The following is a 144179-nucleotide window of genomic DNA, read 5'->3' on the forward strand; positions in this document are numbered from 1 at the left end:
ACAAAACAGGTAGTTTAATAGAAGGTGATACTAGAAAACTAGTTAGTTTTATATGAGGAGTTCATCTCAAAATGGGACATTATGGTCCAGTAAACAAATACTTTCTGAAGTTATGTTTTGTGTAGGTGTGTAAATGTGTGTGTGTGTGTAGATAGGTATATATATGTGTGTGGGTGTGTGTATGCAAATGACATTTTGGAGGAATATATATATGTGTGTGTAAAACTAGTCTGACATGGGTAATACATGGCTGACTCATAATTCAATTGACATTTTTTAACATATACGTGTGTTTATTTTTTATTTAAAAGATTTTATTTGAGAGAGAGTGAGCGAGTGAAAGAGAGCATGAGCAGTGGGGAGGGGCAGAGGGAGAGAGAGATGCAGGCTCCATGCTCAGCTTGCATGACAAGTGATGCAGGGCTCAATCCCAGGACCCCCGGTTCATGACCTGAGATGAAGGCAGACGCTTAACTGACTGAGCCACCTGGGCTCTCCCACATATGTGTATTTATAAAAGTATATAATATGTATAAAATTTATATATAGATAACATAGATGTGATGTTAAAAAGTACCTCACATAAACAATTTGCAGCAAAGAAAATCCAGAAGGCTAACTAGTAGGAGTTGATCTATTCACATATTTACAAAAACTAAAAAAAAACTGTCAATGCAATTGCTGAAAAGGTTGTGAAGTACATGAAAACTCATGCTGGTCAATGCAACTGTCCTAGAAGATAATTCAGTATAATGCTCTCAAATGTATACACTATGACACCACAATTCTGCTATTGGAAATAGAGCCCAGAAAAGTCTCACAAAGTACTTGAGAAAATATTAATGGAGATAGTCACCTTTGTGTTTTGGTGATTTGTTCAAAGCAAGCAATATTCAGGTTTGATCAATGGGAAAGTGTAAAAGGAAAATACCATTCATGCAACAAGTGACAAGTAATAAAATAAGAGTGCCCTTGTATAGTTGAAAGGAAACACTTTTGGGGCACCTGGGTGGCTCAGTAAGTTAAGCATTTGTCTTCAGCTCAGGTCATGGTCCCAGGGTCTTGGGATCGAGCCCTGCGTGGGGCTTCCTGCTCAATGGGCAGTCTGCTTCTCCCTTTGCCTCTCCCTGGTTTATGCTCATGTGCTCTCTCTCTAAAAATGGGTGAAATCTGAAAGAGAAGGAAGGAAGGAAAGGTAAGAAAGGAAGGGAAGGAAGGAAACAGTTTTGATAGTAAAAGAGGAGGGATGAAGCAAACCAGAACAATAGGTTTGCATAAAACTGACAAATAATTCTATCAAAAGATGTTATTGAGGTATAGTGAGCCTCTAAGTATAGTTTTTCTTGTAATGCTATTGCTTCAAGGGAAGATGAAGCAATGAAAGTTTCTCAGTAGAATAGTCTTAAGTTATTTATAATATTTAGTAATAATAAGTAACATTTTGGGCACTCCCTTGTTCAAGGTACTTATCTATATTTACATTTATTATATACAATTAAAATTTATTACAACACAGTGAGAATATATGATTATTCTTAATTTTATTAGAAAATAGAACTTCAGAAAATTCAACTTGCTTACGTTCATGCAGGATTAAACCACATTCTGATTTTCCAGGCTGTGCTATTAACTATCAAATGAAAAAAATCATACTGGAAATTCAAAGATAAAGTTATTTGTAACATTTTTCTGAAAAACAAACTTTTGTTACCAGACAAGTGCCCATCAAAAATGAACCCTATTCCATTATCTTTTTTCTCTATATATAACATTTGAATTTCTAGTATTTTCCACATCTTAACCTTTTAACTTCTATCAATGCTTTTGAAATACAATTTTTATGTCTATAATAACATTTTATATCTATAGTTCCTTATTAAATCATCTTGTTCAATCTTTATAATAACCATATGAAAGTGTTATCAACCTTTTATATTACCTACAGCTCAAAGAATTTTTAACCAAGATCATACTACTAATAAATGGTAATATACCAAGCGTAGAAATTAATTCTTTTGAGAATTCCGTATGTAGTCTTATATTATCCAAAATTTTTTACACTAAGCCAGTGGTTTATAGAGCTCTTAGGCTAGAAGAGACTTTCTCTTTTTGAAATTTAAAGAAATAATAAAACACTGAAAGTTCAAAACATACATATTTTTTAGCAGAGAAATAGTGTTCTACAAAATGCAAGACTTTAATGTCCACATGAGCTTAAAACATTCCTGATCTCAATCGAATATAAGGATACCTCAAGTGCCAGTATACAAATATTCTCAGAATTTCCAAATAAAGCAAATTAAAGGTACATTTCTAGACTGCAAAGATTATTTAGTCAGTTGAAGTGAGCCTGCAATGGAAGTTTTTAACATTGATTTTATGTGGTATTAGAGCTTATAATAGTTCATGAACATATATAAGGCCAGAACAGTAGATACTACTGTTGAAATCTAATTAGGATATATTACTATATGTAATTGAAAATGAAAACCACTGGAATTTTACTCATTTTCATATATATATATAACAATTTTAATTTTTTTATATTAAAGAACTATTTTACTAATGATATTAACTAGAGTCAATATAGAAGAAAAAAAAATTCCAACTAGTCTCAAAACAAGGACTTTTTTTTTCTATATTCTTTAGGTATATGCTAGAAGGGATGAAAAGAGACAAACACAGGGTTACGTGCTCAACAGTCAGTTGAATGGTATTGATAATTCTTTTAAATAACATGTATTTCCATATTTTAAATATAATTCAAGATAATAAAATTAAATTCTGCATTAAAATTTATAACCTAATTTGAATATATATACAAGGACATAACATGGCCTTTTTGACTCTAAAGTGATACAGATATTTAATTAGCTTAAACAGGGGTCCTTTTCTCTGTTAATGCCATAGTGTTCCATAGGCTGTACTTTAAATACAATAAAAGAAAAAATATATATATTTTCTGAATTGCATATAGCATATTTTTGATTAGAGAATTTTAATGTGAAATATAAAGTGTTAAATTCTTTTTATAAAATTTAGGGTCTAAAAGGCTAAATAAGAATTTCATGGTTGGGGCACCTGGGTGGCGCAGTTGGTTGGGTAAGCATCCAGCTCTTGGTTTTGGCTCAGGTTGTGATCTGAGGATCCTGAGATCCAGACCTGTTTTGTTCAGGCTCTGTGCTCAGCATGGAGTCAGCTTGACATTCTCTCTCCCTCTCCTTTTGCCCCTCCCCATGTTCTTTCTCTCTCGAATGAATCTTTAAAAAAAAAAAAAAAGGAAGCTAAATAACATAACTCAGCCACAGTAAAGGAGGCATGCTCTCATAAGAAATATAACTGAGAAAACACTCATTTCCTGTATTCTAATTGACTTAGAAATATTTTGAGTAATGAAGCACTGAGTTTATCATTAAAATGCCTCATTCACTGCTTAAACATTAAACTTTATTTGAAATATTTTTAAACTATAAAAGTTACAAGAGCAGTACAACAAAATTCTGCATCTGCTACACAGATCCACAAATTTTTAATTTTTCTACTTTTGCATTATTTTCTGTGCTTTACAGATATATACTTTCATACATACGGGCATGCACATCTATAGATTTTTTTGTTTCTATGTGCTACAAAGTTATACCTCAAAATACTATTAATTACTCAAGATGAAACGTAAAGTTTAACCCACAGCAGTGCATAAAACAATCCTAACAAAATGGATTTAGAACAAGGATAGAGAAATCTTGATACTATTTTCCATAGTGGCTGCACTAATTAATATTCTCATTAGCAGTGCCTGCAGGTTCCCATTTTTCCACATCCTTGTCAACACTTGTTACTTCTTTGATAGTGGCCATTAGGACAGGTGTGAGGTGCTATCTCATTGTGGTTTTATTTGGACTTTCCTGATAGTGATCTTTCATAGTCCTTTTACCATCTGTAGTACTTCTTTGAAAAAAAAAATGTATATTCAGGTCTTCTTCCCATTTATTAAGTGGATTGCTGTTATTGAGCTGTATGAGTTCTTTACATGTTTTGGATATCAGTACCTTATTGGATCCATTATTGCAAGTATCTTCTCTCATACAGTAGGTTGCCTTTTTATTTTGATGGTTTCTTTTACGGTGAAAAAGCTTTTGCTTTTGTTGCCCTTGCCTGAGGAGACATAACAATATATATGTTAAGGTAATATATCTTCTATAAGACTGATGTCAAACAAGTTACTGCCTATGTTTTCATCTAGTTTCATGGTTTCAGGTTTTGCATTTAGGTCTTTAACCCATTTTGAGTTCATTTTTGTACGTGGTGTAAGAAAGTGGTACAGTTTTCCCAACAACATTTATTGAAGAGACTGTCCTTTTCCCATTGGATGTTCTTGCATCCTTTGTTTTAGATTGACCATATAAGTGTGAATTTATATCTAGGCTGTTTCATTGATCTATGTGTCTTTTTTGTGCCCGTATCATAGTGTTATGGTAACTGTTCCTTGTAGTATAGTTTGAAATCTAGGAACATGATGCCTCCAGCTTTTTCTTTCTCACGATTATTTTGAGGGGCACCTTAGTAGTATTGTTGGATGGGCACCTAACTCTTGGTTTTGGCTCAGGTCATGATCTCAGGGTTGTGAGATTGAGCTCCATGCTCAGTGCAGCCGGCTTGAAACACTCTCCCTCTGCGACCCCCCCCCACTCCTGCTCTCTCTCAAATCAATAAAAATCTTTAAAGATTGCTTTGATAATTCAAAGTCTTTGTGGTTCCATACATATTTTAATTTTACTTAAATTCTGTGAAAAATTCTATTGGTATTTTGGTAAGTATTACATTGAATCTATAGATTGCATTGGGTAGTGTGGACATTTTAGCAATATTTTTCCATTTGTTTCACCTTCAATTTCTTAATGTCTCAGTTTTCAGAGCACAGGTATTTCATCTTTTTGGTTAAATTTATTCCTAGGTAATGGATAAAGACGATGTGATATATACACACATACATACATACACACACAATGGAATACTACTCAGCCTTCAAAAAATGAAATCTTGCCATTTGCAACAACATGGATGGAACTATAGGGTATTATGCTAAGCAAAATAAGTCAATCAGAGAAAGGCAATTATCATATAATGTCACTCATATGTGGAATTTAAGAAACAAAACAGAGGATCATAGGGGAAGAGAGGAAAAAATAAAACAAGATGAAACCAGAGAGGGAGACAAACCATAAGAGACTCTTAATCATAGGAAACAAACTGAGGGATGCTGGAGGGGTGTGGGGTGGGGGGATGGAATAACTGGGTGGTAGACATTAAGGAGGGCATGCGATGTAATGAGCACTGGGTATTATATAAGACCTCTACCTCTGAAATCAATAATACATTATATTTTAATTAATTGAATTTAAATTAAGAAAAAAAATGAAAAAAAAATATTCCTAGTTGCCTTACTATTTTGATGCAATGGTAAATAGAAGTGTTTTGTTTTCTTAATTTCTCTTACTGATAGGTTGTTACTACTGTGCAGAAATGCAATAGAATCTGTGTATTGATCTTGTATCCTGCAACTTACTGAATTTTTTTATTCTAACGGTTTTTGGTGGAGTCTTTAGTGTTTTCTATATATAGTATCATGTCTTCTGCAAATAGTGACAGTTTTACTTTTCCCTTTGCAATTTGAATGCCTTTTATTTATTTTTCTTGCTCTGGCTAAGGCTTCTAATACTATGTTAAAAGTGGTAAGAGTGGGTATCTTTTTCATAATCCTAAAATTAGAGGAAATGGTTTCAGTGTTTCACTATTGAGTATGATATTAGCTGTGGATTTGTCATATATGGACTTTATTATGGAGTATGTTCCCCGTTTACTTTGCTGTGAGTTTTTATCATAAGTGAATGCTGAATTTCATCGAATGTTTTTTTTCTCTTTATACTGAGATATGATTTTTACTCATGTATTATGTGAACTGGAAAGTCAGTAAGTGAAATAAAACAGGAAAATTTCTAAATACATAAAAGTAGAAAACACAATTCTAAATAACCCATGTGTCAAACAGGACATCTCAAAAATTAAAAATATAAAACTGAATGAAAATTAAAAACATATCAAATATATCACATAGCTAAAGAAGTACTAAGAAAATGTCTGCTATTACACTGGAAAAGAAGGACATTCTCAAATATAAATCTGAGTTCCTCACCAGGAATCCAGGAAAAGAGAATTAAAAAAAAAAAATGCAGGAGGGAAATAATCATTAAAATAGAGCAGCATAAATCAGTGAAATTGAAAATAAAGATATGTAAAACAATTCAAAAAAATCAAAGCTGATAAACCATTAGCAAGACTGTCAAAAATAGTTAAAAGACACAAATCTCAATTTTAAGAATAAAAGAACAAGCATTACTATAGATCCTGCAGCTATTAAAAAAACAAAGGAATACTATGAACCTTACTTTAAAAATAGACAATATAGAAAATGGAATAAGTCCTCAAAAAAATCCAAAGTATGTGACTCAACAAAGGTGAAATAGAAAAATTTGAAGGGTCTTACATCCAAAGTAATTAACAGCAATTTTACATCTCTTCCAAACGTGAAGACTAAGGGATGCATTCTGATCCTTTTTGTGACCTTCCCTAATATCAAAACTATGCAAACTCATCACAGACAAACAAAAACCCTAAACACAGCATAATAAGATCTGGGAACTGAAGTCCTGTGCATTTATTCCAGAAAAAAAAAAAAGTATTCAAAAAAACATTCATAGCAGCTTCATTAGCAATATCCATAACCTCCAAACAACCCAGATTCCATTTACTGGGTAAATGGTTAAAGGACATTAAGAGGGATGCTTATAGCAATGGAATATTCAGTATCTTGACTGTATCAAAATCAACATTCTCTATGTAATATTGTTTTGCAATATGTGACTATTGGGAGAAAGTGGGCAAAGATAAATGTGGTATCAGTATTCCTTACAACTCCATGTTTATATACAATTATCTCAAAATGCAATTTTATTTACAAGTTAAATAAAACCCAAAGTTCACTTCTTCAGCCACAGTATTTATATTTCAAATGCTCAATAGCCACATTTGGCTAGTAGCTACCTATTGAACAATGTAGAATGTTTCTGTCATAAAGAGTTTTACTAGAAGGCACTAGTTACACTATTGAATAGAAATATTTATAATAAAATATTTAACCTATACTCTAGTTAATGGAAGTTTACAGTTAACTGAAGTATCATGCTACTTAAAATTCTTAACACCATAAACCCTCTTCATTTTAATTTAGAACATATGACTCCTGAATTCACAAGACTTTTCTATTATGTTGACCTTATTTTTCAACTTTTGCTTTACCAGGGATATATTTTCAATCAATTAAGCAATTGGACAGCTAATTAAATTATTAAATTCTCCTTAATACTAATTAGATTATTAAATAAGCTACTAGGGTTGAACTTTATAAAACATGGAGATTATCCATATTATTTACATTGATAAATAGTGTTCTCATAATTTTATGCAATTTTATAATTATGTCTAACTAAAACAGTATAATTTCATATAAAATGTAAAACCTTTAAAGTTAAGAGACATCAAGAGGGAATATCTAAAATAAATTGAATAAATCAAAATACAATGTTTTCTCCAACTAAACACAGAAATAGTACATTAAGTATACTTAGTACACCTTTGGAAGAACACTGAAAACATGAAGATCTTAGAGTTATTTTCAAATTTTAAAAATATAAATTGTAGTTTAGCTTCAAATGCTTCATACTCCAAGTTAACTTAGCTTGAATCTAGGCTGAATAGTTTTCACTATTAGTTGATTACATTTTGATAGTTCATAGTAAAACACTAAAAAGATTTCAGGGACTTTTTTTTAAAAGATTTTATTTTTAAGTAATCTCTACACCCAATGTAGAGCTCAAACCCGTGACCCCAAGATTTAGAGTCAACATGCTCTATTGACTAAGCCAGCTAGGAGGCACAGGCCCCCCCCCCTTTTTTTTTTATAAGAAAAAGGCTTAAATGAAATTCCTGGTTTGTCCATGGACATTAACTTTTGATTTGAAATTGCATTTCTGCCTTTAGGTGCATATCATCAGTCATATATCTAGTAAAGTCAGTTTCCTGCTTCTGTTCCTTTTACCTTTGCTTATGAGCATGCATTGCCAAGGAGATGAGTATTAACACTAAAATGAAGAGGAAATATGCTGTGGGGTTTAGATTCACCACAATGTTAGAATTGCTTTGAGGCAACATTTAAAAAAAAGTTTACTTTTACAAAAACACTCTAAAATATATAATGTCTAAAAATTACAGAGTTTTATGGAAAAAAATTAATTTCTAAAGTCTGACTGATCATAAAATGTCCAGCATTTTCATGTTGCATTTTAGATACCGTTAAGTTATACATTAGCTATATTTACCTTAGAACTAGAAAAAAAATCACAGAAGCTGATTGAGATTGCAGAGTAGGAGGATCTTGAGATTACCTCCTCCCCCGGACACACCAAGACTACAACTACTTTCAGAGCAACTATCTCTGAGAACTACCTGAAGACTAGCAAAACAGTTCTTCCACATCTAAAGGTATAAATAAAAAGCCATATAGACAGGAGTAGGAAAGGCAGAGATGTGTTCTGGTTAGGATCCATAATGTGGCCCTATGCCCTACAAGCAGAAGTGTTATCACAGGCACAGAGGCCTTTCCTAAGAAATGAGGGGTTCTAGCTGCAGATCAGGGAATCCCCTCCCAGGGTACCTGCACTGGAAAGACAAAATCCTATGTTAGAAGGTGGATGCAGGGTAGAGGGAACAATAAAGTATCTTCAAAACTGAGAAGAAACATTGAGACTAAGAAATGAAGCAAACCACTTTATACCATTTAGATGGTTCCGTTCAGGGTAACTTACTGACGGGTCATCAAAGGGATGACGATCCAGGGAATAGGCAGTCATTTTCCAAAGCTCTGGACCTTAATCCATGTATTTTATGAAGGAGATATGCAGAGGTCATTGTGAAGACAAAGGATTGACCGTTTATAGGATCTCACGGTTCCATTTGTGTGACAGAGGGGAAGGAGGAGAAGAAACTATGTCATCTCTACCAGTTAACAACTTTCAAGAAGATCACGACAGCCTTCTCTCACATGCTGGTCAGGACATACATTAACCTTCGATGGGCCCAGAACTCATATCCCCAAGGGAGGTCATTGTATGGACATGAACAAGACGGAGGGACAAAGATGGAGTCAGTACTGTCAATATTTCTACAATGTCATAACATCTGTCTTTGAAAATGAGCAGGGATTAAATTCAGGAAAGCTGGAGCTATAAGAACTTGAGACTACTGTCCATCTGCCTTGCTAGTGCTACACCACATTCTTGCATTCCCCTGCAGAAACAACCAACCTGCCCACTCTAGCAGGCACCCCTCTAAAGCAGCTCCTGCCCCATAACATCCACTGGGCATACGTGGACAGGAACAGTGCACAGGTAAATCTTCCTGCTTGGGCCTCACAGCCAGCCACAACAGGGGCATCCCTACCCACTAACAAGAAGAGAGAAGGGGACAGAAAACTTATTTGAAGAAATAGCTGAAAACCTCCCTATTCTGGGAAAGAAAACAGACATCCAGATCCAGGAAATACAGAGAACCCCTGAAAGATTAACCTAAGGAGGTCCACACCAAGATACATGCTCATTAAAATGGTAAAATATAGTAATATAAAGAGAGAACTTTAAAAGCAGCAACAGGTAAACACCAGGGCAACCCCATAAGGTTATCGGCTGATTTGTCAGCAGAAACTTTATAGACTAGAGGAGAGTGGCATGATATATTTAGTGCTGAAATAAAGATAAAAAACCTGCAACCAAGAATATTCTATATAGCAAAGTTATCATTCAAATAGAATGTGAGATAGTTTTCCAAACAAAAGAGGAGCTCATCACAACTAAACTACCTTTACAAGAAATGTTAAAGGGAATTCTTTAAGTGGAAAGAAGAGGCCACCGGTAGAAGTAATAAAATTATGAAAGAAAAAATTTCATGGGTAAATACAAACATATAATAAAGATAGTAAACTAATCATAAAATCTTTAGCAAAATAATTATATCTACAAACATAGTCGAGGGACTAACAAAATGAAAGAATGTAAAATAGGACATATACATAAATGTATTGAGTGGAGGGTAGTACAATTTTTGTGCATTCAAAATGTGTTCAAACATATGTGACCAACAACTTAATATAGATTACTATATGCAGATGTTATATATGAACTTAATGATAGCTACAACTGAAACCTACAAGAGATACACACACAGAAAAGAAAAAGGAATCCAAGCATAACACCTAACAAAGCAATCAAACCACAAGGGAAGAGAGAAGAACAGAACAAAGAAGAACTACAAAACAAACAGAGAACAGGTAATAAAATGGCAACAAGTATATACCTATCAATACTTACCTTAAATGTCAGTGGAGTAAATGCTCCCATCAAAAGATGTAATGTGACTGAATTGATAAAAAGAACCACCTATACACTGTTCACAAAGGACTCATTCAGACCTATAAACACATGCAGATTGAAGTAAAGAGATGAGAAAACATCTACCATGCAAATGGAGCCAAAAAAAAAAAAATCACTGGGGTAGCAATATGTAATATCACACAAAATAGACTTTAAACGAAGACTGTCCAGCCATTGCACTACTGGGTATTTACCCCAAAGATACAGATGTAGTGAAGAGAAGGGCCATATGCACCCCAATGTTCATAGTAGCATTGTCCACAATAGCTAAATCATGGAAGGAGCTGAGATGCCCTTCAACAGATGACTGGATTAAGAAGTTGTGGTCCATATATACAATGGAATATTACTCAGCTATCAAAAAGAACGATTTCTCAGCATTTGCTGTAACATGGACGGCACTGGAGGAGATAATGCTAAGTGAAATAAGTCAAGCAGAGAAAGACAATTATCATATGGTTTCTCTCATCTATGGAACATAAGAACTAGGATGATCGGTAGGGGAAGAAAGGGATAAAGAAAGGGGGGGTAATCAGAAGGGGGAATGAAACATGAGAGGCTATGGACTATGAGAAACAAACCGAGGGCTTCAGAGGGGAGGGGGGTGGGGGAATGGGATAGGCTGGTGATGGGTAGTAAGGAGGGCACGTATTGCATGGTGCACTGGGTGTTATACGCAACTAATGAATCATCGAACTTTACATCAAAAACCAGGGATGTACTGTATGGTGAATAACATAAAAATATTATTATGGAAAAAAAAGAAAAAGAAAAAGAAAGACTGTGGCAAGACATAACACTACATAATGATAAAGGGAACAAAAGAAAAGTTGCTACAGCTGATATCAAAGAAATTGCTGCCTTTGTACTCTTCTAGGATTTCTATGTTTTCAGGTCTCATATTTAGGGCTTTAATCCATTATAAATTTATTTTTGTGTATGGTATAAGAAAAATGGTCAAGTTTCATATTTTTTTTTTTTTGCATGTTGCTGTCCAGTTTCCCCAACACCATTTGTTGAAGAGACTGTCTTGACTATAGAGAACAAACTGATGGCTACCAGAAGGGAGGTGGGTGGATGGATGAGAGAAATAGGTGATGTGGATTAAGTACTCTTCTTGTAATGATCATGGGTGATCTATGGAAGTGTTATACACCTGAAACTAATATTATACTATATGTTAACAATTGGAAATTAATTAAAAACAAAAAGAACTGGTCACATCTACCATTTAACATGTGTTTTAAATATAACTCCTTTTTCAAACTTCTCTGTGGGGAAAAAAATGAAAACACAACGGTCCAAAATTTGTAGGATGAAGGAAAAGCAGTTCTAAGAGGGAGGTTTATAGCAATAGAGGCCTGTCTCAAGAAAGAAGAAAATCTAAAAACAATTTAAACCTTATACGTAAAGGAGCTAAAAAAGAAAAAAAAAAAACACATCTAAAGCTAGTAAACGGAAGGAAATAATAAAGTTTAGAATAAAAATAGAGACTAAAAAAATAAAAAAAGATCCATGGATCTGGGAGCTTGTTTTTGAAAAGATAAACCAAGTTGATAATCCTTTAGCCAGATTTATCAAGATAAAAACACAGAAGACTCAAATAAATAAAATCAGTAATGAAGGAGAAACAACGATGCCACAGAAATACAAAGGATTGTAAGAGACTATTATGAAAAATTATATGCCAACAAATTGGACAAACTACAAGAAATAAAGTCCTAGAAACATATAACCTTCTAAAACTGAATAAAAAAGAAATAGAAAATATGAACAGATTGATCAACAGCAAGGAAATTGATTCCATAATCAAAAAAACTCCCAACAAAGTCCAGGACCAGATGGGTTCATGGGTGAATTCTACCAAACATTTAAAAAAGAATTACTAGAAGAGGAACAGAGACTTCCAAAGCCTAGAGACCAGCATTACCCTGATACCAAAACCAAACCAACACCCACCCACCCCACCCCCAAAAATACACGCCGATATCTCTGAACATACATGCACAAATTCTCAACAAAATATTAGCAAACCTAACAATACATTTTTAAAAAATCATTCTTTATGATCAAGTAGGATTTATCCTAGGGACACAATAGTGGTTCAGTACTTGCAAATCAATATGGTACAACTCATTAGCAAAGCATAAAAACCATATGATCATCGCAATATATACAGAAAAAGCATTTGACAAACTACAACATCCATTCGTGATAAAAACTCTCAACAAAGGTTTAGATGGAATATACTTCAATATAATAAAGGCCATATATGAAAAATCTGCAGTTAACATCATACTCAATGGTGAAAAACTGAGAATTTTTCTTCTGAGTTCAGGAACAATACAAGGATGTCCACTCTTGCCACTTTCATTCAACATCCTACTGGAAGTCCTGGCTGCAGCAATCAGACAAAAAAAAAAAAAAAAAAAAAAAAGGGGAGGGTGGGAGGAAGGAAGGAAGGGAGGAAGGATGAGAGGAAGAAAGAAAATTCTCCCAAATTAGTAGGGTAGAAATGAAATTGTCACTATTTGCAGGTGACATGATATTACATATAGAAAGCCCTAAAGACTCCACCAAAAAAACTCATTGAACTCATAAATAAATTGAGTAAAGTGCAGGATACAATCAATATGCAGAAACTGGTTGCATTTCTATATAGTAATAACAAACTAGCAGAAAGAAATTTTTAAAAAATAATCCCATTTAAAATTGCACAATCAATAAAAATGCCCAGGAATAATTTAACCAAAGAGGTGAAAGATGTGCTTTCTAAAAATTATAAAACATGAATGAAAGATATTAAAGACAGCACAAATGGAAAGAAATTCCATGTTCATGGATTAGAAGAATTAATATTGTCAAAATGTCCATGTTATCCAAAGCAATCTATGAATTTAATACAATCCCTATCAAAATATCTATAACATGTTTCACAGAACTAGAACAAATAATGCTAAAAGTTGTGTGGAGCTACAAAAGACCCCAAATAGCCATAGCAGTCCTGAGAATGAAGAACAAGCCTGGAGGTATCATAGTCCCCCAGCTTCCAAATTATACTACAAAGCTGTAGTAATCAAGAGTATGGTATAGACACAAAAATAGATACATAGATCAATAGAATAGAATAGAAAACCCAGAAATAAACCCACACTTACATGATCAATTAATCTATGCAAAGTAGGCAAGAATATTCAATGGGGAAAAGACAGTCTTTTTAACAAATGATGCTGGGAAAACTGTATTGGTACATACAAAATAATGAAACTGGACCACTTTCTAACACCAACACAAAAATAAACTTAAAATGCATGAAAGACCTAATGTGAGACCTGAAACCATACAACCCCTAAAAGAATACATAGGCCATCAATTTCTTTGACATCTGTCTTAGCAACTTTTTCCTAGATAGATTTCTTCAGGCAAGGGAAACAAATGAAAACAAAACAAAAACAAAACAAAAACAAATAAAGCAAAAACTATAGGAACTACACCAAAATAAAGTTTTCGTACAGCAGAGGAAACCATCAACAAAACAAAAATGCAATCTAATGATGGGAGAAGATATTTGCAAATGATATATGCAAAAAGGGATTAACTCAAAATATATAAAAAAGCTATATAAGCACACCAAAAACCCCACAAATAATCCAGTTAAAAAACGGGCAGGGGACTTGAATAGACATTTTTTTTTTCCTAAAGAAAACATGAAGATAGCCGAAAGACACATAACAAGATGCTTGTTAAGATGTAAGACCATCTCTTATCATCAGAGAAATGCAAATCAAAACCAGGATGAGCTATCATTTTATATTTGTCAGAATGGTGGGAATCAAAAAGACATGAAAGAACAAGTGTTGGTGATGTGGAGAAAAAGGAAGACTTTTGCATTCTTTTTGTTGTTGTTGTTAAGATTTACTTTATTTCTTTATTTGTCCGAGAGAGAGAGAGCACACAAGCAGGGAAAGCGGCAGGCAGAGGGAGAAGCTTGCTCCCCACTGAGCAAGGAGCCCCATGTGGGACTCCATCACAGAACACCGGGATTATGACCTGAGCTGAAGGCAGCCGCTTAACCACCTGAGCCACCCAGGAGTCCCGGACTTGTGCATTCTTAATAAGAAAGTAAGTTGGTGCAGCCACTATAGAAAACATCACGAAGTTTCTTTAAAAAAATTAAAAATAGAAATACCATGTGATAAAGTAATTCCAATACTGGGTATTTACCAAAAGAAAATAAAACACTAATTCAAAAAACATCTATGCACTCCTATGTTTATTGCAGCATTATTTGCAATAGCCAAGACATGGAAGCAACCCAAATGCATCAACAGATGAATGGATAAAGAAAATGTGATACCCCCACATATACACACATATGCACATACAACACTGGAATATTAGTCCTAAAGATTAAGATCTTGCCATTTGCAATAACATCAGTGAGCCCAGAAGGCATAATGCTAAGTGAAATAACACAGACACAATTATCATATGATTTTACTTATATATGAAATATAAAACACAAAACACAAAAAAAAACAAAAAACAGATTCTTTAATACAGAGAAAAACCTTGTGGTTGCCAGAAGGAGGTTGTGGGGCAGGATGGGTGAAAGGAATAAAGGGGATTAGGAAGCACAAACTTCTAGTTATAAAGTAAGTAAGTCACAGAGATACAAAGAAACAGTTTGGTGCCAGAAGTTGACTAGGTTTATCATTGTGAGCACTGAATAATGGATAGAATTGTTGTATCATATTGTACACCTAAAACTAACAACACTGTATGTTAATTATACTTCAGTAAACAATAAGTCATCAGGTAACAAGGGAAGAGAGCAAGAACAAAGAACTGTAAAAATAATCACAAAACAATAAGATGGCAATAAATACATAATTTTCAGAATTACTTTAAATGTAAATGATCTAATAGCTCCTTTCAAAAGGCATATGGTGACTACATGGAAAAAAAAAAAAAAGACCCATTTCTGTGCTGCCTCCAAGAGATTCACTTCAATAGTAAGGACCCATACAGACTAAAAGTGAAGGCACAGAGAAAGATAATCTATACAAATAATATCAAAAAGAGAGCTGTGTTAGCAGTACTTACATCAAGCATAGTAGACTTCAAAACAAAGACTAATGGGAGATAAATTAGACCACTGTGTAATGATAAAGGGATGAATCTAACAAGAGGATATAACAATTGTAAATATCTAGGTACTCAATATAGGAGCATATAAATATATAACACAAATATTAAGACAAAAATGAAGAAATTGACAATAATACAATAATAGGGAACATTAACACCCCACTTATCATCCAGACAGAAAATCAATAAGGAAACATTAGACTTAAAAGATGTGTAAACCAGATGGACTTATTGATACATACAGAACACACCATCCAAAAAAGTAGAATATACTTCTCTTCAAGTACATATGAAACATCTCTAGGATAGCTCATATGTTAGGCCAAAAGATAAGTCTCAATAAATTTAAAAATACTGAAACTAAATCAAGTATTTTTTCCAAATACAATGGTATGAAAGTGAAAATCAATTATCACAAAGTGGCAAAAAAACCAAAACCAACATGTGGAGGCTAAACAATACGCTATTAAATGACCAATGGACAACGACAACAACAACAAATCAAAGAGGAAATTTAAAAAAGTATATCTTGAGACAAACAAGAATGGAAACACAACATTCCAGAATCTGTGAATACAGCAAAAGCATTTCTAAGAGGGAAGTTTATAGAAATATAGACCTCAAAAAACAAACAAAAAATCTCAAACAATCTAACCTTAAACCTAAAAGAACTAAAAGTAGAACAAACAAAGCTCAAAGTTTGTAGAAGGAAGAAAATAAGATCAGAGTACAGATAAATGTAATAGAGGCTACAAAAATAGAAAAGGTCAATGAAACTAGGAGTTGGTTCTTTGAAAAGATAAACGAAATTGATATACCTTTGGTCAAACTCATCAAGAAAAAAAAAAGAATGCTCAAGATGAGAAATGAAAGAGACAAATTACAACCAACATCACAAAAATAAGGTTTATGAGAGACTAACCAATTGTAGGACAACAAACTGGACAGTCTAAAAAAAATGGATAAATTCCTAGAAACATAAACCTTCCAAGACTGAATCAAAAAGAAATAGAAAATCTGAACAGACCAATTACTAGCAATGAAATTGAACCTGTAATCAAAAAAATGTCCAACAAACAAAAGTCCAGGACCAGATGGCTTCTCAAGTGGATTCTACTAAACATTTAAATAGTACCTACTGTTTTCAGGGGAGGTGGGTCAGGGGGATGGGGTAACTGAGTAATGGACATTAGGAGGGCATGTGATGTAATAAGCATTGGATGTTATATGCAACTGATGAATCTGATGAACCTAGAAGTTATTATGCTAAGTGAAATAATTCAGACAAAGAAAAGTACCATATGATTTCACTTATGTGGAATCAAAAAAAAAAAAAAACCGAAAACAAAAAACAAAAACAAAAAACAAACCAAAACAAACAAACAAAGACTCTTTAAATACAGAGAACAAACTGGTTGTTGCCAGAGGGGAGGAAAGTGCAGAATGGGTGAAATAGATAAAAAGGATTAAGAGATAAAAAGTACCAGTTGTAAAATAAATAGATAATAGAGATCAACAGCAGAACATAGGGGATAATACCGTAGAACGTATGGTGACAGATTGTGAGTACACCTGTTATGGTAAGCACTGAGTAATGCATAGAACTGTCAAATCACTATTTTGAATACCTGAACTAACACTGTATGTTAATTATACTTCAATTAAAATGAGAATACATAAATAAAAAGGAGATGATTCCATTTACAATTCCATCAAAAAGAATAAAATACCTAGGAATATATTTAACCAAGAATGTATAAGACCTGACCCTGAAAAATATAAGATAATGATAGAAGAAACGAAATATGAAACAAATGAATGGAAGGATATATCACACTCATGGATTTGAAGAATGAATATTATTAAAATGTTCATACTTCTTAAAGCAATCTACAGATTTAATACAATACAAACACTAGAATAGCATTTTTCACAGAATTAGAACAAATAGCCCTAAAATTTGTATGGAATCACAAAAGACTCTGAATAGCCAAAGCAATCTTGAGAAAGAAAAGCGAAGCTGTAGGTATTATTCTCCCTCATTTCCAATTGTACTGCACAGCTGTAGTAATCAAAACACACAGTACTGGCACAAAAACAGACACATACCCCAATGGAATAGAGAGCCTAGAAATAAACCCTATGGTCAATCTGCAACAAAGGAGACAAGAATATACAAGGGGGGAAAGACAATCTCTTTAATAAATGATGTTGAGAAAACTGGACAGCTACATGTGAAAGAAACTGGACCACTTTCTTGCAACATATAAAAAAGAAACTGAAGATGGATTAAAGGCCTAAATATAAGACCTGAAACCCTAAAACCCCTAAAACTCCTGAACTCTAGGCAGTAAACTCTTGGATGTTGATCTTAGCAATATGTTTGGATCTGACTTCTCAGGCAAAGGCAACAATAGCAATAATAACAATTGGGACTATATCAAAATAAAAGGCTTCTTGTACAATGAAGGAAACCATCAAGAAAATGAAAAGACAACCTACTGAATGGGAGGAGATATTTGCAAATGATATATCTGATAAGGAGTTAAAATAAAAAATATATAAAGAAATTATACACTCAACACCAAGAAAAAAATCTGATTAAAAAATGGGCAAAAAACCTGAATACACATTTTTTTTTCAGAGAAGATATACAGATGGATGGCCAAGAGACATGTGAAAAGATGTTCAGCATTACTAATCATCAGGGTAATGTAAATCAAAAGCACAATGAAATATCTCTTCCCAGTCAGAATAGCTAATATTGCAAGGAATAAATAACAAGTGTTGGCAAGGATGTGAAGAAAAAGGAACCACTGTCGGTGGGAAAGGAAATTGGTGCAGCCACTATGGGAAGAAACTGTGGAGGTAGCTCAAAAGATTAAAGAGAGAACTACCATAAGATCTAACAATTCTCCTTCTGGGTATTCATTCAAAAAGATCCCCCTTTTCATGTTCATTGTAGCATTATTTACAATAACTGAGATATGGAAGCAATCCAAGTGTCCAAACAGACAAGTTGAAAAAAGATGTGATATGCATAGACCCAGGAATATTACTTAGCCATAAAAATAAATGAAATCTTGCCATATGTGACAACATGGATGGACTTAGAACATATTATGCTAACTGAAATAAAACAGAAAAAGACAGATACCATGTAATTTCAATGATATGTGGAATATCAACACAAGATAAGAAAACAAGCAAGACAAAAAGAAGCAGACTTATAAATACAAGAACATACTCAGGGTTGCTAGAGGACAGAAAGACGGGGAATGGGTGAAATAGGTCAAGTGGATTAAAAGGTATAGATTTCAAGTTATGAATAAATAAATAAGTAGCTCAGTCAGTTAAGTGTCCGGCTGGATTTCAACTCAGGTCATGATCTCAGAGTCAAGGGATTAAGCCCCACAACAGGTTCCACTCTAGATGTGGAGCCTGCTTCAGATTCTCTCTCTCTCTCTCTCTCTCTCTGTCCCTCCACCCCCACCCCTGCTTGCTCTCACTCTCGCTCTAAAAAGTAATAATAATGTAGCATAGGGAATATAGTAAATAACATTATATGACTTTGTATGGTTATACATACTAACTAAATTTATTGTGATCATTTCATAATGTATATAACTTGGATCATATCTAAAACTAATATTGTGTATCAACTATACTTCAAAAGAAAAAATCTCGTTAATAATTCAAATGTTTTATTTTCCTCAGGAAAGATTAAAAACAGATTTTCAATAATATGTTTCATTTTAATGTCACTAGTAGTCTAACAAAGAGATTATTTATGTATTTATGTATTTTGAAATGTTTTTGGAAAAATGGGTCTATGATATATATACATATATATATACACATATACATATATACACATATATACATATATATGCAGAATTATTTTCAATCAAATGTAGACTATTTCAAATATCTTAAATTTATTTTATCTTTTAATAAACATACATTGATATTTAAATTAACGTGTTTTTTTTTATTACACGTGGCGGAAAACTATCCTGGCTCATCAGTAAAAAGGGTAAACTGGCATATTTAACTGAAAAAGTCCACCTGTTGAAGAAATGGCCTACCGGTGGTCAGTCAGTTAAGGCTTCAGTCTCTTTCTGCAAGTCTCTCAGCTCTGTCCTTGGTTTCTTTGCAGTTTAAGTCTTAGTCTGGAAGTAAAATGGTTGTAGTTTTTCAAACAAATACATGATGTTACACAGAGAAAAAAGCTATCTCTTGCTTATTCAGCAACAATCTCTTAACAGAAAATAAATGAAGAATCTGAGATCTCCCTAGAATACTTCTTCCATCTAATTGGCCTGAATTGAGCACATAATTATCTGAAATAGTCCCTTGCTGAGTGTGATGCCATGCTCCAATTCTCTTAATTCTGGACTCCTTAAACGAATCACTAGCAAAGGAAAGAGCTTATTCTTAAGAATCAGTTCTGCCTTTGGATAGTGGCAGAAACCTGCTTTTTAGAGAGACATGGATTGTGTGGCCAGAGAGTACATAACAAAATGAAAACTGAGGAATGATTATTGAAATTGGAATTGGATACTTTGCAGGCAGTGGAAGTGTCTTTTATAATTTCAAAAATTAAAATCATTGATCAGAGTTACCAGAATATTTTTTGAAAGATAAACTTTTTGACTTTGAGTTATCTCTAGAAATTTCATGATGGGTTGCAATGTTTTGATGGGTATTACTATAATAACACTATATGCATAACTATTTTATGGATAGAAACAGAAAACATATAATTATGAAACTGGGAAGGGTCACAGGTACTATTTTAAAGGAAGCATAGTGCCACATTAGGAGATATAGCTGAATCTTGGAGCCAGTAAACCTGAATTCTTGTCCAAGATCAGACATTAACTAGCTTTTTCTCCTCCTCCTCCTCTTTAAATGTGTCAGAATTCTAATCTGTAAATAAGAGTGCTAGACTCCAACTTCAAAGAAGTACACTAAATAAGTCTCAATCATTTGAATATTCTGGAACTGCAAATAAGGAGAATGAGAAAATAAAATCCCATATACCTAATAATACGTAAAATGTAAACAACATATGTAAAGTTTGCTGAGATCATTCCAATTTGGCTAAGGAGAGTGCTGATTATTATTGATTTAGGGTAAGTGAACAGAGACATGAATTTTATAGAATAGATTGCATACTCGGGGAAAACAAAACAGAACAAAACAAATATGGCCTGTTGATATAATGCAAGCAGAATGTTTGGGCTGGCTATAGGAGTTTTCCTGAAATTATCTTTCACTATAAAATGACAGCACATATGGCACTAAAAGAAGATACATGTACATACACACGGCAGAGTGACAGTGGATATGTTTCTCAGTGAAGACATGGTACACTCATTTTCTTTGCAAGTAACAGCTCTTGGTATGACTGGGAAAGGGGAAACATAAAAGACAATCAGCTTTATAGCAAGTACACAGGATCAGTTAAAGATAAGTAAAACTCTCAGCAAGATTTTCTAGCAACAGGAAAGAGATCTATACCTAAAGTCTAAATAGTGATGAAAGATTTTCCCACAGACAAAATGAGCTCTAGTTTTGAAGCACACAAAATCATTTCAGGAGGATTACGGTTGATAATTAATTGCTGGGAAACAACCACAAGCGAAAAAGTTGAATTCTGAAATAAAATATAAGTAGACTAAAACAAGAGAGGATCTTATTTTATTGATTCAGTGTAGAATACTCTATAAAGTATTATATATCAAATAACAGCATTAAAATATATAAACAAAATTGTTCATAAGTAGTAATTTATAGCAGCAAATAAAATATATTAATGACAGTTTATACACACAATAAATATGGTATATACACTTATATGCTTATGCATATATATTTGTATATGCGTATGTATGTATGTGATAAACAAATGAGGCTACACATGATGAAAAATTAAATCCCACAAATAGAAATTTTTAAGTATTTTAAGCCATGTCTAATAAAATTGAAAATTAATAAATGGTTAGGTAATCATGAACAACTTAAGTTCTAGTAAATCAAAATAGTAATGTTATAAAATAATGTTAATGAGAAATCAACTTATTGACACTTATGAGCTTTATAAAGAATATTAAATGTGTCCAGTATATAAAATGAAAAAAAATGAAACCTGCATCTAACTCGTGGAAATAAGAATAAAATCTTTGAAAAACTGTAAGAAGGATCTTATCCATAGTAGTAAACAAAAGTGAATTATAAAAAGAACACTACTGAAAATTATCTCAAGTAGTTTAAACATACTGTAGTTTATGAGTATACCAAATGAAAAAGGAGATACAGCTGCAAATCTGAGAAGACTAAGCTATGGAAAATATAAAATTATATGTCATATGTACATACTTGAAAATTTAAAAGGAGTAACTAATTCTCTAAGAAAACACAAGTGTTAACATATATTGACACCGAAAATGTAAATTTTTTACTAATAAATACCTACCCAAGTATTTCCCAAATTATCCTGATCATAGGAATCTTCAGGGATCCTTGTTATAAATCTTCTCCTGGAGATTCTGACCTAGTAAGGACAATGGGACCTTGGAATCAGTATTTTCAACAAGCACTGGTGAATATTCTGATCAGGATCGAGCCCCACATCCGGCTCCTCTGCTGGGAGCCTGCTTCTTCCTCTCCCACTCCCCCTGCTTGTGTTCCCTCTCTCGCTGGCTGTCAAATAAATTAAAAAAAAATCTTAAAAAAAAATAGCATGTTGCGGTTCTTTATACATTATAAAATAATGTTAAGCAGAGCTTATTAACATTTCTTCACAATTGTTTAGTTTGACGAGCTTGTCACAATTGTTCTGTCACCTGCTCACCTGCTGTTCATGACAAGTCTCTGACATTAATTTGTAATTGCTTGGGGAAAATCAGCATTTGGCCTTCAGCAGCCTAACTCAACTAAACTAAGAAAAGCTGTATTTTTTCTTGCTTTGGATAAATAAGACCTGATTAAAAATTAGATTATATATGGAATGCATTAACGTATACCTACAATGAAGCCAAAAGTCATAAGGGGAACACACCAAGTGTATTCCAGATTATGTAATTAACAGAATATGATGATTTATAAATTGACCACAACAGATAATTTGACATGGTTAGCTTTATGCCATTTGCAAATTGCACATCACTTCAAAACTCTATCCTCCAACGTTTTTTATATGATACACACTTATATTGCTGATTTTTGTTTTTGTCATTCTAAATTAAATATTTACTTCTTTTAAACATGGAATTCACATTTTCAAACTTCTTCCTCTGTATAGACAAGCACACTAATATCTCATAATTTAATTAAAATCAATATGAATATTTCATGTTGACTGAATTGAAAATTCAAATAATATTGCATAAGACAAAACCTAAGACAGAGGTAGAGGCCTAAGAAATTTTGTGGGATCAAAAGAATACTAGATTAAGATTTTCTACCTAAAAAGAAATAAATAGAAATCAGCAAACAATTTTAAGCTTCCTAATCTCAATGAAAACCAGGAAAAACAAATTGGATTTGCATAGTTCTCACTCTCTAGGTGCTTTGAATTTATTTCTCTGTCAAAGATACTTGTAAATTAACCTAAAATTTTAGTTTTCGCATATTTGCTTTGAAATCATATTATATAGGGAAGTTAAGTTAGTTACATTTGAAGTATAATTTTAAAATAATGTCAAAGTTCAAAGTTGTTTTTTCTTTGCAATAGTAACACATTTTTTTTCTTTTTTGTTGTACTGGCTATTATCTCCAGGCCAGTGGAGTGATCAGTATGTGGGCACCTTTACCTCTCTGAAACTGATAAAGGAAGGCTTGTCTTTTTTGGCAAAGAAAATTTTATCTTCTCTAGCTTTCATTTATTATATTAAATTATATCGATTTATTTTTATATTAATGAAACTGATACTATTTCTTACAGAAACTCAACCTGGTCACACTGTAATATTAAACTTCTATTTTTTTTTTTTTTTCTAGAATCAGATCAGGTAGGTGGTATTTTCTGTAAGAAGGTACTAATTTTAACTACAATTTCAAATATATTAGCATAATGTAAGATTTTTAATCACCTGCTTAAGCTCGCCAGCATTGGCAGCTATGTTTTCTTATTCTTAACATCTCCTGTTGAATATTTTATTAATTTACATTTCTAGATGCTGCTATTAGCTAAAAAGAAAAAGTTTCATCAGTTTATTTGCTTTCTCATTTTTATATTTTTTTCTTCTTTCCATTAAATTAACTTTTAAATTGGTTGTTTAGATAATTATACATTAGCCACTCTTTAAATGTTTCCACTCACTTTAGCTTCAACCTATAATTTTAAGTAAGCTTTATGCCTGACATGCAGCTTGAATTCATGACCTCCAGATCAAGGGTCTCATGCTCTGCTGACTGAATCAGCCAGGCACCCCTCAACCTATAATTTTTGATAGTAAGTATTCTCATCAAGTATTATAAATTATGCCTTCTTCCTTTTTTTAGTTGTAAGGTTTTTAATTTTGATATAATGGGTATCCGATATATTTATTAATATCCTGTATATTATTTGTGCTTAGAGAAGGTGTTATGTATACCAGTACTTTTCACTTTGGATCTTGTTGCTTGACCATGAATATGGCCAAATTTCATAAATGTAACATTTATCTGGAAAAGAACTGAACTTACAGTCAAAAGGGCTAAAAACAAAAAGACAACAAATAACAAGTGCTGGTGAGGATGTGGATGAAAGGGAACCCTCATATACTATTTATTGGTGGAAATGTAAATTGGTATAGCCATAATGGAAAATAGTATAGAGGTTCCTCATAAGATTAGAAACAGAACTACCATCAATAGAACTACCAACAATAGAACTACTATCAATTCCATTTCAGGGTATTTATTTGAAAGAATAGAAAATGCTAATTTAAAAAGATTATTCACCTTTATGTTCATTATAGCATTACTTACAACAGGCAAGATATGGAAGCAACCTAAGTGTCCATCAATAGATGAATGGACAAAGGAGATTTTATACATCGATAGAATATTAGACATAAAAATGAAGGAAATTCCCTTTGTCACAACGTACATGGATCTAGAGAGTGTTATAGTAAAGTGAAATATGTCAGACACAGAAATACAAATAGCATATGATTTCACCCATATGTGGAATCTAAAAAACAACAAATCAAATCAGAAACAGACATATATACAGAGAACAAAACTGATGGTTGCTAGAGGGTGTGAAAGGTGGGTAGATAGATACTATAGGTGAAGGGAATTAAGAGGTACAAAATTTCAGTTATAAAATAAGCCACAGGGATGTAAAGTACAGCATAGGGAATACAGTCAATGATAGTATAATAATTATGTGTGATGACAAATGGTAACTAGACTTATTGTTGTGGTCATTTTGTAATGTGTATAAATGTCAAATTACTTTGCTATACACCTGAAACTAATATGTTGTATGTCACTATACTTCAATAATATATATATAAATATATAATAGCTAACATTTATTGAGTCCAGGCTTTATAATCATTATGTCACTTATTCTCAAACTATCAAAAATGGTTCCCCAATTTGTAAATGATGAAAATCAGACACAAATAGATTATATCAATTCCTTAATTCACACAGTTACTAAGTGGTTCCCCAATTTATAAATGATGAAAATCAGATTATATCAATTCCTTAATCCACACAGTTACATAGTAGAAGAATACATTCATAATACAAATGGTTTGACTCTAGGGCCTTTCCTTTTCCATCACTTTATTTAGAAAAAAACATAAGCTCTTACCAGGTAGAAATGCAGATCACAAGGTAATATAATGTATGCATTTTGTAGTGAATAATCTCAGTTTGAAGATATTTTTTGAAAATTCAAGCTGCATCATGACATTAGGAAAAATTATAAATAGTAGTAATGCTCCTAACATCAGAAGAAATGGAATCTTTAAATGACAATGAAAATTTGAACAAAATATAATTACAAAAGAAGTAATTTAAAGTTTTAGGAATTTAGCCCAAGTACCTTAATCTTAGACTGATACTCTGCACAGGTAAACTTTATTAAAGAAGTTTTCACTTCAGCATAATTTTCAAACTAAAATTATTTAAGCAGAGAAAAAAATTATGTCGTTTCCAATTTGGCAATTGCACTTTTGACAAAGGCTAAGGAAGACCTAAATTTTTTCGAATAATTATTTTGTCTAATATTCTGTCAAGTAGCATATATTTACTAAACATTTAGATATTTTCTAAACACAGCAGCAAAGCTTATCTTTCATAAATAGTTATGAACATAATTAGTAAAAAGTTTGGTTAATATAGTTTTTTCTTAGGGTTATTTCAGAACCTTTAAAATATGTGAGTGTATGCAAACAAATACATGCACATACAAGAATATTTATAAATGCAGTTTAAGCAACATTGCTATAGAAGGAGCATTGCTATTCCTTGTAGTGTACTCGTGGATACTAAAAATCGTTTTATAAAGTTGTGTCTGTACTGGCTTTTCAGAGATTAAAAGGTCAAAATGCATTATAATGTAATTAAAACATTAAGTTAAGCAAAATCCTCTCATATCATGAAGGGGAAAATAAATCTCTATTAAGTATATTTCACATAAATCCTGGGTGCTTCCTAGCCCTTTCCTATAGTCAGCGCTCTACTATAGGAGGATAGTTTATTTTCTCATTCAGCCTAGACTTTTCCTGCCAGTAGTTTAGAATAATTTTCAGCATAGTCTACTCACCTCCCGTCAGATTTTCTCAGACCATCCTTTCTCAGTGCAGATACATTTGCCGGCAATCAAGCTGGCCGTTTCGCAGCAAGGTCGCTGGCAACCCTGCGGGCAGGTGTGTGGTCAACAGTACACAGGTGATCCAGGGCTGCCCACCCTTCAGAGATTTCTGTCAGCACCCCATCACAAAACTTCTTTGTCATCCAGTGACCTCATCCCCTCACTCTCCAATGGGCTCAGAATCTTAGGCTTAGTGAGGTTTCTTTGAGTCTGATCCTTTCTTTTTTACGCTCCATCAGCCCTAAAGGTAGTGGTTGTCCCTTACACTGTCTTTTTATTCCTTAGTTCCCTTTACCTCTCCATAGTAAATTCCCTTTTACTAGTTAATTCTCACCTTAGTTTTTGTTGTTCTTCCTATTGTTGTTGGGTTTTCTGACCCCTACCTGGACACTAATACGAAATGGAATACAATTACTCGAAAGTGAAGATTTCTTCACTACTTCCATTTCTAGCCAAGTGTTTAAATGACAATTTTATCAGTAAGATTTCATCAGTGAGATCCACTTGTTGGTTCTAAGAGCAAAAATTATTAACTGGCCTTATAAGAAGAAGGATCTGTGGGTTTAACCATCTATAAAACATACTTTCTGTCATTGCTACAACCTGCCCAGCAATGCCTTCTGCCGTGTCATTTATGAAGTATTGTTTAGTACTGTCCCTGATACCAATATTTCAGATTGACTGCAAGTCTGTTTCAAATCTGTTTTAATGTCAGGAGAAAACAAAATTGAATTCAAGATGGATGGGAGGTAAGCGTTTCCCTTAAGTGATGAAATCGGGGATTGGGTAAAGGTACGTGGGAAAAAGGCAGCACCAGAGATTCTGTACCACCTTGTCACTCAGGTGCAGAGCAGTTTGGGGACAATGTACAGGGATTTTTGTTATGACAGAATATATGCATTCCATGTAAACCTCGCATTCTGCAAAATCTTAAATACTCGGGGCTTATTAGAGTAATAAGGTTGAGCCAGTGCACTTGAAACTACAGTATAATTCTGTAACAGGAATACCCACATACAAAAACAACAACAAACAAAAACCTTGGGACATTGATAAGTAACCTCATTACCAAAGGCAGGTAGCTCATTATAGCTCTAGACTTCCTATAGGGATAATAAAATTACACCCCCCCCCCCAAAATTAAAATTAAAGTGAAAATACTGGCATGCTGACCCTGAGATAATTTGGATGTAACGGGACCTCCAAGCATTAGGGGAGGTACAACATGCCAGGAACCTAGAACTGTGTAAGGCGCAGAATTTACATCTTTATGAAAGAACAATTTGCAAGCACTTCCTTTATCATTAAAGCAACAATAAAAAAGTAAAGCCAGTAGCATTTCTCCCTGGGCAGTACCCATGCTTATTCCTTTCTTGCTGAAAATTATCATTCTATTTATGATATTCTGGCTGTCTTTACCACAGAAAATAGTTTATATTGGGACACCTGGGTGGCTCGGTTGGTTAAGTGTCTGCTTTTGGCTCAGGTCATGATCGCAGGGTCCTGGGATCAGTCCCAAGGGCTCCTTGCTCAGCAGGGAGCCTGCTTCCTCTCCCTGCCACTCCCCCTGCCTGTGCTCACTCTCTCACTCACTGACAAATAAGATCTTAAAAAAAAAAAATAGTTCATACTCCAACATATGTCCGTTTTATTGTACATAATTTTCCCATTTTCCAATCACTGCTAAGTTGTTTTGGGAACATGCATTGTAGTGGAATGCAATGCATCTGAAAGTTGAATACCTGAAAGCGGATTTCCTCAAAATTCTTTGCTCTGTTAGCTTTATGGGTTTGTGCTACTCCTAGACGTCTGCTTATCTCAGTTGGAAGTCTGATGATTTATACCATTGATCATTATATCTTTTTTTGTACTCTGATGGGAGACTCATGGTAAAAATATAAATGCAAAGTCATATATAAAGCAATGTGCTCTTACGGGTAGTACAAATTATATTACCAACAATGTTTGTGTAATTGTAAAGATCAGAGACAAAATGGAATTTCAATTTTTATAAATGTTGTATCCCATTTTATCCAATCTGTCATGATGGATTCTATAGATTAGAGTTCTTTCTTGTATTGTTTTGAATTAGAATTCCAGACTTCTAGAACAGAATATTTATAAACTAGAAAAATACATATGTGAATTATTTTCCCAAATTAAGGAATAAAATGGTATATACTTTTTTTTTTTTTTTTTTTTTTTTTTAGATTTTGAGAGAGAGCGAGCATGAGCAGGGGAGGGGCAGAGGGAAAAGCAGACTCCCTGTTGAATGGGGAGCCCAATGTGAGGCTCAACCCCAGGACCCTGGGATTATGACCTGAGCTGAAGGCAGAGGCTTAACTGTTCTACCGAGGCACACATACACATTCTTTCTTAAAGATTTTATTTATTTTTTAGAGAAAGAGAGAGTGCAAGCCAGGATGCGGGGAGGAGCAGAGGAATGAGGGGAAGAATTTCAAGCAAACCTGATCTGGTGCTTAATCCCATGACCCTGAGATCATGATCTGAACAAAAACCAAGAGTTAAGACACTTAACTGAATGAGCCACCCAGGTGCCCCAAGTATATACATTATTTATAAGAGAAAATATTTGATATACTAGTTACTTTAAGCATATTTTAGTTACTTTTAAAATAATAGACAAGGGGATATCTGAAGCATTAGATTATTTTATAATCTTTGACAATCTGTAGAATATACCAGAATGACCTAATTATGTCTGGGATTAAAGAATCCTACATTCATCATAAAAATTCAATCTTTATAGTAAAATAATACCGCTAATAAGCTCGTTAAAGTTGGCATTTACAAATAAAATTCTATTAGATGATTGTGATTCCAGGATTGCAATATATGTTGATAATTACTTCTTTAGAAAACATTTTTATCATTGAGATTTTTTTAAATGTGATATCAAATTTTGTTGTTATTGTCAAATGAGCCTTTATTGAAATATTTTTGTTTGTAGGTCTTAACTAGCTGGGCATTCTACTGCACCATTCTTGATATTATCCATGAGGTCATGATGGTGGCTCCCATCAACATTGCAGCCCTCAGACTGGGCAGTCCCTGGAGTCTTTAATGGTTCCAGAGAGCCTTCTGGCTAAAGATTGGTGCTGCATCTGTCAGTCAATGTGACAGTTTCACCAAAAGTGGTATTTCCGTTGTGCTTAATGTTTCTCTGCTTCTTTTTGGCTCTTGGCAATTCCTTGAGGGCTTTGATAATCAGAGCAAAAGCAGAAGGTACTGCTTAAATCTGGGCCTGTCTGTTCTGAATGGTCAGTTTCACTGTAATCCTTAGACCCTTCCCATCACTGGTTGCCTTGGTGATGTCATCACCAACCTTTTGTGGAGACAGGCCCAGGGGGCTGATCCTCATGGCCAGGGCAGACATGCACTGACTTCCCAACCTCATGCACCTCAGATATAGGACTTTTATCTCTTTGGGGTAGAATTTAGGTGGCATGGTGAAGGCAGATGTTGTTGGATGAACCTGGATTCTGGAGAACCAAAGAGCCGTACCTGGGCCTTCTCTAAATCAAAGCCAAAAGACTCAGTATCCGATAATTTCTGAATGCAAATTAATACTGGTGAACAGTTGCTATCTACAAACATTTTTTTCCACTAGTACAGAAATAGCTATATAAAAATATTTGCAAGACATATATTATCTATAAAATGTTTAATAAAACCTCTTACTGAACAAACTCCTGCAAGTAACTAGAAGAGGACATATCAGAAGATATCCCCAGACTAAAGGTAAGACAGTTATTTACAACTCAGGATGCACACTGACTGAATTCAAATTTCAGCTCCCCTCATTCCTAAGACAAGTTATATATAACATTCAATTTTCTTATCTGCAACTGAGGATAGTAATACCTACCTCCTGTGGCTGTTGTGAAGTTTAAATGAATATATACAGTGTCTGACTTAGAGTATAAACCTCAATAAATGTTAGTTATTATTATTGCTATTATTTTCAATGGAATCAGATTTTTAAAAATTACAATAGAGGCATTATATGAGGTGGTAACTCTTAATTTGTGTAATTATATTGAATGTCAGGGCTGAATCTTAGTTTGGTGATGCATAGTAATTCTGTTATTTCCATTGAGGATTCCAATTTTAATTATATAACTTTGGTTGTATCCTTCCATTATTAAACACAAATGTTTGCATTTAAGTAATATAAAAAATATACAAAGCACAAAATATTTTACTATATGTCAATTTTTTTAGTGTTCCTGGGGGAGTGTCTCTCAGGTTTCCAGGCTAAGACTAGATTGATTGGTCAATTCAAACCAACAATAAAGTCCCTTGCTCACTTTTTAATAGGATTGTTGTTAATGAGTTACAGTTCTTTATATGTTTTAGATAGTAATCCTTTATCAGATGTATGCTTTGCAAACATTTCCTTCTATTCTGTGGGCTACCCTTTTCGTTCTATTGGTCGTGTACTTTGATTCACAAAGGTTTTTAATTTTAATGTGGTACAAGTTATTTTTGTTCTTTTGCTCATACTTTAGCTGTCATTTCCAAGAAATCATTGCCAAACCAAATGCTATGAAGCTTTTCCTGTTTTCTGCTAAGAGTTTTATAATTTTAGTTCTTGCATTTGTCTCCAATGCATTTCAGTTAATTTTCTTTGTGTTTTTAAGAGTCCAAATTCATTTCTTTGCCTGTGGACATCCAGTTTTCTTACAACCATTTGTTGAAAACATCCTTTCATCAATGAATGGGCTTGAAATTCTTGTAAAAAATCATTCTCCCATACATTTGAGGGTTTCTCAGCTCTCTATTCTATTCTAGTAGTGTATAGGTCTGTGTTTATGTAATACTACAAAAATATAGAAATAAAAATAGTGTAAGCTTTGGGGCGCCTGGGTGGCACAGCAGTTAAGCATCTGCCTTCGGCTCAGGGCGTGATCCCGGCGTTCTGGGATCGAGCCCCACATCAGGCTCCTCCGCTGTGAGCCTGCTTCTTCCTCTCCCACTCCCCCTGCTTGTGTTCCCTCTCTCGCTGGCTGTCTCTATCTCTGTCGAATAAATAAAATCTTTAAAAAAAAAAATAGTGTAAGTTTTGGAGTCAGCAAATGTTAAGACTTCCAACTTCGTTCTTTGTCAAGACTGTTTTGGCTATTTTATGTCCCTTAAGATTCCATATGAATTTTATAATGAATTTTTATTTCTACAAAGAAATATCATTAGGATTTATAATGACTTTGTTAAATTAACATGCATTAAGTAGAGCCCCAGGTGGGATGTCAGATGATGAGCACAGTTCAAAAAAGATCACAAAGGAAAGTAAAATAGAGAAGTTCATTTCTCATAGGTCCTGGAAGAGGTACACAGCAGGCCTTGAGGGGTCACAGGAGGAAGTAAAGCCTGAGTGCAGGGGCGGGACCTGGAGAATATGATTTTATTAGCATTCACAGAGGGAGTGTTTCTAGGGTTTCCTGGACTAAAGCTGGATTGGTCAATTCAAACCAAAAATAACGGCTGGTTAGTAAACTCAGAGGTGGTCTTATTTTATGGGGCACACAGCAAAAAGGAGCTGAGAGACAAGACAGATCATCACCAGAGGTATAGGGAGTTGTATCAGGGACATAAACTTTCTTATGACTCTCTGGGCTGTTATCTAGGGCATGCACTTGGGAGATGGTCTTGGTCCGTTCAGTTAGCCACTTAGCAAACAAAATGGATTCTGAGGAAGCAAAATTATGGAGTAGTTTAAACTCTAAATATGATTTTGACAGCAATTGCATTGAGTCTGCAGATTTCTTTGCATAATATTGACATCTTGACAGTATTGTCTTTAATCCATGAAAACAAGGGTGACTTTCCATTTATTTGTGTCATCTTTAGCTTCTTCCAGCTGTATTATGTAGGTTTCAATATACAAATCTTTTCATCTCCTTTGTTAAGTTCATTCCTAAGCATTTATTCTTTTTGATGCTGTTGTAAATAAAATTATTTAATTTCCTTTTTGGACTGTTCACTAGTATCAGCTATAGATTTTTCTTCTATAGACTATTATGTTGTGGTACATTCCTTCTATTCCTGGTTTGTTGAGTGCTTTTATCATGAAAGTGTGTTAAATTAATATGTTTTTTAAAGGAGCTAATAATTGTAAAATTGATCTTAAAGATATTAAAAATGTTATGTCATTTCTTTCTCTAGAAAAATTCAAAGTAAAACTTGCTACATTTATTGAAACTGCAAATAGTAAGAAGAAATATGTTCTTAGACAATATTCAGGCAAGGAATATTTAAAAATTGAAAAGTCTGAGCAAATTGAAAGTTGACTGGTAAGAATAGGAATGTCAACTTCCTAGGTACTGTATTAGTAATACAGATTTATTATGTGATCAGATATTTCTCTTAACTGTATACATTCATATTATAGATTTCATGTATTCTATATAAATATTAAAATAACAGCATCTATGACCATGAAACAGAATAATTTATATTTAATACTTTCCTTTATGTCAATATTTACTAATAACATTTAAAAATATGTTCAGAAATTACTTTTATTAAGTAATTATTTAATAACTTTGGGTATCTTATTAAATTCATTTTATAATTCAGGGTATCTTGTAAGAAAAAAGTTTTATTGACTAAAATGTACATATATGGACTAAAACTCATTATCAGAAAGGTACTGAATTTTTTTTTCGCCTAATAGTAATTGATATTAGTCGATATTTCAAATATAAAAAACTGTTGCTTCTAAAAATTAATAATTGAACAGCCTCGTTTTCTCTATTATAGTGACTGAAACTAAGACTGTCAAATATATTGATTAATTTAAGACAGAGTAAATGACAATATTCTTCAAATATAGCTTTATAGTTATATAGTTAGCACTAGCAAGATCTCAAGAATTGGAATTTTTATACTTAAATATTTTTCTGTGATGAAATTAATGGTATTTAATTAGCAAAGAAAATATGTATGTACAGGTTGAGGTGGGGCTGTATGAAGGAAAGACAAGGCCATGGCAGAAATGATCCTAATACTTTTGATAGCTTGGATGATGGAAATTTACCCAGTAATAATTAAAATAACAACAAAAGTTAAACACCAACATAAATTTAGGCTATTTCAAAATAATATTATAAGAAATGCATAAGTTACCTCTAGAATTACTTGGTATATTTTTAACCTTTCTTTTCAAACTAAAAATAATTTCAATTTATGAAATATAAAATTACTGCTACTAGGCATTGGTCAAAATGTGTCAATTAAGATGTAGCATTTGGGTGAGCTTTCTATTAGCTTACAATTGTGTCTTAAATATCACTGACAGGAAATAATTAGTTTAGAGATCTTCCTCGCTAAAGAAGGGAAGGAAGATCTTTACTAAATGTTAAAAATCAACAAAAGTGACAGATGCTATGATAGGCACCTAACATAAGAGAAAGCAAATGCCAGATGATTTAGATTGATAATTGCCAAATATGTGGCACCACTGAAAACTTTTGAGGGAATGATCCCCCAAAAAGAGGGTCAAGCACACGTTATACTTTAAACTTACCACGATTAATTTTGTACTGCTATTGAGCAATTGGTTCTTTTGCTTTTTACTCTCCCCTTCTTGAGAACTATTTCGTACCTTCTGTCTCTTCAAACTTCCACCCTTTCTCTGTGCACCTTAATTTACAACCTTGCTCATACTTCGCTGAAAAAAATATAGTAATTAGAAGGGAGCTCCACATATTCTCAGCACTCAATGATGCACCAAGTAGTATCCATAACTATTTTCTGCTTTCACATCTGCTACAATATATTAACTGTTCATGTTCCTGTATCAGTCAGGTCCTTTCAAATATATATAATATATATAATACATATATATGTATTTATAAATATATGTATTATATATTATATATATTTGTATATATTATATATTTATATTATATATAATACATATATTTATATTATAAAAATTCATTCTTTTTCATTTACTGAAGGTCATCAGTCTCACAAATCTTCTGTTACTTTTCTACATCATTTATTTTCCTCTTTACTGAATCATTTCCATTAGCATAAAAAGACATGTTGGTTCTACCATTTTAATAACACTTACCTGATTTCATTTATCTTCTAGATACCACCCCTTTTCTCTCTGCCCCGACTCGATTAAAAATTCTTGAAAGAACGGGCTCTACCTGATGTCTGCAATGCTTCTTTTTATGTTCTCTTGTCTAATCCAGCTTTATCCACATGGTTTCACCAAAACTGTTCCTGTCAAGTTCATCAAAGACCATAATATGCCACCTAAATCAACCCACTCATTTTATACACTTTCCCCATATTACTTCTAGCACACCACAGTGTTCTGTCTCACCTTTTCAGTTTCTCCCCAACCTATTATGATTGGAAAATTCCAGAGTTCAATAGTCACTCTTTCTTCTCTTTTTTCACCTTTTCCTCTGGGGATTTCATCCTTCCTCTAAGATTTAAATGTCATATATGTGTTGATTTCCCCAAAGTTGTATCTCCAAGCCCTGGCCTATCTTCTGACTTCTGAAATTTTATACCACAAAACATGTTCAGCATAGAAACTTGGAAGAACAATTAACATCTCAAAATTAACATGTCTAAAGCTGAATTTCTTATGTTACACCATCCTGACCTCAAACTCATTCAATCTGTAGTCTTCCCCATCAAAAGCAATGATAACGTTACCCTCCCAGTTTCTCAGTTGCAAAACTTGAAACCATTCTGTATACCACTCTTTCTCCCAACACATATATGAATTATTTTAAAGGTTCACACATCACCTCAACTGTGATATCTTACTCTATGCCAAATGGATTTATGTCAATAGCTTTTTAACTGGTGTTTCAGATTTCATCCTATTCTTCACACTCATAGCAAGAATTATTCTTATAAAATGCAAATCATTCTACGTCTGTTCCAAATTTCCCAGTGGTTTTCTGTTTCCCTCAGGACAAAGACTAAATCCACACGGTTGAATACTATCTACCTTTAAGCCCTCTCTAACCTTATCTCCTTCCTCTCTTCCAGAGTCCCTCTACCATAGCAACACTGATTCTGCTGATTCTAGAACACACCAGGCATTATCCATATAATCTTTGTTCTGTTTCCTCCACCTGGAATGTTCTTCCTCCATATAATCTTTTCTCCAGCTTCACCTCCTTGACCTTTTACTCAAATACCACTTTCTTTATGATGCCAACTCAACTACCTTGGATTTTACTCTCAACTCACTTGATGCTATTTACGCTAATTTTCCATAACATTTATAACCTTATAGTTTGTTATGTACCAAATGATTTTAAATTTATTATATACTGTATTATTTATTACACTATTTTTACTCTCTGCCTTTCCAGAATGTTGAACACAGAGATCACTTGAAGTTTTTTTACTAATAGATTCTAAGTGTACAGAAGAGTGCTTGCACGTTCATAAATAATTACTGTTTGTATGAATAAGTAAATAACTGAATTTATATAATATGGAAATGTATTCACCTGCTACATTATAAAGCATATGCAAACACATATAAAAAGAATGCGATAAAAAATAAGTCCCTGTATTAGACATTTTAAACTTCATCACATAACACAGTGGGCCATTGTGAATGCCTAAGGGGTTGCTGTTGGTTGTGGTGATGAGGTAATACTTATAAAAGAAGGAAAATAGAATAAAATTTTTTAATTTTAAATATTTTAACATTGTGGTGTCAAGTTAAACTGAGCTCGGTGTTCTTATATTTAATCATTTTTGGATTTTGAGTAATAAAATCAGTTTATCATTAAGAGATATCAAGAATTATGATATCAAGTAAAATGAGCTATCGTAGTATATTAGATATTTAATGTAGTGCAAGAAATACACTGCTAATTACATTCCAAATGTATTGTAGTAATATCTTCATTATTAAAAATTAAAGTCTTATTTGAAGAATAAAATTCAATGTAAATACTAATGACTTTGAGCAAGACAGTGTGGATTCTAAATCTAATTCTACCACTAAGTACATTAGAAAGAGTGGGGCAAAATATTTGTTTTCTCCACTTGAGATTCTTCATGTATATAATTTGAAAGTTCAGTTATAGGGCCAACCAAATTTCTTTCCAGCTCTGAGAATACATGACTCCCTCAAATTAAAAAAATAATAATAATTTTAAGTATTTTAAGATGGTTTGAAAGTGGATGAGATGTCCAAGTTATATGGACTTTTTAATAATAGTTTCCCAGATGTTTCTGCTTAAACTTTTATATAAAATAGTCAGTGTGTTGAAAAAAAAAGTATAAATTTTATATTAAAATCACGACTGGGACACCTGGGTGGCTCAATTAGTTAAGTGTCTGCCTTTGGCTCAGATAATTGTCCCAGGGTCCTGGGATCAAGTCCCACATCTCATCAGGATCCCTACTCAGCGGGAAGCTTGCTTCTTCATCTGCCCTCCCCCCCCACCCCACCCCCCACCAAACTTGTGCTCTCTAGCTCTCTCCCTCACAAATAAATAAAATCTTGGGAAAAAAAAAAAAAAAGACCCTTAACTACAGAGAATAAACTGATGGCTACCAAAGGGGAAGGAGGCTGGGGGTTGGGTGAAATAAGTGATGGGGATATAAGAGAGCACTTACTGTGATGAGCACCAGTTGATGTATGGAAGTGTTGAATCACTACATTGTACACTTGAAACTAATATTATACTGTATGTTAACTGGAATTTAAATAAAAATTTAAACTATTTTTAGTGTCAACAAGCAACATATAGCATGTTTAATATTTACATTATGTTTAATAGAGAAGCAAAAACATTTTCCCCAACAGAATGTCTTGTTTTCTATACTGTTTTATATTTTTGTGATTTACTAAAATATTAACAGGAAAATGGTAATGTTAAACAATACTATCAATAGCTCTACAAGTGCAATGGAAAACATGATTTTAAGAAATTAGTTGTTAAGATAATTGTATACTTTTCCATATGATCTCTAATCTGGCTTCATTTTCATTGTATCCTAGATCAAGCTGCTTATGCTCACTGTAGATATAAAGCAATGCTTAACACCACATCATAAGGCAGCTCACAGTATAAGCAACAACATCTGTTAATAGTACCATGCATACTTACCAACTTTGGTGCTCAAATGGTTTTGTTAGCAAAGCATTGCCTCCTAATTTATGGAAGCTTCATTTTTCATGGTTTAGTAGTTGCATTCAAATATACCAATAATTTCAAATGCAATCACTTTTATACAGCAAATTTTATTTTAGAACATAAGATGGAATTGTTAGTTCTGTGGATGGGTAGACAGTTTCTCCAGCAGCAGTTTGCCTCAATCTTTTCTTGTTTTTAAATTAATTTTAAAATAATATTTAGTAAAATTTAAGTTTGATTTTATGCAAGAATTAAAAATTATTTACAAATGTATGAAAATGAAAAATTATAAATGTTCTCTCATAGAGCTTTGGAACTGTGTCATTTATTTTCCTGCATTTTCAGTAGCTGAAAGCATTTTTACAGAGGAAAATGAAAACATTAAAAGTTTATGATTAACAATATGTCAAAAGAAGTTATAAATAAGAGATCTATGAAAACAACAATATCCTTAAGAGAACAGAGTACAGATGCTGGGAAATTATAATACCCTGTGTATAAATTTAACTTTTCAAATAGGTTACTTCAAATACCACCTTAAATCACATACTCAAAATTAGTGATAGCAATTTGACATGTAGGTATTTCTATCTAGCTGTGCATCAGAAAATATGAAAGAAAATAACCTTAATTCTAAGTGTCTAACTCATGATTTCCCAATCAAATATTAGTGTTTGTCTAAGGAATTCTTTACTGAAGTTCGGTAAAATTTTATAGAACAAATCACTAAAGTTATTTTGCCTATGAAATTGCAGCAATAACAATGTTATTTAATGACTCATTTAAGTCTTTGTATAAAAGTGTTTAATGCATTTCAAAACGCTCCTAGATATAAACAAGTGAAACTTGATGAAAATTAAATGGAACGAGCATCCCTGTAAGAATCTATAACAATAAGACAATGATAGGAATAATAAATGCATTTTGTCATGTGAGAACCAGCATGGAATGCTACATAAATGATGTAGGGTAAACTTGCAAGTCTAGCAGACAATGACACAATTACTACTAATAATGGTGATATTTTAAATTTTTAAATGTAATATTATAAACATAAGTTACAATTTATAATTATAATTTACGCTTTTATGCTCCATTGTTTTCACTGTTCTATCTACAGCAACACTTTATTTCACAATTCGATTATCAAGAAAATGCCATTATTATCCACTGTTAATGTATGAAGTTTCAGAAGGAAAATAACATCAAACCACATAACTGACATATGATGAAACCAGGATTTGTGTGCAACTTGACAGTCAACCACTATCATTTTAATTGTGAAACAAAGAATCCTATAGAGTAATTTTAAAAATTTGATTTTTTTTTTTTTTTTACACAGACCATGAAGACAGATGGTAAGTGAAAAGCTGAGAAAACTCTTTCCTAACCTGTTGGTACCACAATCCCATGTCATTTTTCAGAAGCATAGGTATTATAAGGCAAAGGGAATGTGTCCATGACACATAGAGAATAAAGTCAAGGCAGATAGTGGCCTGTATTGTTGCCATATTGAGAACAAGGGGTGGTTTATCACATGAAACACATACTATTATTAGATATTAGGCCAGCTGGGAACAATGGTGCTCAAGTGTCACCTATGGTATGGACCTCTGCTCCTCTAATGACAGCACCCACAGATAACCACAAACCAGTAGCTACATCACCTTACCCAACAGAGCCAGCAGAAACCCTACCCAAGATATTATAGGAAACAAGAAACGACCCATCAGTTCAGCATTGTACTCTTGTTCAACAAATGGGAATGGCAGGGGGACAGAGACTTCAAAGGCCTTTGGCAGAACAAACTCCAGTGTCTCTGGCACAAAATCCTCAAATGGTCTGCACTAAGGGACTCTATGTTGAAATCAGGATTTGGCTGTGGTGCTAACTTTTTTGGTTACCATGATTGCCAGAAAGTATTTATACATCAGAAACAAACTGCAGCAACTAGATATAATTTCATTTTAGGTCCTCAAGCTGGAGTTCTGCGAAGCGCAGCTCAAGGGTGCACCCAAGCAGGCAATACCTACTTTACTGAGAATCTTTTTATCATGGCCCAGTGGCCCTCTACTGTTTTATGCCCATGACTGCAGAAAATAGTGATCAGGTATCACTGTGTGAGATGCTTTTAAGCTCCAGGGTCATTTTTCTGTGTCAGTTTTGCCTGGCATTCCAACACGTCAGTGACACTGCATAGAATGACGGCAGCTCAAACCTATGTATTGTCAATGATATTGATAATATAGTCCTATTTTTTTAATCCTAAAATGGACCCAATCTTTCTGACCACTGCACAGCTCTATGCAAAACATCAATACATTAGAGGTACACATATTTTTAGAACCCATGAATCCTATATCCTTCAAAGAGAATACTCTCTGGGGAGACAGGAAATGAACTTCTATTCTCGTCTCCCATCAAGGAGAGAGGACGAACAAAATCAACAAATTTGATTATTCAGAATTGTGATTTTTTTTATGGCTGAGTAATATTCCATTGTATATATGGACCGCATCTTCTTAATCCAGTCATCTGAATGAACCATGAGAGACTATGGACTCTGGGAAACAAACTGAGGGCTTCAGAGGGGATGGAGGTGGGGGAATGGGATAGGCCGGTGATGGGTATTAAGGAGGGCACGTATTGCATGGTGCACTGGGTGTTATACACAAGTAATGAATCATCGAGCTTTACATCAAAAACTAGGGATGTACTGTATGGTGACTAACATAAAAAATTATTATAAAAAAGAATTGTGATTTTTTTAATCTTATAATTCCAAATGTTCTATTTCTTGGGTTTCATTTATTAAAGCTAATCCTTTCCATACCACCTGGCTAGATGGTGGTAATTCCAATAAGATGGTACTTCTGAGAAGTCTTTGGAAAGCAAAACACTGTAGAAATGCAAGGATTAAAAAAAAATTCCAATAGTTTTTATTAATAGCATATCTATCAACAGTGCTCAGTAAATATTTTCCATAATGTTGCGTTTCTAAGTCTCTTGTAATATGATACCTTATTTTTTTATTTATATAACTTTTTCCAAAAAGTTAATGTTGGATAATTTGGCTATCATCTTAGATTGTATATAAAATTTGTCAACAGCTAAGAGATAGATTGGATAAGAGGGGGATACTTAATATGAAACTCTTTTCAATAAATGTATCAGTCTTGAAAACATACTGAAGTTTGTTTTGTTTTTGATCTTCCATGACCAGTTAAGATTTCATTATCTACAGTCTGTCTTGGGACATTAGGATACTGATGAAATTGAGTGTATATTTAGACATAAGAAACTTTGCATATCTTTAAGAAGTAGCAGTAACAATCCTTCATTGATGGTTGTATAGATGGTCGGAATAATTTTGTGAGTACATTAAAGTATGAGGTACTTTTAGTAACTGTCTAATTGCAAGAATGTGTACATGTTAATTTTTTTTAATTTGAAACAAAAATTCTTTTTTACTTGTTTTACTTTAACTCAGTGTTCTAAATCTTTATCTTCAGCCTGTTTCCTTCAGTGTCTTTAACCCATCAGAGGATTCTTTTGTCTAAATTATATATGGGAAGAAACTGGCATTAAAAAAAGAACAGGGGGAACCTGGGTGGCTCAGTCAGTTAAGCATCTCTTGATTTTGGCACGGGTCATGATCTCAGGGTTTTTAGACTGAGTCTTGCTTTGGGCTCCACACCGGGTGAGAAGTCTGCTTGGGATTCTCTCTCTCCACTTTCCTTCTGCCCCCTCCCCCCCTCGGGGGGGGGGAGGAAGGACAGATGTTAAACAACATGAAAAATGATATTTATTCAGTGAGATGGATGGATAGCAGCTTAGCCATCACAGAGGATAATAGGAATAATTTTCTCCTTAAGTTACGTGACATTTCAATATGTAGTAGATATATTTTGAAACTGTTTTATGATTCTAAATTATTCATAGCAAGTGCTAAACTGACTTACGTCTGACCAACTTTAATTCTTTTGGTCAGGTGAGAATGTTAATCATGTCAAGTGACTGATTCTACTTGATTGTAGTAATCTATACCTGTGCATCTATACCCATCTATACACGTGCATGTACATATATAGTACACACATACATTCACTCACACATATACTAACCCATTTATGTATACGTATTTTTAGAATTTAAATGTTCTTGACAACTTTATTTGCAATGATCAAAACCTAGCAACAAAGCAAATGTCCATCAACAAAGACATAAGCAATTACAGCGTGTCCATACAATGGAATATTGCTTAGCAATAAAAGGGACAAATTATTGACACACACAACATGGGTGGAATTGAAAATATTAATGATGAAAGAAGCCAGACAAAATGAAGTACATGCTATATGATTCCATTTATATAAGTGTCTATAAAATCCAAATAAATTCATAATAACAAAAAGCAATCAGTGGTTACATGGAAATTTTGAAGAGTGATAGATATATTCATTATTTTTATTGTGGTGGTGCTTTCACAGATATGTTCATATGTCAATACTTAAACTTTCTACTCTAAATATATGCTGATTATAGGTTAATTATTCCTCAGTGAAAGTGAAAAAAGTTAAGGTTATAAAAGCTCAGGTTCTATAAGTTTGCATACACACACACACACACACACACACACACACATATGTATGTGTATGTATATATGAAGGGGAAAAAAAAGGTGTTCCAGAATTTTAACTAAATATATGCTCTCTAGCCTAAGAGGAAATGATCAAATGTATTGTAAAGGATGTTTTATTCACACTTTCCCTTAAAGTAATATTTTAAACCCCCAAAATTCATTTCTTTTGTTGTAAAGAAAAAAAAAATTCCTGGTTTACTCTGCCTGATATCAAAGTAGTGCTTCAAATTTCCAAAAGACAAAAGCTGACCACATTTCGGGGAAACATACTGTACATAAGCTTAAGTCTGAGAGGTGTTCTACTGAAATGTCTCCTAAAAGCATCCTCGATGATTTACCTGTTACTGAAACCAATGCACACTTCGTGGTTTTGTATTCATCACTGGGGACTAAGTCTTGCTTTTGAACTACTCTCCTACTGAGAAAACACAGAACAGTCCGCTGATGGTAGAAGATTCCTCCTCCAAAACAAAAATGTTCTGAAAATGAAAATCCTCAGAACTCAAGGTGTTTCAATTTAAACATGCTAATGACACCGAATAAACATCTTTGACTTGTAAATTGACATTCTTTTTGCAGTTTTCCTGATAGTTTCTTAAATCAAGGGAGAATTTGAAAATTGTCCTAATATCATTATGAAAATTATTTTGGTGTTTCAATTATGAAGTACTAAAACTCTGAAATGCTCACCTCGTTAATTATGCATATATTTTTGATAATATTTTTTGAAAAGCCATCTTGCACCCTTGCAAAATTTTAAAAATACACTATAGTTCTATATCAAGTAAAACAAAATTTAATGTAATTAAAATATATACCTTTTCAAACTTTTATTTATAGTTAACATATAGTGTACTATTGGTTTCAGGTTGTAGAATTTAGTGATTCATCATTTACATGTAACACCCATGCTCATCACAAGTGCCCTCCTGAATACTCATTACTCGTTTAAACCATCCACCGTCCACTGTCCACCTCCCCTCCATCAACCAGTTTGTTCTCTTAAGAGTCTCTTATAGTTTACTTCCCTTTCTTTTTTCCCCTTCCCCTATGTTCATCTGTTTTGTTTCTTAAATTCCCAGTATGAGTGAAATCATATGGTATTTGTCCTTCTCTGGCTTATTTTGAAAAAAAAAAAATATGTAATATACCTTTGATTTTGCCCATCCTGGGAGGGACCTTGGGCACACATCTTGTTAATCTTTATGAAATGTCAATGAAGAACCACACCCATGGGATGAGGTAATGTCGCTACATGTCTTATTGAAAATGCTAAGCCTACATACATTTCTCCTTTTTCAAAGGTAAGAAAAATTGAAAAATACCCAGCACTAAATCAGTCAGATAATCTGTGTCCTTGCTTAATACACTATCTGGCAGGATGTGGTCAATTCACCAACATACAGTAACAAATATAAACCACAATGACCCTTCAGTGTTTTGACTTCTTGAAGATTATATAGAAAAGCTTTAATTATCTGTTATGGTTGAGAAGACACCTTTAGTGTTAATATGTTAATTAGTACAATAATGTCACTGGTATACCAGTTCTCTTTACTTTTCTATTCTACTATATTCCCTAAATATTGATAGACTCCCCAAGATATAAAGAATCAATAGTATTATGAATGTAATGAATCTTGCTTTTATACAAATTTGTTAACCAGTCACAGGCACATAATATAGCATTATCCGTACATACAAAAATAATTTCTAATTAATTGCAATTGACTTTAGATAACTTCACAATATACACTAAAATTACCTTAACTAAAAATAAATATTATCAAGGCTTCAACTATTATCTTAAAAACCTGTTTAAAATTAAATGTTCTTTGGGGCACCTGGGTAGCTCAGTCGTTAAGTGTCTGCCTTCGGCTCAGGGCGTGATCCCGGAGTTCTGGGATCGAGCCCCACATCAGGCTCCTCCGCTGGGAGCCTGCTTCTTCCTCTCCCACTCCCCCTGCTTGTGTTCCCTCTCTCGCTGGCTGTCTCTATCTCTGTCATATAAATAAATAAAATCTTTAAAAAATTAAGTTAAATGTTCCTTTTATGGATTTTAAATTTCAAAATGTAACGGAATGTGAATTATAAGTGTCTGAAAGGGTTGACTCTTCAAATTGAAAGTGGTTTAGAACACTTGTGGGTCTTTTGGGGGGTTGTTTTTTTTTTTTTTTTTTTTTTTTTTACTGGACACTTAGCACCCCTTCTTGAGCAGCCTTGAGGATGCCTTCTGTTTTTATTTTCAAATCAACAAATGGGTTAATTATAAAGAAAGGAGGAAGGCAATCACATATTTCAAGATTGTGATTTAATTCTCTATCCCTATTACTTCCTGAAACTTGTTCTTTTTTCCTGGTTCACCGTCATCTTTTTAACTCCTCCACTTGGAAATAATATTCAGTATCAGCACAAGCTCTTGAAATACCAAATTCTTATATTGTGTCGCAGTGGTTATAAATCATAACCACATGAACATCTGCAAAACGGTAGAAAGCTTGGTGGTTTTTGAACTTAAACCAACATCATACTTTCTTGAGTGAGCTTGTATGGTGATGAAAGCTGAATCGTAATCATACTTTCCAAAAACCTACCAAATACAGTGTTTAGTATGCCTACAAATCAAAAAATGCGGGCGATTTAAGGAAGCTATAATTTGGGAAACTTGATTTATTCATAGGGTTTGGTGCACATCTTCCTAAGGAATACCCATCATTCTGCCATACTAAAAGAAGGAAGTCCTGCCACTTGTGGCAACATGAATGGACCTTAAGGGCATTAGACTAAGTGAAATAAGTCAGACAATGAAAGACAAATACTATATGATCTTATTTATATACGATATCTTAACCATAGACTTATTAGTAACATTGATAAAGTCACTTACCTGATGGTATATATTTTAATATATCCTATTCCTGGACACTATTTAGGCTACTCTGGCCTGTTTTGTTTAGTTTTTATTCTGTTTATTTCTGGGGTATTTACTCTGTTCCACTGATCTATGTGTATTTTTGTGCCAGTATCATACTGCTTTGATTACTAAAGATTTGTAGTGTATCCTGAAATCTTGTATTATGGTACCTCCAGCTTTGTTCTTATTTCTCAGGATTGCTTTGGCTATTCTGATCTTCCATGGTTTCATATAAATTTCATTATTATTTGTTTTAGTTTTGTGAAAACTGCTGTCTATATTTTTATAGAGATTGCATTTAATCTAAACATTGCTTTGGGCAATATAGATATTTTAACAGTATTAATTCTTCCAATCCATAAGCAAGAAATATCTTTCCATTGTTTGTGTCATCTTCAAGAAACAGAATAGAGAGCCCAAAAATAAACCCGAGCAAATATGGTTAATTTATCTATGACAACTGAGGCAAGAATATACAATAGGGAAAAGCCAGTCATTCAGTAACTGGTGCTGGGAAAACAGGACCAGCTACAAGTAAAAGAATGAAACTGGAACACTTACTAACACCATACACAAAACTAAACTCAAAATGGATTAAAGACCTAAGTGTGAGACCTGAAACCATAAAAATCCTAGGAGAGAGCATAGGCAGTAATTTCTCTGATCTCAGCTGTAGCAACATTTTTCTAGGTATGTGTCTTGAGACAAGGGAACAAAGGCAAAAATAAACTATTGATATTACAACAAAATAAAAAGCTTTTGCACAGGAAAACAAAAAAGCAACCAATTGAGTGGGAGAAGATATTTCAAATGATATACCCAATAAGTGGTTAAAATCCAAAATATAGAAATAACTTCTACAACTCAACACCAAAAAAAAAAAAAAAAAAACAATTCAATTAAAAATTGGACAGAGGACCTAAATGAACATTTCTCCAAAGAAGACATACAGATGGCAACACACATATGAGAAAATGCTCAACATCTCTCATCATCAGGGAAATGCAAATCAAAACCCCACAATGAGATATGACCTCACACCAGTTAGAATGCCTAAAATCAAAATGACAAAAGATACATTTTGGTGCAGATGTGGAAGAAAAGGAATCCTGTGCACTGTTGGTGGGAATGTACTTTGGTACAATCACTGTGGAAAACAGTATAGAAGTTACTTAAAATATTAAAAATAGAAATACCATATGCTCCAATAATTCCACTATTGATTATTTAACCAAAGAAAACAAAAACACTAATTTGAAAATATATATACATTCCTATGTCTATTGTGGCATTATCTATAATAAGCAAAATACAGAAGCAACCTAAGTTGGATAAGGCAAATATTACACACACACACACACACACACACACACACACACACACACACACAAATGGAATAGTACACAGTCAAAAAAGGATGAGATTGTGCCATTTGAGACAACATGGATGGACCTAGAAGGTATTATGCTAAGTAAAATAAGTCAGAACAATAGATACCATATAATTCCATTCATAAGCAGAATTAAAATAAAATTAAAAAAAAGAAGCAAACAAAATACAAAAGCAGAATCAGACCTAAAAATGCAAAGAACTGATGGTTGCCAGACAAGAGGGGAGTGAGGGGTTGGGCAAAAGGTGTCAAGGGGAGTGGGAGATAATAGGCTTCCAGTTACGGAATGGGTAAGTCATGGGAAAGGCACAGCATAAGGAATACAGTCAAGGATATTGTAATAGTGACGTAGCAGGACAGATGGCAGCTACACTTGTGGAAAAGATAGCTTAACGTATAAACTTGTCAAATCACTAAGTTGTATACCTGAAACTAACATAACACTGTATATCAACTATACTCAATTTTTGTTTGTGTCTCAGCAAGGCCTGAGTTACTGGAATTTTTTTTTCCCCTTATGAGAGCAGGTACTCTTTCAGCAAAGAAAAAGGAAAAAGGAAATTGTTAGCCTTCTTTAATTACTTGGAAAAAAATTTAAATGAGGATGAATATTAGAATAACAGCCTGTATATGTTATTTATTATATATAAAAAATTTATCTCCTTAGATTATTGGTTTGGCTAAAAAGTAGAAAAAAAAATCTCAAGAGAATACCTCAGAACTAGATACACAGATTCTTAATTTTCTTTACTACTGGCCCTTGTTCCCTAAATTGATTAATCAAATTTTAAAGGGTAACATTTAGCTTAATTTTAAAATCATGATCAAAGAAGTCAAGATTCTTCTAATTTAGAAAGGCAAGTTATAATTTAAGTTTATAATAGCATTAAACTTATGTTCTGCTTGACTTCTTTTAGCAATCTCAGCAGCTAAAGCTTTGATAAACTCTGGATGCCTTTAGAAGAGTCATTTTGCCTTCTCTGAGGTTGTAAATAATGGATTAGTAATGTATAATGTGTTCCTGAAAGCGAGTACTGCCTTGTTTAACACTATCTGTCAGTTATAATGATGCTGAAATAGAACTCACTGTGAAAGGAACATTGGGGAATGTACTGCTGCTCAATGTGAACGTGAATGAATTTGTATCAGTTGCACAATTGCTTCATTTTTTAATGCAATTATGTGTTACCTGTATCTCAAAAAGATAGCCAAGCATATGACATTTGGTTTGATACTTTTTGATACTCCGAAATATAGATAATGTTATAAGTTTGACTTAGATAACATTAAAAAAAAAACTTATTTTTTTTAATGAAAACTAAGATTTTTAGTGCATCATATGGTGCCAGAATCTGCATCTGAACTAAATATATTCTTAAATGTTTATAATAAAGCTTATGAATAATCTGATTTTGAGCAGTCTTAAAATTTTTCTCAGCACAGAAATTCTGCTAGCATGTAAAATTCAGCATAAAGTAGAAAATGAATTAAACTATGTTTGATAATAACTTGCCAACATCCTAAAATCGGATTCAGACAATGTGTTTGAATTAATGTGAAATGTCAGCCCACCAATTGAGAAACCATAGCTCAATTGCCTTACAAACCAGGTAGGCTCTCTGAACACAATTCCTATCACAGATTATTTTTCATATTAGAGAAAAGGAAAAGAGGGCACCTTGTGAGCTCTCATCAGTTAATTTGGTTACAATAAAGTGAATCTTAAAGAGTCAGTCTTCGGATGCCTGGTTGGCTCAGTTGGTTAATCATCTGCCTTTGGCTCAGGTCATGATCTCAGGGTTGTAGGACTGAGTCCCACATAGGGTTCCCTGCTCAGCGGGGAGTCTGCTCCTCCCTCTGCCCTTCTCCCTGCTTGTGCACGTGTGCTCTCTTGCGCTCTGACAAGTAAATATTTTTTAAAAATAAGTGATTCTTGATATATTCTAGGAAATATTTGAATTGTCAAATGAGATGACCTCATATTCATTTACATGTGTCTGAATTGCCAAATGTTTCTAGACTTGAGTGTATTAATAAGCTAACTACCACAAAAAATGCTGTAATCTGTTTTTTTTCTTTCATAAAATCAGGCTTTTTTTGTGTGTGATTTAATATTTTTTAAAACATGACACTTCATGTTAAAGATGCCCCATTATTACAATTTGAAACTTACTATACAAAATTGGCTTATTTTTAGAAGCAAACATACTTTAGGATCATTTTTGTCAAACACTGTAGATATCTTAATGCCTAAATGTATGCACTAAGTGTATACGTAAATATTTTGGATATAATTTCACTCATGAGTTGAGGACATTCACAGCAATATATATACCAAGCACAACTTTCTCATACTCAGTTAATTATTACTATATTTTCCACAAATGATTTTGAATAAAGGAGGATCCATTAGGACTTTATGTGATTCCACTGCACATTTCAGAAAAATCAGCGGCAATAACAATAGCTATAATAATACTAATACCACCATCCAATGGCTATTGGCATTTTCACTGTCAGGGTAATGTGCAAACTGTATTACATGAACCAGCTCATGACTGAAACATAATTTTATGTATATAATATAGTTAATGCTCCCATTTTTAAAAATGAGAAATAGTGACATATGGAAATAGAATTTGCCAGGGTTTTGGCAGAAAAGGATTAAGTCAGGTTGTTTACTCAAACCCTGCTCATTCCAAAGATGGCTTGGTCAATTTCTAAAACATAAACTTTGAGCCCTTGGAACATTTTGCCTGATAAGAGTTTTTCGTTATGTATGAGACCATATTGTACCATTTGACAAGTTTATCCTAAAATGTGACTTATGGTGAACAAATGTTTTCTTTCTGTGAGGTTAGCCAGGAATCTGAGTAGCTGAAGTCATTCACATGGGCACTCTGCACGCTTACATGACTGACTCACTATCAAAACCCTGGACACCAAGGCACAAGCAAGCTTTCCTGGTTGAGAATGTTCACATGTGTCCTCATATCACTGCCGGGAGTAGTAAGAACATCTCCATGCAAATCCACTAGGACACCTGGAAGCTTGTACAAAGTGTTTCCTAGACTTCACCTCATGCAACATTCCCCTTTGATTATTGTCACTATAATAAACAAAAGTTGTCTCTATTTCATATTGTATTCTATTTGCAGATCAGGTAATTTTATATCTAGAAAATCCTAAAGACTCCATCAAAAAAACCTGTAGATCTAATTAATAAATTTGTTAAGTTTCCAGATGCAAAGTTAACATACAAAAATCAGTAGCATTTGTACTGATGCTATATTGTTACTAACAATGAATTAACTTAAAAGTTAAAGAAAACAATCCCATTTATAATAGCATCAAAAACAATGAAATACTTAGGAATAAATTTAACCAAGAAGGTGAAAATCTCTACACTAAAAACTACAAGACACTGATGAAAAGAATCAAAGACACATAAGTGGAAAGATACCCCATATTCATTGGTATTGGGAGAATTAGTATTGTTAAAATGTCCATACTACCCAAAGCCATCTATAGATTCAATATTTATCAAAATTTCAATGGCATTTTTTTTATAGAAGTAGAAAAACCACTAGTAAAATTTATATGGAACCACAAAATACTCTGAATAGACAAAGAAATCCTAGGAAAGAACAAAGCAAGAGACATCACATTCCTGATCTCAAGCTATTCTATAAAGCAGTAGTAATCCCAACAGTGTAGTACTGGCATAAAGCAGATACAAAGATCAATGCAACAGAACCAAGAGCCCCAGAATACCATCCATCTACGATCAAATCAACTCAAATTTGACAAGGGAGCCAAGAATGCTCAATGGAGAAAAGATCATACCTTAGATAAATAGTACTAGAAAAGCTAGTAGAAATATTTCTAGAAAACTAGAAATTGGATATTCACATGTAAAAGAATAAAACTAGACCCTTATCTTATACTACTCACAAAAATGAACTTGAAATGGATTAAAGACCTAAGCATAGAAAATTGTAAATCATAAAACTCCTAGGAACCATGAAACTCCCTGGTGGGGGGGGCGGTGCATAGGGCAAAGCTCTTTGACATGAGTCTTGGCAGTGATTTCTTAGGTAGGACACCTAAAGTATGAGCAACAAGATAGAAAAGAAACAAGTAGAACTACATCAAACTAAAACGCTCTGCATAGCAGAAGAAACAATCAACAAAATGAAAGGCTACACACATAATGGGAGAAAATATTTACAAACTATGTATCTGATAAGGGGTTAAAATCCAAAATATATGAAGAACTCATACAACTCAATAACAAAAATAATAATAATTCAATTAAAAGATGGGCAAAGGATCTAATTAAACATTTTTTGAAAGAAGATATACAAATGGCCAATAGGGAACCTGACAAGGTGTCCAACATCACTAATCATAATGGAAATGCAAAACAAAACCACTATGAGAGGGACACCTGGGGGGCTCAGTTGGTTAAGCACCCGCCTTCAGCTCAGGTCATGGTCCCAGGATCCTGGCATTAAGTGCCATATCGGGGGCTCCTTGCTCCGCAGGAAGCCTGCTTCTCTGCCCACTGCTCCCCCTGCTCGTGTGCTCGCACGCATGTTCTCGCTCTCTTTCACAAATAAATAAAATCTTAAAGAAAAAAAACGAGAGATCGTATCACACCTACTAGAATGTCTGTTATCAAAAAGATGGACAATAAATGCTGACAAAGGCATAGAGAAAAGAAACTTTGTGCACTGTTGCTGGGAACGTAAATTGGAATAGCTGCTAGGGAGAACACTATGGAGGTTCAATAAAAAAACAGATCTATATGATCCAGCAATTTCGCTTTTGGGGATTTATCCAAAAAACCTGAAAATACTATGTAAAAGAGATATCAGTTTCTGCATGTTCATAGCAGCATGATTTATAATAGTGAAGATATGGAGACCACCTGTGTTCACTGACAGGTGAACGGATAACGAAGTTGCGATATATACGGATAAACACATTAGAATATCACTCAGTCACAAAAAGGAAGAAGTCCTGCCATTTGTGACAACATGAATGGACCTTCAGGACATTATTCTAAGTGAAATAAGTCAGATCAAAAGGGAAATACTATATGATCACACTTATATTTGGGATCTTAAGGAAAAAAAAAAAAAAAGTCCTCAGAAAAAGATGTCAGATGTTTGGTTACCAGGAGTGGGGGTTGAGGTAATTGGATGAAGGTGCCCAAAAGGTACAAACTTCTAATTATACGATGAATAAATACCAGGAATATAATGAACAACATGATGATGACTATAATTAACACTGCCATATATATGTGTGTGTGTGCATATGTGCATGTATATGTGTGTGTACATATGTGCCATATAGAACACACACACACACACACACATAAAGAGTAAATCCTGAGTTCTTATCACATAGAAACTTTTGGTATTTTTGTATTTTCTATTTTACGCATTTTTTTTTTGGTATAAGATGATGAATGCCAACTAAACTTATTGTGGTAGTAATTTCGCAATATATGTAAGTTAAATTATGTTGTATACCTTAAACTTATACAAGTGTTTTATGTCAACTATCTCTCAACAGAACTAGAAAAAATAAAAATGAAGACTTTTTATTTTCACAGCAAAACTGAATGGAAGATATATTTCACATAGGCCCTGGCAAATATGAATCAAGCTGTTATAACATACATGTACAGGTTTTTGTGTGGACATAGTATTTTTAAGAGCTGGAAACCTAAGGAGTATGGTGCTGGATCAGATGGTAAGAATATGTTTAGTTTACTTTTTAAAAAATTTATTTATTTATTTATTTTTATTTTTTTAAAGATTTTATGTATTTGACAGAGAGAGAGAGAGTGCACAAGCAGGGGGAGCAGCAGAGGGAGAGGGAGAGCCAGGCTCTCCGCTGAGCAGGGAGCCCCATATGGGGCTTGATCCCAGGAGCCTGGAATCATGACTTGAGCAGAAGGCAGATGTCTAACTAACCAAGCCACCCAGGTGCCCCAAGAATATGTTTAGTTTTGTGAGAAACTACCCAACTGTCTTCCAAAGTCTCTATGGAATTGTGTATGTCCACTAGCACTGAATGAGAGGTCCTGTTCTTTCCAATTTCTCCAGCATTTGGCCATGCTAAATGGTGTGCAGAGGTTGCTCACTGGCTTTAATTCACATTTGCCTGGTGACATGTGACATGCAATATCTTTTCACATGCTTATGTGCCATCTTCAGATCTTTGGTAAGGTGCCTGTTAAGGTCTTTGGCCCATGTTTTAATCAGGTGTCTGTTTTCTCATTGTCGAGTTTTAAGTTTTCTTTACATATTTTGGGTAACATTTATAAAATGTGTCTTTTGCAAATATTTTCTCAAGTCTGTGGCTTGTCTTATTTTGACATGGTTGTCAAATAGTATAGGTTTTTAATTTTTTTTAAAAGATTATTTGAGAGAGAGAGAGAGAGAGCGCACAAGCAGGGGGAGCAGCAGGCAGAGGGAGAAGTAGGCTCCCCATTAAGCAGGGAGCCTGACATGGGGCTCAATCCCAGGACCCTGGGATCATGACCTGAGCCAAAAGCAGATGCTTAACCAACTGAGCCACCCAGGTGCCCCTAAGTTTTTAATTTTAATGAAGTTCTGCTTGTCAGTTTTTTTCTTTCATGGATCATGGCTTTGGCATGTATCTAAAAGTCATCACCATACCCAATGTGATTTAGGTTTTCTCCTCTGTTATCTTCCAGGAGTCTTATAGTTGTGTATTCTACTTGTAGATCGATGATGCATTTTAATTTGCCTTTGGTGAAGGGTATAACAACTGTGTCCAGATATTTTTTGCATGTGTTCATTTGTTCAGCATCATTTATTGAAAAGATTATTTGCTCCATTTTAGTACTTTGCCATAGATTTGTTGATCTGGAAACTATTTACTATTAAGCTTCCCTTAATTCTTCAAGTGAGAAACTTTGCAGCTTCCATATTTGCTCGTATGGTGTTCATTTATTATATTCATTATAGGTGGATTTAATTTATGCCAATGCTAAAGCAAAACAAAAACAAATGTCTCCTAATAAAGGTCTGAAATCATTACTGCACAAACTAAAGTAGAACAGCAAGTACTATAAATACCTACTTTATAAAAATCACTCTGTCCAGAATAAGTTAACAGAATTCAAACTATCGACAACATATCATCCGCCATGTTTAGTACATGTTTTGAAAATGCAAGAAATGTGAAAAAAGTGATCCGAAATCATTTTTAAAATGAGGTATGGTTATGATTAGGAATTTTACAACTAAGAGTAAATTAAAATATATTCAAACTAACCAGTAGTAAGAGAAATGCAAATAAAGTAACGATTTTTAAAATGTAATATAATAAATGAAGAGAGTAGCCTCATGTGTACCAGTGATGTAAGAAAAAAAAAAAAAAAAGTGCCATAAAAGTGAGGAGCATACTAAACTCAATGTTCTGCCGAGGAGGTCTAAAGCAAAATAAACATACCAACAAAAAGCCTTAGTTGTTCACTTCTGGACACCAACCAATACACTGATGGTCGAGATAGAAAATGTAGAGGAGTAACATTAGCATCATAGAAATGTGAGTTATTCCTTTTTTTTCTTTCGCCTTTGATTTACAACGAATTGAACATCCAAAATTGAACACAAGTACATCTACACATTACACTAGAACATTTAGATTTCCACCCACCTATGCATCCAAAGGGGGTGGATAGGACTTTGGAGAGGGCTGTGAATAGAGGGGACCTGGTGAAACAACCCCACCCCTATTTACCACAACTGGGGAGAAGGGGAATTCTGGACAGTGCAAAATTCGCTGGATACCCATGGGAGAGAGAAAATGTGTGGAGGTCCAGACTGACTGATGGGGGAGCCTAGAGTGGGATAGAGACAAGTTTGGAGGCAGAAGAATGGGAAGAACTTTCTAAGTTGACCCCCCCCCCCCCCCCGAAGAAAGAGTACAATGGACTGGGTTTGTGGCCATGGCAGAGGAATTAGAAAGTGACAGTGGTGAGTGACAGACTAACTGTATGGATTGTAGCTGGAGGAACCTGTTTTTCTTCTGCAGTATCCTGATTTCTGAGGAGGGACCTTTGTGGTTGGTTGGATAGAGAAGAAAGGGAAGGAGTCAGACAAGACTATCAAAGGACATTGAAGGAACGTTTGCTATGGTCTGTATTGACATTTCAGCAGGAGGTGTACCCACGGACCTCATTGGGAGTCCCCCCAATCAAGGATCCCCCTACATGATCTGTGTGCACACCCAAAACTCCAGGGCTAAACCCACACCTCCCCCACTCTGTTGCCAGGTTCTCGTGCCCACTCCCAAGTGCGTTTGCCAAGGCCAGGCCAGCTACGGTATAAGAAGCTAAAAGCTGGAGCTATAGCACCACCTTCTGGAGCACAAAAAACTTTCCAGTGTCCAGCTTGCTGAACTAAAGAACCAAAGCAAACAAATCCTTAACTAGGAAGAGGTCTGCCATTCGAACGTGAAAGCACCTATCATCAAACACTATAAAAATCAAGGAAATATGGGATCACAAAGAGAAAATGGTACTTCCTCAACAAACTCAAAGGCATGGGATATTGCCATCTGATAAATAATTCAAAATAACATGAATAAATTCAATGACATACAAGAAAACTCAGAAAGGCAATTCAATGAATTCAGAAAAGAAATTATCAGGAGTTCTTAACCAGATATTGAAATTACAAAAAAGAACCAAATTCTAGAGCTGAAGATTTCAAAGCATGAGACGGAGACTCTATTAGAGAGCACTGGTACCAGGGCAGAAGAGGTAGAAGAAAGAGTAACTTGGAGGATGGTGATTTAGAAATCATTCATTTAGAAAGAGAACTAAGATTTTCTTTTTTAAATGAAATTCTGCAATCCTAGCACTCATACACAGCGTTCAGGAAAAATTTGGTTCGTTAGTATGTAGCAAGATGATGACTTTCCCAAAAATTCCTGAAAGGATAGCTTAACTTGCTTTGAACCGACATCTCCTGGGGGGTGAAAGAGATACTAATGAGGTATAGTGAAATAAATATGAAACCACGAGAGCACCTCCAATGACAAAATTTTGAAACAGGAGGAACGAAGGGAGGAAAACAGAAAAGGCGAACAGAAAGAACTATATTTTCTGTATTCTCCAGAAGCACATTTTCCCCAATTGATTCTACAAGTTTTCTCTAAGATGTGTCTGATTAAGAGTGCCTGATAAAAATTAGTTTCCCCAATTTCCAGAAATTAGTTTTATAATCATAATTTATCAAACACATAATTCAATCACTTACACTTCTTTTGTGACCACTGTCAATTGTTTGAAACTCTAAGAAAAGAATTTAGGAGAATCAACAATTTCTACAAAGATTTTAACTACCACTTCCCACTCGACACATCCTACAATAACACTTATTGAATGTAATCATCTTTTTTTAAAGATTTTATTTATTTGCCAGAGAGAGCATGCACGAGTGCACAAGCAGGGGGAGCAGCAGGCAGAGGGAGAAGCAGGCTCCCTGCTGAACAGGGAGACTGATGCGGGACTCGATCCCAGGACCCTAGGATCATGACCTGAGCTGAAGGCAGACGCTTAACCGACTGAGCCACGCAGGTGTCCCAAATGTAATCATCTTATCTCAAAAAGTACCTCACTCTTCCGTAATACAGCTAAACTGATTACCTTTTACATATTTACTATATTTCAGACACAATGCTAAGAGCTTTATATGAAATTATTTTTGTTCCTTGAAATAATTCTATAAGACAAGGACAACTATTGTTTTCATTTTACAAATAAGAACACCAGGTCTACATAAAATGGAAAAATTATGCAAGGTTATACAGCTAGGCACAGACGTCTTTAGACTTTTGGGATTGATTCTTTTATAAAAATACTTCCCTTTCATTCTCTATTCATGAATAATTCGATTTTGGATCTTTATAAAAAAACTTTAATTGTTTCATAAAGAATGTTACTTAGTAAAATACACAAGTCACAAGCATAAATATTAAGCCTGTCAAAAATATTTAATACATTCTTTGGAGGGTTGGCTTAATCGAAAGGAAAACAAACACACAGAAATCTTAAGTTTTTCAATGACAGTTGAGTCTAGATTTGAGGGATTTTATCCTCGATTTATTGAAAGTAATTATTTTGATTATACTGGACTTTTGAAAGCTGAGCAATATGTGACCAAACATTTTTATGATAAAACAGCTTATTTTTCTGTCATGTATTTGAATATTGTTATGTGAAATAAACAATGCTAAAGTTTAAGTGGATCTATATCCATGTTCCCTATACTATAAAAATGATAAAATTTTTTGATATGCTGCAAACAGGAAGTGATAGCTGTATATTAAATAACCTGGTAGCCAGAGAACTAGCTGAGGACTTCTATATATTGCCACGGTGAAAACAGTCCTGGGATTTTCTACTAGAAGTCAGACTCAGTCGCTCAGTGTCTGTCTCCTCGCCCGCGCCCGCACCCCCCCTCCTGCCCACCCCCACACACTCCTTGAACACTGCAGATCTGTTGACCTGTTGTCAGGCGTAACTTCTGGACATAAAATTGTCTGTCCTTTTCTTAAATCCGAGCATGTACTTCATTAGTGTATAACCTTGCGTTTGATTACTTTGGGTGCTAGTTTGGATAACGTGTTCTTAATAGGTAATAAGATCAGTCAGGACGAGTTACACTTCTCACAGCTTTAAGTACCCTTGTCTTCTCTAGTTTGGTTAACTGCCTAACATTTTGCAACTACTAAACAAGCTCTAATTAACTTGGATGTTGTAGTCAGAATCAGTTAGCTCTTTCTGAATCCAGGTTTAAATTGCTACAGCACGAAGGTATAATTTAACGCTCTTGATCAGCAACAGGCTATATTAGAGAACCGAAAGCCTTAGCAAAACTGATTAAGATCTTAAAACACATTTATAGGATTGCTTTTTAATTGAAATATGTCAAGTCAAATGAAGCAATGCATTAATGGCTAGATGATCAGAAGTTTAAAAAAAATAAACAATTTTGACCACGAATTTCCCCTTATGCTCGCTCATAGTGTATTTTATTTGAAAGATCGTTCATTTAAATTTTGCCATATAGTTTTTTTCTTTGCCTCTTAATGTTATTCTATTCTTAATTATTGCTTGGTTTATAATTCCGAGATATTTATCTTGTTTTTAATGTGTTTACTGTATTTGTATCTATTTCAGGATTCTCTCTTCCACATCTTTGCATGTGGATTACCTGACCCTTCAGAGAAAATTCAGATTCCTTGAGAAAGGAAAGCGTTGCTGCTGCGTTTAATTCAGCCTCAGTGTGACTGAGATAAACCAGGGCGTATGTGCAATGACTGCCACTCCAAACACTGCGAAATAAGTATATGTATGTAAGTAAGAATGCTGTTACATACAGTCTAATAATAAACTTGATAAGAAGGGCTGGACTTCTCCCCTGAGTTATGAAAAAGACTCGTTACCTCCCACTTGCCTAAAATAAAGATGCCAAGGGTAATTATTTATACCTGAAAATGAAACTGAAATTGGATATGTATCAAAATTCAATGAAATACAATCAATCAAGCGTAGTTGGAACCAATGGCTAAGAGTTACCACTTATTTCACTTAGCATAAGGAATAGCATGGAGGACCATAGGGAAAGGGAGGGAAAGCTAAATGGGAAGAAATCAAAGAGGGAGATGAACCATGAGAGACCCTGGATTCCAGGAAACAGAAGGAAGAGAGGTGGGGGGATGTGGTAACCAGGTGATGGGTATTAAGGCAGACACGCGTGGTGATGAGCACTGGGTGTTATACACAACTAATGAATCATTGAACACTACATCAAAAGTAATGATGTACTACACGTTGGCTAACTGAACATAAAAAAAAAGTTATCTCTAATCAATATGACTATATTTTACTCATAGCTAAGAGGAGATAGAAGAACCATATCATTATATCCAGAATTCATTGAATTTTTCCACAATTAATAAAAAAGACTATTTCAGGATCACTGATTTCTATTCCCAACAGTATAGTTGTTGGCTCCCCAAACTTCCTAATATTTTCCTTCCCCAGTGTAACTAACACACACAAAAAAGAAGTTCAAAGATGATCAGGTTGATGATAATGTTGCAACCTCATGGTTTTGGAAATTTTACATTTCTTACACTTTTTCTTTTAAAACTCTGATTTAAAAGATTATGCTAATTCCATTTTTCGTTACACATTATGCATGACTTTTATGAATCATCTTGAGCACTTGTATTGCATGATTTTGCATGAATTACATCTTGAATGCCCAAAACAGATACATGCTAGAGGGGTTTAGTTTTCTAGTTCAAGACCGTTTTGCAAAGATCATATTTATATTACATTACAGCACACTGTATAGAGCAATGAATGGTATTTCTTTATATTTCTATAGTTATTTTAAGTATCAAGTGAAGAGTAATGTGTAAATCAGTGAGTATTACTGTAAGGTATTACTGTATACAGAGGAGGGGAGAAAAAGAATCCAGAAGACATGTTAGAAACAGAACCTCAGTAAAGCAAATCTTAAGTTTTACCATAGAACTTATAAATAGTTAACTAAATTATAAAATTAAATAAGTATTAGATTTTTGTTTAAGTAAACTCTACCCCTTCCATGGGGCTCCAACTCACAACTCTGAGATCAAGAGTCACACGCTCTATGGACTGAGCCAGCAAGTCACTCTACAGTTTTTTTAATGCAAAGAAATTTTCTACTGAATTAACAGCAACAGTTTTCAAAAGATTTTAAATTACACTAATAGCATCTAAAATCCTGAAAGTATGTATATATAATATACCATATAAACAGCAATATATGTACATTAGAATGTTTTAATATAAATTATAAAATAGTTGCAGTGACTATTCTTAATATTGGTATTAAAAATTATATGCAGAATATAAAACAGTTTATGTTATTGTGAACCAGTATTTAACATTAGAAGTGAAAATATCAACATAAAAATGAATAAAATCCTGTATTTCTTATTTTAGAAATATCAGTTGGAACTCATGTTGTAGTTCTGTTAAAAGCTTTATCTGTCCACTTAAAGGGCTTATGAACAATGACCCAGTAACAATGGGGATGTTCACCAACACCTAGATTATGGTCTAGATTAAAATTAAAATGTTAATGGTAAAATATATTTAGAATTCTTGGAGAAATTATTAAATCCAGGACAGGGGCAAGAAAACACAAGAAGGACCTGGAACATCTTGTCATCAAAGAAAGTAAATTTACTTTCGAGTTTTCTGGAAGTAGGGCAATTAGAGATTTAAAAAGAATGTCTAGAAATCAATAAATGACTGGAAGGTTAATATCCTATTTTCTTCATGTTATACATTTTAAAAAACTTGATAGAAGACATATTACATTTATTGATGCTTATAATCCATAAAATATCAAAAGAATAACTGGATAGCGTCTTAACAAAAAGATTTAAAAAGTAAATTGATCCTAGTGGTGTAGTTTGTTCATTTTCCACCACTTACAGTTGCATTTATTCTAAATAGTTTCTTCATTCATGCTCAGAGAATCATATTTATCTGAATGCATGACCCCTAGGATACGTTTCCGTATTGCGCAAGAGTAGTGCCATCAACGCGAAACATTCATCAGGGGCAACACCCTCATCAATTACATTAAAAATCTAACTTTCTAATTCTTCAAAAACAGGAACAAAAAAAACAGTCCTTCTGAAATGTACTATAGTTCACACATAGAACCAATCACAATATGAAAATGTTAGTTTTCTATATTTTATGAAATAACTCAGATGATTGGAAATAATGTTATCCTATACTTTGTACTGTGGTATCTACTATCTGACTACAATGTTTCCCTGATTTATTGATGATTTTGATTGTTTAAACGTTATGGAAAACACCAGTAGCTTCAATTTATTCGGTGGGGGATGACACACAGGTATAAATAAAGATAATCTTCTCTATTAGAACAAAACTCTTTAATTATCAAAAGATTTTTTCCTAATTTCTAAGGAATAAAGCATTTGAGTTGGAGCTTTGCACATTTTAGGCATTAAATTGCTATACGGTAGGTACTGCTATTATTGTTAAGATAATTTAAAAAAGAGAATTTGTTCTTCTAGTATACATTTAAGAGTCTGGGGTCTCATAGATATTATTGCCTTAGTAGAGGTTTTTTTACCCTCAATATAAAAACACCAAAGCTTACGCTTAGAAACATGTGATTTAGCTTAAGGTTTTCAGAGGTCCACAATGCTAACTTCCTTCAATATAAACATTCAGTGAAACTGTTTTGAAATATTTTAAAAATTATCTTGTTACGAAATTTTAATGTATACTTTTCAAAATTTTATGTAAATTCTAGTTAGTTAACATAGTGTAATATTGGTTACAGGAGTTTAGTGAAACTGTTTAGTGATTTATCATTTAGTGATTCATCCCTTACAAAGAACACCCAGTGCTCAACAAACGTTTTCTTGTTTTTGTTTTTTAAACATCATGGGCTGATTTGTAAAGAGGACCACAGGAAGTCTCAGATGTGACAGAGGCTGACTGACCACACAGAAAACCTCCGTCCCAGTTTCCCTACAGTACAGCTGGAGCTAGTGACGGACTCTGCATGTGCCTTAAAAGCCCTGCGCAGATGTCATTTGGGGTGATCTCAAGGCAGAGGACCCTGTGAAGAACTCTGTCAAGGCTCAGAAGGTTGGAGAGTCACAAGCTGGATAGAGCTTGGATGCCCAAATCACCATTAGATAAGTCCCCAAAGCAATATACATCAGACTGATGTGGACAAAAAACAACAACAACAAAACAAAACCCAACCCACATTGTGTTAAGCCACCAAGATACAGGACTGGTAGTTGTAACAGCTAGGAGCAAATATTTTAACATGTTGCATAAATCAAATTTTACAAAAATCAGTTATTATGTATGTGTATGATTACACAGTCTCTTAAAAGCATATTAATAGTTCAAATATAATCATAATACTTAGAGGGGAAAAAAAGCAAAAAATTTAAAAGAAATATAGCTCAACCAGATCTCATTAATGTTTGTAATAAGCATGTTCTCTTTGAAGCCACAACAATAGCATCAAAAACGTGTGTATATCAAAAATCTTTCCTGATAGATGGGTAGCTAGAACATCTAGATAGGAGATACAGCAGGTTTTGTGAGAGCACGTACCCAGACCATGTTATTTACTGTGCTGCCCCTAATACTTCATCCAGTTCCAGCACATCATAGGTGCTCTAAAACGCCTGAATAAACTAGTGAATACAAGGAATTGTGGTGATCCTTTGCATTATTGATACTTTGCCTGCTGTATTAGACAATCAGCATTCAGCTGGCTGTACTACAGATAATTCATTGCAGTAGGTTAAAACCTACCCTCACTGAGGATACAATAGAGGAATAATCAAGTAAAACAAAACTTTCCAAGGGTCAAAAACAAAGCAGCTAACCAAAAAACCCAAACAGTTATTTTTCATTCTCATTATGTAAATAATGTTTTCTGAATTTACCATTTGTTATATATCTAAACCTTTAAGCTGCAGGATTTTTAGTGAAACTACTGCTGTATTACAGAATTTTCATACTAAGTAGACATTTTCATTTTATTATGGCTAATCGGCAACTTAGCATCTGTTTTGTTTCGCCTCTGATTAAAATCTAAGATTTCTTTGTGAGATGGTTTTTTCATAGGTATTTTATGATTAATGCAAAGGGAAATCTTTTGATCTTACAGTATTTGAATCTTGCGTGTTCAGGTTTTTTATACTTGTTTTGAGGGTTTTTTTTTTTTTTGGATAATGTATAAAAAATTGGATAACGTATAAAAATCAACTGTCTGCACACACTTCTGTTCTTCAAGGTGAGCTCCTTGCCTCGCCCGGACACGTCTCCAGCGAGGGTCAGCTCCGCCTCAGCCACAAACATTCATGTTCTCGTGATTTTTTTTTAAAAGATATTGACCTCCTTCAAAATGTTCTATATAATCTAACTCTTTGTTACCTTATCACCTGTGATACATGGTTCAAATACTGTAAGGAAAAGGAGTTTAAGGTACATAAAAGCAAATCTGAGGCAGCAGTTTTTTTTGTTTTTTTTTTTTCCCCTGAAGTTTCAGGCATTTTTGTCTGTTAAGGTGTTTAGGCTGAAGAAGCAGTGGGTTCCTAAGTACTCAGAACAGCATAAATGAAGGGAATTCGGGTGATTATTGAAAAGAGATTAGTGGTAAAATTAGTTAAACGGGGTGCCTCTGTACTTGCCGAGTCCTCCGCGCTCTCGACTGCCCGAAAGACAAGGATAAGCCCCCTCTGTGCGGAGTCTCGGCGAGCCCTTGAGCGACCGAGCTCTCTTCAGGGGGCTGACAGCGCGAAGCAACCATTAGTGAAGTAACAGAGTATGATGGCTTCATGGGTTTTCTCCCCACGCACAAAAAGCTGTGTATAAAAAACCCAGTGCGTGTCTCTCTGGCTTAGCATTGTCAGTAGTTTTTACACAAACAGTTCACAGGTCTTAAACTTTTAAAACAGCAGTGCTACTTAACAGAGCCACCATTAAATCCAGCGTCTGGAAATTTTTTACGTCATTCTACTTAAATACCTCTAGACAAGAACTCTAACATATCTCCTCCCAAGAGCAAAACTATTGATAAATGAGCTAGAAACAAATTCTTGAACGGTAGAAAGGAAAACAAACAACAAAACTAGGTTAAATTACATAGAGAATGTGGACAGAGCACAACTTGCTGTTTTAGTGATTAATTCAGAGTCAACTCTAAGGCAGTTATTATTATAATACTCATTTTACAAAGGAGGAAATTGAGGCAGATAGTGATTGTTAGTTTCTCTCCACTAATTTCCTCGCATTTTCTCCTTTGCACCTATCTTATTGGCTCCTTTCCACTTTGTTTGGGTAGCCTCTAACCAACTTTTCTTTACAATTATAGGAAAGGCTTTTAAAATATTCATCCATTCATCCACCTATCTACTCACCCATCCAATCATTCAGTTATACTAAACAGAACATGTGAGAACGGCTGAATACATGCATTACATTTATTACACATATATAACCCAGGTGATCACAACAGTAAAGACACCCAACAAAGAGAGAGAACAGCCCCTACCATTAGAAAGCAATTGCATGCCCACCATTGGCAGATCCTAGGACACGAGTATTCTCCACAGAATAGATGTGGGTCACATGGGAGAGCGAGTCATTTTAAGCCAAAAGGAGAGTGTAGGAACTGCCACAGTGAGAAAGGTCGCATGTGGTGGACATGAGGAAAGGGCACCTGAGAACTTCATTGTGAGAAGGCCCACCAGGGATCTCCAGTAAACCCACCAAAACTCTAAACCTGCTTTCAATCCTAGTTCCCCAACCAAGTCAGAATTTTTCAAAATGATTCTTTTAGTTTTTATTTCCCCTATTTGGAAATTTCCCCTATTTCCCCTAGTCAGGTGAAAAGTCATTTCTTTAGTGAAATAGGAGTTTAGGAAGCAGGAACCCTCCACATCTTCTTCTTAGGAGGTAGGCAGCTGCCATCTACAGTTGAAAGACACCAACAACAGATGGGGAAGTTGTTAGAATAAAAATATGCCATAAGAGACTCTTAATCTCAGGAAATGAACTGAGGGTTGCTGGAGGGGAGGGGGTTTGGGGGATGGGGCAGCTGGGTGGTGGACATTGGGGAGGGTATGTATTGTGGTGAGCGCCGTGTGTGTAAGACTGATGAATTACAGACCTGTACCCCTGAAACAAATAATGTGTTATAGGTTAATAAAAATTAAATATACAGTAGTTATTTAAGGTCTTAAACACTTTCAATTTCTTTGAGAAGCTGTGTTTCAAGAGTTAAATTATGTATAGGAATGGTAGAATATGAGTGGCACAGAAAAAGCGTTGCCCAGTGACTAAATTTGTAATGGGGCAGTGAGACAAAATGCTTTTATATTTCTCATATTGTGGTTTATCAACAGTCAAGTTGCATGTTTATTTACCTTATTTGACTACAGTCCTTATAGCTGATGTCTGAATTATTTTAATGCATGCAGATTTTATAGGGTTTACATGTAATAGTTAATATTTTAGTCATGCTTTCATGGTAAAGCTTGAATTCAACTTTTCTAATTCTCACAGCCATTTTGTTTTCTCTTGAGTTCCCCCCCTTCTACAAGGTACTCAAATTAAAGATCTATTACTTTTCTAGAGATCGGACAAGCAAATCTACTTCAATAGATTTGGGGAAAATGTGCCTTGCTCTGCTTGATGCCTGTGATATAAAATATTTTATAGATTTGTTATTACCTGTATTTTCTCTCTGAGTTTTGTTTTAAGGGAGGGGAAGAAGAGGTATATGGTACTTATTTCATCTGGAAGAAGCAGTTTGTGTAGTTAGCAAGTGACATGTGGGGATGCTGGAAGAAAATTCTTTTAAACTACTTGGCTCAGACCTTTATCCTCAGCATTTTTTTTTTTTTTTTTTTACTATTCTCTCAGCTATTAAGAGGTAAAGTCTCATTGTGACTATAATTTTTTACTTGTTTTTTAGTTTTTCATGTTTCAGAACTAGGTTTTTGGTGCACACAGATTTAGTTTTGAAAAATCTTGTAGGATGTATCTGTTGTCACTATAAAATGGCCTTCTGTAGGTCTAGAAAGGTTTCTTGCCTTACAGAACTCTTTGCCTGGTATTAGCATAGTTACGGTAGCTCTCTATTAGTGTTTGGTGGGATAACTTCACTATCCTTTTACTTTTAATATCTTTGTGTTCCTTTATTATAATGCTTCCTTTATGCAGTATGTAGTCAAAATAATGCTAAGCGAAATAAGTTAAGCAGAGAAAGACAATTATCATATGGTTTCACTCATTTATGGAACATAAGAAGTAGGAAGATCAGTAGGAGAAGAAAGGGAAGAAGAAAGGGGGAGTAAACAGAAGGGGGAAGGAACCATGAGAGACTGTGGACTCTGGGAAACAAACTGAGGGCTTCAGGGGTGTGTGGGGGGGAATGGGATATGCTGGTGATGGGTTTTAAGGAGGGCATGTATTGCATGGTGTACTGGGTGTTATACACAAGTAATAAATCACGGAACTTTAAAAAAATAAATTTAAAATAAAAAAATTACTTTGCATGTAATTTGATATAGGTGAGTTTATGTATTTTGACTATTGAAGACACGCTATTTTTTTTTTAATGATTTTGAGAGGCTCCCCTCCCCCCACACACACACACTGGGGGCAAGAGGGGGTGAAGGAGAGGGAGTCCAATGCAAGCTCAATCCCAGGGCCCTGAGATTATGACTTGAGCTGAAAGCAGACGTTTAACTGATTGAGCCACCCAGGCGCCCCACTGTTGTTTAATGTAGTCAAAATTTCATCAATATTTATTAAAAACTACCCAAGTATTTGTCCCTTTTGGCCCTCATTCTGCACTGCAATTCTGTTTCCCCGAAGATTACTTTTATTACCTTTATTATTTAAGTACACTTGTGCTAGTGATAAATTTCATCAGTTTTAAAACAAGTTTCTGAACAAGTTTTCATTTCTCTTTATTTTTGAAGGATATATTGATATAGATACACTGTTCTTTCTGAATTTCAAGTATGTCACTATTTTCTCCTGGCTCCCAGCTTCAATTTATGGAAAAAATAACTGTCAGTCCATTGTTTTTTATATATCCACCAGTCCTGATTTGTAGATTTTACCTAATTATAACACTATAGTTCTCATCCTGAGAGATTTGGTCCCCAGAGAACTTTTGGCAATGTCTATAGAGACATTTCGGTTGTCACAGTGGGATGTCACTACTGGCATCTAGTGGACAAAGACCAGGAATGCTGCTAAACATGCGACCACAATGCACTAGAAAGACCTACACAAAAGGTATTCCAGCCCAAAATGTCAAGTGCAGAAGTTGAGAAACTACCATAGATTTTATTTCCTCATATTATCTAGGCTATCTGAGTCCCTGAAATGTATAATGTATATATGATGATGTAATTTCAGTATTTGTAGGGACAATACTTTTTAAATACAGAGAATAATTTTGGAATTTAGTTTGAGCCATAGATGGATTGTTGCATTTGCCATTGAAAATTACTACTCTTCTTTCATAAGAATTAAACCTTTTATTGTAGATACATCAATGTCTGGCAGGGCAGAATATATATATATATCAATTATATGTAGTTATAGAGCAAATTACATAAATTTTTAAAAATATATGCCTGTATTAATGTTTATATTTAAAACCACAGCGGTCTTTTTTCCTTTAAAGGAAATATTTATGTCTGATACATTATCTGATTTCCAGTGAACTATTTTGCTTATATCATTAATTTTACTTAAGCCATTGTGTCATCTTAGTACCTGGATAATTTTAAAGGGGTGTTTTCAATTAAAGTGCTACATTATTTTAATAGAAAAATGCCATTATTGTCATTAATAGACTTGTATTATAAAATGTGCTCCATTATATATTTTAAGTTGTCAAAAGTTATGGAAGTATTTTGTTATGTAATATATACATAATTGTAGCTTTGGGCCTAACAAACCTTAATTTATATACTATCTGTCCCTTTACAGAGAATGTTTGCCAGCCCCTAAAATAAAAACTTGTAGTTCTGTAAGCCACTGAAAGTTTTCTAGGGAATTCACATTTTGAAAAGTAATTTTCTTCCTCCAAATAGAAATAATTTGCCTATGGGAAATATATACAGATTCATCACCAGAACAGTTTAAGTTGGAATTTTTAAAAAGAAAAAGGATTCTAGAATAGAGCTGGAAGACAACATAGCCACGGAAGTTTCTTCACTATGCTAACATGTCAGCCATTGAAGGGAAGAAGTTGAAGTGAGAAGTGTAAATTATGTTACAGGATGTCATTTCTGTACTTAGTTTTCTAAAACTGAGACTAAGTTATAGTCACACTGGGAAGTAACCATAAAAATCTTTTATATATCAGAAGGTTCACAGATCACTATTTTGAAATTATTTTTAGGTGACTTGTGAATTTGATTTTTCTTAGGTCAAAAAAAAAAAAAAATCACTATCACTTACAAGCTCCCTGCCCTGTAGATAGCTTAAAAAACAACACAGACAAAAATCACTTAATTCCCTCTCACAATATGTGAGAAAGTCATTGCTTTTCAAAAAAAAAAAAAAAAAGATTTTCAAATGAAAATCTAGAAATTCTGAATTAGTGTATTAATTTTTTGTATAATGCATGTATATACAGTTTTAGAGAAAATATTAAAATTTTTAAAACTAAGTTTTTTTAATATTAGCTCATATTCAGAAAGATGAACATTGGTTGAATTTCAATGTGATTCAATGAATTTCAAATGCAATAACATAATTTTAACTGGTAGAAATTATTGAAAATGTATGTCACAATTTCATAAGGGCTGCAATCACTACTACTTGGATATACCTAATTTTGTGACTATTTTTTCCCCTCAATGTTAATGACTGAAATCTTGTATTAACAGAGATAAATTTAGTATCATATATTCAAAATTGCCACATGAAGAGTTTCATTAATAATGAACATATTCAATTTTGTTTCTCTTATTTTAGTAATATCACAAAAGTTTCTATGCAATAAAAGAAAACATTTAGAAATATTTATTTTTATGAAGCTTATAATTTTAGCCATGTTTGAAAATTTGCACATATCAGTTCAGTATCTCTATACTGCATTGGATATATGTGTTATGTCTGTAATCACAAGTTTAACTTACAAAGGTGTGCTACTAGGTCAGACTTAAACATTATAGTCTTGTCAAACTGGGAAGTAAACATCACAGATTGAGTTTTTCTACCAAAAAAAAAAAAAAAAAAAAAAAAAGCCAACAGGCTAACTCCAATGTAGCCAATCACCAGTATCCCTGAAGATCAAAAACAGGCAAGTGATTTTAAGCACAGCTCAGTATTAAACTATATTTTATACAGTTTCTACATGAAAAAGTTACTTCAATGTAAACTAAGACATGCAAAGTATTAAACATTGCTTTCATTTAGGAAAAGATGAGACAATTTAAGTCATTATACCAAGCTAATATTATTGAGTTTTCTTCTAAGATTTGAGATGAGAGCTCAGATAGATAGAATACGATTGCTATTCATAAACCTCAGTTAATGTGTATTTGAATACTTTTGTAAAACTATAAAGCTTATTTTTCCCCAGTGTATTAGTTTCAATAATACAAGTGATTTTCTTGTTTAATTGTATTTGCTGTTTATTTTTAACCTACTGGGGAACTGATTTTTAAAAAATTATTTTTCTTATTATTTCTACTCCCACTGAAAAAGTATATGCATTGTTTTTAATTCCTTGAAATCAGATATAAGAATATTTTTATGTGAATGGTTGATGCTTACAGTAGATATAAGCCACAATAAACATGCTAAGAGTTTTACATTTTTATGACATTGTGGAACATCTAAAACATACTGGATAAGTAATGCAATGAAGATTGAGATTCCACTTCATGTTTATGACCCATTTAGTCTGAACAGAAAATGTAACCAACTGTCCAAATCTTTACCCCCAAATTTACTTAATACTACCTTAGTGTACGGCCAATTACAGTGAACAATTTCTTCTAATCTAAAATAGTAAACAATTATGTGCCTTTGAAAATGCTGAGAAAGGGGCATCTGGGGGGCTCAGTGGATTAGGCATCTGCTTTCAGCTCAGGTCATTATCCCAAGGTCCTGGGTTCTGCCCTGAGTCTGGCAGCCATGGAGCTCCCTGCTCGGTAGGGAGCCTGCTTCTCCCTGCCCCTCCCCTCTGATCATGCTAATAAATAAAATCTTCTTAAAAAACGCTGAGAAAATTTTAACTCTGACTTTTAATTTAAATGTAAATAGTTATTAAATAACCTTTCATAGACCTTCTGTTCTTCAGTTTTAAAATTTAAGAAATGTATATCTACATATATATTAGAAAGAAATCCCATTACCTAGAGTTTATATCTTTCATATCCTAAATCAAATTATTGATAAACAAATTTAAAAATTGTTGCAAGTTTCCTAATGTTTTTAGGAGTATTGATATACAATAAAAGCCTAATTTCTTGTTTTAGCATAATGAACATTTCAAATACAAAAGCAGGTCAAGATTCCATTGTCGGTAGAGGTGGATAACTAAATATCAATGCACAAACAAGTGTAAGCATTAGGAGATTATTACCTGGCAACAGGAAGATAAGGTGGGCAAAGTTTGATGGAGTAGTTGCATAGAGTCAAGATGCATGGAAGGAAAACCTTTAAGAACAGTAATGTGTTTTATAACATAAAACTGTTACCTCTTCTGTGTTCTACTGTACTATCTTCCACTAGGACCTCAGACTTTCAATAAAAATCTGCTCTATAGATTAATGTTATCAGTGGCATAGTGAGAAACAATTAGAGTCGGAACAGAGAGGAATATTTAGGCTGTGAGAGTGTCATTTAAAAATAAACCTTTTAATACTATCAAGACTTATGTTGTAATTTCCTGTTTACTTTTCAATTGGATTAAAAACCAAAATTGTATTTATAGTCTATTTGCTGTATATTTCACTATGTAACTTAAAAAATTCATATATTGTGTGTATGTGTGTTTTCTCTGAAGTATTTTTTTTCTCCATAAAGGAACTTCCTTTATATTCTTAAACTGTGTGGGATTTCATATTTTATCTTCAGAATTGATAAGAAAAATCTATATTTAAAATTACAGAAGTTTAGAATCCACTGAAGTAATCCAGGCAGAAGGAAGCTAATAAAGGAATGGAGTGTAGAAGGGATGGATGAGAAGGACATTAATGTGTTATAAAGAAGCAAAAAGTAGAGGCATGTTTATGAAGAAAGGAATGGAGAAATGACTATTTTGAAGATACATTCTGCAATGATAGAGTTGAATTTTCCTGGACAAATTTTTCATCAGTATCCAACCTAGCAATGTATAAAACGAATTCTACACATGTGAGGATTTATCCCAGATATGCAAGTCTGGTTCAACACTGAAAATCAAATAATGCAATCAATCACATCAACAGACTCAAGAAAAATCACATAATACCAGCAATAGAGACATTAAAGTATTTGACAAAAATCAACACTCATGAGAAGAAACACACACACACACACACACACACACACACACACAAGTAACAACTCTCAGTAAACTAGGAATGGAAAACAGAACTTCAACTTGAATATCTACAAAAACCTCCCACTAAGATCATAATGGTAAGAAACTTGAAACTTTCTCAGTAAGATCAGGTAGAAGATGAAGATGCCTCCTCTCACTCCTCCTTTTCAACATCATACTCGAAGTCATAGTTAATGCCTTAAGAAATAAAAGGTATACAGATTGCAAGGAAGAAATAAAACTGACTTTGTTTGCAGATGTCATGATTGTCTAAGTAGAAAATCCAAAGAATCGGGGAGGGGGGGGAACCATCCAGGAACTGATAAGTGATTATAACAAGTTTGTAGGATACAAGGTAAACATATAAACTTGATCATTTTCTTATGTCAAAAATGAACAAGACAAATTTGAAATTAAAAACACAGTATCATTTATATTAGCACCCAAAAAGTTTAAATATTTAGGTATAAATCTAACAAAGTATGTATAAGAGCTACTTTAGAAAAACTAAGAAAACTACGATGAAAGATGTCAAAGAAAAACTAAATGGAGAAATATTCCATGTCCATGGACAGGAAGACTCAATATTGTTGAGAAATCAGTTCTTTCCAAATTGACCTACCGATTCAGCACAATGTTAAAATTCCAGCAAGTTACTTTGTGGATATTAACAAACTGATTCTAAAGTTTTGCCTCTTGATATAAAAACTGAGAATAGCCAACACAATATGGAAAAAGAGCAAAGTCAAAGGAATAACACTACCTGACTCTAAGACTTATTACAAAGGTAAGTAATCAAGACAGTGGTATTGGTGAAATAACAGACATACAGAACAATGAAAGAGAATAGAGCTCAAAACTGGCTCCACATAAATTTATCAACTGATTTTGGACAAAGAGGAATAAAGTCAATACAATGGAGCAAAGACAATCTTTTCAACAAATGGTGCGGGAAGAACTAGATATCCACTTGTAAAATTAAAAACAAAAATGATACATAATATATATAAAGCTCCTAGAACTTATGAGATATCCTAGATGACTTTGGATATGACAATGACTTTTTAGATATAACACCCAAGTCATTATCCATAAAAAAAAACAAAAGAATTGATAAGTTTGAGCTCATTGAAATTAAAAATTTCTGACATATGAAATACATTTGGAGAGAATAAAAAGACAAGTAACAAACTGTGATTAAAATATTTGCAAAAGACTTACCTGATAAAGAACGGTTATCCAAATATACAAGGAACATTTATAACTCAGCAATAACTCAACAGTGTGATTTTATAATAGTCAGAAGACCTGAACAGATATCTCACCAAAGAAGACATAAGATGGCACATAAGTACATGAAATAATGTTAAACATTTTATATCATTATGGAAATAAAAATTAACACAACACTGAGGTACTACTGCTTGCCTATTAGAATTGCCAAACATTGTGACACTGATAACACAAAATACTGATGAAAGTATGAAGCAACAGAAACTCTACACATTGCTGATAGGAATGCAAAATAGTACAGCCAATTACAGTTTAGCAGTTTCTGAGAGAACTAAACATATGCTTACCATATGATTCAGAAATTTCACACCTTAGTATTTACTCAAAGGAGTTGAAAACTTATGTCCACACAAAAACCTGCACATGAGTGTTTATGGCAGCTTTATTCATAATTGCCAAATCTTGGAAGAAACAAAGATGCTCTTCAGTAAGTTCATGAATAAATTTTGGTGCATCCAGACAATGGCATATTATTCAGCACTAAAGAAAAATGAACTATCAATCCAAGAAAAGACATAGAGAAACCTTAAATGCAAGTGAAACTTCTATGTATTATAGGATTCTGAATATATAACATTCTGGAAAAAAGCACAACTATAGAGACAGTAAAAGAATTAGTGGTTGTCAGAGGGTAGCAGGAAGATAAGAATGAACGGGTGGAATACAGCAGATTTCTAGCGTAGGGAAAATACTCTGTATGACACGATGGCAGTATATAATAGGTCATTATACATTTGTCAAAACTGTAGAATGTACACCACTAAGAGTGAATCCTAACGTAAACACGGACTTCATGGATAATGATATGTCCACCCACACACAACACACACACAAAACACACACAAAACACAACCAAGAATATTTATAATAGCATTATGAATAAAAGCCCTCAAATGGAAACCTCAGTAGTTTAATGGATCAGTGATTGTGACATTCATAGAATTATTGACTTATATGTTGTGCAGGATTAAGTTAGTGCTACATACTACAACATGGATGAATTCATGACTATGAGAGAAATAAGCCAAATGAGAATGTGCAGATGCACACACAATGATATGTACATATAATCCTATATAATCATGTATATACTTAAGAATATATGTATGTATGATTTTCTCTCTGTAAATTTCAAAAACAGGAAGATAATCCATGATCTAAAGCTCAGGAAAGCAGTGTCCATATAAAGAGTATTTGTTTGGTAAGGAGGTAGGTGCTTAAAAAGGGAATCTGTGGTTCTGGCAACATCAACTTTCTAGATATGTGGGTTTTAAAAGAAGATTAGTTCAAAGGATTTTTCATAAAATGAACATAAGACATGATTTGTGAACTTTTCCAAGTGTTTGCTTATACTTCCTGCAAGTTTTACTTAAACATATGGCTGGTTCATTTTGTTTCCCAAATAGTTGTTTCTATAAAATATAGAAATACAAGAAGTAAAGATACATTACTTGAACCATTTTAAAGAAATATTTCGTGAGGAAAATGATGGCTTGCATAAACATCCAATAAACACATGAAATATATAACATAAATACCATTACTGAAGATGCATCTGAACAAAAATAATCACTGGTTTAATAGGTGATGATATTAGCATGAATAAAGTTCATTATATAAGTCAAACTAAAATGCCCATGATGGATAAAAAAATTTTCACAGCACCTACACATAAGAATCTTAATTACATCTGGGAAAGGTGTCAGACTAGGAGGACCCGAAACTTAACTCACCCCACAGATACAACTAGATAACACTCACATCAGTGCAAACAACCCAGAAAATGACTCAAAGCTAGCCAAACTGACACCACAACTAAATATAGAGAAGAGGTCACACTGCAGAGGGTGAGAAGGGCAAGGATGTGGGTCTGACTACCAGAGGGTGGGAGCCTCAGGTATAGAGGGTGAGAAACAGCCTATAACACTGGAGAGACTGCAAGGGGAAGAGGAATCCCTAAAGAATATGGCTTTGAAGAAAATCACAGAGGCCAAATTTCATGAATGCTTATAATCAGTGGGACTTAGAGTTTGGAACTTCAAAAATCAGTGGTTAGCCTCTGGGCATAGGAAGTTGAGCCCCTGGCCTTAAAGAGACAGTACAGCAAAGAGCCCCCAGAGATACTTGGAAGCAACAGTTAGAAAGGTGCCTGGGGGTTAAGGGAGGGAGAGTTACTTATGAATCTAAGTTCACTGAGGGACTTCTCCAGGAATAAAGGCGCCAGTTGCCTTTTCCCTCCACAGTCCCTCATCATAAACACTCTATCACCTGCTGGAACCAGTTCCACACTAGCACTATCTAACTTGCTTATACTGCACCCTGTCCTCTCCAGCCAGGCCTGCCTCAGTCCCAATGCTACAGATCCCCTCCTCCAGAACTTTACAAACCTTACCAACACTGTCTCCCAACCTCCCAGAGAGGACACCTGGTTAGAACTGCACCCCACACACACATGTGCTTTGCAGAACAGCCATGGGCAGCCTCAGTCTGAGGCAACTGCCCATTCCCTGTGGAGGAGGACAGCTTGAAGCACTGCACATCCCACAATTCCAGTCTCTACTGCAGTTGTATGTCTCCTGTAGAAAAGAACAAGTGCAACCTAATTAAAAGTCCACGTCCCACCCACTACTTTTAAGAGCAAGAAAGTAGCAGACTTTCCAACACAGAAACAGACACAGAGGCAAAATGAGACTGAAAAATGGGTCATATGAAAAACAGGACAAAAAAAGAGACTTGAAAGAAAGAGATATAAGTAGCACACCTGATAGAGAATTTGAAATAATGATCATAAGATACTCACTGGACGCAAGTAAAGAAGGGAAGACATCAGTGAGACCCTCAACATAGATAAAAGAAAAAGATGAACACAATATATAATTATAAATATACTTTGTGGAATAAATAGACAGGAAGCAGAGGGACAAAGTAATGAACTAGAAGACAGAGTAACGGAAAATAATCAAGCTGAACAAATGAAAAAAAATGTGCAAAACAAGAATAGACTTAAGGAACTCCGTGACTCCATCAAGTATAATAACATTTACCTTATAGGGATCCCAGAAGAAGAGACAGAAAAGGGGGGTAATTTATATGAAAAAAATAGCTGAAAACCTAATCTAGAAAAGGAAACATATCTAAATCCAGGAGGCACAGAAATCCCCCAACAAAATCCACCAAAGGAGATTTACACTTAGACACATAGCAATCAAAATGGCAAAAAATGGTGATAAAAAGTTTTAAAAGCAAGACAAAAAGAAGACAATTATATACAAGGGAAAACCCCTAAGGCTTTCAGGGGATTTCTTAGCAGAAACTTTGCAGGCCAGAAGAGAGTGGCATAATACATTCAAAGCGCTCAGAGAGAAAAATCTGCAGCCAAGAATACTCCACCCACCAAGCTATAACTCAGAATAAAAGAAAAGACAGAGTTTCTCAAACAAAAATTGAAGGAGTTCATGACCACTAAATCAGCCTTAACAGAAATATTAAAACGGACTCTTTGAATGGAAAGATCAGAAGTGAGAGTATGAAAAGTAGGAAACACAAAAGCAGTAAACGTAAGTATTCTGTAAAAAATCAATCAATCAATCAATCATTCAAGGGATTCACAAAATAGAAGGATATAAAATACGACACCATACCTAAAATGTGTGTGTTGGGGGGCAGGGAGGAGTAAAAAACAGGTTCAAATTTAAGTGACCATCAACTTAATATAGACTGCTATATGCATACAATGTGATATACAAACTTAATAGTAACCATAAATCCAAAAAAACCAAAACAAGCAACCAACCAAACAAAAAATATCCACTAAGATATATAAAGAACGAAGAGAGAGGAATCCAAGTGTATCACTAAAGAAAACCAGCAAACCATGAAAGAGAGCAAGAGACGGATCAGAGAAAAACTATAAAAACAACCACACAACAACAAAATGGCAATAAACACATACTTATCAATAATTACTTTGAATGTAAATGGACTTAATGTTCCAATCAAAAGACAAGGGGCCAGTGGATAAAAAAAAGTAACACCCATCTATATCCTTCATACAAGACCTATTTCAGACCTAAAGATACCTGCAAGTTGAAAGTGAGGGGATGAAAAAACATTTATCATACAAATGGGTATCAAAAGAAAGCCAGGGTAGCAATACTTTTTCATACAATAGACTTTAAAACAGACTATAACAAGAGACAAAGAAGACCACTATATATTAAAGTAGACAATCCACAAGAAAATATAACAGTAAATATTTATGCAACCAACATGGGAGGCCCCTAATACATGAAACAGTTAATAACAAAGGAAATAATTGATAGTAATATAATAGTAAGGGACTTTAACACTGCATTTACATCAATGGACAGATTATGCAAACAGGAAATCAACAAGGAAATAATGGGTTTGAATGACACATTGGAACAGATGTATTTAACATATATTCAGAAGATTCCATTTTAAAATAGAACATAGATTTTTTTTTTTTTTAGAATATAGACTTTCAAGTATACATGGAACATTCTCAAGAATAGATCACATATTGGGCCATAAAACAAGCCTCAACAAATACAGAAAGATCAAAGTCATACCCTGTATGTTTTCTGATCACAATAGTATGAAATGGAAATCAACCACCAGAAAAAATCTGGAAAAACCACCAATGTATGGAGGTTAAATAACATCCTATTAAACAATGAATGAGTCAACCAAGAAATTAAAGTAAATAAAAAATACATGGAAATAAATAAAAATGAAAGCATAATAGTCCAAAACCTTTGGAATGAAGCAAAAGTGGTTCTAAGAGGGAAGTTTATAACAATACAGATCTATCTCAAGAAGCAAGAAAAATAGCAAATAAACAACCTAAACTTACACTTAAAGGAGCTAGAAAAGAATAACAGACAAAACCCCAAACCAGCAAAAGGAAAGAAATAATATAGAATAGAGCAGAAATAAATGATGTAGAAACTAAACAAAATAAAACAAGATAGATCAATGAAACCAGGAGCTGGTTCTTTGGGGAAAAAAATTTGATAAACCCATAGGCAGACTCAGAAACAAAAGAGAAGGGAGTCAAATATTCCAATCACAAATGAAAGAGCTGGAATGATAACACCACCAAAGCAATACAAACAATTATAACAGAATTTTATACAGAACAATAGCCAACAAATTGAACAACCTAGAAGAAATGGATAAATTCCTAAAAACATATAACCTACCAAAATTGAAAAAGAAAATAAAAGAACTCTCAACAAACAAAAGTTCAGGAACAGAGGGCATTACAGGTGGGTTCTATGAGATGTTTTAAGGAGAGTTAATATTTATTCTTTTCAAACTATTCCAAAAAATAGAAGAGGAATGAAAACTTTCAAATTCATCCTATTAAGCCAGCATTACCCTGATACCAAAACTAGATAAAGACAACTAAAAAAAAGAGAGAGAGAGAGAGAGAGAGAGAGATAGAAGTACCGGCCAATATCTCTGGTGAACATACATGCAAAATTCAACAAAATACTAACGAACCTAATCCAACAATATATTTAAAAATCATTCACCACAATCAAGTGGGAATATTCCTAGGTTTCAAGAGTGAATCAATATTCACAAATTAAAGTGATACATCACATTGATAAAAGAAAGAGTAAGAATCATATGATCATTTCAATAGGCATAGAAAACATTTGACAAAGTAGAACATCCATTCATGATAAAAATCCTCAATAATGTGGGTTTAGAGGGAACATACTTCAAAGTAATGAAAATCATACATGAAAAACCATAGCCAACATAATGGGGAGAAACAGAGCTTTCCCCATAAGAAAACGAACAAGACAAGCATGTCCATTCTCACCACTTTTATTCAACATAGTACTGGAAGTCCCAGCCACAGGAATTAGACAACAAAAAGAAATAAAAGTATCCAAATTGGTATGGAAAAGTAAAACTTTCTCTATTTGCAGAGGACATAATATATAAGATAACCCAAAAGACCCCACTAAAAAAACTATTAGAACTAGTAAATGAATCCAGGCAGGATACAAAAATCAGTGTGCAGAAATCTGTTGCATTTCTATATACCAATAAATGAAGCAGCAGAAAGAAATTAACAATCCCATTTACAATTGTACCCAAAATAAGATACCTAGGAATAAACCTAACCAAAGAGATAAAAGACCTGTACTCTAAAAAGTATAAAACACTGATGAAAGAAATTGAAGATGACACAAAGAAAGACATTCCATGCTCATGGGTAGGAAAAAGAAATACTGTTAAAATACCCAAAGCAATCTACACATTTAATGCAATTGCTATCGAAATACCAACAACATCTTTCACAGTATTAGAACTAATAATCCTAAAATTTTTATGGAATCACAAAAGACCCTGAATAGCCAAAGCAATCTTAAAGAAAAGCAGAACTGGAAGCATTGCAATTCCAGACATGGAGTTATATTTCAAAGCTGTAGTAAGCAAAACAGTATGGTACTGGCACAAAAATAGACAAATAGATCAACAGAATACAAAATCCAGAAATAAACTCACAATTATGTGGTCAATTAACCTTCTAGAGGAGGAAAAATATCCAGTAGGAAAAAGACAGTCTTCAACAAATGGTATTGGGAAAAGTGGACAGTAACATGCACAAGAATGAAACTGGATGACTTTCTTATACCATACAGAAATAAATTCAAGATGGATTAAATACCTAAATGTAAGACCCAAAACCCTAAAAATTCTAAAAGGGAACACAGGCAGTAACTTCTCTGCAGTCAGTTGTAACAATTCCTTTCAAGATAGGTCTCCCGAGGCAAGGGAAACAAAGGCAAAAATAAACTAGTGGGACTTCAAAGTAAAGAGCTTCTGCACAATGAAGGAAATAATCAACAAAACTAAAAGGCAACTTATGAAATGGGAGAAGATGACATATCAGATAAAGGGTTAGCATCCTAAATCTGTAGAGAACTTATAAAACTCAACACCCATAAAGCAAACATCCAATTAAATATGGGCAGAAGTTATGAACAGATATTTCTCTAAAGAAGACATCGGGGGACACCTGGGTGGCTCAGTCGGTTAAGTGTCTGCTCAGGTCATGATCTCATGGTCCTGGAATTGAGTCCCGCATCAGGCTCCTGGCTCAGCGAGGAGCCTACTTCTCCCTCTGCCTGCAGCTTCCCCTGCTTGTGTGTGTGCGCGCCCGCGCGCGCTATGACAAATGAAATCTTAAAAAAAAAAAAATAAAAGACATCCAGATGGCCAACAGATACATGCAAATATGATCAACATCACTCATCAAGGAAATGCAAATCAAAACTACAATGAGATATCACCTCACACCTGCCAGAATAGCCAAAATCAAAAACACAAGAAACAAGAAGTATTAGCAAACATGTGGAGAAAAAGGAACACTTTTGCATTGTTGATGGCAATGCAAAGTGGTGCAGCCACTCTGGAAAATAGTATGGGGTTTCTTCGAAAAGTTAAAAATAAAACTACCCTACAATCCAGTAATCACATTACTGGGTATTTACCCCCAAAATACAAAAACACTAATGCAAAGAGATACATGCACCCCTGTTTATAGTAGCATTATTTATAACCGCCAAACTATGGAAACAGACTAATTGCCCATCAACTGATGAATGGACAAAGAAGATGTGGTATATGTATATATACACACACACACACACACGCACACCCCGGATTATTAGCCTTAAAAAAGAATCAGATCTTGCCATTTGAAAGGACACGGATGGGTATTAAGGAGGGTACATATTGCATGGTGCGCTGGGTATTATACGCAAATAACGAATCATGGAACATTGCATCAAACACTGGGAATGTACTGTATAGTGACTAAAATAACAAAATAAAAATTATTAAAAAAAATCAGAAAGGACACAGATGGAACTAGAGGGTAAAATGCTAAGTGGCATTAAGTCAGTAAGGCAAAGACAAATATCACATTAAAAGAATTCTAATTAAGTGGTGAGGCATTGAAGATAACCTAAATACGTTAATGAAGCATATATCTTAAAATGTATTTAGCAAAATTTATTCTAATATGAAATTATAATTAGTAAAATTGTGGTCCACATTAATAAGCATTTGTAAAATAAACTCAATATATAAACTCCCCCAACAAATGGGAAGGGGGAAATGACACTTTTCCCTTTTTTTGGTCCCTGAAAAATATTTTACCCATTGTCCTCAACATATTACTGTTCTTGGATGGAGTATTAGTTACAACTGAATGATATAACACCTGGAAGAAAATTGAAAAATTAAATCATCTGGAAATGTGTAGATATATGCAGACTAACAGTATTTGATGTTTTAGAGAATAGAGTGCCATTACTTGTCACTTGTGCTATATTATAATTATGGAAATCTATATACAGATAGCTTATAAACAAAGGCCTCTTTTCAGACTGAATTTGGCTTATGTGTGGTGCAATAGTTCAACAGATTGATGGCGATCTGAAGTCAAACCTTATCTCTACCTCTAAGTAGGTGATACTCAGCAGTTTATCTCCCATGTCTCACTTTCTTCATCTGTAAATGGAGAATATGGTAATCCCTACCCTAGCAGATGGCTTTGAGGATGAAATAACAACTTAAAACACTTTGAAAATAGCCTCACAAATGTCATTAATGTTCATATACTACATAACCAGGATTATGAAAAGCAGGAAAGAAAATTCCCTTCTAATGAATACACAAATGTTTCAATATATTTTACAAAATCAACTATATATGCGAAGTTATTACATTAAATATGACCTGAAAAAGCATCTCGACAGAACTTGAAAAAGGACACACACACACGAAACCAAAAATCTTAAATATAACTCTAAATAACTGAGAAATTTTGAAAGAGTTATCATTAAATTTACAAAATAAAAAATCTGAATAAACTGCAAAGATGAGAACAACACCTTTTCCAGTTGCTTCTGTAAGTGGAAACATGGTGTCCCTAAAATCTGACACAAGGATTTTGAGAATCTGTTAATGTTACTAGGTAAGTTAATAACTCACTTCAATTCTCTTGACTTTCAAATAAGAACAGCAGTAAGTTGTAATTCAAAAGTATGTTATAAATGCAAAATGGTTAATTCCATTTAAAAAAATGTAAAAGTGAGGGATTATGTCTAAATTAAATATCAACATAATTTATATAAACTCTTACATGATTACTATTTTTACTACCTGTAATTTGTTAAATACAGTTCTACTGATCATACTGTAAATACCCAACTACTATATAATTATCACACTAGGCTTGTTAGAATAAGTATACTGTTTGAACAAATTTCTACATATAGAATTTTTATATGGAATTATTAAATATATATATACCCAATTTCTCAACATATACTACATGGTAAGGTATGTCATCTTCTCTATTCTTTGGCTCAAAGGACTTTCCTCAAATTTTCCATCATTCCTCCTACACTTGTTACTGATCATTTTTCTTCTAGTAACAGTATGTGTCAGTGGTTTTCTTTCCAATTTCTACTCAGTCACTCCACTATCTGAAATCTCTTCACTGTTGTGTCTAGAAATGTAAATTTTCTGAGTGCTGCATAGGTTATGCACATTTTCTAGTTGCAGCTCTATCATCTCTCATAAAATGAAAATACCCTTCAAGGAAATTGCTTATCTGATTCTTCTTATACCTGGACAACGAGAACACAGAGTTAAAAATAGCACATTAATGAATAGATGTATATGTGTGTTGTTTTATACTTGCACATACATATACATACATGCTTGAAATAAGCTAGATCTAGTTTAACAAATATGAATCAAAAAAGGATTCCATTTCAATCCAAATAAAAACAAGACCTATTTTCCCATTGTGAACCAATATGTTTATAACAATTGACTCAGGTGGGAATATCAATTATTGCAAGAAGAATGAATCCTGTGAAGAAGGATACCTATACTGTTTTTTCCAGATACAGAAAAAATAGTATGCTGAACTGTCTTCTTGGCAAATCACTACTATGGTAGTGTAAGGCTGGTCACTATGATATCTGTATTATGCTCATTCATCCCTGGGCAAGTGATTTCTGAGATCTTGATAAGTACACATCCTAAATCTTCCTCTGCATCTACAAAACATGTGCCTAAAAACAGAATGGTCAACAACAATATATGTTTACTAGGAGAAAACAACATGACTAATATGTCCTCAAAAGAAAAAAAAATAAAGCAGTATTTTTTTTTTAGCAGTATACAATGCCAATTTTAAAAACACATTCAAGGAATGTAAATGCATTCCTCATTTTGGATGCAATGTAAAATCTTATTCAGTGTTTATTTTTTAGCGTAGGTCTCAACAATTAACATTCTTACCAGAAGGTAAGAATAGATGTATCAGCTTCAATGTTTATCTAAGCAATAGGTCCTATGGCAAGGAAAATGCAATATTATCTTTATTTACTTATAAAACATTGTCCTACAATATACTGTACTATATAATACGCCATCTGTAAAATACAATCTGTACTCTAAAATCTATATCTATATCTCTATATCTATATATATTTAAAGAGAGAAAGAAAGAGAGAAGGGACATGGGAAGGAGAAAGAGAATCCTAAGCAGGCTCTTGCCCAGCATGGAACCTGACGTGGGACTTGGTATCACAACCCTGAGATCATGACCTGAGCGAAAATCAAGTGTCAGATGCCTATTGGACTGAGCCACCCAGGTGTCCCTAAAATCTGTATCCTATGTGTAGTTCATACTATACTATATTTCAAACATTTTATGTGCTTACTATTTTTAAAGATTTATTTATTTGAGGGGGGAAATGAGCAGGGGAGTGGCAGAGGAAAAGAGAGAATATTCAGGAGACTCCTTGATGAGCATAGAGACCAATTCGGGGCTTGATCATAAGATCTGGAGATCATGACCTGAAGCAAAATCAAGAGTCTGACACGCTGACTGAACCATCCAGTGCCCATATTAATATATTACTAAAGAGAGCTTGCTCCAGATTTTTTAAAAAGATTTATTTGACAGAGATAGAGAACATGAACAAGCATGAATGGGGGTCGGGGGTCAGAGGGAGAAGCAGATTCCCCCCTGACCTGGAAGTCCGACGTAGGGCTCCATCCCAGGACCCTGAGATCATGACCTGAGCTAAAAGCAGACACTTAAACTACTAAGCCACCCAGGTGCACCATGTGCTACTCTAAATTAAATATTCTAAAGAGGAGCACAATATACCATGCTTAACAATTTTTGTCTTTCACGTTTAGTAAACTAAGTGTGTTTAGGTGATATTTGCTAATCTTTTATCATGCAATACTGTGTTTCTCTAGGTTGACTATCAATATATTTTTTATTTTTCTTTTTATATTGATTCTTCAACTGAAAAATCCCTGAAAATATGAGCATATGTGGAATGTGTTATAAGATATTGTTCAGGGCACTAGTAGTGGTTTGAAATAACTACAACTATGTGGGGGATTTTCCCACTTCTCTCTTTCATTCCTCTAGGTCTTTACCTCCATATTTCCCCTCAAATCTGCTCAATTCTGAGATTTCAGATGTTCACTGAAGACACATTTATCATATGTAAACTTAAGTCTTTGAAAAGATTTGAGAGAGAGAGAGAGAGAGGCACAGGGAAAGAGTGTTAAGCAGCCTCTGACGCGCTCAGTGCAGAGCCCGACTCATGGCTGGATCTCATGACCCTGAGATTACGACTCAAGCCTAAACCAAGAGTTGGGCACTTAACTGACTGCACCATCCAGGTGCCCCTACACTTATATAAACTTTTTGAAAGTCTTTGCTAGTTATAAGCTTTTTATAGCTCTCAATTTTCTGTAAGATTTGATGTTAATCACAGGGTTAAATTTCCTAAAAAACAAAACCACTTTTTTATTAATATGTTGTTATGTGTCAATTTGATGTTTATGTAGATTTACATAAGGCAAGCAAAAAGATATTTTGAGGATCTGAAGTATAAAAGATAAAATTGAAAAGCAATCAACTAGAAGAATTTCATTCAAATATTTAACATTTTTGTGTGTCAGTATGTTGGGAAAGAAATTCTGGTATGCACATACTAAGAATTTTTAGAGACTTGAAATAAGTTGAAATGTGTGAGATGTTGAAAGTGTGATTAAGGGGCTCCTGGGTGGCTCAGTTAAGTGGCCAACTCTTGATTTCGGCTCAGGTCATGATGTTGGCCTTGGGGTTCAGCAGGGAGTCTGATGTAGGATTCTCTCTCTCCCTCTGCCCCTCCCCTTGCTCTGTCTCCCTCTGCCCCTGCTCCTGCTCTCTCTCAAATCTTTAAAAAAAAAAAAAAAGTCATTAAGCTTTGGGATTTAATTTATCCTGTGTTTGGATTATGTTGCTTAAATTGTTTTCCTTATATTTTTTCCCTTAATCTTTTCCTTAGCGTAGATTTCATTAGACAAATGATATTCTATCCAGAGTAATCCCAAGAATCTTTTATTTCCATGGAATTAAATGATGATACCGTGAATTAGAAGATGAAATCAAAGATCGCTTTCATAAGTTTTAGATTTTTGCCTATGGTGGTTAAAGTGACATAATATTTTTGGTTCTAACTAGAATACATTTTCTTTGGCATAAGGAAAGAGAAAATGGCTTAATCATGCTCTAATATAGCTCACCTGTCTGAAATGTACCATGCATACTTTTACTGAATTATGAACTCTATATAAAGCACACTAGCTGCTCAAATTTTTAATGTATTCTACTGAATCAATAAGACAATATGATCCCCAGGTGGATGATAATAGGATAAATTGCTGGTGGTCAACTTTGGAGAAAATCTACCACAGTTCTTTGCCTACCATAATTTATATATGCCCCACATGCACAGTATGCCTACTTTCTCCAAGACTCCCAAAGTATCATTTAGTCTGGTATCAGGATCTCATCATCCAAATCAGATATAGATATGGATAAGGCTCCTGGGAACCCTTCCTCTTGACCGAGAATCTTGTAATTAAGACTAAGTTAACTGCCTAACCTTCCCCCCACCCAATATACAATGATGACCTGAGAGCATGAATATTACATCAGAATCACATTTTAAAGAGAAAAGAAAGAGAATCTCATAGGATCATTAGTTGGTAGCAATTCTAAAATGCAGCTAGGCTCATGTTGCCAGTTTCCCCAACTCTGGGAACAAAGACTGTTCCTTTAGTAGCGCTATATTCTGACCTTTGGTACGGGGAATTTAATTCAGTTTTATCCAAGGCTCTTGGTTTCCCCCCCTCCCTGTTCTCTTGACCTTTGATTCCTCATTCTTTTCTGGTAGAAATTATCCAACTTATAGTTAAGGGCCCATTTTTAACGAACTCTATATGTATGCAAGCTGACAGGGCATTCCTCACGTTTACCTAATACTTTGTGGGCTTTTAATGAATATTATCTGGGTTTAAACAAAAGTAGTATACAATAGCAAAATCTTAGAAACGCTCCCTTCAAAATAAAAAATAAAACAACCACATCTCTACTACATTATTTATATCAGATTAAAAAAAAAGTGATGTAATTTTAAAGTGTGGGGTCTACAAAGAAAGAAAGAAACCTAATCTCCAGAATCTTTCTACACACATTTTCATATCTTCATTGAGGCAAGATTCCTTTTGGGAAGATGGACTCCACTGCCATTGACAATTTATACTGAGAACTTTCCTATTCTCCTCCCCTCCCCCAGAAACCTAATGTGTTTAGCAATCCTGTTTTTGCCAAACTCTGCTGTCTTGCTTTGCTAGGGAAACTGTAACAAAGTACCACAAGCTGGGGGGCCTAAACAACAGAAATGTATTATCACAGTTCTGGAATTAGAAGTCCAGGATCGAAGGTTGGTTTCTTCTCAGAGCTGTGAGGGACAATCTGTTCTAGGTTGCTCTCCTAGCTTCTGGGGATTGGGTATCCATTTTGGGGGCCCTTTGGCTTCTTTACCACCCCAATCTCCACCTCTGTCTTCACATGGAATTCTACCTTGTGTGTGCATGTGTCCAAATTTCTCCCTTTTTATCAAGGTACCAGTCATATTGGATTAGGGGCCCATCCTACTCCAGTATGACCTTGTCTTAATTACATCTGCACATTTTGAGGTGGAAGAGACAGGGTGAGGGACAGAGTTTCATACCACATATTGCTAACCTGGGAAAAAGATCAAAATTCAAAGTAGGATTTCTACTGAATACATATTTTTGCACCAAAACAAAGTCAAAAAACGGCCAGAACCATTTTAAATTGGGGACTGTGTGTGTATGTGTGTAAGGAAAAGGTTTAATGAATGATCTCTAAACTTGTCAGAATAACTATAACGAGATGAATAGTAGCATTAATAACTAAGAAGGGAATGATTTTGAAGCAAGCCGAGTCAGGTAGGTTTCAAAAGCTTAGCTTTGAAAGTGTAAAATTAGAGAACCTAAAATACTGCTCTTTAAGACCATGGTTGCAACTTGTTAGGAAGCTAAATATTTCATTATTCTATCCAGAAGGATCATGTCCACAGGCACACAGGCTTCTTGCTGCCTCAGAATCAGCAAAAGCTTTTCCCAAACATTTGAGAAATCTACTGTCAGTAATTAGCTTCCCTATACTATGTTCCAAAGCAAACATTCAACTTCATTTAACTCTAACCCAAACTCAGTCCTTTCTTCCAAAATCCAACATAATCTCTTTTATTTAGGAAGGCTGAGTTTTCATGTTGGGTTCTCTGCATGAACAAGAATTTTGACATCAATTCATATTTTCAGATTTGAGTCAAGTGTGATATTCTTAAACATGTTCTCAATACTTTGTAATACATTTAATTGGAGATTTAGGCCATTGGATATGAATCTGGTGTATAAATTTATATCATTAAAATACTGCTGGCATTGAAAGCCTAGAGACTGGTTAAGCAAAACTACAGAATGAATTTATTTTTATTTTTTTTAAAAGATTTTATTTATTTATTCAACAGAGATAGAGACAGCCAGTGAGAGAGCGAACACAAGCAGGGGGAGTGGGAGAGGAAGAAGCAGGCTCATAGCGGAGGAGCCCAATGTGGGGCTCGATCCCATAACGCCAGGATCACGCCCTGAGCCGAAGGCAGACGCTTAACCGCTGTGCCACCCAGGCGCCCCTATAGAATGAATTTAGATAATATGAGGATGGTGACTGAGTTCTGATCATTCTGAAAAGCACACACTGAATGTAGAAAAGGAGATTTAACTGACGTGAACTGTATTAGAATTAGAACAGGATGGTATCCTCTTAGAGAAGAAGTTATTTCAAGAAGGAAGAAAAGAAAGGATCCACTGGGTTTGTACTGCCAAGATGCTGCTTAAAGTGGTTATTTGATTTGGGGATCACTGGGGAACTTGGCAATTGAAATCCAAGTGCTGGTGAAGGATAATAGGGAACAGAGGCATTTAATCCAGTGTAACAGAAGGGAAGGCAAAGAACATATGTATAGATACAGATAGGTTAACGGGTTTTTTTTTTTTTTTTTTATAAGCAACTGGATAGCTTTCTCCAGATTATTTTTCTTTTCTTGTAAAATCAGGAGCAAAGTCATCGCTTAAAATGGGAAGTGGCAAAAGGGTTTTGAAGACTTGAGAGAAATGGTAAAATTGTGTCACAGCTTTACTACAGTAGGAAAGTGAGTAGGGAAGTGGGAGAGGTAATGCTTAGGGCCAGTTTTAGATGTAATGTCCTAAATTGAAAATAACATGCAGTTAGCAAAGTTCTAAACTTTTCCCCAATCATCTTCATTGTGTGGCTGGAAACAAACAACAACAACAACAGCAACAACAACATGGAGACTGAGGATTAATTGGTTTTTGTTTGTTTTTTCCTAGGAAGGCAAGAAGGTGGAGAGAATGTTAAGCAGATTGATTCCAGTGATTGTGGAATCTAAATTAGCTAAAATGGGAAAGGGAGATAAAGAGCAGGGTGAAAGTTGGATTAAAAATTGTATAGGTTTATGGACTTGGAGATGAATAATGCTACAATAAGTGAGCTGGAAAGATAGACAGTGGTAATAACAACAGAACATGAGGCTTAAAGAAAAAATCAATACTGTAAAGGTGATGTGGTTATTGCTACTGATCAAGTATTGGGCCTGACAATAGTAGTCACGAACTGGGGTGGGTGAGAGGAAACGACCACTGGAGAGTTGAAACTCAAGAACTCAAAGTCCAGGGTTTGGGGCTGAATGTTTGTGCATTTGTTTCTGTAAGGTTTACATTTAATTTGGATTTATATTATCAAATATCTCTTAAAATTGTGATTTCTCAACTAAACTTAAAGTAAGAACAAACAGTTTAGAATAATCAACATTCCTGGGGAGTCAATTTTTGATTGACCCCTCTGGTTAATCATTATTTCTTTCAATGTAACTATGTTTTCATTGACATAAGTCTTGGACAATCATTTATTATTGTTGAAAATAAATTTTAACTGATTCAAAGCTGAAATAGGACTCCTTTTATGTACATTTCTGAATTTCACAATATTCCTACATTTCTTATTTCCTGTTTAAATGTCAAAGCTGTGTTCTTTTTGTAAAACTTCGGCAGAAAAATTTCTTTGAATTGATGAATAATTAACATTTGTCATACCATGCTGTCAGGTGTTCTCTTGACACAGAGTCCTAAAGGCTTTATTCTTCTTTTCCCATTAGTGTATGGTCTATGTTATAACAACACTTGATGGCCCAGATGTGAAAAGTTTATGGTAGGTGTTTCTCGTAAATGTCTACTATATCTCCTGAATTCTCAAGGCTATTGTTTCAATTGTAATTGATGACGGAATAATTAACGAAGAAATTTAACCCTTACTAGAAAAAAATTTAAGAGTTTTTTGGGGGAAACCCATAATAGGCTGTTAATATCTTCTTTTAAGTATTTAATGTTACATTTTTAAAGATTTAGTCTGTTCATGATGAAAACCTCTTTTTACTTGATCTGATAAAAAGATCTTAGAGATTCTATGGAGAACAAACCTTTAGTTTTTGAAAGACAAGCTGAATATAAGGGAAGCAGTGAACTGAGAAATTCAGAAGACATTTTTATGTGATTTTGGTAATCACTCTTTCAAAACACTGTTTTTAAATTTAGGAATACTTCACTTCAAAATACATAAACTATAGAAACTCAAATAAATGTGTGATTCAGAAATAAGAGATTAAGAATTGGCTGAAATGTAAGTATTGTACTGCTAAGAAATATTACACCATTTCCTCAAAAGCCTTTTAAGATTAGCAATCATTCCAACAATTTTGAAGTTCTATTTTGGTAGAATTTGTTTAGAAAAATATTCCTTCAACAGATAGTTGAGCTTATATATTCTCTCTCTCTCGGGGTGTGTGTGTGTGTGTGTGTGTGTGCGTGAGTGTGTGTGTGTGTGTGTGTGTGTGTGTGTGTGTGTGTGTGTGTATGTATGTATGCATGCCAGGCAGCATGCCAGGATCGGGGATACAAACTCTTCCCGAAGGCATTTCTCTCAAGGAGCTTAAGTATAAAGCTAGACTCTTAGGGCTCTTCATCTATAAAGCTGGGGTGGCAGAGCATTAGGAACTATAAGTGTAATACCATTTTTTCCCCTGCAGCTAATGATCATTGCTGGATTTTAGTTCATGCATAATTTTGAGGTTGTGGCTCAAACTATCTAGGTGGCCTGTTCTCTCCGGAAAATGATAGCCTTCTGGTAAAGGCAGAATATGTCTTAAAGGTTTTTGCAAGAAAATCAAGACAATGGTAAAGTTCATACTGTTAATAGATTAAGTGATAGCAAAGTCTAATCAATGGCAGGGTAGGATAGTGTAGGAGATAATGACCATTTTAAGTAATATATTAAATCTTAGTTATGGTCGAAGTCAGGATCCTGGAGATAAATACTGAAAAGATAGATGCAGTGATAATCTCTATTATAGTACTTATAACATAGGAACAGCGAGCTGTAACCTAACGCAAGGTTATACTGAAGATATTGCCCGACCGGCTTCAGTCACCCTTTTCTGTGACCATTCTCTTCACTCCACTTCTATTATATAAAATAGCCTTTCTCTTTCAGTCCGATGTTCTTACCTTCCTCAGGAGGATGGTTTTCTGTTGGGCAATCATAGCTCCTTCACCAGACCCAACACTAGGTTGGAGATAATTAGTCTAAGAATTTTACCCTGACTGAAGTGAAGCCGGGATACATTGGGAAATCACAGACTGAACTGAATTAGTATATATTATTTGGAGTTTTAAGCTGTAATATATAAACTTTGGGGGTTTTTTTGTAGAGTAATTGGTTTTGAGAAGCATAAAACATGAATGCAGAAAAGAGCAGATATGAGACTGAATTTTCTGGATTTGTTCAATTTTTTCCTGGAGTTGGGACACATTTTATTGCTCAGGCACTCCTACATCTGAAATCTAGTTATGGATGTTTTCCCTTCTGTCTATAATAAAAGAATCCTAAATAAAAGGAAAATGAAATGCCCAGAAGAAAGCACTAATGTAGAAATTCAACAAGTATTTGCCAAAATTAAAAAAATTCCTAGGATTTCTGAGGCAATTAGAAAAAAAAAAAAGTTTGGAAAAACAAAAAAATATTCATATAATTCAATATTTTCTGGGATTATGAATTACAGGAAAAAAACAGTTGATCTGTTTACTATCAATTTCACCTGATCTTCAGAGATGACATTTATTTTAAAATAAGTAAAAATAAGGAATCTCTAATGTAGTCATGATGAATACTTTCCATTAACTTAGAGGAATATCTGACAGACTCCCTACTAACAGTTCCTATATACTTGAAACGAACTTTATCTCACAAAAGGCAAAAAAACAAATGGAAGTAGGTTTACCTTTTTTTAATACTCTAATCTCAGACTTCATCTCTAACAACAGATCTTGCAGAAAAAATACCCTCCTTCCTAGGAAATGCTGCACGGTGGCAATTGATCTAGACAGGAGTTATAAGTACTTCTGATGTCATTGCAAGGCTATGTAGGGAAACCTGATGCCCTGGCATTGGGGATCTTCATTTGAGTACAAGGAAAAAATTTTGCCTTATATTTTGGACAAGAGGCTTGAAATGAGCATGTACTAGCCTGCTATAAGATATATGCTATTGACTAAATCGTGTCCTCCCAAAATTCACATTTGAGGGTATTTGGAGACAGGAATTTTAGGGAGGTAATTAAAACTGAAATGAGGTCATAGGGTAGGGCTGATGCCCTTACAAGAGGAAAAGAGCTAAGTGGTACCCCTGCCCCCCACCACGTATGTGTGCACACGCAGAGAAAGGCCCAAGTGAGGACAAAAAGCAAGAAGGTAGCTGTCTACAGGCCAGGAAGAGATGCCTCACCAAACACATTGATGCTACTTTAATATTGACTTTCTAGCCTTCAGAACCATACAACACAAATTTTTGTTGTTAAAAAGTATAGAGATTTCCCATACACTTCCCTTCCCCACGTATGAATAGCCTCTCTCATTATCAGCATTATTCACCAAATGGTACAATAATTTTTACCAAGTATGAACCTGCCTGACACATCATAATCATCTAGATAACGTGAGAGGCTATTCATGTGTGGGGTAAAAATGTATATGGAAAATCTCTATACCTTCTTTTAATAGTGTTATGAACCTAAAACTGTTCAAAACAAGTCTTTAAAAATTAGTTTTAGGAAACAATGATAACATTGGCACAAAGTCTAGTCTTGTTCTCTTTTTAATGTCATTACTTTTTCTGATATTTCCTAATCTTCTGCAATCCTCTGTGACCTTCTAAACTCATTATCAAGTCCTGGCATCCTGGCAATATAGGTAACAGAACAGCTGGTATTTGTTTTTTTCCCTTTCAACTTATCCTCTCAATCTTTTTCCATGAACTTTAAGTTAATTTGCATATTGCAACTGCATTGCTTAAGATAAATTATTCAAATTACTTTAAAATACAGAGGATAGCATGATGACATATTAAATTAGTTGTCCTAAACTTGATCAAATCTGTCTTATCTTCCATCAATTTAAAAGCTAAACTGGAGAAATGGTTGTATAAAGAAAAAAAAATTCCAAAACTAGGACTTAAAACTGAACCTTTTTGAATATTTGAAGTAATAATACTAAGGGTATGAAAACTCAGAAGAAAAAGGCTCATGGTATTTATAAAGAAACCTAAGTCCCATCACACCATGTATAATCCATTTTCTTGTTAGATCATTCTAATAAAATTGGAGGCAAAGATATTTTAATTGGCCATGTATTAAAAGAGCCAAAGAAAAGAGCACAAAAGAGAATTGCTACTTGTTTTGACCATGTACCTGGAGGAAAACAAAACAAAAAAATCCAAAGACTTAAGTTATCAAGCATAAACATTTTATAGATTTTATAACAGCTTATTTTTAAACTACCATGGGGAAAATTTAAGATAAAATACTTTAACAAGCCAACTGAAACTTGTTTTGAGCCTTCACAAGGGTTAGATCTATAAAGGTTCTCCTTACCTAAAAATATAACATTTAAGGGTCATATAAAAGTGCTTTTATTTTTTCTTACTTTTTAATATTTATTGGTCAAGAAAATCCATATGGCAAAGAAAAATAGGAAGCCTTTATCAAATTATTAATATACTATGGGACCTACATTGTGGACAATAACTGGTACAGTTACACGTGCTCCACGTAGCTTCATTTTTCTGAATATTAAAAAAAAAATCTATCAGGTTAGTTCAGGTCTGTAGTTCTACATGTAAGAAGATTGGAAGTTGTACAAAGCTGAATTGAAAAAACCCAACTCTTATAGGATCCGTATGGGAGGGGAGAAGACTGCTGCCAGGACTGGTGAGAGACAAATGAACAGAGGGAATCACAACTTACAAGAGCAGAGACTCAGCAGAGGAACTCATCCTGGAACCAGTGTGATGACTGTAAATCTCAGCTCTAAGTGATTAATTGTTTGAAGCTTGTGCAGACAATTCTGAGAACTAAAACTCCAGGAGTACCTAGTCATAAGGAGACCCTCATAGCATTGTAAGATTTACCCGCAGGAACTGAACAAGACTCCCACAGTAAATATCAGAAAAAATACCCTCTGGCTTCCATCAGAGGGAGGGAAAAAGGTACCATTTTCAAATATACAAGAGCACTCTGTTCTTACCAGACCTTGCCCTCAGGAAAAACTAGTTATCCAGAGCCTAACATGCTAGGGTATCATCAAAGCCTAAGTAACCTAGGGAAGGGAAATATTCAGCTCCAGTCCACTGCAGCCATCCTGTCCCACATAAGGAAGAAGGGAGGGGGAGGAGGAAAGAGAGAGAGAGAAAGAAACACTTGTGAAGTTCACAGACCAGAGCCTCAGACTCAATGAAAGACTGAAGAAATCACGGGACTATGGCACACTTCCCCTCCTCCCACACCTCACCACTACATTACTAAAGTCCAATCTACAGAAATTCATTTTACTCTCTAAATCACATTCTGTCATCAAAAAATAGTTACAAGGCATACCAAAGGAAACACCTACAAATGCACACACAGTTTGAAGACTCAGGACAAGAATCAGAACCAGACATGATGGGGATGTTACAATTATCAGACCAGGAATTTAGAACAACTATGACTAATATGCTCTAATGGAAAAAGTGATGACATGAAGACTAAAAGGGCAATGTAAGCAGAGAGATGGAAATCCTAAGAATAAAAAAGGAGGGGCACCTGGGTGGCACAGCGGTTAAGTGTCTGCCTTAGGCTCAGGGTGTGATCCCGGCGTTATGGGATCGAGCCCCACATCGGGCTCCTCTGCTATGAGCCTGCTTCTTCCTCTCCCACTCCCCCTGCTTGTGTTCCCTCTCTCACTGGCTGTCTCTATCTCTGTCGAATAAATAAATAAAATCTTAAAAAAAAAAGGGAGGAAAGAATTAGGATTATTTGGTTACTGTAGTCATGAAGTAGTATACTGTAATTTGAAGGTGGACTTGGATTAGTTGTAAATGTACATTGCAAACTCTAGGGCAACCACTAAAAGTAGTACCAAGAGAAATATAACTGATATGCTGAAAGGAGAGAAAGTGGGGAGATTAAAACACAAAATAGTGAAAGATAAAAATAGGAACAAAGAACAATGACAACAGAACAAATGGAAGATATGAATACAGCTATATCAATAATCACTTTGAATACCAATGTTCTGAATGCACCAAGACAATAGTCAGATCAGATAAAAAAAAAAAAAAAAGCATGAGTCAACTATAGGCCGTCTGAAGAAATGGACTGTAAATACAAAGACACACATAGATTAAAATAAATGGACAAAAATATGCTATGCTAACACTAATAAAATTTTCTTTAAAAATCACAGAACTAGTTATATTAATTTCAGATGGAGAAGACTTAGAAGAGGGAAAGTTATAAGGATAGAGGATATTCCACAATGATAAAGAGATCAATTTTCCAAGAAGACAGAACAACCCTTAATTCGTATACACCTAATAACAGAGCATCACTCTACATGAAGCAAAAACTGAACTGCAAGGAGACATAGATGAGCCCATTATCATAGGTGGAGACTTCAGCATCCCTTTTTCAGAAATACACACCTAGCAGGCAGAAAAATCAGTGAGGACATAAGTGAATTTAAACACCGTAAATCAAAATGTAATTGACATCATGTAAACTGCTTCATCCATTAACAGCAAAACACACATTCTTCTCAAGCTCACATGCAACACTCACACATAGACCACGTTTTGGCCCACAAAACAAATTTAAAATAGAAATCATACAATGTATGCTCTTAGGCCAACTTGGAATTAAACTAGAAGCCATTAACAAAGAAAACTGGGATCCCAAAATACATGAAGATTAAGCAAAACAATTCTAAGTAACAGGTAAGTCAAAGAAGAAATCAGGAAATATTAAAATATATTTTGAACTAAGTAGAAAAAAATCAAATTTGTGGGACATACTGAAAGCCGTGCTTAGAGAAATTTATAGCATTGGAGGCATATATTGGAGAAGGAAGATCTAAAATTAATAATCTAAGTTTTCACTTTCAAATACTAGAAGAGCAGATTAAATCTAAGGTAAGCAGAAGAAAAATAATTAAAGAGGTCAATGAAATTGGAAACAGGCAAGCAATAGAGGAAAACAAAACAAAACAAAACCCTCCATGAAACCAAACCCTAATTCTTTGAAAAGATAGATACGATCTATACGCCTCTAGCCCGGCTAACTACAAAAGGTATCCAAATTACTATTATCAGTAAGGAAACAGAGGACACTGTTGCAGATCTCATGGACATTTAAAATAATAAAGGAATGCTGTGAACAACCTTACGTCCACAAACTTGATAACCTAGATAAAATGGGCCAATTTCTTTGAAAACATAAAGCCTTCTAAACTCACAAGAAAAAACAATCTCATTAGGCCAGTATCTACTAATAAAATTCACTCAATAATAACCTTCCAAAACAGAAAATAACTGGCTCAGTTGAGTTCATGATGGAATTCTACCATACCTTTGATAAAGAAATTTTTATCAATTCTCATTAATCTTTTTCAGACAATAGAAGGAGTTAGGAGATAATCCCTGTTCTAGGAGGCCAGTATTTCTCCAATACCAAATCCACAAAAAGACATTACAAAAACAACCACAGGCCACTTTCTCTCATGCATGTAATATTTGAACATACACATTTTCTACGAAATACTATCAAAACAAATTCAACAATGTACAAGAATTATATACCATGATCATGCGATATTTAACCCACATATGCAAATCTCATTTACTTTTGAAAATTGATGTAATTCATCCCAACAAGCTAAAAATAAAAACACATGATTGTATCGATAACAGAAAAAGCATTTGATAAAAATCCGACATGCACACATGATAAAATCTCTTAGTGAACTAGTAATACTGAAGAACTTCCTCAACTTGATAAAGAATATCTATAAAAAACCTACAGCTAACATCTGACCTAATGAGAAACTTGAAGCTTTCCCAGTAATCTCAGATACAAGGCAAAGATGTCCTCTCCCAACATCCTGATTTCAATAGCATACTGGAAAATATTAGTTAATAAAGTAAGATACAAAGAGGGGAACAAAATGTATGTAGGTTGAGAAGGAAGACCCATAAACATTTTTGTCCTCAGATTACTTGTTTTTGTTTGTTAATGTAGAAAATCTGAACCAACAAAAACTCCTGGAACTGATAAACAACTATAGCAAGGTTGCAGGATACAAAGTTAATACATAAAAGTCAAAAACTTTCCTATCTACCAGCATGGAACAAATATAATTAGTAATTAAAAGACACATTATTGTTTACATTAGCAAAACCAAAAATGAAATACTTATGTGTAAATCTAACAATATGTACAAAATCTACATGACGGAAACTATACAACTCTGATGAATGAAATAAATAAATGGAGAGATACTCCACACTCATTGATAAGAAGCATCAATCTTATCAGATATCTGTTCTTCCCAAAATAACCCCTACATACAGTTAATGTGATCTCAATCACAATCCAGAAAGTTATTTTTTTATATTGATAAACTCATTCTGAAATTTATACTTGGAGAGGCGAAAGACTCAGAATAGCCAATACAATAGTAAAGGAGAGAAAGGTGGAGGGGACATATCTGACTCTCAGACTTACTCTAAAGCTATAATAATTAAGACAGCATAGTATTGGTTTAAAATACATAGCTCTATAGAACAGAGTGGAGAGCTCACAGACTCTTGTAAATATAGATAACTGATCTTTGACAAAGGAGCAAAGGCAATACAATGGAGCAAAAACAGTCTTTTCAATAAATGGTATTGGAATCATCAAACACCCATATGTCAAGAAAGTGAACCCTTACACCCTTCACAAAAATTGACTCACTATAGATTTGATCATAGTCATAAATGCAAAATGCAAAACTATAAAACTCCTAAAACACAGGGGAAAACCTAGGTATGGCAATGACATTTTAGATGCAACATCAAAGGCATGACTCATAAAATACTTGATAAGCTGGACTTCATTAAAATTTAAACTTTTATTCTGCAAAAGACAATGACAAGAGAATTGAAAGCCAGGACAAAGACTGGGAGTCAATATTTGCGAAAGACACCTCTGATAAAGGATCATTAATCTAAATATATGAAGAACTATTAAAACTACCACCTGATTTAGAACAAGGGCCAAAAACCTCAACAGACACCTCACCAAAGATGACATAGATGGCAAATAAGCATACAAAATAATGATCTACACCCTAGGTTCTCAGGGAAATGCAAATTAAGACAATAATTTCTCACTCACTATAAATCTATTAGAATGACCAAAATCTGGAAAACTGACCACACCAAATACTGGGAAGAATGTGGAGTATTAGGAACGCTCTACAAATTTTACTGGTTTTCGCTGGTGGGAATACAAGAGTTTGGCAGTTTCTTACATAACTAAACACACCTTTACCATTTGACCCAGCAAAAGTGTTCCTTGGTATTTCGCAAAGGAGTTGAAAACATGTCCACACACACACACACACACACACACACACACACACACACACAATGTTTATAGCAGCTTTATTCACAATTGTCAAAACTCGGAAGCAACAAAGATGTCCTTCAGTAAATGAATGGATAAACTGTGATACATCCAAACAATGGAATATTATTCAACACTAAAAAGAGATGAGCTCTCAAGCCATAAAAAGACATGGAGAAACCTTCGATACATGTTAAGTGAAAGAAGCTCAGCTGAAAATTCTATGCATTGTGTAATTCTCATTATAGGAGGTTCTGCTGCCACAGTTTCCCCCTTTCCCGTAAAAAGATCAGTGCTCGCCAGCAGTTGTGCGGGCTCTGAGAAGGTGAAGCGTAGAGTGTTTTCAGAGTAGTGAAACTACTCTGTGTAATACTACTGCGGTGGACACAAGTCACCTTACACGTGTGCAGTACAAGAGTGAGCCTTAAGGTCAACCGTAGGCTTTGGAGGATTATGATGTATCAGCAGAGGTTCCTCAGTTCTAACAGGTGCACGACTGTGGCTGGGGAGGTCATTAATGGGGTAAACTGCATTTGCTGGGGAGGGTATATATGGGAAGTCTGTGTACCTTCCTCTCAAGTTTGCTATGAATGTAAAACTGCTTTCAAAAATTAAAGTCTTAAAATATACACTGAATTAGAGAAATGTTCTAATTTTATCTTCTCTATGAGAAGGCCTATATCTGACCATTTGATTTTTGACACGCAAAGGAGGGTTATCTTACACTTGTATTAACTTGTTGCTTATATTGGCATTTGGAGGAAAAGGCTGACCTGGTCTCATGGTTTTCTGTCCCATGAGGATGGATTGTGCTAATTATGTACACTTAAAATGGAAAAACATAACGTCACTTTGCCTCTGGCCTTGTTCAGCTTCTGGTTCCTTACAAATGCTTGTTATAGTTTATTAACCATGAGTTCCATCTGAGGAAATGAAACCTTCTTTCCTCCCTTCCATACCTGCACTTACCCAATTTACCAGGTACAAATGTTGCATAAATTTGCAAACCAGCCAATTGGCTTTCTGAGCATACAATTAAGTTGTAAAGCATTTTCCTGCAGCGCTAACCCCCGAGAGAATCCAACAGCTCTGTGAATCCAGTGCTGAGGTTCATTTTCAAGCCAGGAGCAAAATCTCTAAATTGCGTTCAGCACCTGTCTTCTGAATACTGCTTACAGTTATGTATATTTATTAGTTTTCCTTGGTTTCCTGCAGGTTTACTTTTCTTTCTCCTCTTTGCAATCTCTCTCTTTACATTCACACACACACAATTGTTGTCACAAAGTCAACATGGTACATCAAAAAGTGTCAGTTATGAGAATTACCAATGGTCTATATCCTTCTATCGTTGCTTTAGATAGAAACCCAGACTATATCTTTTGCTCTTTATGGCCGTTTGCAGTTTCCTTTTTGCTACTGAGATTTGTTTTCTAAGGAACGTCCACCAGGTGAATATTGTTTAATACACAGGCCTTAGAGAACTGTTGATGTATTGCTAGGGACACACAAGACCCTGAATTTTCCCTGTATTTTTAAACTGAAAATACAGTTATTTAGAACTTGCAAGTTATATTTTCTTTTGTACCTCTGTTTTCCTATCCATAAAATGGATGTCGTGAGTTGACTAAATGAGATGACTTATGTGGAGAGCTTAGCACAGAATGACACGGAGTAAACTGCATCTCACCAACATCTAGTCCTGAATAAATGCATGCTACTAAAGCCTTTTAAATGCAAAGGAATACTTGTAATTAGCACGTTGTAGAAGTCAGCTTCCGAAACTACTAGAAGCTGCTGGTTTAGTTCTAAAGTTACCTTAAAAACCTTAAAACTTGGAAAAAAACTTGGAGTCTCTATATGATTAAGATTTACCTATTGCTATCATTTCTTTCAACTTAAGGCAGAACGGCATTTTCATTTGAAATATGTGCACATGGGTAACTCGCTTTCACTGTTATTTCCATAGACGCTTATCTAAGAGAAAAAGCGAAATTGTATGAATTATAGATAATTCCTGTTCTTTTACTCCAAAAACACTTTTCCTGGCTGAATTTGAGCTTTCCTGCGCTTTCAACTATTTTTTTTTATCAAGATGACCTGAAAGCTATATTCCCTCTTTCAATTTCAAAGCCAAAAATGGACTAAACAGCCAAACAGGCACCATAGCTTCAATAGGTATAAAACTGAAACGCCATCGTCACCTCTAATGAACCTCATTATTATCCAGCCGCTTCCACCAACACCTCATAAGCTATAGCAAAAATCCGGAATCACGCCCAAATAAATGCTCTTGAGCATTGCTGTAGCCTGGCCTCTGGATAAAGGAAGGAAACTCCACTGGAATTTGGTTTGAATGTGGAGACACAAGACGCCCGCACACCAAAAAAGTACCATAAGGTTTATTACTTACATGATTGGGGTCCCTGGGATAAGCAGAGCAGTCTCAAGAAGGTCCACAAAGGCTAGAGAGAGAATCAAGCAGTCTGGGTGGGGCCTTTTATTGTTTTCGGGGGGGGGGGGGCTGGGTGAGGATCCCCTTAAGAACGCAGGCCCATCCGGTGGTTTGAGTCTCCTGCAGGTGCTAACAGTAAACATTCAGGCTTCCTTAGCAGCTTTCCCAGATGTGAGGCACAAGAAGAGGAAAATATGAGGGTTGAAAGCTTTTTCGTCAAAAAGAGAGTTTCATTCTTTATACAAGCACCATCTACACAATCACAAAAATGTTCTTCACTATTACCACCCAGATTTTTCTGTTTCGCTTTCTTCTCCTTTCTTCTGACCCCCTTTTTGTTTTAAGCAGTTATCATCTTGTGTGAATCTCTGTGACAGATTTCTCACTCATCATATTACTACAGTATTAGTCTTGCATTCACGTTCTGTCCTTCACACATACAATTTCAAGAATACAGCAAAAAGTACACTTTTCTCCATAATGTCCTCCAGAACCTTCCATGATTAAACAACTTTACTATCTTTACTATCACACATGCAATCTATCAATCTATTTACCTATTTTCATCTATCCATCAATCTATCTGCCCCTTTAGGCACTTTAAATGAAAACCATGCCTACTAATTATTGTATCATGTTAATCACCTGTGCCTGGCCCATGAAATGACAATAACAGCTGCTAAAAATTTGACTATTTGGGGCTCAGGATCATGAAGATCTCAAATGTTACTGGACTCTCACTGTTCGTAGAATTTGTTTTGAGATACAATCAAATGTGTGATTTAGAATTAGAGCAACGAATTAGAATTATTTCAAGTAATATAATTAAGAATTAGATTGAAGCTTAAATCATTCAAAACATATATTTTCAATCCCTATGTAATTTAGGAAACGTTTTTGAATTTAATGATGAGCAGGTGATAAAGTAGTTTACATTTGTTCAACGCCTCCAGAATGTGTTTGGTGGGCTTCTTACACTGCATAATCTTAAGAAATGGCTTTACCTAGAGAGCACAAAAGCATTGTCTGCTTTGAATAAAATTGTGTTTTCATAAAAACATATTAATGGCCACACTACCAATTCTAAAAATGCAGTAAATAATAGCATATGAATAAAAATTTGAAAACTTTCAACATCATGTTTTAAAATGGAAATATGCTGGACAAAAATTATGTATGTATATATTTAAGCATGGAATGTATATGAACCTTTATTTTGGCTGTATATGCAATACTGGATTTTGAAAATGGCTACATAAAAACTTCAATATGACTTCATTGTTGATTACTTTCTATTATGTTAAAGGAGAGAGACTAAAATACTCCCAGAATATATAGAGGTTTTTTTTTTCCCAGTCTTCAAACACTCACCTGATAACATTTATTCTTGCTTATTTAAAAAGGGTAATTAACATCATTAATATTTGAGATATATTTAATACCTAGAGAAAAAATGCATATTTAGTAGTGTATAATTTCGCCCTCTGATTTGAGCCTACCTCCAAAATTGACACAGCTGTACAGAATAAAGATTAGGAATCAAATATTTCTGCTTTCATTTGTGAGTAATCAGTATATAATGCAAAATAGTTAAGATCATCCAGTGATTTGATTGAAAACTAAAGTGACTGAAAATAACTTTTTGTTATATTTTATCAATAAGCCATGGGTCATTATGCAACAGAATACATTAAAAATATTAAACATCTTCAAATGATTGTGTTTATTGGCATATTGTGGTTTTATACAACGAGAAATATAATGTAATTTAAACATAGCACAACAGTCTTCAAATGTATACCCATAGAGTGTTTTATAAATTTGGAAAGTCAATTTAAATTTTCACATTTATATGTGTACAAGTAACATTTATGTACATCTTTTCCTAGTTAATTTTTAGAGTTCTAAAATAATGTAACAAAATAAATAGCATACTTGTCTTTCCAAAAATATGAGTTTAATAAATTAAATGCCAATTATGTAATAATTATCATTAAGATATATTCATCTTGATTTCATATTTAAGCTGATTAAACTAGTATCACACTTTGTCATTTCTTCAAAGGGATTTTTAAAAATGCTGTCCACTTTGTAATTGTGGCTCCCCATAGAGAACAATTTTAAGACTGTGAGGCACTGTATGCTTTGATAATTTCTTCAGTTTTCATAATTCAGAGAGAAGTGTATGATATACTTGTTTGATCTGAGACAGAGAAAGAAAATAAAATTTGAAATTTGACATCATCAGTAATCATCATTGCTTTCTCCCTCCTTTCAAAGATCATCAACATTCACAACAATGGGCTAATCCAGACAGTGCCGCTACCTCCCTGAAAAGGAGAAGATGACGTCTACGAAAGATGCTCTTTTCCAACGTATTTCAAACTGATGCCAAAAAAAAAAAAAAAAGACTCATTGAATTCCGACATAAAAACCCCATGTATGTGACGGTAGCAAACAAAATACCTTTAGAGGTGGGAGAGGGTCTTTACTCTGGGCAATATTTTTTATTGATTAGTTGATGATTTGTTAATGATTCATCTGAGAAAAACTTTCCAGCTAGTTTTAAGTAAAGAACTGTCATCAGACATAGAAGTTTCGGTCACAAGGAACAACAGAGAATGAGAATGAATATACAATCCTTTGTTACAGCAAGGTGTATGTAAGTGGAAAAAGGGAAAGCTTTCAATTGAAAGATGTAAGTTTTTCATTGGTTTTGTGGAATCCAATGACATCCATAATGTGTTCTACATATATTAATTTAAAAGGTCTTGATCTCAAGGATCCAATTTTACATGTAATAAGATAATCTAATAAATACTGAGTATATATTTATGTAATATGTCTTTAATTGTTGAGAGATCTCCCTTTCCCAGAGCAATTTTAATTGATGCTAGAATTGGTGTGATTTCAAAACCAAAGTTTTGGGGCACCTGGGTGGCACAGCGGTTAAGCGTCTGCCTTCGGCTCAGGACGTGATCCTGGCGTTATGGGATCGAGCCCACATCAGGCTCCTCTGCTATGAGCCTGCTTCTTCCTCTCCCACTCCCCCTGCTTGTGTTCCCTCTCTCGCTGGCTATCTCTGTCTCTGTCAAATAAATAAATAAAATCTTTAAAAAAAAAAAAGTTTTTTCTTGAAAAGGATGACTGCTGGCTGTCCAAAAACACCCAAACAATGAGGTTTATCCTCAAGCAACCAAAAGGTGTCATTGCCATTAGCCCCTATCAATTGTCAGAAATCACCACAGTTCCCTTGTGAATCCATCTTAGCTTATTTTCCTCGTTTATATACTGTACAAGTAGAAGGCCAACATAATAAATCATATAATAATGTTCAGCAAACCCAAAGTGGTTTAGCTCAAGTAAAATACATTCTGAACGGCAGAATATCTTATAAAAGATTCAGTCTGAAGTACTCATCCTGTTAACTTGCAGAAGTAGAAAGTTATTAGAAAAATGAGCTACTTTTGGTAAGAAGGAATCTTTCCTCCTCCCAGACCTGGATGCCCACAGGCAAGGGGCAGAAGAACAAGAGTTGTGGGGGGAAGGCTGGCTGAGAATACTCATAGCTCCACTGAACGGTGCAGAGACTGACCCCTTGTTGGAGGTCTCAATCCCAACTATAGAAAAGACTTGGGATGGACCTATCAGAAGAATTTTCTTCATCTCACTGTGCTGAGCACCAAATCCTGTAACCAATACAGATTTAAGACCCCAGGGATGATACCTGCACAATATACCATTTTTTTTTCCATGGAGGTAGGCAGCATGTAAATCTTAACCAAGCTACTTATATTTGATTACACATACTGACTGATCTGGAAAGTTTAGAAATATTTGATAGCTGCTTGTATAGAAGATGGAAACTGCCCATCTTTCTTAAGGTTTAGTCTGGAAGTGGCTATATTGCTTCTTCCACCTCCTATGGTTTAACCAATTACAGGGACAGCTATGATTCTGGGAGAGGAGAAATAAATACTACATCTTGACTGCAGATGTGACAAAGAATTTGAGGCCATCTTTAACCCATCACAGTATTCTTTACTAATAATCCTATAGGTGAAATATTCCTGCCCCCAAAAATCGTCTCTGGTTGCCCAGATTGGTCATTTCTCCTTGCTACAAACTCTCGCCTCAAGCATTACTTTTCAGCTGTAGCATGTATTTCAGCACTATTTAATTAATAAGCTGTGTGATTATCTATGCACTGTGGAAATCTTCTATAAGAAGGTTTATTCTTCTATAAGAAGGTTATTCTAATAACCTTCTATAAGAAGGCTTATTTTAGAAAAAAGAAGAAGAACAAGGTTTGTTCATCTCTCTGTGCTCTTAAGTAGAAAATAGCGTTAACAGGGCATGACAAAACAGAGCTTGACATGAGAGCAGCCCAGTGAATACCTGTTAAACGAATAAAGAGACACCACTAAAATTCACAAATAGGAGCTCAGCCACTAGCATAGTCTTTAAGTTAAACCATTTTCAGTGAATGGACATTTCTATCAATCATATTCAAACACTGAATGGTAGTAACTGAACCATCATGTATCTGGCATATTAAATGTAGAATGTACCTTTTATTTGAGGACCTAATTTTTCTATTTTAGGATTCCTAGAATTTAGTGGGAATTATATATATATATATATATATATATATATATATATATATATATATATAATATGTATCATATATATTTAGTGGGAATTATATATATATGTATATATATATATATACATATATATATATTTCCCCCCTCTATTCTCAAGTCATGACAAAGAAAACATTTGCCACTATTTTTGTTTTGTTTTAAAGCTGTTTAAAAAACACCTGAGTCACCATTATTTTTTGTAATCACGAGTCCTATTTCTGCAAAAGTACATTCTGCAAAGTTTTGCAAAGTATTGAATACAAGATTTTGCAAAATCAGCAAAAGGTTGCACTTATTTGTTAATGTAACCTACCTATTTAGTTCCTCCAACACCTGAAATTATGCCTAGATGTAAAAAAATATCATAAGTCAAAATCATCCTGACAACAAAAGTTGGTCACACAAATGATGTGAAAAAAAAAAAAAAGAATGCCACTTGGAATATATTTATTAGTAACTAATGAACATCAGATTCTTTCCAATAATTAAAATATATTATTCAGTTTTTGACAATATCTTTCACAAAATTAACTATAGACATTTAAAAATGTATATTTGGAGGCCTTAAAATACATTACAAAAAATTACTAAAGGTAATTTGGTAATAGTAGGACCCAATATAAAACATGTTTTTCTCAGAGGAAAAAGTGTGTGAACTTGTGACATGCTAATTAACTCTGCTGTTGCATGGAGTACAACCAAGAAAACTCCCATCTCTAGAACCTTTCAAGACAAAGGGTAGGAAAAAATGCACTTGGAGACATTATCAAGACTCGATACATTAAATGTAATAGGAGTTTTCATTTCAATGCACTTTAATTTGTATTTGTGTTTATATTTATATTTAATTGTATTGATTTGCACTGATTTGTATTTAAACACTAGAAAGAAATGGAAACTTTTTATGCTATTCTACCCAACTTGTCAAGGGAAAATCAACAGTTACCAACTGATTGCAATCTTGGACAATTTTAAGGGGAGGGTCCTCTTGTTACAAAAGAGAGGCTTTAAAACAAATGCATCAGAGTAAAATGAAGAGGTCCTTTAAAAAATTTAATTAAAAGCCTTTACTGTACTTAATAAAACAAAATTCAACTCTATCTGAACCTGGAATTTCTTGGTTGACTAGGAGAAAACAGAGTTGATCTTTCTCCTTTAAAAGTTCCTACATTTATGACTGAGGCATAGATACCCTTAATTGGATTAAAGACAAAAGAGCTTGAGAACTTTTTAAAAAACAGGATGTGCCAACCAAGCATTGAAGTATCCACTCTAGCTAGTTTACAAAACGGGCTTCACAAGTTGCAGAAGCAACAGCCATAGCCATGCACCTTCTTGTTACTTGACACCTTATTAATGCTAGCCTTCAGAAGGTTGTCAAACTGCGGAAGGTCCCTGAAGGGGATGTTGCAGGCAGAACCTCTGCCAAAGGACCGGGTTTGGTACTACTAGAGCAAGACAGATGCTAACAGAAGTGGAAGATAACAGCTCTCCCAAACACACTGCCAAGTTGTAATGTGACTTAAAGAATAGTTGAAATGCCAATTTTCTGACTAGCGAAATATCAACAGGTTAATAAGCATGCACATGTAAATTACCGCAAGCAAAACTTTCAGAGTTATATTTGGAACCCGATAGTCACCAAGACACTACCTTTTTGTTACCTAATAAACGTGTTAAAAACAGGTTTAGGAAAAACTGGTTAAACAAAACGACTGACAGTTTCAGGACCCCTTCAAACCTCGAGAAACTTGTCTCGATGGAGAGTGCCACCTCTGGAGTCCGCATTCCCAGTCGCCAGGGTCGGGTTTCTGGGCGAGGACCGGCCCCGTCCGTCATCCAGGGCGATTACCTCGGGCTGCAGCCGTCCGCGGGATCCTCCTTCCCGGGGTGCTCGGCTTCAGCGACTCCCCAGGGCAGCCCCGCGGTCCGGGCGGCGTTTGCAGGGGACTTGGTGCGGGGAACCGGGCGGGGGCGACGCGGACGGCCCTTCCCTCGCCCACCCAGGGACCCTGCGGACGTCGCGGCTGCGCGACTCGGGCTGGTCCGGAGCGCAGGCGGCGCCCGGCTGGCAGCGGCTGCGGGGCGAGCGCGGTCGGGGACTCGTGCGCTCCCTCCGAGGAGCACCGCGTTTACCGGGACCCGCCCGACCGCGCCGCCGCCGCCGCCCTCCAGCCGCCTCCCCGCTCCCGGCCCGCAGGCCCTCCCGCCCTTCTGCCAAGAAGGTAATGGCTCAGTTAGCCCCAAAGTAGGGCGCAGTCGCACAAATGATAGTTTACTCCCCAATCCTAGGACGGTGGGGGGGGGGGGGAGACTATAAACTTCTCAAAATAGGGTGCCTGTCATTTGGCCTGACAGTGAATTAGTCCAGATCACATCTCTCAGTAGGGTTTCGGTGCCCCCTCAGCAGGTGTCTTCAGGATTGTATGTTACTGACACTACAAATAACACAGAGCTCCCCAAGGAAAAGGCTGAGATGTTGCTTCTCTGTCCTCAGAATCCAGCACAGGGCTCCTAAACATAGTAGGCACACTGTAACAGATGGTTTTGTTGAATGCGCAGACTAACGAAATGATGTAAGGAGGAAAGCTGGGCATTTCCCTCTCTAAATGGCTGTTTTGCCCGAGCTCTGGCAGGTAAATGCAAGACCAGCAATTAAAATACTGTCTTTGTGGTTTTGTTCTCCAGCATCAGCATTCGATTAGGGGGTCCACCCCCCTCTTCCAGCCTTTTGCTTCTGATAACCCAAAACACAGAGGAGCCAATCGTCCTCCTCATTTGTATCAGGCTGTAGAAACTCCTGACCTGACCTCAGGTGAAATGATACAGACTTGCCATTGATGTCATTGTATCCCCCGAATGCAGGTTCTGTTTCAGAGATGATAGGTATAAATCAAGCTCTCCAGAGACAAAAAGATAACTATCCCTATCAGAACTTTTTACTTTCACGTGGAGTGGACAGGAGTATACATTCACACTCTTCATCTATGTTAACTCTCTAGCTTCTTTAACTCTCCAGCCACCTGTATAATGTATCTGAAAAAATCCAAACCAGCTGGACATCCAGCAGAATGGCACAGTGGTACATATAATAATCCCTTGCTAAGTCAACTGGATGGGTAAGAAGTGACTTGTATCGGAGGCCTTGATAAAACACATGGATTCTAGAAGACACTGCATAAATCCTGCAAAGATACGTAACAGTAAAACTTCTAGAGGTCCTAAGGTTTGGGACATGTTAAGATATGCCTTCCAAAGTAAAGGAAGAACTACCCCATCTTGCACCTCTCACTGCTAAAAAGGAAGTTCAGTGCCTGGTATGCCTTTCTGAATTCCAGAAGCAGCATATTCCATGTTTGGGAATACTGCTTTGACCAATATACCAGGTAACAATAAAAGTCACCAGTTGTGTGGGACAACAGTAGGAAAAAAACTGTACTAAGTCTGGGCTGCAGTTCAGGCAGCCTTGCTGTTTAATCCTGATGAATGCTCTGGAATTAGAGGTTTAAGTGGGCAAAGCTGCCATTTAGAGTTATGCAAGCCCAGGATGCTGATATTGGTACCAATGTTTATATATTTATTTACTTATTATTTTTATTTTGTAAAGATTTATTTGAGGGAGAGAGAGAGAGAGATGCAGGAGGAGGGGCAGAGAAGAGAAAGTCTTAAGCAGATGCCACGCTGAGCACAGAGCCCTATCTGGGGCTCTATCTCACCACCCTGAGATCACGACCTGAGCTAGAAACCAGGAGTTACATGCTTAACTGACTGTTGCCCGGGCGCCCCCCAAGTTTATTTTTAACACCAAAAATTATTCAGATCTTTTTTCCTGAATGCATCTCAGATAATCATTCAAGTCTTAAAGTTTGCGTAAATACAAACTATGATTTTCATTAATATTTTAAGATGTTAATAAAAATTACGACAATTTCCTTTCTTAGCTTAAGCTTTTTAAAGGTTGAAAATTAGCTAAATCATACTTTGAGACTTATTTTATTAAAATTCATAGGCAATCCAAATGCTACCTTTCCTACAGTTTATTTAACTCTCAGCTTCTCCAGAGATTGTCTCCTGGATTAAACCAGACCTCTGAGATCACCGTTCTCCTCTCTCCTGTCAACACATTTTGTCTATATAGTGATTCTCAAACTTTTTGGCACTTTAGAATCACCTAAGGAGATTTTAAACAGCCTGCTGTTGGGGCCACGCTTCACACCAATTCAATCAGAATTCCTCTGGTGGGATTTAGACATAGGTTTTTGTTTGTTTTCGTTTCTGTTTAACTCTCCTGGTGATTCCGATTAGGAACCAAGTTTAAGAACTAGTGATATACACTTTTTAGAGGGCATTACCACTTGCCACTTCCTTACATTCTTAACACCCTAACAAAAAAGAATCTCCTTGAATAAATGGGCTTTCCTACCCTATCATTCATTTACTGATCTACATAGTAGAGATTTATTATGTGATTTGCTAGACAGTCAGTTGATAAACACAGCCATTACATAGACAGAAACTTCTTAATAGAAATATTTTTACTTTTTAAAATACGTATAATAATTTCCAAAATAAAATGTATGCATTTATTGTATGCATGGGGAAAAGACTTAACAAGAATATATAAAAGAATGTAAACTTGAGTTTCAGAATTCTATAAAAATATCTGATACAAATTTGCATTAAAGAGGCATGGCTGATTGTCATTGTCTTTAGTATACGTTGTTCTGAATTGAAGAAATCCTGTTCATACTAATTGTAGTATACGTCCTCTATAACCAAAAAAATGAATGAAAATTTGTGGGCATTACATGTGAATAAGAAAAAAATTAGAGTATTTTATGGAGGTTTCATTTTTGTAAAGCATCAATCTCTAGTTCAAGGTGAATATAATTATTTGTACTCATAGGCTGATACATTTAAGGGGCATTTCAGAAAGTTAAAATGAAATCAAATAAATAAAAATTAAACTGAAGTACTCCCTTTTTGGAAATTCTTATCAGATCTATACCTACTCTTTGATACTAGAGGACTGTAAGAATAAGGATCCAGAATGCACATATTTAGGGTACATGTAGAGTTGCAAAATAATTTTATTTGATAACTTCTCATTAATAAAATTTTTATTTGTAACTGATTTGATTTTCTAGTGAGAAAAAAAAACCCCTAAGATCAATACGGTGAGGTGACATCACAATTTAAAAATATTTAAATGATTGTCATCTCATTAAACACTGAGACTGCTGTATGCATTATTATACAGCTTAGAGACGACATACCTAAGGCTTAGGAGACATACTAACTTGTTCAGCCTGTAAGTCAGTGACAGAGAGCAGCCTCGACTCTTGTCTTTTGACTCAAAATTTCACTTCTGATTAAAAATAAACCCACAATTCTGGAAGGCCACTTTGATCATGGTGGTAAGGTGTTATAATAACTATCTCATATATTGAAGGAATAAAAAATTTCTAATACAAAGGATTATAAGAGAATACTACAAAAAATTAAATGCCAACAAATGGATAAATTCCTAGAAACATACAATCTTCCAAAACTGAGTCTGGAAGAAATAGAAAAACAAAATTGTTAAAAAGAATAAATATTTTATCATATAAATTTCTGAAAACATATTATTGTTTTCAGAAAGTCCAATAAACTTTTTGTAATACCTCAGTTTTTTCTCTCCTCGAAAGAGTATAAATAGATTGTTTATAATTGATACATTTTTAGATATAATTTATTTTCTGCTTAAGTGAGAGCTAATTTGCTGATGAATCTGTCTACATGTGGTAAAGTACAAAGCTGATGAAGGTAGAAAATTCTATTATTGTTCTTCCTTCCATTGGCAAGTCACTTAATATTTTTGGCATAGAAACTCTAGAACCCATTCTGATGCATTATATACTTTGGGTTTTTATATAAGATCAAATACTTCAATAATTTGCCATTTTGAGAATAATTCACATTTCAGAATTCAAGAGTAGCAGTGATTTTTTTTTTGGTACCAATGTTCATTTAATGATGGCAAATTAATCTCTGCCAGATATGTCTTGTCAGGAATGTTCCTTGAAAAATCCCTGTAGATTCATGATCCAAAGGTCATATTTTGTGTCCCCAGCTATACTTTTGACTAGAAACCACATGAGATCTTAATCATCCTTCTCTGCAGTCACAACCACAAAATATGAAAATCGCCAAAGTGACTTCTGTGTAGCTTATTAGGTAAAGCCAAGTACTCCCAAGAAGAAAGGATAACATTTATAGTTAATGATATTAATAATCCATGATCAAGAAGGCACTGTGAACTCTGAATCCATTTATAATGCATTTATCAGATACCCATAGTACTGTGGGAACTTGCGGTGGAGTGGGAAAAGCATAGAGCTTGGAATGACAGCCCTCCTTCTGTCTAAGTCCCTGCCTCTCAGAGCTGCTTCCTGGGTAAGATCATTTGGAATTCTCATTGAGAGGTATTTTCTGGATTCCAGAACAAACCACAATTTAGAATATTTGACAGATGTATGAGGATTTGTATTTTTATCAACTACCCAAGATGAATTTTGAGAACCTCTGTTATTCTCACTTCTGCCTGAATTTTTCTTATCTATAAAGCAGGGTTTCTCAACCTCAGCACAGTTGATCAGTCGTTGTCTGGAGGCTGTCCAGGCTTTGTGGGATGTTTGGCAGCATCCTTGGCTTCAGTAGCACCATCCCCTAGGTGTGACAATTGCCAGTGCTCTAGGTGACAGAGTGCCCCATGTGGGATCACTGCTGTAAAGGACCAGGGAGAGATCTTTAAGGGCCTGAAGTTTTGTTGCAGCCTCACTGAATCCAATAGTTCTCAAATACCTGAATATTGGGGCCAATAGTTACTTTTATTAAGATTACCATAGACTCCATTAAATGGAAATATATATATATATATATTATTGAATTGCAATATTGAAGTCCTAATCCTATATTTGTATATTTCATTGTACCATTTTTTTAATCTAAAATATGGGAATAATTTAGGATCCTGAGATTTCTTTTGTTTCTGGCTTTAAGATGTTCTCATAAAATACATAACACAAATATATAATGTACATGACAACATTTTGGCATCTCAGTGCTGAAATATTAGTGCATGAAATAGATATTTCAAAAGAAAAAATTTCTAATGTCAAAGGAAAGTAATAAAAGATCTATAGATGGGAGTTTTTTTTTTTTTTTCCTTTTTAGAGGAAAAACTGCCAGAAAAGAGTTGTGGTAATCTTTCTAAATTTTTTTTTCTTTTTTTTTTAGGATGTGAATCACTTAGGGTGAAATTTTAGGACTAAATAGATCAGTGAAGGGTAAATTGTCACTTTGAGCTGTCTGTTTTATTTCTTTTTTCTGACTTTGGTGAAGTAACTAGGATATATAGATATAGATATAGATTTAGATATTCTATATAGATAGATAGAATATATATATATATATTCTATATATTTGACTCTTGGATTCTCTTGACCAGTTAGTAAAACTGTCAAAGTTTGTTTTTGTTTGTTTGTTTGCAACTGCAAATGTAACTGAATAAGCTTTGGTCTGTGTTCAGTTCCATTGACCTCCAATTTTTCCTGTTTCTTGGAGCAATAACAAAACCACGGCAGCACTTAGCATCGGATCTTCTCACGGTACCACACAAAGGCTGAAAGAGGAAATGTCTGTCTTTGTGTGTCTTTTTGCGTTTCTCCTGAACTTTTCTAGAACTCTGCTGCCTATAGATCCCCTCTTCATGTTGTTCCATATCACTTCATGCAGCCATGAATGTCTTTTGTAGAAAGTACCAGTCAATCTATGTGACTTCCTTATTAGACACATACTACTGTATTGCATGTGCTTTCTGCAGTGAATTTCCTTCTATATTTTCTCATAATAGCTTTAAAACAGATCTCCAAGGAGTATCTTGACCCACAGAAAGAAGTATAGTACGAAAATATACAAGGGAACTCAATGATAGACACTGAAATCATTCTTAAAATAGATTATTTGTGATTAGAAGCAATTAATGTACAATCTGTTGATAGTGCATGATGTGCAGAAAAAGGAATTGAAAACTTTTATTCCAACGAAAGTGAGTGATTTAATTTATCAGTTCTGTTACGCTGCCTGATAATAATATTACTGGTGGCAAATTTAGACAGTAAAAGACTGAAACTATCCTGTTTCACTATGTTAGGCATATTGTATGCTAGCATTAGGGATTTTTTTTTTAACACAAATTTTCTTGTTATGTTATTTTTGTATTTTTGGAGCCATTTGGCTCTTGTTCTGAATAATAAATGAATAGATGTGGAGTCAAAACCTTTGACAAAAGTATGCTCCTTTTCTTTGCCTAACTGTTGTAATATTTCCTATCATTTCCGTAAATACTGCCCAAGGTACTTTTACGAAAGCACGTATGATACAGATGGAGCTCACACAAAACAGCTCGCGCAGAGCTACTGTTTTCAAGAGGAGTGTTGAAGAGGCCAGCCACCAACACTGTTAGGTGAAGTCTCCTGATTTTTTTTTTTAATGTTGGGAATTATTATAAAATAAATAACAATATGACCGAAGCTAAACAAATTTGCAGATCATATCTGATATCAGCCTGCTTGTGACTTCTGGTTGTAGTTTTAATCCTTTTATTTTAGAAAAGATGTGATTCCTATAAAATGAACCACAGCCTTTTTGTCACAGAGCTGGCAATAACAATGAGGGTTCATGGATCATTCCTTAGGTGCGCGCGCGCACACACGCACACACACGCGCGCACACACGCACACGCACACACACGCGCACATGCACACGCACGCACACGCACGCACACGCACACACACGCGCACACACGCGCGCGCACACACGCGCACACACACACGCACACGCACACACAAATACTAATGAAAACATTCTTTACATGCCTATTTTTTTAAAAAATCTATTTTAACTATAACATGAGTATAATAATAAAATATATATTAGTATATGTGGGCATTTGGATCTACCAAACATAGAGAATATTTTATTCTCTGGACATCTAGTAATTTTAGAATATCTGAAAATTCTAAAGCTCCTTTTAAATGGAATTTCCTGAACCTCCACATCCTAGAAAGGACAAAATCATTCTGAGTTTGGAGAATTCTACTTGTATTATGACAGATTATTCTCTTAAAAGCAGAAATCAGAAAAAAAGTGGAAATTTATCCACCTTTCTACATCCCAAATGGCGTTGGCATTTGAGGACAATTATTCACATGGAGATTTGTGTGCTGCTTAGCTTATTTATCAAATTTGTATTCTAAGCAGTGGATTTCAGAGTGTTGACATCTGTGTTTTCCTGCAGTTATCAAAATAATAAATGATGTACAGTATCATTTGTACTTTTGAGTGCTTTATGTATAATTGATCATATCCTCCGGCCTAACTCTGAGATTTTGCTTGCATTCCGAATGTCTTCTCAATGTCATCTTTCTTTCTATTACCTCCTTTCCTTTGTTATCTTCACACTTCTAGCACGTCAGGTAACTCAATGGCATATTCATTTATAATAAATTCCCACATGTGCCAAACCGTTCTCATAAAAAAAAAGACTCAGGAAAATAACCCCCTTGGTTATGGGTCCTCTTGACTGTCCACTGAGTTTCCCCTGTTTTTGTATTTCCTTCCCTCAGTCTGTTCCACATTCTCCCTGGAATGAGTCTTCCCCAAACACTGCTTTGAATAGGTAATTTCTCTACTCAAAATCCAAGATGCTCCTCATTACCTGGAATATTCTGTGTAAAACTTTCCTTAAAATAGTCTCAACCTTAATTTTAATTTAGAATAGTCTCAATGCTTTTTCTATTAAAAGCAAAATTATAACAAATATATTTATTAGTTATATCTTAACCTTGTTTGTCCAAAAAATCTTTTAGGCACTTGTTCCAGTCCCTGGACTTCTCAAAAATATTTTTTCACATTAAACAAGGTCATATCTGCAGATATTAATTTTTCTTTTTAAATATGGGTATTTCCCTCTCATTATTATAAGCAGTAGGGCTTTATTTTTCCTTAGCACAAGGGAATTTCTTTTCCCCAGACAGAAAGTAGAAAGTTGTTCATAGAAAATAGAAACTTGTTCATAGATTTCCTATCTTCCTGGCTTTGTTTTTTTAAAGAATGCCAAGATCCTGATGGAGTTTGTGATTTGGCTATGGGGAGACAAAGGAAAATACTATCCTGTCATGGAGGAAAAAGAATAAAAGAGAAGGGTATCTCATGAGTTGGTGGGCAAAGACTGGCAGGTAGCAAGCACACTACTGGATAAGGTCTTAGGACAGGTACAAGAGTCTAAAAAGACAATGACTTGATTTCTGCTACATCTGAGGAGGAGAGAATTTAGGTATCCTGTTTCCAGAACAAGCAAAAATTATCCTGTCCAACGTGGCATGGAAATAGCCAGCGGTATTCAAAGGGGTAGAGTCTTGGACCACATTTAATCTGAATATAATACTTTTACATTTTTTGCATATCCAAGTATGGAGAATAAGATATTATATCCTCATTCACAGATCCCATCCATTCTCCAAGGCTGAATTCAAACTATGCCTTGACTCTAAAATTTTTCTGAAATACTCCCAGCTTAATTCATTCCTTTTTCTTTGTACTGATTCAGCTTGGTGATTATCATTTTCCTCACTTTTTGATACTTAGAAATATTTTAAAAATAATTTCTTATAAGAAAATATTTTATAAGAGAATGTTGGCCTGTGCATAGTCTTTATGATTTCAACCAACCCATTGCAAATTTTCTACATTTCTTGACGTCTCATGAGTACCAGGATTGTTTCCCGAGCAGTGTTGATAACAAATATTATTAAGTTTTTGAATTTTGTAATTTAGTTTGTTTTACTAAAAATATATGACGAGTCTGAATAAGTATGAAATGCATTAAATATAATCCGATAAACAAACAAATGCTCTGGAAGTCTGTCAATATTCTTACGGAAATGTTCTGCTCTACTTGGTTGAATTTCCCTGGTGAATGCATTTTGAGATAGTATTTGAACTGCAAATAATTCAAAACAACAAAAAAAAATAAATCCCATTAAACTTCCCAGTCATTTTTAAAATGCAAAACTCCATATCACTCATATATTGTAAATACAAGTCAAGTTCTGCATGCTCTATTGATTGCTGTGATATAACAGTCTCCCTTAATCCTTGCTCTTGGATGTCCAATCTATATAGCTGGGCCCTTTAAACCTCTACATCTAGGCTGAGCAGTGCCTGCGGTTCTGAGATAAATCATGCCCTCTATTCAGGTCACAGACCTCCTTCATGTCAGGCCGCCTCTAGCCCAAGGCAGGTAATTAGATTTTTGTCTTATTGGTAAAAACAGTCATTCCCTTGAGGACACTGGTAGTTTCCGTCTGGTCTTTTAGTCTCTTTGCTTACCCAAACAATATGCTGGATGTTTTTTACATAATATTTCATTTAATACAGAGGAAAGCATTAAACTACTTTCAGAATATTGGTTTCAAAAATAACAGTACAATTATTAGCTTCAAAAGAGTAAATAGTTGTTGAGCTGTCACCACTTTTTAAAGTAAAGATTATAAATGCAATAGGTGATAAATAAATATATAGTGGATAGGACAGCTGATTGTTTTACATAATGTCCATTTCACCTCTAGACAGCTCCCTGATTCCACCTTTTCTTAGTTCAAAGTGCTCAAACTTTCTGTATCATATCCTGTGGAAGAACAACAAATTTATATGCACACACACACACATGAGAGGAAAAATTCAGAAAATTTTCATTACTGCTATTAAAAATGATGCATTGTGACAATTTCCCTCTTATTCTATTCTAGTATATTATTTTTAAAAATAGTGTAGAAATTGATGTATTGACTTTACCACATACTATTAGGACATCATCAGCAGGCTGAAAAATTCTCTTCACATAAGTAGGATTTGACTGCAGGGATGACCCATCGTACTAGCAGTAGTGATGAATTAAGGATGAACATATAATCCAGTCACATCTCAGGAAATAAAAGGAAATTTTATTGGTATATGAGCATACCAACTGGAGACTTTGTCTGTGTGAAACTTAAGGGTCACACTTCCACTACAGAAGAGAGAGTGGGGACCTGGAAAGAAAATAGGACTCTATCATTTATATGTGGAATTTAAGAAACAAAACAAATGAACATAGGTGTAAGAGAGAGAGAGAGAGAGGCAAACTGTAAAAGAGACTCTTAATTATAGAGAACAAACTGAAGGTTGCTGGAGGTGTGTGAGAGATGGGGTAACTGGGTGATGGGCATTAAGGAGGGCACTTGATGTAATGAGCACTGGGTGTTATAAGTAAGTCATGAATCTCTACCCCTGAAACTAAAATAAATAAATAAATAAAAAAGGACTCTTATGACATTATATGTGTATTGTATCAAGCTTTGTCTGAAATCAGCCATTTCTGGGCTTTCAGTTATGTAAATTCCCTTTACTGTTTAAGTGACTTTGTCACTTTCCATTTTTAAAGAGTTTTTTGATGCATATATCCATAAAAGTCGATCTTATAGAATGAAATTTAAATGACACTTTTTTTACTCTTATCAACTAGATACGATTTATTTATAGAAAAGCTGAAATAACTGAGAAAGGGTATCATTTTTGAAGGCTCTAAGATGTGATTGTGAGCTATTCACAGTAATGGGGTAGAATAGCTTATTTTGAATTTACTGCTTGCCTCAATGAAATCTAAGTCAAACAACATCACTTTGTTATTGGCAACTTAAATCCCTGAGGAGCAAATTATTCCCAAATGACTCATAACTACAAGGAGTGAGAGCTGTATTTGTGAAGACAGGTATCACAACTATTTGAAAGGAAAGTGGCATTTCTGGCATTTACACATGGATGTTCCCAGGATATTACCCGTGTGCTTCCAAAGCCTATTAGAAAAAATCTTGGGAGTGCTTGATATGATCCTAGAGATTCTTTATAAAAGTGGGGATGGAAGGAGAACACCAGTGCCAGGATAAGCTGTTGAAGGGATCTCTGGCCTGGGTGAGGCATCGTATGTAACAAGGGAGGGAGTGTCCCTTTTGGGCTGAAGACACTTGGAATTTACAAAGGAGAAGGATGAAATTCAGAGGTCTGGTGTTAGAACAACTGGGGGAAAAAAGGGTATTTTTATTGTTTGTTTTTTAACTGAGGGATAAGTCATAATTTTAAAGTTGATGGCACAAAATTACATGTTTTTATCTATAGACAATTTAATTTTTTATGTAGAAAACTTGATGGAATAAACAAAACAGCTGCCTGACTTAACAAATGAGTTTTAAGTTTTCAGGACAGAACACCAGGGGCACCTGGGTGGCTCAGTCAGTTAAATATTCAACTTGATTTCTGCTCAGGTCATGATCCCAGAGTCCTGAGGTCAAGCCCTGTGCCAGACTACGTGCTCAGTGGGGAGTCTGTTTGAGATACTCTCCTTCTCGCTTAAGATACTCTCCTTCTCCCTCTTCCTCCCCACTCACAACACACTCTCTCTCTCTAAAATAAAATGAAATAAATCAAAAAGAAAAGAATACCAATGTAGAAAATTCTTTTGACTTTATATATAATAGTTCCAAATAATCAGAAATTTGATATTTAGAAACAGTACCATGTAGTATAACATTAAAATGCGAAATATTAAATACGGCAACAGTTGTCCACGTAGTATACACTAAAAACTACAAAACATTACTGATAAAAATCAAAGAAGACCTAAAAAGATTCACTTTGTTCATGAGTCCAAGGACCCACCGTTATTGTTAAGTGTCTATTCTCCCAAATTAATTTATAGAATCATTATAATCTTATTCAAAGTCTCAGTAGAGCTTTGCAGAAAGAAGTTTATTTAAAATTTCAAAATAATGGCAAATTCGTAAATAGTCCCAGAAAAACAATACAAGGAGGAAGTCTTCCTTTTATTAAAATCCTCCACGTTTTTCTTTCTTTCAGAATTGGGGGCATGCGGAGTAGTAGTTGGAAGCGATCTCTCTGGAAAAAGTTTACCTCAAACCTCTCTCGACCAGCGTGTTTCTCTGCTTCCCTGATTATACTCTCCTAGATGTCCTACACAGCAGTTTTGAGTGTCGGCACCAAACCCCGCCAGAATAGTCAGGCATTGCATATCCAAAGGCAACAACAAGGAGAACTAAGAGCAGCTCTCCAACTGCCTTACTATTTTTTTTAATGCACCCCTGCCTCAGGCTACCCACCGTCCAACACACAACCGTTCTAACAACATTCAACCCCCAAAGGATTATCTCACAGTTTTCTCTAATTTGTTCTCTATAGTTCCCCAAATGTAGATCATGTAGGAGGAAGCCTGTTTAAATTCAGCATCTTGTAAAAAACATAAATGGATAAATAAAAAGATTATTTTCGCCAAAGAGATTTATCACTTTAAAGATGTGATTTCTCAAGCTGTCTGGACCACCTTGCTTGGCTGTGTTAAGGAAAACTGTCTGTAGAATGGAATGAGAATAGCATAGCAGAAACATTGCTAGGATTAAGTTATGTGTGTGCCTGTCTGTGTGTTTCTATCTGTGCCTTATATCTGTGTGTGTATGTGTGTGCGCGTGTGTGTATGTGTGTGCGCGCGCACACATGTGTGACAGAGAGACAGAGAAATCGATGGTGTGTTCAGGGATCTGGACGTTGTGCCTGATGCATCCCTGAACCTCCCAGTTAATGATACGAGACATTTCCTTCCCTTTTGCATGCTAGTTTGAGTTGGAATTCTGATTCTGACCACAACAGAGTTTTGCCTCATAGGCAAGACATTTCTGGATGGGGCCAGTATTAGTGCGATGTTCGTGACACTTTTTGAACTATAAGCACCAGGTGACCAATGCTGCCTCACTGTAAGTCTGTCCCTGCCTGAGATCAAAGCGAGAAACTTTGAAAATTATTTGAAAGATACATGCTATGCAGCCTCGAGGCATCTGAAAACATCGAATTAATAATTTATGACTCAGATGAGGAATTAGGATATATTCATTATTTTATCTTTATCAGCATGCAAAAAAGTGGTACTACTATTTCTTAGGCATTAGATTTTTATTATTACATAAATTATGTTAAAGTGACTGAGTAAAATTTGGGAAAATACAATTAAGTTTTAGTTTCCTAAATAAGGAAACAATATTGTAGTGTGTTAGACACACTTGCTGGTAAAAATATTTTGCCTGACAATGCCCTGCGAGTTTTCCCTTTCTTTGCCCTGTTTTTCAACTACAATAAATATATTTTTGGGAGTACTATTAAAATATTTTGGTCCATGGTTAATCTGTAAGCAGCTGGTGAACAATGGCTATGGGTGGAAAACTGGAATGTGCAGGATGCAAAGAAAATTGTGGTTTGTACTGTTATTGACAGCAGGTGTGACTTGAGTAGAAGAGGGGTTTTCTCTTACATAAGCGGTATCAAGACAAACATGCACTATGTATGAAAGGTGTCTGATGTGCAAAGAGGTTTGAAGACAGGTCCTGTGGGCTCCCTCCCTCATGCAGCAACTCCAACAGCGACTGCAGCTGCCATTGACGCCCCGTGCTTTGCAGAATGCAAAGTTTTTCTTTGTCCTTTTTTCACAAATAGGTAATACATCTTTACAAAAGGCCAAAACAATAACATTCTTTCCACATCTCGAAAAATAATCCAAAATAGAAGTTTATGTTAAACAATTGAAAGAAATTTTGCCAAAACGAGTAAGCTTACATGACAAGTGCTTCCTCCAATTTCTATGTAGGTGAAGTTCTCTTAAAATAAGATTCAATTATATTATTAAATAAATGGTATTTCCAAACAGACTCAGACAATCCCCAGTTTAACCCACAGAACCCATTCAGGCTAGATTCTGAGTCTTGCTGACATGTGCTTCTCCTTCTTTGAGCACCTCCAAGCCTTTGGCATAAAAATGTGTTTGAGAGTCAGCTTGTTCTTGGAGTGTTGTTTTTCCTAAGTGCTCTCAGTACGGAAAGCTGAAGGCTATTTTTATCTATACATATGTGTGTGTGTGTGTATAAAAAATAGTAGCATATTCTTGTCCTTTTTCCCTCCTAATGTGTAACTCCCTTCTCCAACAAAAAGGAAACCTGCTTCTATTAATTTCTGTTGACTTTATTTGATCAGTCCTGTCCTGAACCAGACATCACCCACCCCCTCGCCGCCCTCCAGGGCAGGCTGTACTCGACCTCCAACCTGAAGACCACTCATCCTGCTTTGGTTCCAACTTGTGTTACTTTATTTTTTTTTTTAAGATTTTATTTATTTATTTGACAGAGAGACAGCCAGCGAGAGAAGGAACACAGGCAGGGGGAGTGGGAGAGGAAGAAGCAGGCTCATAGCAGAGGAGCCTAATGTGGGGCTCGATCCCATAACGCCGGGATCACGCCCTGAGCCGAAGGCAGACGCTTAACCGCTGTGCCACCCAGACGCCCCAACTTGTGTTACTTTAGAAGTGAATTGTAAGGTGAGAAAAGGAATGCAAAACAACAAATAAAGCATATAAACAACTTGTAAGGAAATTGAATGAATAATCCACCTACATAGAAAACAAAGGAGTTAAAATAGTTAGAAACAAAATATGAATGATATATATAAAGATTATTGTTACTATGAGGAAGAAAAAAACCCCGTTTTAGAGTATATGAAATTATTTCATAAAGCTGTCGATCTCATTTATTTTATTCCATATATTTAAAGATATCTCTTTAAAAATACCAATAGAATTACGTGTGTGTGTGTGTGTGTACGTGTGTGTGTGTACGTGTGTGTGTGTGTGTGCTTCAACAAAACTAAAGAATTCACATAGAAAAGTGCACAAAGATACTGGGAGATCAGAAAAGGACAAGTGTTGTGGAGTAATTAAAAATATATTGCTAGGGGCCCCTGGGTGGTTGAGTCAGTAAAGTTTCCGACTCCTGATCACAGCTCAGGTCTTGATCTCAAGGTCCTGAGTTCCAGCCCTGAGTTGGGCTCCACGCTAGGCATTAAACCTACTTAAAAAAAAAAAAAAAAAAAAAAAAGATTGCTAACAGTGCAGCCCTAGGCAAACTGGTCAAAGGAATATAATAGCATTCATAAGTAGATATCCAGACATACAAGAATGCATTTTACTTCTGCATGGCATTTTAAATGAGTGCCAAAGTATGCATTACTTAATAATTGTTCTAAGGAAACTGAGTAGCCATCCTACACTAAAATCCTACCAAATCAATTCCAAATGAATCAAATATTAAATTTATGATATTTAACCATGAAAGTATTAAAATAAAGCAAGGAGAATAAAAATGATATTATTTCTAAAAGGAGATCAATGCAAAGTTTTCAAATATAGTAAAATGTTGATAAAAATAAAATATTCTTCGAAGAATTTTTTCAAGAAATAAAATGTCAAATACCTTTCACATTTCTTCAGGGAATCCTAAGCATTCCATTGCATATGGTAAGCTTTTGTCTTTTGTAAGTATTCCTGCATTTTGAATGGCCCCTCCTGCTCACATCTTCATTCTAAGCAATTTCTGTTTTTACATGTCATGCAGATTTTCTGGTGCATATAAAATGTAGATACTGGTGATTTAATATAGTAGTTCATTTTTTTACACACAGAATGTTTGTTTGAAAGAGTGAGATTACTTTTTGTTTCTTTAATATTCTCCAAATTTTCCAACAGCCTAATACTTGGCTAAGGCCAAGGAGGATTTAGATTCTGTTATATATACCTGGGGATTGTGATTTTAGGCCATCTGTGATCTACATACATGAAGGTCTTTGTGGTTTTAGGGAAAGGCATGAATGTTTGGAAAACATTGAGTCAAATTGAGTCCCCCAAGAAAGGTATGTTAAAGGTCTCACCCCCAATACTTTAGAATGTGACCTTATTTGAAAATAGGGTCTTTACAGACTTAAGTAGGTTAAGATGAGGTCATTAGAGTGGGCCTTAATCCAATATGACTAGTGTCCTTAATAAAAGGGAACTTTGGGCACAAACACAGAGGGAAGACATTGTGAGGACAGAAAGAATACCTTGTGAAGGAGAATTGGGATGAAGCATCTACCAATAAAGGAACATCTGAGGCTCTCAGAAGTTAGAATGAGGGCTGGAATACGTTTCTTCAGAGCCTTCAGAGGGAGCATGGCCCTGCTGACTTCTTAATTTTGGACTTCTAACCTCTGGAAATATGAGACCATAGTTCTGATGCTGTAAGTCACCCAGTCTGTGATAGTTTATAACAGTAGTCCTACGAAACAAACAGTACACAAGGTTTTTATGGGGCAAGAAAAGAGACCAGTATGAACTTCCCTCATCTTTCTGAACTGTTTCTTTTTTTTTTTTTTCTTTGAGCCCATGTGGAGAACAGCAGAGCCTGAAAGCACTGTTTCTTGGAGAAGTTTTTGAAATATGGTGGAGGATTATGAATGATAGTACCTCCTAGAATGTTTAAGCAACAGAATGGATTAAAAATTGAAATTGAGTTCATTTTTCTTACTAATACACCTCCTGAACTTTGAGGATTGTGGCTTTGGGACCTTTGGTACCAGTGTTCTTGGTGACTTCACACGGTGAGCAATATAAGGAATAGCAGCAGTGAGGCACCTTCAGCATACTGATGAGCAGAAGATATTGCCAAGAGGAAGCTGGGCAGGAGAGGAAGGTCAGTGAAGGTTTCAAGGTATTATGGCTTAAACGAGTTTTGAGAGTCCATGTGGGCCATCCCTAGGAATGACTGAGAAATACATGGGCACAGACACCATGAAAAGTCTGGAGAATTTCCCCAGAAAACTGGGGACATGAGAAAGTTATTTGTGTTATTATTAAAGTGGCCCTCATCTGCCTCCATAGCCTGAGTCCTAAGGACAGTGAGTTTACTATTAATCAAATTCTGACTAAAAAAATCAATGATTCTCCTCTGACATTTGACTTTTAGTTTGGTCACGACTCAATACTTATTCCCCACGCCTCTCCATTAGTAAACAACTTATCATTCATTCTCCATTTATATATTTAGTGGGCTTTTAACAACAAGAATTTTATAAGTACCACAAAAAGTTACATTATTTGCACCTACCATGGTTTCTAGTGGAAGCCAACAAGCATATTAATGATATACAATATGATATGATATTGCAAAATGTTTGATGGCTGTATATACAGAGTTAAATTAAAAAGTGATACAGAGAAATAGGAGCTTAAATCAGTATAGATTAGTCAGGGAAGATGCCCCCCCCCCCCCAGGAAGAGAAACTTATTGTAAGGAGGACTGGATGATTTCCAGGTGATGAGGGGAAGGTGAACATCCTAGGCAGAGGCAAAGCACATGCAAACGTATGAGATTTTTTTAGTGAACTACAAATGATTTCAAATTTCTTCAGCTTTTAGGTTGAGATGCATGCGGTGAAAGACGAAGTTAACTGATATGTAGGGTACACATAATAAAATTATCTTTATGCATACTATACACTTTATCAAGGGAAATCACTGAAAATTAAAGAGTAAAGGATTGATAAAACTATATTTACAAAGTATAAAACATTGATGATATTATGTATCATAATAAATATAAAAATTACACATGAATACCCCTAAAGATTCTCTAATTTAGCCTTTCATTTCTCTTCTTACTTTCTTGGACCTCTTTTTCACTTTACTTAGATATGCCTTGAATGCCCAGTGAAATGTCCTGTGAAGAGTCTTTAGAAGTAAGATGAAGAAAGGGCACCTGGGTGGCTCAGTCAGTTAAAGCATCTGCCTTCCACTCAGGTCATGATCCCAGGGTCCTGGAATTGAGCCCCGTATCGGGCTCCCTGCTCAGCCTGGAATCTACTTACCTGTCTGACTCTCCCTCTGCCCCTCCCTCTGCTCATGCTCTCTCTTTCTCTCTCAAATAAAAAAATAAAACCTTAAAAAAAAAAAAGTAAGATGAAGAAAATCCATGACACGAAACCAAGGAGGCCATGTTAGAATAAGGTGTTCTCATAACCACCAGGGGTCTTATTTTTAAGTGCACTAAAAAATCATCTGGAATCCATTGCTTGAGAGACATAGTTAGGCCAATCTTCATAGAAAAGTCTTTCTACGTATTACCCCAGTGCATATAATTTCTGGGTTAAGGTCAACAAATAATCAACTCCACATTTCATCATTTCTTTACTTCTTAATAAAAGACACTTGCTTTATTAAATCCTAGCCTTGCTTTTTTTTTTTTTTTTTTTTTTTTCTAGCTCTTTTTCTCCTCATTGGAGATATAATTCTCTGAGGAATCCTTCCATAAAGAGGACATTTTCTGGGGCGCTTGGGTGCCTCAGTCAGTTAAGCAGCTACCTTTGGCTCTGGTCATGATCCCGAAGTCCCAGATTGAGCCAGGCTCAGTGGGAGTCTGCTGCTTCTCCCTCTGACTCTCCCCCATCTCATACTCTCTCTATCTCTCTAATAAATAAATAAAATCTGAAAGAAAAGAAAGACATTTTCTTCCTCAAGGAGGGAGTGCTTAAGCACTAAACAGTGTATCTCCACCACTTTGAATCCTCCAGTGTCAATTCTGTTTGCAATTACCATGTGGCACTAACCAAAACACTGAGTCCCAGGATCCCCTGAAGAAAGGGTTAGAAGAGTTATCCCTGACCCACCATGTTTGACCTCCTCTGTCATTCATTGTGAAGTAGACACTTTTTTTGTTTTGTTTTTACTTGCAGAATTAGTAAATAAGATGTATTTATACGACGTATTATACTGCCCCCGAAGTGTGAACATCCATCCAAGTTATAAATTATAAAATAATGTTTACAATATGGGGAAGGTAAAATTTGTCCCAAATGATATTGCAATTCAAAAAGGACCCAGCTGATTAGATTGGTCCCACCTATATAGTGAAGGATAATCTATCTCAAGGTCCTTGACTTAACTAAATGTGCAGTCCTTTTGCCATGTAAGGAAACATATTCTCAAGTTCGAGGGATTAGGATGTAAATAATCTGGGGGCTATTATTATGCCTACCACACTTATGTTCTTAGGTTATTTTTAGCTTTTGTATCTTCAGCTAGGTAAATTAGTATGTTCTTGTGTGAGTGAGTGTGGGTTTCTGTGTGTGTGTTGAATTATTCAAGTAAGGTTTAACATAGTAGTACTGATGAAATTTGCCTCAGTACTTTACATTGAATAACTTTTAGATTTTATATATGTGAAATTAGAAATATATGCCTGTATGCTTCTGCTACATGATAGATTTAAATTTATACACAAAGATTTTAATAATGACTTCCTACAACTTAATGTGCTTGTGTGGTATATTATGTCATCAAGTACTTCTGGGAAGATTTTGATTGAAAGCAGCAAGAAAATTAGTATGTATAAAACACATACTATGGGCAAGCCATAGTATGGCAAGCCATTTATTGCATAAAATATGCAATATTTTATTTGAACATTAATTAGAGTTTTCATTAACTGTTGCTCTCTACATTTTACAGATGAAGTTACCAAGGCTCAGAGAAGTTAAGAGATGTGGCCTGAATGGTATAGTACCTAAGGGCTGGAGCTTGGAACCAAATCCAAATTCTTCTGGCAAATAAGTCACATTCTCTCAAGAAGACAACACTAAAATGTCTGAAAACTAGTAATACCATCGAGTAAATTAAAGGTTCTTTGCCAAAACCAAGTAACTTTTAACATTGGATATTCTAACATGTTTCCAAAATGAGTATTTGAATGGATTCACTTAAAGTATGATTAAGTCAGTATCTTAAGTGGCCATTTTTTTCCAGCTAAGAACTAATTTATTTGCCACCTTGCTGAGACTGCAAACTCATTAGATACTTAGAATTGCTGAAATAATAGGTGAGAAAAATTTCTTTGTAATAGACTATCGACAAATTAGAGCAATATAATACTTTACTTCTGGTCTATGAGGATCAATAATACAATTTCTTTCTTCTTTCTTTCTTTCTTTCTTTCTTTCTTTCTTTCTTTCTTTCTTTCTTTCTTTCCTCTCTCTCTCTCTCCCTCCCTCCCTCCCTGCTGGCAAATATTTCAATTATAAACCACTGTCTCATCAAACACTCATTTGCTTTAAGGTAAAGATTTAAGCAGAGATGTTATTTGATTTTGATGTGTGGTTTCCTTGAACAGAATTATTGATCAATAGAATGATTCAACCTTAACTGAAAGTTCACAAAAATAATATTCTACATTATATATTATGTTTTTTTCTCTTTAGATTATTTTTCCTGGTCAAATCAAAGATCAATATTCTAAAAGTTTCACTTCACAATGGTTTTCATGGAAAGTTCGTCTTTTCCTGATCATTCCCTATCTTTATTTCTAGATAATTTTCAATGGGAAAGAGAATGAAGGATTTAAGGATACCAGCAGAAGGAAGAAGAGAAAGAAAATGAAATAAATAAGATAAAGAAGTTAGTGAGAAGGAGGAAATGATAAAAAAAAATACATAGGATAAAGAACAAGAGAGTCATAGGTGACTCATCTTTGTAAATAATCTGTGACAAGTGACACATGGAGGCGGACAGGGATAGCTTACTCCTAGTCTAACACTGTTTCTGGGAAATCCTGAGGTAGTCCCCAGTTTTACAAAGCAACTGATTCCTAGTGGAGCCAAAGTTGTCTCCAAGATGATCTGCCAACCCCTAGATCCTTGGGAGCTATCATCTAGGAACCCAGAGGAGCCTTAAGAACTATGAAAAAATAAGAAGTAGGAAGTAGAATACTACTGCTCAGGTTTAGCCCTTACAATACAAAGTCAGCCAACAGTATCTCTAGACTCTGAGATGCCAAGCTAATTTTAAGAATGACCTTATAATTCATTATACTGAACAGATCTTCAATGTTCCTTCCCTACTCAACCCACTTCAGAGGGTTATTGACCTAAAGCAATACGAATTAAGAATGCATGATGTATGGATAACATGAACTTACTCATTGTTTTTTTCCCCTAATACATGGTGGAAAAGTGGTAAGAAAATAGTCAAAGAGACAGTTTTGGCCAAAAGATTAGAAGAATGTGGGGTGTGTAAAGGAAAATTCACAAGTTTAAAAAAATGGAGAGATCTATGTATAAATACTGGCTCAGTCACTTACTAGCTATGTGACCTTGAGTAAGTTATTTACCTCTGAGACAGAGTTCCTTAACATAAAAAAATGGAATAGTAATATCTGCTTATTATGATCAGTATGAGGAATAAATCAGATAGCATATCAATCATCTATTGTAACGAACACACTGTAACTGCTAATACAAAATAACTATTGGTATAATCACTAGCTATAAATTCATAATGAATACAAAGGTAATTCTATAGCAAGTACTTGAGTGGTCAAAATTTCACATAGTTCCACTCCTGTAGCTACAATAATATATCAAGATGAGTCCCTTAGAAAATCTTGAACAGCCATTTTCTCCAATACTGTGAAAAATCTCCCTCCTTTGTCCTTGTTTATCAACGCTGTCTCTAGCATTGCGTTCTTGCAGCATAGGTTGGCATTAGGACACAGAATCATTCATAAGTTAAGTTAATAAATAAATTAAATAATTACTGAATAACCGTGATGATAAGGAATTAGAAGTTGAGAAGCTAGATAGGGTGGATATAGAGTACAGAAACCTTTTTATCACCTACCCATTTTCAAATCCAAATATTTTATTTATGTTCCTTTAAAGCTTAATAGCTTTTGATATTATGATCGAAATGAAGATCTGCTTCATTCAGCAGCAAGATTCTAATAGCTTAAATCAACCCTGAAGAAGCATTTTCTTTTTTGTTTTTCTAACTTAGCAGCAATTTTTTTCCCACTAGAAGTCCCTTTGTAGTGATCTAGAGGCTCGGTATTTTCTATAGATAACACAACACAAGATCAAAATGTGCAGAAGTGAAATAAACGGTGTCTGAGGATCATCTGTTGTCCGGAGGCGGCGCGTTGGCAGGAATTCCGTTGGCTTTACTGCAGACTTGACAGGCATCCCGCTCCCTCACGGTGAAGCTAACCCGCCTCGGCAGCGGCTGCAAAAGCAGCTTCGGGTGATTAAATCTCAGTCTTTCTGTCAGGAAACTGCCTGTGATGTCTTTTCTCACAACTACTTATGTCTCATTACAAGCCTCTTTACCTCTCCACAGACTTAGGCATTACCGATTTAATATGTTCATAGACCATGTTTTATTAATCAAGCCACTTACCTTTATATTTTAGATGACAATATGGTTTCCATGCTAATTAAAAAGAAGCTAAAGTATAGGAAATACATTTCTGTCAACATTGAAACTTTCATATGCTTTTGAATTCTAAACTCACATGCTTGATTTTTAATAATCCAAGTAATGAAATTTTATTCTTCCTCTGCTATATATAAGATTTTTTTTTATAGCACTTTGAATGTGTACTCCTCTCTTCTCTGGTTTTTATTGTGTCTTTTTTTAAAAGATTTTATTTATTTATTTGTGAGAGAGACAGAGCATAGGCCTGGGAGTGGCAGAGGGAGAAGCAGGCTCCCCACGGAGCAGGGAGCCGGATGCGGGACTCAATGCCAGGACCCTGGGATCATGACCTGAGCCTAAGGCAGACGCCCAACCGACTGAGCCACCAGGTGCCCCTGGATTTTATTGTTTCTGATGAGAAGACTGCCAGAAATATTATTGTGGTTCTTTTGTACACAATTGGTTGTGCCTTGCGGCTTGCAAAATACTCTCTTTACGTTTCTCTTTTTTCCCTTTCAACAATTTTACTGTGATGTGTCCAGGTGCAGATCTCCTGGTGTTTCTCCTACTTGATGAAGTTCTTGACGTGTAGTTCATGTTTTTCATCAGATTTATGAAGTTTTCAGCCAATCTGACCTTGGGCCCTCTCACAAGCAGTGTCTGTCACAATCTGCCTTTTCTTTTCTTTTCTACTCTTTTCTTTTTTGGGGGGGGGGTGTATGTGTCACATTTTCCTGTTTCTTTGAATGTCCAATCACAATTCGTTGAACGCTGGAAATTTGAATCAATATATTGCAGCAACTCTGGATACTGCCACCCACATCAGGGATTATCTTTGTGTAAGTTTGCTCGTTTGTTTAGTGACTTAGCTGGATTATTTTTGTAAGTCTATTTCCCATACAATGTGAAGTCTATGATATCATTCCTCAGAGGGTGCAGACAAGGCTTGCACACGTCACCTTGAGATGACAGTGGTTCTATTTGGGCTCTCTCCTTAATCTTTCTGTTAAACTTTCAGCTTGTATTGGTTACACCCAGTTGTTAGACTTTACCAATTGTGGCTTCTTGCTCTATTTGTGGCAATGCCCTGTGGCATAAATCTCTCCGTGGTATGATTCAATTAAATTTAGACTTCTTTTCAGGGATAATCTATGAAGCTAATCTTCGATGTGTGTTCTGACACCAGTAGGATTCTTTTTAACTGTATATTATCTTGGTTCTGTCTGATAGACTAATGAGTCTATTATTTTAGTTTGCTGTCCTCATGGACCTTCCACCCTCTTAATTTTTACCAATTGTTGTTTTGCCAGCGAGTAAGTCCTCTGAGATGTTCACATCACCAGTCCAGAATTCCACATTGTTCTTTTCAAATAAGTTTATTCGGGAAGGTTAATTGAGTCAAATGGAAAGATACTTGTGATAAAAAAGAAGCTAGAATAACTTCCTAGAGTATATCATAAAATAAGTATTATTCATTTACCCATACTCTCCCATTATACTAATCTTAGTAAAAAAAAATTTTTTTTAAATATATATATGGCGATTGTCTTGTACTTCTGCCAGATAGGACCACAAATCTTTAACTATATTGGTCCTAACTCATATGTATGAAAAGCAAGACCAAAAAGCATCAAATAATTTCCAGGGAACATAACTGCATGCCAGACAACATTTGGCACCCAATTAGGCAAAATTTATAATATCTGGAATCCAGTCAAAGATTATCAGGCATGCAGAGCCTGGAAAATAAGACCTGTAGTGAAAAGGAAAAGCAGTAAAAGCAACCAATGTAAACAAACCCAGAACTGATACACATGCTAAAATTAACATACAAGAATCTCAAATGTAATTATGATTGGGTAGTATATACTCAAAAGGTTAGTAGAAATATGCAAGATATATGAGACCAGTATCAAACTTTTATAGATGAAACCTACAATGTATGAGATGAAAAATGCGCTGGTTGGGATAAATGACAAATAAGAAATTGCAGAAAGAAAGATCAGTGACCTTGAAGACAAAGCAATGTAAACTATCCAAAACTAATTGCAGAAAGAAAAAAATTATAGTAATAGAAAATCATGTGAGTGGGCTGTGGGTAAACTTCAATACTCTAATATATGTGTAACTGTACTCTTCATAAAATACAAAAGCAGGTATTTAAAGAAATAATGATGTAAATATTTTTAAAATTTGTCAAAAAGTAGGGGTACCTGGGTGGTTCAGTCGGTTAAGCATCTGCCTTGGGTTAGGTCACGATCTTGGGGTCCTGGGATCAAGCCCCACACTGTGCTCTGTGCTCAACAGAGAGCCTGCTTCTCCCTCTCTTTCTCTGCTGCTCCCCCTGCTTGTGCTCTCTCATGCATGCTCTCTCAAATAAATAAGTGAACAAATGAATAAATAAAATCTTTAAAATAAAATTTGTCAAAAAGTATAAGCTCATAGATCCAAGATGCTCTAGTGGTATATAGGTGAGGAAAATTATACCAAGGTACTTTATAACATCATAATTTAAATTGCTCAAAACAAATGATAAAGAGAAAAATTTAAAAACAGAAAAGAAAGACATGCATAGAGGAATAAAGATAAGAATGACAGCATATTTCTTATCTGAAACAATTACAGCAGAGATAGTAGGAAAATATAAAGAAAAATATCAACTCCATACCCAGCAAAATATAAATATCGCATGCAAAATAAAGACTCTTTTTTAGGCATGCAAAAGTTGAAACAATTCATCAGTAGATCTGCACTATCAGAAATAAAACAAAACTATCAGAGGAAAGAATTGTGACACTAGATGGAAGCATAGATTGTTACACAGAAATAAAGGGCACCCAAAGTGATAATTACATGGGCACATATAATGTGTTTTGCTTATTGTTTAAATATCTTTAAAAGATAACTGTTCAAAAAAATAATGGTGTACTCTGGAGTCTGTAGCTAATGTATGCGTAAAATTCATAAGAAACATAGACTAGAGATAGAGGGGGAGAACTAAGTGCAAAATATTAAAAGGAGGGGCGCCTGGGTGGCACAGTCATTAAGTGTCTGCCTTCGGCTCAGGGCATGATCCCAGCGTTCTGGGATCAAGCCCCACATCAGGCTCCTCTGCTATGAGCCTGCTTCTTCCTCTCCCACTCCCCCTGCTTGTGTTCCCTCTCTCGCTGGCTGTCTCTATCTCTGTTGAATAAATAAATAAAATCTTTTAAAAAATATTAAAAGGATTTCATAACATACATGAAGTTACGTTATATCAGTTAAAGTAGGACAATGAGAGATTAAAGGTGCATAATATAAATCTAAAGTAATGCTAAAACAAGTACAAAAAAATTAGTCAAAAGTCAACAAAGGAGAGAAAATGAAATAATGAATAAAACTCAGTCCAAAGGAAGGCAAAATAAACAAGATGGTGCAAGTAGAAAACAAATACCAAGATGACGAGCTTTAATACAACCATACCAATAATCATATTGAAAGCAAATGATGTTAAACACCCCAATTAAAGATAGAGAATTTCAGATTAAATTTTTAAAAAAGAAAAAAAGAGCAAGACCCAACTGCTACTGTAGATAGGGAATGCACAGGACACGAGGTCAAGAAACGAAAACAAAAGCTAAAGCACAAATGAACTTGATCAGCTTGAGAAACATATCAATTTCTGGGCCTCAATTTAAATATTTATGATTGAGCTAAGTTAATTTATAGGAAAAAGTTTGTCGATTTAAGAAAGATCTCACCTAACGGTTTAAATCTTTTTTGTGAAATCAAGGGTAGCTCCAGATCAGCTGTTAGAGGAGGGAAGCAGGCTGCTGAAGGAAAGGCAACGTTAGAAGTGGTTGTGGGTCCAGGGCAGATGGAAGGACAGAGGACCCTGAGACGCAGGGGGAGTTAGGGGATGTGAAAATAGAGGGGCGTTCACCCGTGCACGTGTGTTTATATCCAGCAGGCTTCAGGGTAGCCGACCCTAGGAGTGAAAACGGCAGTTAAGAGCGTTTATGTAACCTCTAAATATTTTAAAGTTGTTTCTTTCTTTTCTTACTCCATTTCCTCATTCTTACCCTTGTTTCTTCCATCTCTCATAGTCCTTTCCTTTCCTCTTATTTCCCCCTTATTTTCTCTTCATTTTTCTTTCCTTCTTTATTTCCTTCCATCTTTATCTTTTCTCACTTTCCTTCTCTTTTTTTCTCCGTTTCTTTTTTCTTCCCTTCTGTCTTTCATCCTTTCCCCCTTTCACCCCTTTCTCATTGAGCATATTTATGTGCCAGGTACTGTAATCAATGCATTTATGTTAACTTCTGTATGTCCTTACAATATACAAAAAATAACACAAGTTTTGGCAATGGACCACTGGTTGGGATGTGATCAAAGCCTCCGCAATGCTGCATGATGTAATAGAAGCATCTCTCTGGGTTCCTGGTGGTTACTGCACAAATGCACTTATATTTTCAGGAAATATTCTGATGAAGCTATCATATTAATTGTGTCATTATTTCCTTCATCAATCCACCTACTTGAATTAGTAAATTGAAATGTTAATTTCAAGAGAAAGCTCTAATCAAGTAAGAGGCTTCATGAAAGTATATTAATGATTTTATTTAAATAGAATCTGAACTATTTTTAGTTCACTTCCAGTCTGAGGTCTTTGACTCATATGAAAATTCAAGGATAAATTTGTATCTTCATTTATGGTTTTTCATAAGCTGTCTCATCTCACCGAATATGTGAAGTCAGCTGATTTAATTTTAGTTTTTGCTTCCTGTGCTAGTCAGATTTATAGAATATCCCTCTAGATTTCCTGCTTTAAACCCTGGACTATGATTATAAAATATCATTAGATGATTATGCTTTTTACATGGGAAGATACATTTTTTTTGGAGACTTTGAATTAAAGGAACATTATCTTAGTAGGTTCAATCTAATTATAAGCCATTTAAAAACAACATTTTCTTTGATTGATAGCAGTAAGGAAAACGATGCGATCAGGATTGGTGCACTGCCCTGGCTTTGAACATGGAGGGAGCCACAGAGGCCCTGGAAACAGCTTCAAGGAGCTCAGAGTAACCCTTGACTGACAGCAAGGAAGAGACTTCATTCTACAACTATAGGAAACTGGACTCCAAATAGAGAATCCAGTAGGCCTAGACTTCTGATTTAACAGGATGGGGAACTAATAAATGGGTTTTGTTTTCAGCTGCTCTGTGTTAATTGGTTAGAGTAGCAATCTTTTGAACTCTTGTGTATTAGCATAAGTCTGCCACTATTTCCAAAGATATAAAACAAGAGAAAAATCAATGCAGATACAAATTCATCTTTAAAAACTTATATTTGACAAATAAAGCAAAATCATTTCCCTATTAACCAATCTTTCTGCCTTTCCAATAGTCTAATTTTATTAGAAAAGGATTACTATGCAACAAAGAATACTATTTTCGTTGGACAAATTCATATATTTAATAAATCATGCACTTCATAGATTTAGTGAAAACAAATCAATACTTATTAAGCAACTACTATGAAAAACACTAAATTTGGTCTCAATGAGATGTTAAACAATTTTCAAAGATTACTATTTGAGGATGGCATAGGTAAGGTATATTCTAAGAGATTATTTCTAACTTTTTCTAATGGTGGCTGGTTGATTTTTCAAAATTGAATTTCCCTGATTAAACCCATCAGTAGCTTCCCATTAGATTAAGAATGACAGCCAAATTCCTTAAAACAGAAAATGTGGAATGGGGTTCCCCTGGATTATTTTTCCAGTATTCTCTTTGCATTTTTTCCCTTCTACAGTCTATGTTCTGGAGAGGCTAAACTACTTACTGTTCCTATACAATACATTTCCTTCTTCACATCTCATTACTTATCTGTACTGTTCACTCTCCTTGAATGTTCTTTCTCTTATCTCAGTTTGTCTGCCTAGTTCCTCTAGCAAATCTTAGTTTATATAGAACTCCTTTGGGTTAGCTTTCCCTAACACCAACACCTGAATTAGAGGCTATCAAATGTGAGGTATCAAGGACCTGATTCTTCCCTTTCAAACTCATCTCATGTAATAAAGTAATAATTGTAACAAAGTAGTAATTGTAACTTGACTGCCTATATTTTGCAGAAAATTGCAAGTCTCTTGAAAACTTATTTTAAGGTCTACTTTTCTACCATCTAGTGGTCAGAGCTAATAAAACTTAAGCAGATTTTAATAAGTAGTTTTTTTTAAAGATATTATTCATTTATCTGACAGAGAACAGAGAGAGAGACAGCCAGCGAGAGAGGGAACACAAGCAGGGGGAGTGGGAGAGGAAGAAGCAGGCTCCCAAGCAGAGAAGCCCGATGTGGGGCCCAATCCCAGAACCCTGGGATCATGCCCTGAGCCGAAGGCAGATGCTTAAGGACTGCGCCACCCAGGCGCCCCAGAGTAAGTAGATTTTTGTGTAAATGGGGCGAGTGTTGAAGCATAAGTAGGAATTATCCAAGTGAAGAGTAGAAAAAAGGGCTCTTCGAGCAAAAAAGACATCTATGGAGATAAGAGTGTGGTGTGTGTTAAAACCACAATGAGAAAGGGGGGGAAATGATACAGTAAATAAGACAAATTATTACAAACCAAGAATGTGAGAGATGTTATGCAGTGTCTCTATATGATTCTTGTAAATTCTCTGTTGGTTTGAATTTATTTTATGCTACAACTAATAAGTTATTTGGAATTTAACATGAAATTAGAACTAAATACCAAAAAGTGAAGAAAAACCCCTAGATCTTTGACTACGTAATGTTAGTTACCTAATATAGGCTTTTAAGAAATTATTCCTTTCAAGTTCTTCATCAAGAGCTCATTTATACTCACTTCTTTTTCCTTTATGGTTCCAAATTTTTAGATCTTTATATTATCTCACAAAGTCTTCTACCCAGATGGGAATGTTATCAGCATTTAAGGCAAATTTTGTGATTGGTTATTCTTTTTTTTTTTTTTTAAGATTTTATTTATTTATTTGACAGAGATAGAGACAGCCAGCGAGAGAGGGAACACAAGCAGGAGGAGTGGGAGAGGAAGAAGCAGGCTCACAGCAGAGGAGCCTGATGTGGGGCTCGATCCCATAACGCCGGGATCACGCCCTGAGCGGAAGGCAGATGCTTAACCGCTGTGCCACCCAGGCACCCCTGTGATTGGTTATTCTAAGAACACTGTCTGGCAATACAAAAACAGGCAGTATTTGTAAAATCACAGCTATGCTATACCTTCGTTTCCTAATTTCTTTTTAAGTTATATTAGTGTCTTCAACTTACTCTCCCAAACAAAATAATTTAAGTAAAGAATGTCAATAGTACTAAACCCTTTGCAAATAAATTCTCCAAAGTGCAATATTTGTTATGGAAATGGATTTATCTTTTACTAAGATATATCAGGTTCAAAAAGAACATTTGGAAAAAGTGTAGTTGAAAGAGCAGAAGATATGCTGGAGACTTGGATGTGTTTTATTTTTACTAATGACAGTGGATGAAAGGAGTCTATGGAGGGAATCTTACACATCCAAAATTAAGAGATGAATCAGATCTAGAACATTGCATTTAATATCAGATATTCAAAAACATGTTAAGTCAACTTATCCTTTTTGTAAACTTCTGATATGATCAGAGTATGATTTCATATGCTATTGTTATAAATTATATAACAGATCATAACTAAAATATACTGACTCAAATACATTTATTTTGATTTCTTTAGAATTTGGAAGGAGAGTAAAAAATAGACCTTTGTGATCTGCCCAATAAAATGTCATCTTTTTAGAAAAACAGATTTAAATAATTCAGTATACTGGCCCAGTGATATTATCTTGATATTTAGTAGTGCATATTGCTTTTAGAAATCTTATTTTGTGGGGAAAAAGGAAAATATTTTTCATAAATTTCAAGGCTCTGGTTATGTTCTCTTCATTTTGCAAGCGAGGTATTTTTCAAGGTGTAATTCTTCATAGAAAAATAAATTTAGTTAATTTTTATCTATGTTTATACACCCATATTATTGGTTTATGTAAGATATTCATAAACATTCTTGGAAAAGCTTTGCAGGTATTTGATATCAAAAGCAGCTTTATACATTTGTTTATCATTTTCTGTTAAGGTATTCAAGTCTTTAAAAGCTAGAAGACATAATTTGTGTTGGTGAGTGATTGTTACTCTTTAACTTACTATCATGGTTTAATGACCATATGTCTAATTCAGCTTTTTTCCCAGGCGAAGTAAAAATTGGTGCAACAATATTCAGTGACCCATTAATTATCTGTTTAAACTTTATCATATTTGTTATTTATCCATGCTAAGGGAGATAATGCCTTTTTGTTATACCAGTGTTATCAATAATATATTTATAATATTTTTATAGAGTAAATACTAAAATTGCTTTGTGAAGGCGATGGTAAAAACAATTTTTTTTAAGCTCCTTTAAAAGAGAAACTGGGCCAAGAAGTAGAGCAGGAATACTTCTCTTCCTTTGATAACCTCAGCCCACTTGTCACACCTGGTGATGGGTCTATTATCCCTCGGGAAGATAAACTATGTCTTTTACAGTAAAGATAGGACTGATTGAGTAGTTTTGTGTGATAAGGGTCTGTCTTACCACTTACCTCTTGGCAAGATGGAACTAGAAATAGTTCCTTATAAAAAATAAATAAAATAAAATTTAAAAAAGACGACCTGTAAATAATTCTCCATTTATCACAAAATTAATTTCTAAAATTGTTAGGATGGGAAGAATGTGTTATACTATTGAATTGATGTTATCTATTTGACTCATTTAGCATCTTCCAGAAATGGCACAATAACTTTTGAAAAAAGTGGAAGATATACAAGCTTTATATCAAGAGAGATTTTCTTAAAGTAGATATTCTTAAAGATACTACAGAAGTTGGCTTAATGTGTTCTCTTCAACTGAAGTCTGCTTTATTTCATTGTTGGGAAAAGAGTTTTAGATGCACTTGGGAGTCTGGCTGCAATGAAAAGTTCTCCCTGATTCTCATCACACTATAATGCAATATCATTATAATTATCAAAGGCTGCTGAGAAATTAAGGAGCAAGAGAAACTCATGCAATTACGTAATTAAAAGGCTGATGTTTGGAAGGATAGCAGAGCTACCCTTTTTTATCTTTCCTAAAATTACTAAGAATGGCAATATGTAAAAACATCCAAAATGGGCAAATCATGTCCTAATTTTCATAAAGGAGAAAAAGCCCTGCATTATTAAAAAAACACAGATTAAAAACTTTACAAATTTCTAGAATATATTACTTGCCTTTGAGGCAATATTAGAAATTGAAGAATTCAAAATTTCTAAATCAGAGTTAGATTGCAACAGCAAACATTTTTATTTAAATGATTTTCTTAATTATCTTTACACACATGGAACAATTAACATATTTTATGATATATTACTATAGATGCTAATGTCGATCAACTGGCTGAGGTAGTGATTGTCAAGTTTCCCTACTATTAAGTTATTCTGTTTACTGTTTTGTATATTGTACTCTTCAAAAAGAAGTCACTATGTGCAGCCCACGATTAAAGAGTGGAGGGTTATACGTGACCTCTTTGAAGAAGCAGTATCTACACAAGTTATTTGGAATTTTTCTATTCTTCTGGGGAAAAAAATGGGACATTTGTCAATTTTTTCCATTTATTTAGTAATACAATCATTTATTTATATCAGTATGAATTCATTTATTTTACAAATAATAATCTTTGGATTATGATCCAGTATTATTGATTAATTTTGCTGCTCAAATTATTCTAGCATTGACCATTGGTAGCTCTTTCAGTTGGCTCATGTGTCCTTTTGACATACCCCCATTATTGTGTTTCTTGTTTTATTTGTTTTCTGTTTATCTGTTTGCTCTGTGCTTTCTTACTTTCAGGCATCATAAAATGCTCTAAGCTCTAAGCTCTAATGCACTAACCAGTCCCAGAATCAGCTACTTCTCTAAGGAACCCCAGTTCCTTTATTGTCAAATGGTTTAGAAAGTGCGATCTGGGCACTAGGTGTTCTCATTACTACTGAGATGCTTTTACTGCCAGGCCCTCTGAGCTGACAGAACAAGAAAATATATGTGTACATATACATGTGTGTCTATACTAAACTGTGTATACACGTATCTATAAATATGTTTATATGTAATCATTTGCATCTATATTAAGCTAAACACAAGTTCACACTGTTATCCAACTCTGGTTTATTACTACATGGATCATTTTAGACTTCTCCCCTGGCTTGAATGTAACCTACCCCTCCACCATAAAAAACTTGACTCCCACCACCATCTATTTACTTAATTGTTTGATTCCAGTATACGTATATAGTTGTTTCAAAATATGAACTTGTATATTCTTGGCCCCAACTTTATCAACAACCAGTATACAGTGTTTGTGTACAGTTCTTGCTTTTGGTATAACAGACTCCATTCATTTCCACAATGTCTACTCTTCCACTTATACCTGCCAGAGGCATGAGGAGATCTTTTTCAGATGCTCATTGTGAGAACTGGAAGGGTTCCTGGAGGCAATGTCCATGAAAATGTGGAGACTCAGAGGATTTACTTATTACCATGCCAGACTACACTCAGTCTCCAGCAATTCCTTCATATTTCCATTTAAGTTTCCTACCAATTAAACAGCTCCACTGTCTTCTGCTCTGGGCAAGCAGATGTGAATTAGTGTATCTCCCTGAATATACTTATGTCTCCAGATTCCAGGGTGATCCGATAAATAGAATTCATTTTCCAGGTTTGGCTTTTTTTTTGTTTTGTTTTGTAGCTTTTTATGATTGTAAAGGCCAGAGTGATGAGGTCTGTGCTCTCCATGTTAGAGATGAAACTGAGAGTGAAAAGCCATACTTTTTATTATGAAAGTCAGGAAGCTAAGGAAGGAGTAATTACTTTCTTTTGGATACACCACTGATGAATTAAAGGTACTTATATTACCATTTTTATGCTATAGAAACTTTAAAAATCATGACAACTTTGATTATAGTGATTTGTTTCTTGAATACTCTGAGGTTGACTGATCGTATTTTTGACCATTCTGGGATGTTTCCATAGAGTGCGCTTGATTTTTGTATTTATAAATCTATTTACATTGATGTTCTTGTGATCTTGTCATAACTGACTTCCTATGTGATATCTGTATTTTCTTGATATAATATGTGCCACATTCACGCCCCTCACTTTTTCTGTATTTTCCTTCTGGCTGTTCCTTGGAGAAAGAGGTGGTAAATGAAACTTCTCACTTCCCAGTTGTCACCTCTTCAGGGGTAGTGAATTATTATCTTCTCAGGCAACAGTTTCACTGACAGAGAGAGGTTTCTTTCTCTCTCTTCATTACTTAACGTCTTTTCAAATTCCCAGGCAATATGGTTTCTAAAGCATTGTCCCCAAGATAGGCCACTTAAGTTCTCAATATAGAAACAGTTTCAGAAGAGCCTTTTTTTAACCTTTCACTCCATCTCTTAATTCAGTTTGATTCAAAAAAATTTTTTTAGAAGATTGCCCCTCTTCAAGGAGCTGCTCTGAACATTTGGCCAGTGTCTATTCAGGCCGACAGTCAGGAAGTGTGGGAAAGTTGAGAGAAGTCAGCCCCTGCCCTGAAGATCTTAGGAAATAAAGAGCGAGCATTTCCCCAGAAGCCTTCTTTTAGTCTTAATTCCCACCATTGTGTAGAAATTAACATAAATCATGCACAAGTCAACTTACTTTACTGAAGTTCCAGAGAAGAAAGGAAATCATTTTGCTAATAAATAAGTAAGTAAATAAATAAAAGTGTTATTAACTGAATCATGTTGTTTCAGATCCTGGTAATCAAGACATGAGCGAGATCATATGGGTTGCAAGATTACATCACTGGTTCAGCAGAAAACCTAGAAGTTAGAGACTGATGGCAACCGTCTACCATCATGGAAGTATCTACACAATGACTCTCTTGGTCTCTCACTAACTCAGTAGCATATATTCTCCATAATTAACATAGATTTGATTTCATAATTCTGTTATCTAAAGAAAGAAGTTGAGGTCAAAGAGTATTCAAGGTACCATGGTCACCTGGGATAACAGCTAGCTATATACTTACCTTTTATCTGAAATTCAATTTTGTAGTCATGGCTATGGTAGATTTTCAATATCTTGTTCTCATTCAATATACCAGGAATACATTATGTGAACAAGTTAAAATATGTGAACAAAAAGAACTGAATTTTTAAAATCTAAAAGTGCAGTTTTTTTGGATATACCAACAGAGACTAAAAATAGCTTTAAAGAAGTTGAAAGTAGAAAACACCATTAAAAAGGGGTGTTTCTTATATTCCATCAATTCATATCAACTCAAATAATGAGCACTGGGTGTTGTATGTAAGTGATGAATCCCTAAATTCTACTCCTAAACCAATATTACCCTATATGTTAACTGGAATTTAAATAAAAACATGAAAAAAATAATAAAAGACACACATGTTTCTGATTATGCTGTAAACATGTACATTATTCACAAGCTTCCTCACTTTTTCTTGTTTTCTTGCTTTCTTCTTTCTTCCAGTTTGTTTTAAATCTACTTCACATATATATTAAAGGAAGGAGATGGGGGGGAACCGGGGTGGCTCAGATGGTTGAGCAGCTGCCTTTGGCGAGGTCATGATCTCAGGGTCCTGGGATCGAGCCCCAAGCCAGGCTTCCTGATCAGCGGGGAATCTGCTTGTCCCTTTCCTTCTGCCCCTTCCACCCCCACTTGTGCTCTCTCTCTCAAAGTCCCGCCTGTTTCTCCCTCTTCTTTACCACTTCCCCAGCTTGTGCCCTCTCACTCTCTCTCTGTCAAATAGATAAAATCTTTAAAAAAAAAAAAAAAGGAAGGCGATAGGACGAGTGCCTTTAAAAATTTTTTTCTAAGCAATTTAATATGAGTACCCATCAGTAAATCTTAAACTGAAACCTCACATCCCTGTTTCTGCATATTATACACAGAAATTACTAATATCTTTCATCTCCAAAAAATACTTATAAGAGTCATGATGATAGCAAAAGAAGTTTCAAAGTACAAAATCAACATGATCAGTCCTGATCATTGCTCTGTACTCCAAACTTATATTTCCAATTTCCACGGCAACATCTGTTCTACAGGTTAGCATGTATAAACTTTGATCACTTTGTGTGCCTAAGAGTAAGGATAAAAGCTTTATTAACATTTATTTTAACATTATTCTGAACTTAGGCATTGTGGATTCTTGAGTCTGTTATCTTGGATTCAACATTTTAGCCAGTTTCCCCATCTACATAATAAGAAAAATAATGCCTGAATGAGTGTGAAATTGTTGTTTCGACTAATGTGTATCAACTTTTTTTTTTAAGATTTTATTTATTTATTTGACAGAGAGAGACAGAGAGAGAGGGAACACAAGCAAGGGGAGTGTGAGAGAGAGAAGCAGGCTTCCCATCGAGCAGGGACCCTGATGCGGGGCTTGATCCCAGGACCCCAGGATCATGACCTGAGCTGAAGGCAGATGCTTAATGGCTGAGCCACCCAGGCATGCCTCAACATTGTTGTTTTAACTAATGTGTATCAACTTCCTTTGTAAACTGAAACACATAATATAAGTAAAAATGAGAATACGTAATTAAAGCAACAATTATATCCATGTAAGGGGCATATGCTAGAGATTTTATAATTAATACTATTTGCCACTTTAAAAAAGTATTTAATTCTTTCATAATTGACTATGACAATAAATTAAATTTGTTCAGCTGTTAAAACACTTTAAGTCTAAAATTCAAATTCCATTTCACGTATGAATACTGCCTTTTCGTTTGTCTGTACTTTTATACCTGTTTAAGATATACTCTATGTGAGCTGTAAATTGACTATTAAAGAATACCATATATAAACATATATAATTATTAATTTTGTTTTCTAGGTCACTTCTGTTTGTTACTGATAAAACAAATCTCTACAACTCTCAGCCATACAAATGAATAGAGCTGAGGAGATTTGAAGCTGAATTTAAATCTGCCTCATGTAATTCCGACAGTTTCTAATTCAGCCAATTCAGTTTTGATTAGATAATATTTACTCTTTTTTTTTTAAAGATTTACTTATTTATTTGACACAGAGAGAGAGACAGCCAGTGAGAGAGGGAACATAAGCAGGGGGAGTGGGAGAGGGAGAAGCAGGCTCCCAGCAGAGGAGCCTGATGCGGGGCTCGATTCTAGGACTCTGGGATCACGCCCTGAGCCAAAGGCAGACGCTTAATGACTGAGCCGCCCAGCCGCCCCTGATTAGATAATATTTACTGTTGGTGACAAATGTTGAATACATAAGAAACTAAGTTGAGCTTTTAAAATGCTGATATAGGAAATCACTGGAAGTAACTATGGAATATAATCATGACATTTTTAACATTTCGTTGTTTGGTGTTAATAGAATTTGGGTACATTTGTATATAGGCAGCAACTTTTGGGCAAAAAGGTAGATACAGATTTTCATATAATCACAGGCTTAACAATCAGAAGAAAGTTTATGAATCCCAAGAGAGGTTAAGATTGCTTCATTCCAAAATTGTTTGATAACACTGGACTGAGATCAGAAGCAGTTATAATTTGTGTATTTCTTATGATGTGCTGTGTGTATGATAAATAAAAGGTACTTCTCTATATGTTCTGTGTTTACTTCTATTTAAGTACTTATTTCACAGTATTGCAATAATTGCATGGTGTATATTGTACCCAATTGAGGTAAAATTTTAATGAATTAAAGAAAGCTCGGCAAGAGGTGCCTGCGTGGCTCAGTGAGTTAAGCATCTGCCTTCAGCTTGGGTCATGATCCCAGCGTCCTGGGATCCAGCCCTGTGTCATGCTCCCTGCCCAGTGTGCACATTCTCTCTCTCTCTCTCTCTATCAAATAAATAAATAAAATCTTAAAAAAAAAAAGAAGAAAGCTAGGCAAGACATATTTCTCCTACCTCCATTCCAAATATTAAACGAATGCAGAAAAGACAATTGCTTTGCTTGGAACTCTTGTGTTCTTGGCATAACCAAGCTGACATAAATCTCTACATAGAGATTTTTATGGACCGAGTCTGAATCACTGGTGGAGTTGTGTCAGAGCCATGTCAAAATGAGTCCACTGAAGAGTTTGACAAT

At 34.8% G+C, this 144179-nt stretch overlaps 2 long non-coding RNA genes across 2 annotated transcripts; one reads left to right on the forward strand and one right to left on the reverse strand.

Moving 5' to 3' along the window:
* Positions 1-2822: 2822 nt before the first annotated feature.
* On the reverse strand, positions 2823-100126 carry LOC148109053 (uncharacterized). Its single transcript, XR_015726432.1, has 6 exons — positions 100082-100126; positions 22174-22251; positions 21023-21105; positions 19781-19864; positions 4050-4155; positions 2823-3260 (listed from the first exon to the last, which is right to left on the reverse strand). It is a non-coding gene; the product is annotated as an uncharacterized LOC148109053 (long non-coding RNA).
* A 28304-nt stretch (positions 100127-128430) lies between these two features.
* On the forward strand, positions 128431-142921 carry LOC148109054 (uncharacterized). The gene is made up of 3 exons (XR_015726461.1): positions 128431-128842; positions 135258-135431; positions 140846-142921. It is a non-coding gene; the product is annotated as an uncharacterized LOC148109054 (long non-coding RNA).
* The last annotated feature ends 1258 nt before the right edge of the window (positions 142922-144179 follow it).

This window comes from Ursus americanus, chromosome 13 (genome assembly GCF_024610735.1).
Source record: "Ursus americanus isolate L20-20 chromosome 13, mUrsAme1.1.p, whole genome shotgun sequence".
Classification (NCBI taxonomy): Eukaryota; Metazoa; Chordata; class Mammalia; order Carnivora; family Ursidae; genus Ursus; species Ursus americanus.